The sequence below is a fragment of the Kogia breviceps genome, chromosome 19, assembly GCF_026419965.1.
Source record: "Kogia breviceps isolate mKogBre1 chromosome 19, mKogBre1 haplotype 1, whole genome shotgun sequence".
Lineage (NCBI taxonomy): Eukaryota > Metazoa > Chordata > Mammalia > Artiodactyla > Physeteridae > Kogia > Kogia breviceps.
The window spans coordinates 50,445,700-50,560,322 of record NC_081328.1 but is presented as its reverse complement, the minus strand read 5'-3'; the positions used below and the strand labels follow the sequence as shown (position 1 = coordinate 50,560,322).

Genomic DNA, 114,623 nt, shown 5'->3' with positions numbered 1-114,623 from the left:
AGCTGTAATTCCCCAACTATGCTCAGCACAAGCTGCTTTAGCAAAAGGATCAAGTGGTGTTTCAGCTGCAGCCTCAGAAGCTTGGCTTTCATTCGCAAACTGGTTCAGAACACAAAGGTGCAGGTCACCAGGGAGCCCTCAGCTGCCCACTCACAGAGATGCTCTTTCCACAGGGAGGGGGGAGGAAGAGCTTGCTCCTCAATAGCCTGTTCTTTTTTTAAAAGAAATAAATTTATTTATTTTAGGCTGCATTGGGTCTTCATTGCTGCGCGTGGGCTTTCTCTAGTTGCGGCGAGCGGGGGCTACTCTTCTTTGCTGTGCGCGGGCTTCTCATTGCATGGCTTCTCTTGTTGTGGAGCACGGGCTCCAGGTGCACGGACTTCAGTAGTTGTGGCGCACGGGCTCAGTCGTTGTGGCTTGCAGGCTCTAGAGTGCAGGCTCAATAGTTGTGGCTCATGGGTTTAGTTGCTCCGTGGCATGTGGGATCTTCCTGGACCAGGGATCGAACCCGTGTCCCCTGCACTGGCAGGCGGGTTCTTAACCACTGCACCACCAGAGAAGTCCCAACAGCCTGTTCTTTAGTCTGGTAACTTCCTAATTCCGGACTTTGTGCTCTTTCTGAGGAATTAGCTATATAATTCCTCCAAATTAATGTTTCCTGGCCCTGCAGCAATATTGAAAATGAATATGGTATGACATAACAGCCACAAAAGCAGATCACAAGAGTATATGTTCCCTGGGATGACAGCCATTTAAAATATGATAGATGCATTGCAAAAAAAAGTCAGGGGCTTACCTGGTGGCGCAGTGGTTGAGAGTCCGCCTGCCGGTGCAGTTGACACGGGTTCGTGCCCCGGTCCGGGAGGATCCCACGTGCTGCGGAGCAGCTGTGCCCGTGAGCCATGGCCGCTGAGCATGCGCGTCCGGAGCCTGTGCCCCGCAATGGGAGAGGGCCGCGTACCGCAAAAAAAAAAAAAAAAAAAAAAGAAAAGAAAAAAGAAAAAAGAGGTAGTGAGAGCCAAACGCTGATGGATTGTTCAAAGAGCGGAGGCCACAAGGCACTGGCTGAGGGGAACACATGAATGACACTGACCACATTTTACAGACCAGGAAGTAAGCCTGAGGTATGAGCGCTACCATGTGCTGGCACCATGCTGAGCCTTTAAAATGGTTACCTCGGGCTTCCCTGGTGGCGCAGTGGTTGAGAGTCCGCCTGCCGATGCAGGGGACACGGGTTCGTGCCCCGGTCCGGGAAGATCCCACGTGCCGCGGAGCGGCTGGGCCCGTGAGCCATGGCCGCTGAGCCTGCGCGTCCGGAGCCTGTGCTCCGCAACGGGAGAGGCCACAGCAGTGAGAGGCCCGCGTACCGCAAAAAAAAAAAAAAAAAAAAAAAAAGGTTACCTCCCAGAGTCCTCACAACCACCTGTGTGTACTGCGGGAGGAGGTATTTTTGTTTTCATGGGAGGGGGAACCAAGGTGCACAGAAGTGTCTGGAAGGTGCCAGAGCCAGGAAGCAGACGCTCCATTTTTCTCCTTCATGATGTGGCAGGCTGGCTCACACAGATACATCAGAATGACCCTCCTGGGACCAGCTGGGAACATTCCAGGCCCACCGCCACCGTCCCACCTGGGGAGACCCTGAAGGGCTCAGCCTCTCGGGTCCCAAAGAGAGAGAGTGGGTCAAGGAGGCACCCAGCTACTTCCCTGCTGCTGGAGTCTGTGTGTCACAGACCTGCCGCTGTCCCTGGGCCTGGTGAGCCTTTGCCTCCAGGACATCAGGGACCCTGGTCGCCAGGCAAGAGGCTCTCCACTATCTGGATTTGGAGGGGGACTGACACTCGAGGGAAAATGTCCCATTCGTTTTTTCTTTTTTGTGGTACGCGGGCCTCTCACTGTTGTGGCCTCTCCCGTTGCGGAGCACAGGCTCCGGACGAGCAGGCTCAGCGGCCATGGCTCACGGGTCCAGGCGCTGTGTGGCACGTGGGATCTTCCTGGACCGGGGCACGAACCCGTGTCCCCTGCATCACCAGGGGGACTCTCAACCGCTGCGCCACCAGGGAAGCCCCTCCCATTCGCTTTTTAAACTCTTGTCATCTGATCCCAGAGTTAAGGCCTGGCAGGAGGCCGGCTGGGAAGGCCCAGTCCACCGAGGCCAGATGATTCCTCATGGCTCCTGCTCCCTCCCTGTCCCTTTACTCCTGGCTCGATTCCCCCACCTCTGCCCCTGTCCCCACACACACACGTTTCCCTCCATTTCAAACTGCAGACTTCCCAGCACATCCCTGTGCTAACTCTATGGAAAAATGGGTGAAGAATTTTGAGACTTTTCTGAACTTATTTACAAAACAGAAACAGACTCACAAACTTATGGTTACCAAAGCGGAAATGTGGGGTGGGGAGGGATAAAGTAGAAGTTTGGGATTAACAAATACACACTACTGTACATAAAGTAGATAATCAACAGGGACCTCCTGTATAGCACAGGGAACTCTACTCAGTATTATGTAATAAGCTACATGGGAAAAGAATTTGAAAAAGAATGGATATGTGTATATGTATAAAGGAGTCACTTTGCTGTACACCTGAAACTAACACAACATTGTAAATCAAATATACTCTAATATCAAATAAAATTTTAAAAATTAAAAAAAGAAAGCAAACCAAAAATTAAAAAAAAAAAATTGAGACTCTACTCTTCCTTCTACCTCAGCTAGCAGCAACCTCTGCCTCTTCCCCACCCTGCTTATCTTCAGTCTCAAGGTCCCTTTTTCTGGAGGCCGCTTTCCACTTTCCAGAACCCGGAGAGTGGGTTTTGAGGATGTGGCTGTGCCGCTGGGGGGCGCGCGGCTCCCGCTAACCCAGAACGTGAACCCCAGACCTGGGCGGGTAGTGGGTGGGGGCTGGGGGGTGGCGAGTGGCCGGTCCCCTCCCAGGCCGGAGGCGAGGCCGGGACAAGTGGGCCGCGAGGGGGCGCCCGACGCCCACCGGTACCGTTCCACCGCGCTCCTCCCCCCCGACCTCCGAGAATGTCTGGGGGGTGCAAGGAAAGGAGGAGAGAGGTCTAAAGGCAGGTGGATGGATGAATGGAAACGGAAAAGGCGGGAGCAAATGGGGCCCTGAAAAGGAGGAACGTGGAAAGCAAATAAATGAGGACAAAACTCGACAGGACACGGAGGAGGGAACCTGCGGGAAGAGGGGCACTAACAGGGTGGCTGGGGCCGACGTTCGGGGCCTTTCTGCGGGGCTCCCCTCCCCCCATTCCCCAAACGGGCCCCGGTGACGTCAGGCGCTGGCACCCGCCGCACTCCGGCCCCGAAACTCCTGGTAACCGAGGACGCCGGCGGCCGGGCTGCGGTCCTCGGGTAGCCGGGCGAGCCGCGCGCCCCCGTCGCTCCGGGCGCGCTCCCGCAGCCCCGCATACGCGGGCGGCCTGCGCGTCCCCGCACCCTGCAGCCCCGGGAGCGCTCGCTTCCCCGCAGCTCCGCGCCCGGGAGGCCCCAGTCTCTGGGTGTCGCGTGCCCGGAACGTGACTCAGCTCTTTGTCTGCGCCTGTAGCGCCCTGACCCGTCTGGCCTTGAGCTTGGCGGGGTGGAGACCCCAGCCTCAGGGATGGACCCACCCGCATCCTCCCTCTGCCTGCCGGCAGGGGCCTGAAAACGCCCTCACATAGGCCCTCCTGCCAGGCAGGTGAATCTTTGTAGGGAGGGGGCAGGTTCAATCGTTTCTTTCATTAACCCCAGGGGCTACTGTAGGCAGGGGGAGAGAGAGGCGAGCCTGTCTTAAGGGGCTCACAGCCTGCGCACGGTGCACTGGACCCCTTCTGCTGGCTTTTTAAAATTAATTTATTTTCTCCAGTTTTATTGAGAAATAATGAACATACGTCACTCTATAAGGTGTTGGGACTTCCCTGGTGGTCCAGTGGTTAAGACTATGCACTTCCACTGCACGGGGTGTGGTTCGATCCCGGGTGGTGGAGCTAAGATTACACATGCCCCCCGGTGCAGCCAAAAAAACCCCAAAAAACAAAGGGTGTACAGCATGATGGTTTGATTTACACATACAGTTGATCCTTGAACAACATGGGTTTGAACTCTGGGGGGTCCACTTATACCTGGATTTTTTTCAATGAGTACATACTACGGTAGTACACAAGAGTACTGTGGCTAGGGAGGGCCAACTGTAAAGTTCTATGTGAATTTTCCACTGCCCTAGGGTCAGTTCCTCTAACCCCTGCTGCTCAAGGGTCAAGTGTATTGTGAAATGATTACCACAGTAGGTTTAGTTGTCATCCATCATCTCAAATAGAATCAAAAGAAAAGAAGACAAAAATTCTCCTTGCAGTGAGAACTCAGGATCTACTCTGTTGACAACTTTCTATCACATAGCCGTGTTAACTAGAGTCATCATGTTGTACATTAGAGCCCTAGTTCTTTTTTTTTTTTTTTAAACTTATTTGGCTGTGCTGGGTCTTAGCTGTGGGATCCTGAGTTGCAGCATGTGAACTCTTAGTTGTAGCACATGGCATCTAGTTCCCTGACCAGGGATCAAACCCTGGCCCCCTGCACTGGGAGTGTGGAGTCTTAGCCACTGAACCGCCAGGGAAGTTCCCATCCCTAGTTCTTATTTATCTGAAAACTGGAAGTTTGTACATTTTAATCACCTTCCTCCGGTTCCCCCTCCCCTCACCCCTGCTTGTTGTAACCACAAATATGATCTCTTTTTCTATGAGTTTGGTAGTTTTTCTAAATTCCACATCTAAGTGAGATCATACAGTATCTGTCTTTCTTACTGGCTAAGTTTGCAGGTAAGATAGTTCTCTAGGAAATATCTGGGAATTTGGGGTGCCCTACTGGCCTGTGGAATTCAGGCCACAGGAGGGACAAAGGTCTCCAGGCCTGGCCTGGGGGAAACAGTGTTCCCAGACCCCTGGGCAGGTGAGGGAGGCTTTGGAGGGCCCAACTGTGTGCATTGGATTTTGAAGGATGGGAGGAGGAACCCCAGGAAGAGGGTCCAGCCTTATGGCAGCTGGGAAGTAGGCAGGGCGTCCAGAGAGGAGACTGGCTGAGTGGCCTCTGGGACCAAGCATCGGCTAGGGTTAGACTGCATTTGGTGAGGAGCCTCAGCAGGGTGGCCTGGGGCTGGGACCTAAGTGAGCAGGCTATGGTCGTGACGTGTATGTAACTAGAGTGGACCCAGGGGGACGGCAGTGAGAGAAAACGGCGTTGCTCAGGTAGTGGAGCCCAGGGGGGACTCTAGATCTGCTGGCTGGGAGGGAGGGGCCACAGGAAAGTCCTGCCAGGAGCAGGCTGAGTGCCAGGTCTTCCCCCAAAGGTGCTGAGGACTGATGGATCCTGCCATGAGAAACCAGGAGGCCTCCCTCCCTGACTTGATAGCTGCCCTGAGGCAGGGGATTGAGTGAGATGACCCTGCCTGGGAAGGGGGACATCCCCAGTGCAATCTTTTTTTTTTTTTTTTTAGCTGTGTATGGCTTGGGGGATCTTAGTTCCCAGACCAGGGATCAAACCTGGGCCCCCGGCAGTGGAAGTGCAGAGTCCTAACCACTGCACCGCCAGGGAAGTCCCCTCGTGCACTCTTGGGACCCACTTGCTCTATGCGTCTGGTCTTCTGTTGTGCGCATGCCCTCCACACCCAACGGAAGGGTCTTCGCATCTGTCAGAGATCTGTTGAATGAGTGAATGAGCACAGAGGCCAGAGACGGGCAAATGCGGTTCTCAGTGTACACCACGGGCAGGGCAGCACACACAATCACCTCTTCAGCAAGGGTTTTTTTTGTTTGTTTGTTTTGCGGCACGCGGGCCTCTCACTGCTGCGGCCTCTCCCGTTGCGGAGCACAGGCTCCGGACGCGCAGGCTCAGCTGCCACGGCTCACGGGCCCAGCCGCTCCGCGGCACGTGGGATCTTCCCGGACCAGGGCATGAACCCGCGTCCCCTGCATCGGCAGGCGGGCTCTCACCCACTGCGCCACCAGGGAAGCCCAGCAAGGGCTTTTTAATAAGGCCAAGGAAGAGGGGTGAGCTGGGAGGCAAGGCCTGGGGTCCCTGAGGGCAGGGAAGACAGGCCGAGCTGCCTTTCCTCTGGCTCTCCACTGTCTGCCCAGCTCAGAGTGCTGGCTTCTGGATCTAAGTCACTGTGAGAGTTGGGGCGTGCACTCCCACCCCCTCCATCCGTTCCGCCATGCTCTGTTGAGCACACACCATGTGCCACTCCCAACTCTTGGCAGGTGCCATGGAGAACCAGGCACTGCCTCTGCCTTCCTGGAGCTCCCAATCCAGCAGGAGAGGCCCATGCTGCCAACATGGTGAAATAAAGGGCGCTGGAGGGAGGCAGTGGGTGGAGAGGTGGCAGATGTCCAGATGGGTCCCCCAGCCAGTGGCGCCCAGGAGAAGCCAACCTCATCTGTGCTGACATCCTCAGAGCTGCGCCCTCTCTCTGTGCCTTAGTTTCCTCTTCTGCAGGTGACACCAGAAGGCTCCTAATACTTCCTGCAGGTTAAGGTCTATGCCTCTATGACTGAGGACAGTTCCAGCTGTCCCCTCGCTCCCGCAGAGGGAGCAAACAGACCAGCGTTGCCCCTTCATCCCCTGGCGCCTGAGCTTGAAGACCCCGGGGTCTGCCAGAGGCCCAGCCAGCTGGTGTGGTGGGCTCCTGGAGCTCAGGGCTCAGCCCAAGACCTTCCCCAACAAACCTGAATTCCAGACAGCAGCCAGGAGCTCCGAGTTGGGCAGTGTGCTGGCAGCAGGGGAAAGGCATGAGCGCCGGGCAGGAGGAGGACGGAACCCCCAGAACTTGTCCTCTCACCTTGAGTCATGCAACAGACTGCTGGGGTGAAGAAGGAAAAGGGGTTGTGATGGAGGTCATCTCCCAAGCTGAGTTCTAGATCCACCAAATAAAAGGGTTCAGGGTCAAGAGCGGACCGTGGCGGGTGGGCTTTCCAGAACTCTGGCCAGCTGGAGGCAAAGCCATTGGCTGGGGACACTGCTCCAGCCTGCCCCACCCTTCCTTGAGGATGTGGCCCCGTTGGTGCTGTCCTCAATTCGGGTACCAGTCCGGGGACCCCAATATGTGTAACTGCCTTCTCAAGCGGAAGTGCAGAAAGGGTTGGTGTGAGTTCTACCGGGATGTTAGGGTCCTTCCAGCTGGGGGACCACAGCTGGGGACTCATGATGGGACCCTGAAACTAGGTCCTGAAAAGTTACACAGGTGAAGGGGGAGAGCGGGAGGGTGTTCACCCAGGGCAGGGGGCAGGGGTAGGAGACAGAGGGAGGAAACAGTGATTTTGGGTGATACATCAGTGTGACTGATCACGGAGGGAGGGGTAGGTGGGAGATGAGTGGCGAGCAGGGGCGGATCTTGACGGTGTTTAGAGTCTTCTGTAGGCGAGGGAAGTCACTGTAGGGTTCTCAACAGATGAGTGACATGGCCAGAAGTGTACTTGAGAAGAGCCTCACTAACCCTCCTCTGCACTGAGCCAGCCAGCTGGGTGTCCACCCGCATGCCCTTTCCCACCTACTCTCCTCTGCCTGTAACTCCTGTCCTCTCTGCGTCTTGCTGGATAGCCCTGCTGACCCTTTTAAGAATCAACTCAGCATAGTCCAGTGAAGCGTGGCAGCTGGGCCACTCATGTTTATGTCTTCTCTTCCCAAGCGCCATTCAAATGAAAAAGGATTTTTTAAAAAAGCCCTACTACAGGGCTTCCCTGGTGGCGCAGTGGTTGAGAGTCCGCCTGCTAATGAAGGGGACACGGGTTTGAGCCCCGGTCTGGGAAGATCCCACATGCCGCGGAGCAACTAAGCCTGTGCACCACAACTACTGAGCCTGCACTCTAGAGCCCGTGAGCCACAATGGCTGAGCCTGTGCGCCGCAGCTGCTGAAGCCCAAGCGCCTAGAGCCGTGCTCCGCAACAAGAGAAGCCACCGCAGTGAGAAGTCCGCGCACTGCAACAAAGAGTAGCCCCTGCTCGCCACAACCAGAGAAAGCCCGCGCAGCAACGAAGACCCAACGCAGCCAAAAATTAAAAATAGAATAAAAATAAATAAATAAATAATAAAAGAAAAAAAATAATGTGTTCAGTGAAAGAAGCCAAACAGAGTAAAAGTGTATGATGCCATTTATATGAAATTCTAGAATAGGAAAAACTGACCTATGGCGGTAGAAATCGAATTAGTGGTTGTTGCTTGGGGAGTGGAGGGGCCAGGAGGGGCTGACTGGGCCCTGCTCACACAGTGTGGTTCCTTTTCCAAGCTGAGTCTCCTAGAACCATCCTTCATGACCCAGAAGCCTCTCAGCCACCCCTCAACTGTGCCACGTGTGCCTCAAACTCTCTGTACCCCCAGCCTAACTCCCCCGCTTCCCTTCTCTTTCATGCTGCATTCCCCACTCAGGGGACGATGACACCCCCAGCCCCCAGTCATCTCTTGTTGTGGCCTCCAAGCCCTGAGGAAACCCCTCTGCCTGATCGTGGGAGTGAAATTGGAGAGTTGTCCTGGCAAGACCACACCACTGCCCAGCTCAGTGGATTGGGAAATCTAAGAACAGGTCTCACCCATCTTTGTGTCCACACAGACTCAGGTCCACAGGTGAAAGGAAACATTGAGCAAGCAACCAGGTGATGACCGACCAGGGTTTCCAGCACCTGGGACCCTGGCCTTCCTCTCCGCAGCTGGCAATGCCCTCGAGTCCCGCCAGCTGGAGGCAGACGTGCCGGCGGGGCCGGCCCGTTGCAGAGTCTCAAGGGCCAAGGCTGGCCTCCCCTTGGTTCCTGTTCCTCCTTTTCGTGTCCCCGGCTCCTGAGTGCCCTCCCATGTCCCTCCAGATCTCTCCTCCCTCCTACTCCCATTGCGCTGCTGGCTAGCTGGAGCCAGAACCAGAGGTCCCCATAATCCTCTTGTGCATCCCAGCACAGCCCTCGCCCCCGCTACTCCTCACCCCACCCCCGCCCTGCCACCTTCTTCTTCCCTCTACAAGCCAGAGGCACTGCAGAGTGACCGCTGCCCTGGGCTGGGGCAGAGCTCACCCTTCCTACCTCCTCTGAGCCCCTCTTCCTCCCGCTCCTACCAGAAGGGTCCGTCATTGCTCTCCCAGCATCCCGTCTCCCCAGCATCTGCAATTCACCCTCTCCCCGGGCTGGCCCCTTCCTTCCTTCAAGCACACGCAGGTCACGCCATCTTAAAAAAGCTTCCCTTGGTCCTGTCTTCACCACTGCCTGCCCTCTCCTTCCTTTCACCCTGATCTGAGCTCCGAGTTTGCAGCCTGCTCTCAGATCCTGGGTCCTACCCCTGTCATGCTAATAAAATGCCCTGTGGGAGGCCACAGGCCTTCCCTGGGCGAATGCTGGCTTGCTTCCTTCCGGAGCCCCACTCTGGCCCGTTGACTCTCACTGCAGGCTCTGTGGGGCGGGGCCAGCCAGGAACAGGTGCGTCCGCGTAGGTGTGTGTAGGGGGGCGAGGAGGGGGGGAGGGGGTGGGGGAGGGGGCTCCCTCCTGCTCTAACGGTGGCCCTTCTCCAGGCTCCTTACTCTCTGCTCTCCTCTCTGGTCTCCCTTCTGGAAGAGTCTGTGCACCTGGGCTGCAGCCTTTACCTTCACCAGGTCCCTTGGGACTGTGTCTTAGTCCTGGCTCTATGTCCTTCCGGTTTTGAGCGCCATATTGGTTCACCAACAGATTGCACCGTCTCCACTGTATAACCTGGGGTGACCTCCACAGGACAGGACTAACGCCCCTGTCATCTCCCCCCTCTCCCAAATGGCTCCACTTCATTTACTAATTCATATGGTTATTCATTCCCTGTGAATTCAACAAACGTCTGTCACTCTCCACTCCTTCACACTGTCCTCCATTTCTCCAGGTGGGATTCATTTTCATTTTGCGGCCACATCTTTGGTTGTCGCTTATACCTGTCTCTTCCCAAGTCCCTTTGGAGGTCACCACGGGTCATCTTCGTGGAGGGGATCTGGGAGGCGACTTGTCCTTCAGATAAAAGCTTCCTGGGACCAAGGGTGGCAGGGCCTTTGAGCTGAGCGTTTGAGTGGGGGGCCAGGGTAGGGATTGCCCTCTGTTCGTGATCCACTTCTCCCTGCATGGAGGTCGTTGGGCCCAGTTGCTGTTTCTCTTCCTCTTTGGCTGGGAGACCCTCAATCCCCCTCGCAATAGAACCCACACATGAAATAGAGCCGGGGAATGTGGCTGGGGGTTGAGCCCCGGCCCCCTGTGAGGTCCGCCCGCCACACCTGGACACCCCACCCTTCTCTCCAAAACTGGCCTTGAACTGTGGGCCCAAGCCCACCCGGCCTTGTGACACAGTGCCAGCTCTGGGCCCGGCCTCCCGGGCCCATCTCCATCTGGCCAGGCTTCATCTTTAGCCAAACAGCAGGCACCAGGGGCTCTCGGGCCCCTCACAGAGCTCCCAGCGCCAGCTTGGACCCTGAGTAGCTGGGCTCCACAGCTGTTGAGCTCAGTGACCCCAGGGCCTGTCCTGGTGCACAGTGAGGCGGGCCCAGCAGGGACAGCTGAGCTGGGCACAGCTCCGACCCGGTGACCTTGTTGTCAGGTGCAAACACGTCAAAGGCCATTTGCTGACCCTGTGGACTTGGGTCGGGTAATAAAAGACATGTGTGCGAAAAGGGGTTGCATGCTGGTTTCACCGCACCAGCCCTGCCTCCCGGGCCTCTGTGATCCTTATTCCCAGGCCTAGGCTCGGACCCAGCCTGCTGTCCTGCCCTCAGATCAGCGTCTGGGTGACAGGGCTCTGCTGGGAGCTGGGGTGGGGGCAGCAGAGACCTGCCCTGCGGCCCTGTCTCCCGCCTGCCTTGGTTAATGTGTACCCCGCCTCCCTGCCCTGCCCTCGGCCCCGTTGGCTCCTGGGGGCCCCTACCCTTCAGCTGCTCCCTCCCTGTTCCTGCACTCACAGGGCAAGCTCAGGCCCGAGCATGCCAGTCGCGGTGGCCCTGACCTGTCCCACCTGGGAGCCTGACAGTGGGCTGGACACATGTGCCCCAGGAGGAAGGTGACCCCCTGGGGCTTCCATGCACCTCCTTGGCTCCCGCTGGCCAGCACAGGCCCAGCCTGGGTGGCCTCACAAAGCGCCCTCCCCCGTCCCCTGTCACCTGTGTTTTCCTCCTGTGTTTTCCTCTTCATCACACAAGAATGTCAGCAGGACCTGGGGCCGCTCTCCCACCCCATTGTTCATGCAGCTCCTCTCCACAGCCCCACCCCGACAGGCCCAGACCTGCCCCGCTGGGCCAGCCCACTGCCCCCTGCCGGGAGTCCAAATACACCTGTTTACCTTTGGGCCTCAGCCCAGGACGGAAGCCCGCCTGCCTCCTGACCATCTCCTCCCACCCGCCCTCACGCGGGCCTTCTTTCCTGCCCTCCAGCTCACCTACCTGCATCTGCAAGTCCGGGTCCCCAGTATGTTGACGGGGGCGGAGGCCGGGAGAAGAGTGTTTCCTGCCCTCAGCTCAGCTCTTCAGGAGGCCGGGCGCATTTGCTTCAGGCCAGCCTGGAATCCCATCCCGGGGGGGGCCTTCCAGTCACTGGAGCTGGGGGTGGCCTGTCCCGTGGGACAGAATGTACTCTGGGCACACGGGGAGGGTCCCCAAAGTCTGAGTTCCTGCCCTTTCCCCCTCATCCCTTTCCTGGCTGGGGATACATGGGAGAGGGAGGAAAGGGAAGAGGTGGAAAGTTAGGAGACAGAAAGGTGGCTTCTTGCTTTGGGAAGGGACTGTACCACACCTGAGAGTGAAATGGCTGAAGGGCTTCTCACCTCAAAAGTGGAGATCAAAGGAACTGCAAAAGCTGCTCAGAGAGCTTGAGTCTTGGTGCGAAAGAGAAAGGACAGCTCAGCACAACACGGGGTCCTGGATTGGGGTGCTGGAATGGAGAGGAGCATTACGGGGGTGATCCGCAAGATGTGAGTGAGGTCTGCGGTTAGATGGGGTTACCAGGTCAATGTTAATTTCCTGATTGTGATGGTGGTACTAGGATTATGGAGGCGTGTCCTTGTTCTAAGGAAATACACATAAAGTATCTAGTGCTCATGGGGCATCCTGTCTGCAACTTACTGTTAATGGTGCCAGATATATATTGACTGGGATTACATTGAATCTATAAATAAATACGGAGTCACTGAATGTCTTTTTTAAAAAGCCACCCAGCCAAGGGCCAGGGCAGGCATGAACAGGAGGGACAGGATCCACTCACGCCTCCCGCCCCCTCAACCGACAACCCCCAGACGCTGCCTGCTGAAAGGATGTGTGAAGCCCTGCGTTCCGGCCCCTCCGGGGCCCCCTCGTACGTAGCTTTGGCTTCTCCTTGGCAGCATCCACGGACCCTTAAAAGTGCCAGTGTCTGGGTCCCACCCCCAGAGACGCTAGTCCCAGGCACAGGGATTTTCAGGAGTTCTTGGTGATTCTTCCTGGCAGCCAGAAGCTTCTTCAGCCTTTCCTCACCTGGCAGGCAGCTCTGCCAGCCCCTGACCTTGCCCCTCTTCCCCTAGCACGGGCCCAGGCAGAGGGTGAGGAGGGGGGACAGTGACAGGCCCCACCTGTCAATCCAGGGTACACCCCTTTTGGCGGGGGCTGGAGGCTGGTCCTGGGGACCGGTGGAGAGGCTGGAGCCCCCATGTTCCCCCAGTGCTGGGGAGCGTGGGGAGGAAGGCCGGTGCGTAGTGGGGAGAGGGAGGGAGCCGTTGCTTAGGGGGTGAAGAGAGTCTCAGAGGGTGGCTGGGGCAGCGTCCTCCGCAAGCGGTGGGAAGGGGATGGGCTGCCTTCTGAGCTCGGTGAGGCCCCAACCCGGCTGGCCCTGCAGTGTGTGCGCCCTTCTGAAATATTTGGAATAATTAGCAAGTGAAAGCAGCAAGTTGGCAGGGGAATGCCAGGTTGGCCTGGAGCCAGCCTCGAGTGCAAGGAAAGAAAGGGGCTTCAGGAGAAAGGGGCCCGTGGAGGCTGGGCAGGATTGTGTGGGACAGTGCCCGTGTGCGTGCGTGCGTGCGCGTGCGTGCGTGCGTGTGCGTGCGTGCATGCGCGCGCGCGCGCTGGGAGAAGGGGCTGGGCACCACAAGGGCCTTCTGGCGGGGTCAGGTGTGGGCTCAGGGGAGAGATGGGTTCCAGGCAAAGCTGGGGTGAGGGGGTTGAAAGGTGCCTGCTGAGTGTCATGTATTTGCTGTGCCTCAGTTTCCCCATCAGAACTCTGGTACGTTGGTTCCTCACAGGCTGGATCTGTAGAGTCTAGGCACCCCGTCTTCCGTCTTCCCTGATGGCCTCCCTCAGCCCCAACCTGCATTGGAGGGAAGGCGCTGGGCGGGGTGAATGAACGCCAGGGTGGCAAGTGGGGCCCCAGGGGCCGGGGCCCTCTGACCTCACACCCTGTCCCTTCAGGAAGGGACCAAGGGAGGGAGGAGCTGGAGGCTGGCCCAGGCGGGGGGACCGCAGGCGAGCCTGAGCAGGCCCTCGAGGCAGACAAAGTGGGGACGTGAGCGGAGCCCTGGGCAAGCTCGGCCTTTGTGAGTCCCCAGGGCCAGGGAGGGGGCTGTGCCTCCTTTGCCGCCTGCTCCTGGGTGCCGTGGGTACAGTCATCCGTTGCACAGATAGAGGTGCTGAGGCCTTGGCTGCAGGGGACCCCCGAGGGCTGCCTCTCAGCCCCTTTCTCTCTGGGGACCCAGAGATCGCGGGGAGTGCATCAGGGGGCACTCTGCAGGCCTTTTTGGTGCCCCCCCATCTTTCTCCCAGCCGTTCCCCCTCGGGCCTTGGTCTCCCCCCAAAACTGGCCCATGCTTTTCCCCAGAGAAAGTTGCAAGCAGGTCCATTTTGAGGTTTTTTAAAACTTTATTTTTAAAAATTGTTTTATTGTAAATAACTTTCCATGAAAAAGGTTAAATTGCCCAATGGGGCAGGAGGGTGGATGTGGGACGCAGCGCAGGGGGCTTAGGGTGGGGCAAGGCACTCCCGCGCAGGAGTGCAGGCGAGGGCCTGGGGCCGTCCCCCTTCCTGGTCCCAGCGGTTCTAGCAAGCACTGCGTCCCTCCCAGTTAAGCCTCAGCTATAGCTACACTCACTACATTAGTCTTGTCTGTCCCCTTTCCCTCTGCAGCTTGGCCGCCCCAGCCCCTAACCCCCAGAACCCCAACTCCCCGCTGCTCTCAGCCTCAAGTTGGGCTCAAAGATTAGGGATATATACCCTCTGCCCCACCTCTAGGGATGAAGCCAGAAGACCCCAGAGGCCTTAGAAGATCTCCTGGCTCCACCCGGCACCCCGGCCTCGTTTCTGTCTCCTCTCTCTTCCCCCCTCCCCCAGCTCCGCCTCACTCACAGCCAGCCCCAGCCCCAGGGAGGCTCTGCCGGGAGAGGCCTCTAGGGCGTTAATCTGTAGTCACCCAATCAGCAGTTGTTGTACCTGGGAACTTTCTCTGGACGGAGACCTGGGGAGGAGAGCGGGAGAGAGAGAAGCTTCCAAGCCGAGATGCTCTGGGGTGGGCCCTGTACTGATGCTTGCAGCTTGGCCAGGGCCCCTCCAAGTCGCAGCTCGCAGAGTGCAGGGCCCTTACCGCGTGTCTGGGGCAGGGAAGAAGTGGATCGATGAAACACTGTGTGCGTGGGGGGCTGGGGAGCGGAGGCAGCAATTTTGGTCCTGGGCCCCAATTCTCAGCCTGCTGGACTAGAATCTGAGGATGGCCTGGGCTGGGGGCCGTGTGGCCTCGTGGGGCGACCTGGCCCAGCCCCTGTCTGGGCGGTAGGGTGTCCCTGGGCCTGCACTGGCGGCGGGGAGGGGTAGTCTGGGCCCAGACTTGGGGGCTGTCTGGAGGTGGGGCAGGGGCTGGCTTCTTACAAGAAGGCGCCCATGCTGGCCCAGTCGTGCAGGTCAGAGGCCAGGGTGGCATCCCCGGCCTCAAAGAGGGGCTCGGGGGGCAGGCAGCCACTGCTGCTCTCGTCCCAGGGGTGCTGCAGGAAGGACGCGGCCAGGAAGGTCTCGTCGAAGTCCAGGCTGTCGGTAGCCTGCTCCACCGGAGGCCCCCAGGAAACAGGGCAGTCGATGTGGTGGCCGTGGACGGTGAGGTCCACGTCCCCGTGCGAGGCGGGGCTCAGCGGCGGGCTCAGCTCCAAGGCCTCCAGCGTGCCCAGCTCCCCGCCCAGCGTGCCGGCGTCGAATATGGCCTCCCAGTCAAAGTTGCCCTTGAGGGGTTCCAGCTCGCCCTGCTCCTCCTGGGTCAGCAGCAGCGCGCTGGAGGCCCGCGGGACCTTGGCCACCCGCTTGGGCAGCGGCTGTTTACGCTTATGGCCCAGCCTGCCCTCGCCCGCGCCCCAGCCCGCCTCTCCGGTGGCCTCCTCGAACTCCCGCAGCAGCTGCTGGGCCTCGGCGTTCACGGTCAGTGGCCCGGCCCACGGGGCGGCGCCGGGCTCCGGCGCGGCCTGGCGGGCAAAGGCTGGGTGGATGTGGACTGGGGGCAGCCGCCGCTTCTTGAAGGCCCCACTCAGCAGCCGCTCGGCGTACTGGGGGTCGATGCGCCAGAAGCCCCCCTTGCCTGGCTCGTCCTTCTCCCGAGGCACCTTGATGAAGCACTTGTTCAGGGACAGGTTGTGGCGGATGGAGTTCTGGACACAGGGAGATAGGAGAGAAGGAAGACAGCTGGGTGAGTGGGTGGGGTCAGTGATGGGGGGGCGGTTCCTAGCGCCACTGCCAGTCCCGCCACCACCTTCTCTCCGATGGGGGCAGGGGAGACAGAGGCGCTGCTCCGACCGGGAGGCTCTGGGACACCAGCCACGGGGCACCAGGAGCCGGGAGTGCTGTCGGGGGCTTTTGTTCCCTGTTGCCAGGATATCTGCCTGCTCAGTCATCCGAGCCCTGAGCCGCAGGGTGGCTCTCAGTGCCACCCTGTCCTGCCCTCCCTCCCTTACCCCGCCGCTTGCGGCCTCTGGCCAAAGGCCTTGGCTCCCCCAGGGCCTGGACGGCCATCTCCCTCTGCCTGGGCCTGGCTGGCCTTCTCTGTTTGTGAAATGAGTGAGTGGGTGTGAGGGGGTGTGGGGGGGTGGTGGTGAAGTGTGAGAGGATCTGATGACTTTCCTTGTTTGTAGAGCCAGCTGCTGGCCTGGGCCCTCACCCCGCATGTCCCCCTCCTCCCACCCCAGGCTCTGAGGCCTCAGTTGATTATTACCCAGCCAAGAGCATAGCGCTCATTCCTGGGGCCTCTCAGGCTTGGGGTAGGGTGGGGGGTGGTGGAGGGTCTCTGCTTTCTCACCAAGGTTACAGATGGTACCTGCCCCAGGGTCAGGGCCCAAGCAAACGTGGAATAGCTTGGAACTGTGATCCTGTGACCTGTGCCACAGGGAAGGATCTGTGCACCCTCAGGGCCTCTGTCCCCAAGTAGCCCCTGATCCTGATGGTCGAAGATGCTCAGGGCAGTGTGCGCCCAGCCTCGAATCACCATCCTGCCTTGTTCCTGCCTGGGCGCACAGTCCAAACCACGCTGGGGCACAGGGGTCTGGGGCCTGGTCGGTGGGGCCGGCAGGCGAGTAGCGCCCCCTGGCAAGACTGGGATGTTTACACGGTGGCCTGGGCCCCTTGGCTGCTCTGTGCCAGGTTCCGGAGACTTGGAACACGAAGCCAGTGTGGGAGGCAAGAGCCCCTGTGGAAAGCACCTGGCTGAGGTAATTGTCCCCCCAGGGAGGTTGACGAGAAGAGGGGGAGGAGTGTAGGCAGGAGGCTAGGGAGGGGTTGGGGTGGGGGCTGGCACAGCAGCTTTAGGAAGGCCCCGTAGCCCTTCCACTGGGACACAGCTGGCCTTCACACCCCACAGCACACCCCTCTCCCCTCCCAGACCCCCTCCAGCCAACTGAAACCGGGCAGGATGCAGAGCCTGGCAGGAACGATGCTCCCGTTCCTTCTTCCAATCAGGCCCTGACAAACTGACCTTGAGTAGGGTAGTGTCTAGGAATTCTCGGACTTGGGACAAAAATGGGTCCCTCAGTCCATCAACCTACCCTGGGGGGCTGTGTCCACGCATAGTTCAGCCCTGGTCTTTGGGCTGAGCCTGCCGGATGAGTGACAAGTTCTTTCCACTTGAACCTCTATGTCGGCACCACTAAAGCCCTCTGAACATCCTCCCTCCTCCCTCTCTGAAGTCAAAGGGGCAGCAGTTCAAGCACTGGGCTCCCTTGAGGTCCCTCCTCGACGGCCTTCCTCTCTCGGGGCCCCGGCTGTACCGCGCCTCTTTGGCCTGCGGATCTGGGATGTGAGTCCAGTCCGCACGGGAGTGGGGAGGGAGGGAGGGCCTCCCCTACCTGCCAGGTGGGATCGGCGTGGCGGAAGTAGCAGAAGTTGTCCGTGATCCACTTGTAGATGGCCGACAGGGTGATCTTGGTGGCCTTGCTGGCCTGCATGGCCATGCAGATGAGCGTGGCGTACGAGTAGGGCGGCTTCACGTGAGGGTTGGTGGCGTAGTCCACGTTGTCAGGAGGCGGGGCCTGCAGCCCCGAGGGGGCGCTCCGCGAGGTGCACGAGGACGTGGGCTTGCCGGGCGTGTGCGGCTGGCCCAGGCAGGCGGGGTCGGCCGCCAGGGGAGACCCTGGCGCGGCTGAGCCTGGCACCTGGTGGTAGCCGTGGTGGTCGGTGCCCCCCGAAGGCAGGGCGGGGGCCTTGGCGTTGAGAATGGAGAATTCCTGCAGCCACTGCAGGCTGGTCAGGCTGTCATCCAGGGCGTCGGACTCCTCCAGGCCGCCTTCCGGTCCGGCGTCCTCCGCTGCCCCTGCTCCCGAGACGCGTAGCCAGCTCTCCGCCATATCTGCGGGGACTCTCCGAGGGGGCGGTCAACATCCACGAGCCGAGCCGAGGGTGGCCGCCGAGCTCTCCGGCCCGCTGACTCCCGCGGCTTCAGTTACACAGCCTCCCGGAAGCGTGCTTCCATCCCGCGATCCGGGGGTAGCCTCCTCCGAATTGAATGTGGTGCCTGCGGGGACCATAGCGGGAACTGAGCCCTCTTTTCCCACCCCCGAGGGGAGAGTGTGTGCAAGGGGGGAGGCTCTTACTAAAATCGTTCCCGCAGCTGGGGAGGATCTTTTACTGCCGAGGTCTGGGAAACAGAAGCTGTGCCCGGGGGTCCGACCCACACGGGGTTCGCCTCGCTCTTTTCCTCTTTGATCTTTTAGAGGAGACTTAATTAGCCAAACGAGGGAATAGTGTAGGGGCATGCGAGGCCACCCCCTTCTCCCTCAAAGCGGGAAATTACCCCCCCTCCCTCCACAACAAATAGAAATGGGGCGAGAGAGTCCAGGAGGGCAGTACGACGGGGCGGGGGGCGGGGGAGGTCGTCTAGATCTTTGAAAAGGGATATTAGGACGGGGATCAAGGGGATGGAAGGAAACAAAACAGAGAGTTATAAGGGGGCGGGAAGTGAGTGTCCCCCAGACTCCTCTGATGTCAGTCTCCGGGCCCACCACTTCCGTCGGGGACGGATGGGAGACGGGCTCGTACCGACTCCCTCCCTTCCCACGGCCTGCAGCCCTCCCCGTCCCTTACCTGGCTCAGAGCGCAGCCCGGGCCAAAGGAAGGTTCTCGAAGAAGTTCCGCCCACCCCCACCGCGGCTCTCTACCCCCAGCTCAAGGGCCCAGCCAGCAATCCTCGTCGCCCCCCACGCCCGACGGCGCCTCTCTGAACGCAAGCGGCCCGAGGACCGGCATTAAGTAGCCGCTCGGAAGGCTTCTCCTGCTGCCATGGCGACGCCCCGCCCATATAAACAGCTTCCGCCTCTGCCATTGGTCAGCGTGTCTCCAAGGAGACCGCGGGCTCTTACCACTCTCTCAGGCGGTAACTCTCCTCGAACTCCCTCCTGCCGCCCTCTCCCGCGCCACCCAGCCCCCTACCCGCCACCGCGTCCCGGCTCCGCTTATTCCCGCCCGAGGGCCCCGCGCAGGGCTCGGAGAGGCGCGCGGCTCGGCGCTCCCGCAGAGGCCCCGGGGCTCCCGGCGAGCAGTTCGCCGCGGGAACCGTACTCCGCCCCACCCCCTTCCCATCTGGGCTGCTCAGAGGTGTCGACGGCTCCTGGGACGCAGCCCGTGGCGCGGGGGCCAAGGCTGGGTGCATGCTTGGGGGTTTCCATTCCTCTCCTCTGGGCTGCGAGTGGCACATCCTCACGTTTCTGCGGCCTGTCCCTGTCTCCCGACCGAGTGTCGTCTTGGTGCCTGCAAGCAGGTCTGACTCTCCGATGCCACCTGCCGCTCAGGTACGCAGAGACCGCAGCACCGGTCGCAGACACCCCAGGGTGGCTAGGGTAATCCAGTGTTTCCCGGTAAGCGCTCCCAGCCCGCCCCGTCCTCAGCAAGATTCCCAGAAGCTGACATTCCAAAGGCTTCTTCGGAAGTGCTCTCCCTCCTTTCCAGATAGCCGAGGAAGCAGAGGCGGTGGGTGAAACCCAGAAAAGCCGTGGACTTGCCAAATTCTCTTACTGGGGTCATTTGCCCCATTAATTTCACCAACCTTTAAGTGACGGACTAACGGTGGACTGTGGTCCTTCCTCCTCCCTTCCCCCAGTCTCCCTCCAGTCACCAGCTTTCCTGCTCTTCAATTATTGAAGAGCTGCAGTTGGAAGTTCTCCGGTTGAAGCGGGGGTGGGGGGTGGAGGTGAGGGCTCCTTATCAGGCCTCTGCGCAGGAGCTGTGCCCAGGGGCTGGTACACCAACTCCCACCCAGAAACATGTCTTTCCCTACCCCTTGCCCTCGGGTCTCCTCCATGTCCAGCTTGTCTTGAATAAACATATTAAAGCGTGCTGGAGAAAGTCGGACAGAAACTTGCACAAATAAGCCAACTGCGCAGTTGCCAGCTCTCCTTCCCTTGTGAACAGTTTTATTCATTTTTAAGAATCATGCAGCAACCCATAAATATTGCATCCTTGACGTCCCCACTGTAGTGTGCCCGTGAGTGTACTCCAGGGAGTGAGGGGTACACAGACGGTACACACATACTTACACACGCTAGGTGTGCAGATCCTAAAGTAAAGTGAGCAACCAGCATGCCAAGGTCAGGTGAACAGGACACAAACTCTCCCCAGGTGAGATGGCTTAACATGTGTGGATCTGTGCCCAGGAGGTGCCCCAGCGTGGGCATGACCTCTGGTGGGATGGCACTGGGGAGGAGAAGGAAAAAGGGCTCTGTGAGAAGGCTGGGATCACCACACCGCTCGGAAGTGAGCTCACAGGTGAGCTCCGACCTAAGTGTGGCAGGAAGGAGCCCCAGGCCTCCGGTTAGCCTGTGTCCTTGTGTGAGAAGCCAGGCCCCGTCACATTCTCTCTGGGTCAACTGCTAACAACACGACCATCTCCAGATGATGACTGGGGCAGCTGCCCTGTTCCCTGACCAGGCTCTGGGCCCTGTTCCCTGATCCCAGCCCTTTCGGATGGGATATTTCTGCTCGCCAAAGAGCTAAATGAGGGCAAAGAGGTGAGGGGATGGGGGAGAGAGCAGGAACTGTCTGAGAAACAGGAGTGAAGGGCCATTTCTCACCCAGGTATGTCTTGGTTATGGAACCAAGGCCTTGAGGGATCTCTCTGAGCCTCTTCCTGGGAGAAGACAGACCCTCCAGAAAGGGTGAAGACAACGGCTTCCTCTTAGGGTTCCTGGCCACTGTGGCGACTGTTTACCTGCACCTCCTTCATCTCAGGTAACACCACACTGTGACTACTACCTGCCGGGAGAGGAGGTGGATCTGTATGCCACCACCCCAGGCTAAGGGAGCACCCCCTTCCCTAATGCTTCTGGGGCTGAGACTTCAAGGAAATCAGGAAGTGGGGTTATTGCTCGAATCTTCAATATGAAAGGGGCTGTAAGAATGTTTCCGGGAAAGAAAGGACATTACATGGGGCCTGAAACAGCAGAGTCCACTGCAGGATTTCGGAGCGGGTGGACATGGGAACTCAAGGCAGAAGCTGAGATTCAGGCTTGGCTCATGTAGGGTCTGTCAGGACCACAGGCCTCCCCCCTGCCCGGCCCCAGGGCAGGATGTGAATCACAACCACCAGGCAGTGAGGGTCACCACCCACCTGGCGGCACAAAGAAGCCACACAGGAGGTGCAAAAGATCCCCTGGCACTGGGCTCTCTGTGAGGCCTTGGGAAGGACCCTGAAAAGCTCTTCTAGGGCAACAATTCCAACTACTAATTCAGGCCATCATGGTGGGCATAGCCTAGGGCTCTGTCACATCTCAGCCTGGCAAACTGTTGGATCCCACTTTGCTTCTTAATCTCATGCTCCACTAAACCACCCCCTGTTCCAAAAGCCAGCGGACAATGCATCTATCAGAGAGCTATGAGGAACCCATTGATAACACTAGTGTCGAGAGACGAACAGCCAACAGCTTACGGGCTTGCTGTTTCAGGCTGTTATTTATATGCCCTACACTGGACTGAGGTGGGGTGGACATGTGATTTGAACAATATCTCTACGTCTCTAATGAGCCTATGGAAGGCAGTACCTCCCCCTCCTCCATCAGGCTCAGCTGATCTGGAGGACAGGGGAGAAAAACCGGTGGGGTGGGGAGACTCCCAGACCACCACGGACCCCAGCTCAGCCCTTCCCCCAACCTCCTTTAGGGTTCCTGGGCACCAAATGAGAACCACCGGTCCACCCCTCCCTTAGCCTATTTCTTCAACTATTTAAGAAAAGCGGGGTGGAGGCGGGGGCAGCAGGGATACGAATGCCACCTGACAGGGCGGTAGTGATGAAACGTGATAATATACGACAGTCCCTAACAAGGGCCTGATACACAGAGGGGGTCAAAAATGCCTTTGCAGTGTCACCTTAGGATGGAGCCCCAGGCCTTTCTGAGTGCACCTGATCATAAATAACTCCCCGGTAGGTAATCATTTAACTGAGGGATTCTCAGATTCAGGGCGTCCTTCCTAAGCAGACAGACACACGAGGCACAGCCTCTGCTACCAGAAGCAAGAACTGTTTTCCCAACGAACCTTCTGGTGGTTGCCACTGCTTCCTGTCCTTGAGAAAGGAGCTCCTAATGCATTTTGAGGGAAACCCCACTTACGGTGCAATATGGCTTTCCCTTCTCCCAGGAGTCATCCCTCAACCCCACTCCAAACTGCAGGCTTCAGATTGGTTATGATGTCCCAGAGACTAGAAGATGCCAGATGGGTGTTTGTAATGAAGTCACCCAAACTCTTGAGTCTTCTTGGTCTACCTCCTAAGGAGAAAAAAAAAAAAAGATGCACAAGAAATAACCAGTCTGTGGACCACAGCTCCACCTGAAGGTCAAGATACAGTGGAGACACTCCAGAGACTCTCTGCAAAGGGTCTCATGAGCTGCAGTTCACTGAGTGGCTTTAGCCCACAAGGAGAAAAGAGGCTTCCGGTCCCTTCTGAGAGGGGAAGGATCACGGTTGCGGAAGAAGATGAGCCTGGGAGAAGGGGCAGGTGCCCTCAGCATCCAGCTTTCACGGGGGTCTAAAGAGTCTCCATGTGTCTTGCTGAGGATGCGCAGGAGGTCAGTGGTGCCGTGAGGCCAGGATGGGATGTGAGGACGGGAGGAGAGCCCTGGTACAGGGGCTAGGGCTCTCAGATGGCCAAAGGACCCCACACACAGAGCCTGTTCTCGGGTTCCTCCAGGCTGCCAGAAGATAAGCGTCGGCGCTGTGTGTTCCGACGACTGGCCACGTTGTCATCAGCCTGCCAGGCACCTGAGGAGAGGAAAGGAAGGTTACCGGACCTTTGGTTTGGTCCAGATGGTGCCTCTGGCACGACAGCCCGGGAGTCTGGCATGAAAACTGGCAGGCTGCGCGTTACCTGGAACTCCCACAGGGTACAAACCACAGCACGTGAAACTGGGGAGCAGTGGTGCCCACTGGGCTAGGGACAGGCACGGCCACCGTGGCCCACTGATGGAGGGACATGCAGGACGGTCCTTGTCTTGTGAGCTTGCCCCAGGACCCACTTTTGTATCTTTATTTGGTCTTGAAGTTTGCCTAAGTGTTACAGCGGACCGGGAAAAGAAACTGAGTCTAGCTGAGACTTTCATGAGAGCAGGAGGAGGTGAAGGGGAGGGAGAAGAGTGTGTTAATTTGGGCTCAGAGTTAGTGTTTGCTGTGGGGGGCCAGGGACCAAATGGCATGGGGGAGAACAGAGTGACGGCTGTTCCTCTCTTTCTGCACCCGAACAGCCCACCGAGATCTGCTATCAGCTGGTGCCACCGACCCCAGGAGACATTAGCTCCAGAGCTTTGGGGTCCCCCGGGTACCATCCATGAAACTCATCATCTTCCCCCCTCGTACTGCAGCTCCTGCGCGAGAAGCACCCGCTGCTTGGTGCTTCTCTCTCCTTTGTGCTCTGTATCCAATCCGTCATGACCTCCTGCTTGTTCAAGCTCTAGTAATGTCTAAATCTGTAGTCAGAAAACCGGGGTACAGCCCCGGCTTGTAACGTACTGTGCGACCCTGGGCAGGTCGCTGTACCTGGAGCCCTGGTTTTCCCATCCATCAGATGGGAAATGAGTACTTAGCCCCCAGGGGTGCTGTGAGACTAAGCGAGGCGGCGCGGGAGAGCGGTGAGCAGGGCGCCTGACTCACAGAATACGCGCGACAACCAGCCGCCCCCCAGGCCTTGTTCAGGCCACACTCATCTCCCCCCAGTCGGCCTCCCAGCCCACAGACTGGCTCCATCTGATTCACTCCCTCCAGTGCAGCGAGATGCCCCTTCCGAGCTGCCTCTCCCAGCACCTGCCCCCCAAGCCGGATGGGGTCCAGCGTGCTCCCCCACGGCCTGTACCACCACCCCATTTCTCACGCCGTGTGGACATTGCTGAATCCTCCATTGCACTGAGATCTCCTCCCGGGCAGAGGCCGAGAGAGCCATGCCTGGCCCATCAGAGGGCTCAGCTTGTGGATGGAGCTGGCCGACCCTGGGGGGTGGGCGTAAGGCCCGCTGCGCTCACGTTTGAGGGAGGCCGCTCACGAACGTCTGGGGTCAGCTTCAGGTTAGGCCAGCCCAACACACGAAACCCTCTAATGGCAGGAACACTAGGATTAAGCGGGTATAAACTGTGTATTTCCCATAAACGTCCTGGTGCGATAATCTGCCCTAAGGCGTTAATAATAGTTTGTGGAGGTGGACCCCCGGGGAAGGGGAGCGAGTGGGACAGGAAATTTTTAGGTATCTCTCACGGCCAGACGGAATGCGGGGCTCTCTATGCCCTGGGGGTGCCGGAGTCCGGCACGTGGGTCCACAGGGCTTTTCCCCTCTAAGGGTGACAGGATGAAGAGCAGGCAAGATTGCCCTTTTAAGCTAGGAGCCCCCAGATAAAATAAGTTGTTCGTTCATGTTATATAATTTGGTAGATCTCATACTTATTCCTCAATGTTTATGGGGAAGGACTCCGGAACTGCGGCTGTTTGGTAAGAAAGACCAAAAGCAATGGTAATCAGGAGAGAAGACACACACACACACACACACACGCACGCGCGCACACACACACACACACACACACACAGAGTCAAATCAAAACACTGCCGCAGGGCTTCCCTGGTGGCGCAGTGGTTGAGAATCCGCCTGCCGATGCGGGGGACGCGGGTTCGTGCCGCGGTCCGGGAGGATCCCACATGCCGCGGAGCGGCTGGGCCCGTGAGCCGTGGCCGCTGGGCCTGCGCGTCCGGAGCCTGTGCTCCGCAGCGGGAGAGGCCGCAGCAGTGAGAGGCCCGCATACCGCAAAAAAACAAAACAAAACAAAACAAAACAAAACACTGCCGCAGCCTCGCCGCCACCACCACTGGCTGCCAGGCTGCCTGGCTCTGAATTCATGAGTCCTTGCTACAAACACCACTGGTCCAGATTCTGAGCCAGGGCTGAAAGCTGGCTCCTTCTGAAACAGCCCCAAGACTCAGACCTGACGTCTCTGTTCTCCCCGGCTTCTTGGGACAGTCGGTGTGCTCTTTCCTCTGAACAGCCTCCTGCCAGGCCCTCGGCAAAACCGTGCTGCTGCTGCGCGCATACTGGATGCAGAAGGTAAGCCTGGGAGGCGCAGGGGCTTCCTGGGCGAGTGCCACCGTTCTGTCCAGCCCTCAGCCAGAAAAGGGAGCCTGGAGATTCAAAATCCTTCACGGGAGGTAGAGAAAGGCGGTTCCCACTTAATTCCATCCTCAGGCTCAGAAATGGGCGAGTGAAGAGACCTCTAGGGGCAGATTTGGGGAGCACACCCAGGGGGATTCCACTCACCTCTTTCCTGCCTCTACCCAGCCACGAATTAATTACATTTAAGGTCTGTAACAGTTCCACCATCGCGTAGAGTTTCTCTCCAGGAAAAGAGAAAGTTAATTCAGACTTTTCCTTAGTATCTGCGAGGCATAACCCTTCCTAGTGGCGTCTTAGTCTTGGGTTATTTCAGGTCTCCATAAGTACTTTTGTTTGTTTTGTTTTTGGCTGTGCAGTGGCTTGGAGGATCTTAGTTCTCCGAGCAGGGTTTGAACCAGGCCACTGCAGTGAAGTGCTGAGTCCTAGCCACTGGACCACCAGGGAACTCCCTCCATAAGTGCTTTCAGATTTCATCGGTATGCCCACTCCTGTCCGATGCCGTCATTCAAAAACATTTGTATTTCCACTAACAAACCCAAATCATCTTTGCTTTCTCCCATCACACTCCCCAGAGCCTTTTCACAGAACTGTCACTGGTCCCCTGACCACTACCCTGCCGCCTGTGTGATACTCCATCAGATTCCTTGGCGCCCCGTCTACCCAGCACGGCCTCGCGATTCTAATCGGCTCACCACCTACAATGGTCAGCTCAGATTTCCTCCCTCTGAGAACCTTGCAGAACAATCTCAGAACATACCATCGCCCCCCACCCTTGGTCTTGGGGCCAAAGAAGACCCAGAGGCTTCTTAGGGGAAGAGGGGCTGGAATGACACAGGTGCTCTCTCAGAGTCACTCCCACCAGCGTGATGAGAGCGGCGAGGGTGGAGACCTGAGCCATCCTTGCCGCCAGCTGGGGCTCCTGGAAGAGCGCGTGTGGGCCTGGGGAGGGTGGACCATGGGCTGCTCCCGGGGTTCCCTCCTTGTGGGCGCTCCGTGAGGGGAGGGAAACAGCGTGGAGAGGGGGACCAAGTGCCTGAGAAGCTGTCCTGACGGCCAAGCCAGCCTGAGGCATCTCAGTCACAGGACGGAACTCTGAACTTACAGCTGAGCGTGGTGAGGCCCACTGATTCCACGGGACCTACCAAAGTGGATACTCCTGTCGTAAACCCGACAGATGCTTCCAGAGAGTTCCCCCAGCACTTTGCTACCAGTGTGACGCTAACAGCAGAACCCGAGAAACATTTTACCAAGAGAGCAGATGCACTTTCCTTCTCCCGAAAGAGCCCCTGAGACCTCGGGGTGAGGCTACGATGCGACCCTCAAGTCCCTCTCCTGGCAGCCGCCACTGTCATTCGGTTTCCTGTCTGGCCTGAACGGTGAAGCCAGTTTAATCTGAGAGTGGCTGGCTCCTCCGATCACCGTAAGGAAGCCCAGGCATTGTTTTCCTTCCAGGTCTCGCTCCACTGCCGCAATCCCAGTGGAATAAACATCCGCCAGCAGGTTGGCGGGAAGGCGTTGGGGACAGGAGGGGAGCAGAAGGCCTGGGGTCGTTTCCACCAGCACGGGTGGCTGAAACGATTCCCAGTAGCTCTCTCTGCCAAAAAACGGGGGTTGATGCGGGGCCGCTGCGGGGAGGCAGGAGCCTGGATTCCTCTCTTGAGGCCCAGTGAGCGGCCGGCCGGCACAGCTGCCACGGACACAGGGCGGAGTGAGGGCAGACATGTCATCTTCCCCAACTGGTGACCCAAACAAATCCTGCCTGTAACCTTTGCCACAGAAGCATCCCCGCTTTTGTGGAACAGGGATTAATCTAGTCTCACAAATATTTGTTTTTCCTGGAAAATTTCAGCATATTAAATACAGGCTCTTGTATGGAATGGAAGCCTCAGCGAGAGGCCCTCGGATGTGCGCACGCCCAGCAAGCTTGGGGTTGGGTGTGGGTGAACGTGAACTTTCACACCAAGTCTGGATAACATAAATGAGTTTCAAAATAAACAAACTGGACAGACAGACGTACATTTGGCAAAAAAGACATGAGAAACAAATGGACAGACAGAAGCCAGGTAAAGAGTGGGAAGGCAGGGAGTGAAGTGTACCCTGGACCCCAGCCGCTCTGGCCCAGGCCTGGCTGGCTCAACGCTAAGTGGGAAGGGACCGGAGAGCCCTTGGGAAGGCCGGGGGCGGCGTCTCCGGGGATTACGGCTTCCTCCACCACAAGCCTGCATGGGGCCAGAGGGGTGAGGACCTGGGTCTTTTGCAAGCTGATGGAGAGTGGCAACCACAGGAGTTTGTGTCCCTCCAGCGCCTGTAGCCACGTCGCCAAGAGAGTAAAGCACTGGACCCACGACGAGACGTGGCTGTCCTGAAGCTTAAACATGTCCAGGGCACGTTTAAGAGATTTTACAAGCCACGCAACATGCAGGCCGTCTCTGCCGTGAGCCCAGGAGGGGCAATTTCAGTCTAGTGCACCGGGCAAGACGTGGCTTTAGAGCCATGGTTGGTGGAGCCCTTGGTGAGCCCGGAGCAGGGGGACATCGGTGCCCCGAGTGTGACGGACAGGTGGGCTCCTCCTGAGGACTCATCCCAGGTTCAGTTTAGGGTCACGAGAAGGAACAAGGGGCACGCGGAGGGCCCTGATCGAACTGATAGAGTTAGGGCTCCAAGGAGAAGAGTCACCCTCGACCCCTGATTGTTCCTTTGGGATCCAAATCTAGGAAGCACAGGGCAACTGGTGGTACCCCAGGGCTCACTGGGTCCCAGAGCTAGTCTTTAAAACGCTGGCTTTGAAATTCCTCTCTGATCCTAACTAAACACTCTCCTCTGAGGAGCTACAGGTTCCCTTTTCAAGGGCTCCGGCTCTCTTTCCAAGACCTTTTCACAGAGGCCATGTCTGCCTTAAACTGCCTGTTGATGGAAACAAAACCAGGCCCCCTGCCATGGGATCTGCAAGATCACGATGGAGGGGGCACGGTCAGGCCAAATCGGAAGGATCTGGAGGGATTTTTGCGCCTTTCTTCAAGCCCAAATAGTCTCGTTTAGAGCAGAGTCGCTCTTTGCCCAAGGACTCTGCCGAGGCCGCCTCACTTCCTTTCAGCAACTGGCTCCCGGCATCTCAGCAAAGCCCATGCCTTCTTGCAGGAACTGCAGGGCAGGAGAATGGTGTCCCAGGGTGCGAGCAGGGGAGCGTCTCCCACCAAGTTCATGTTCAGCAGACGGCCACTCACCGGGGAAGCAGGCCTCAGAGCACAGCTTATTGTCCAGAGCTTTCACGCTGGCGGTGTCAAAGTCATTGTTATTGTCACACTCCATACCTAGAAATGCGAATGTCCTCTGGCCTGTAACGGAGTTAAGGCAGTTAGAGAGGGCCTGGCTGTGTTTTTCTCTGCTTCGCTGTCCTTAAAATAAAAATCTTAAGGATGGAGACAAAAAAATCAAATCATATGTTTAAAAAAAGACAATAATTCAGTGGGTAGAGAGTGGACAATAAAGGAAACTGTGTGGGTATGTTTGTGTTCTCGCTCTGTTCTGCTCTGTTTCCTTAACTGGCCCCTTTCCAGCCTTCGTTCCTGGGAAATCAGACCCTGGGGAGGTCTGTGGGATTCGGACACGCAGACCCGGGCCCAGAGCAGAGCTAAGCCAGGCTGGAAGAGCTAGGAGAGCCACGGGGGAAGCGACCCCGGCTCCGGCCTGTGTCTGTCGGTGCACGTGGGGTGTGTTTATGACCACAAGGCTCTGCGAAATGACTAATACATAAAACGGCAATTAAAGCTCTTTGGGGGCTTCCCTGGTGGCGCAGTGGTTGAGAGTCCGCCTGCCCATGCAGGAGCGGCTGGGCCCGTGAGCCGTGGCCGCTGAGCCTGCACGTCCGGAACCTGTGCTCCGCAACGGGAGAGGCCACAACACTGAGAGGCCCGCGTACCGCAAAAAAAAAAAAAAAAAAGCTTTTTGGTTCCATAATTTTGCACCTCAAATCAAAGAATCGCTTCGTTCGCAAAATTATGATTTATTTTCTTTGAGACTTAATTTGCTATTCTGAGTATGTTTTAAGGGGCCGACCAGAAACCTACAGTCGTGTAAGATGGGAAGGGGGACAGTTTTAGATGTTATTTTTTCAGGCCTCCCACCCCGCTTTTTTTCCTTGGTGAAAGGGAGAGGAAGAAACATACATCTACTGCCTACGGCATGTCAGGCGGAAACGACGTACTGCCCTGTGCCTTTTAGAAGCAAATATTCTACGGGGGGGCGGGGGGCGACAATCACAATGGAGAACTCAGAGCCTTGAGCCCTGAAGACATCAACCGAGGGGAGGTAGCGCCCAACCCCGGCTTGGCTGGCGCGCGCGTGCGGCAGAGGTACAGCCTGGGCGACCACCCCTCCTCCGGCACTACTTGGCCAGGCGAGAGTGGTCAAGTGCGCATGCGCACCCCCCGCACACCACACTGCCCCCCAAGCAGCTGCCAGCGCCAAAGCAGAAGCGACTAGCATGACATCTGCATCCAGGCTGGGATCCAGGTGTGCTCTGGAGGTTGCCCTTCTGCGGAGGCACCTCAGAGGAGCAGAGGGAAGAGACACGGGTTCCTGGGACGCCTGGCCCTGCACCCCCAGGTGGGATTCCCAGCCCGCTCCCCCTGCTTCCTTGCTCTGTCTCTAGGTCATCCCTTCGCTTCTCGGCTTTACTAGAAACAAAATTCTTCCGACTGAAGATATAATTGACCTTATTTACAAAACAGAAATAGAGTCACGGATGTAGAAAAGAAACTTATGGTTATGGGGGGAGGGAGGGAGGAGAGGGATAAATTGGGAGATTGGGATGGACATATACACACTACTATATATAAAAGAGAGGACTAATAAGGACCTACTGTAGAGCACAGGGGACTCTACTCAATACCCTGTAATGGCCTATATGGGAAAAGAATCTAAACAAGAGTGGATATGTGTATATATATAACTGATTCACTTTGCTGTACAGCAGAAACCAACACAACATTGTAAACCAACTACTCCAATTTAAAAAAATATATACTTGAGGCCTGAATGATGGTAAAGAGAATCGTTCCAATAGCCCACAAACGCTAGCCTCCGCTGAGCTGCTAACGTCTGTCTCTTCACCTCGCCTCCGCTGTGCCGCCAGGGCTGTGACCCTTCTGCTACTGTAACATCAGCCGTTTTCTTCATTAAAGCAGGAAAACCTACTGCCTAACAGTCGGTTCCCCCAAGGGGAGGAAGCTGTTCTCCTGCTGCTGCTGCTGAACTTTGGGGCTGCTAGAGCAGTTCTATGAGACTCAGCTGAGAAGCTGAAGCAGGAAGGAAGGTGATGGGAGTTGCCCAAGAAACGTCTTCAGGATCTACTCAACGTAAATGGAGAGCTACGTGTATCTTCTGCAGCCTTGGCTCAGAGGCCCAGAAAGAGCCGGGAAGGCTGCTGAGGTCCTCAGATACCCTGCTCGCTTTGACATTCCGTCAAGAAGACAACCTTTCCCCAAAGCCACACCCTCGAGCAGTGCCACCACGTCACACCAGTGCCCCTTTCTGTACCCTTTAGAGAACACCTGGGAGAGAAATATAATAAAAGGGAGCAAAAGACCAGGTCTTTTACCATCTTCTTGTGTGGGTGATCCATCCTCTTCTTCCAGAACATCATTTCCCTAGGACAGAAGGAAGGCACTATCAGTCCATAAAGCAGTGAAATGAGTCTACTGATTGTCAGAAGACAGAACTAATCACCCTCACGGTATCTATACATTTCCTGTCCGTGTGAGACGGCTGGGAGGCCCAGCAGAGGCAGATTTTGCTTGGCGAGGCAGGACCGGCCTGTAGGGGCCAGGTCTGAGGCACGTTACAGAGGGACCCTAGGACTGTCAGAATAGCCTTGGTAACAGTGTAGCTCACACTGTTTCTCTCAGGTGGAAATAAAAGTTGTCAAATGAAAAAGCAAACCGTGAGATCATAAAACTTTCAGAAATCCTTTAGGATCCCCAACCCTATCCAGATACTCCTTTGAGAACCCCTGGCTCAAGAGAAAGTTGTAGCGTCCCCACTGTGAGCTGGGCATTGCATAAACTTCGGCCACACCTCCGTCAGAGCACTTCTCACGCTGAGTTATTACTCTGATTCCTCCATCAGACGGAGCTCCGGGATGGGTGGATTGGGGGGTTGGGCAGGCAAAAGCCATGTCACTCGGTCTTTGGGTCCCCCAGTGCCAGGAAGATGTGAGATGCCTGTCCCAGGTAAATACTAAGTGAATTGGAGGACAAACACCCTCTCAAGGGTCTGGCCTGGAAGACTTCCCTCTAGAACTCACCCCACGCCTATTACGCCGAGAGCAGTGCCCCCTGCTAATCGGACAGTCCCTCTACTCTGCACCCTGCCTCTACCAGATCCAAGTGCACCACCTTGGAAGGCTTCTTCCAGAACAGCCCCCATCCTATTTGCATCCTCTGCCAGCACCGGCAGTCCCTCTGGCCTGGGAGGGAGCACCACCGCCCACCTTGCTCTTACCTCTGCATCCTGCGCTTCGGCGGCGGCGGCGCGGCCCGCGAAGTTGCAGTCTGGAGACGCCGCTGGTGTCACCTGCCAAGGAGCAACAAAAGTCAAGGTGCAGGTGCCACCAGCTCTCCCACCCAGCTCGCCTCGCAGCAAACCCAAACCAAGTCCTCAGGACAGAAGTGGCGCCGCACGGAAGATCACATCTGAGGGAGTCTTTGATTCAACGACACGGTACCCTGTTTTCCGGGGCTCCCCTCCCGAGCGCTGGGGGGCTTTGCCGATCTCCCTGGCAGGCCCTGGACCGGGCACCTTGGGACTCGAGTACAGAGCGGAGCAGGGCGGCGAGGGCGATCCCACGCTCCTCTCTTACCTCTCCTTCTTCTGAGGGGGTCCTGCTGGCGGCCCGGGGGCAGGGGAGAGCCTCCCCCTCCTCTTCCGTGCCAGGGGCGATGTAGGAGCCGGACACGGAGGAGACGGTGTCGGTGCTGATCTGGGAGGACACCATGGACATGACCGACTGGGCCAGACTGCTGCTGGCAGGGTCTTTGGAGACAGGAGTCGGAGGAAGGACACGGGGGTCAGGCCCAGCTGCTGTGAACGGACTGGAAGCAGAGCTCTCTCCCTGCGCCGGGCACCGAGGACGCCAGCGGCCTGGCCTGGCCCTCACCAAATAGGGTTTAGATGGAAGGTTCTCCGAGGTTTGGCTCCTTTCCATTTTAGAGCTCCAAACTCAACCTCAGGGATGAGGGATTTGCTTTTCCCTGTCATAACGTTAAAGAAAACCTTACGACAGCAGGACTGGGAGTGAGATACCTGCTTCTCCCCCAGCTCAGCCGCTAGACCGCCCTCTCATTGCAAGAGAGCGAGTGTCACTTCCTCTCAAGCCGGGGCCTATTTTGTCTGCCGCTTAGGTATTAATTTGCTGCTCTCCAGTCCATTCGGGAGGAAATATTAGAAGCACTATGGACTCGGCTGACAGGGAAGGACCTGCAGTGGCTCCAGCCCACCGTCATGTACCTTCTGGGGAGGAAATTGTGGAGGAGAGAGGCGTCCCCGTGCAGGACGACTGGTCAATAGCTCCTGACGATGACAAGGTCAGGTTCTCACTTTCTGGGGTGATGCCACGTTCCTGGCGGGGGGAAAGAAGTAAGCGCCAGTCAAACATGTTCGAGGGGAGGGGTCAGGGCAGGGGGCGTGGAGGGCCGGTTTCTCCTCGTCATCACTTCTATGCAGCCCTGACCCGGAGTGGCTGTCTCCCCGGGGGACGTGCAAGCACATCCTGCCCGAGGCCCAGCAGCTGCTGGAGCCACACAAAGACCGCAGCTCAGGTGACACAGGTCACCCGGCGGCTGTGACATGGGAACACCCCAGGTTTCCCCAGGATTACAAACAGCTCTCCTTCTGAAGGGAGAGAACACAAAACCAGCGGAGGCACTGGTACCTGCTGGGCTCCTCCTCTGGGATGGAGGGTTAGTTCCAGCTCCAGGGATCTAATACAAACACCGCATGCCCCCCAGCCCGCGCCCAGCAGCCCCATCAGTCACCTGGGCTCGCGACCTCAGTGCACCCCAGGGCAGATGCAAAGGCCTACTGATTCTCTCTTCCAGGTCTTCTTTTCTTAAAACCTTAGTTCAGGCAACCCTCCTGCCTGGCTTGGTCTGTCTCCTGCCTAATCCAGTCTGCACACCTCCGCCAGGTGGGCCCTCGTGAAGCCACGTTCCCACTGTACCACTGGCCTGCTCAGGGCCCCCACTTCTGCTCCGTGCTTCACGTGTACTGCCCTTGCCACCAGGAATGCTCCCCTCACCTGTCTCTTCGTGTCTAAGAAATTTTGAGATTCAGCTCAAACGCTGCTCCGCCATCACACTTCTTCAGGTTCCCACCACAGCACATCAGTGTCTCTGTTTTGGGAGCACTTCCTTTCTCTGGTTAAAATTCATTCACTCATTCAACAAACACTAACACCTATATATGTGCCAGACGTGGTGTGCCGTTATTCATGCACGTGTCCTGTCTCCTACTGGGCCATGAGCTCCTCAGGACAGGAACCGCTTTTCACCTTCCTATGCTCTGCTGCACCTAGCCCACCGCCTGACCAGGGGTGGGCTCGACAGCCCGCTGACCTCTGTCACACAAAGCCTGTGAGGGCGCACAGGGTAGAGGGTCCCATCTTCCACTCAGCCGCCTGGCTTTTCCACCAGCTGCGCCCGCATCCAGAACCCGCCCTCCTCAGACATCTGCCCAGTTCGTCTCACCTCCTCTGTCCATGGACCACTTTTCTTTTTGCCTGCAACCGCGTGGCATGTGGGATCTTAGTTCCCCAGCCAGGGATCGAACCCACACCCCTTGCAGTGGAGGAATGGAGTCCTAGCCACTGGACTGCCAGGGGAGTCCCCTTGTCCATGGACCACTTTTTAAAGCCAGCAGCCCCATCCTTACGTGACACACGGATCCCCGGTAACACCTGACACATACGTTTTGTACTGACTGTCTTTTGTGTCCACCCCACCCCAACCATGAAGCCTATAAGCGCCAGGAGGGCAGGACTTTTGTGTCTCCCCACTGCTGGTGTCCTCAGTGTAAAGGATCATGCCTGGTCGGTGACACAGGCCCCGTACACCGATAAAAGACTGAGTCTGGTGACACCTTTGCTGCTGTCTCAGAGAGTGTTCAAAAGGCGTCTGGTGAATGAATGAGAGCAGACGGGCCGGAAGAGGCCAGCAGGCAGGAAGGAGAGCACCTGGGGTCCAAAATCAAACAAGGAAGGACAATGCACATTACCTCTCTGAGACGCTGGGCTGACGGTCTCTGAGACAGGTGCGTCTCAGATTCGCTGCATGAACGCTCATCTTCCTCTTCGTGCAGCACAGAAGAATTCTGGGAGATGGACCTGCATAAGCCCGGAGGGAGAAGCAGCTGCAGCCAATGCCCCTTAAAGAACAGAACTCGCCTGCACTCCCATTCACCAGACGCCACAGGGAGAAGAGGGCCCTGAGGGGAACCGAAGGGAGCCTAAATCTTAGGAAGCAGCGGGGACGTGAGAAAGGGCGCCGGAGGGTTTGAGACCTCTTCTAGGCGTCAGAAAATCGGAGTTTTACCTTTAGCTCTTTCAAACAATTGTGTCTGAACTGGGGGAAAACCACTGACATTTTTAGGGTTTCAATATTTTCATCTGTGAAATACCCTCCTTTCCTCTGCCACGGAAACTTATTATGACTTGCTCCTAGTTGGATGTAAACGCCTAAGAAATACAGACTGCAAGGCTCCTTCGGTACCCAGACTAAGTGATGCTCCCAGGGGCCTGAATGACCCTGACGAGGTCATCGTCCCTATACTCTGTCCTCTCCTCCCACAACAGAACACAGGAGAGGTCCGTCCGTCTGGATCCTCCTAAGTACCCAGGTACCATCTTATTTTCCTCTCCCAAGGGATGGAATAACTTCCCCTCAGGTGCTAGCCCAGGTCTTCAGTGCGATGAGCAACTCTGGGAACAGCCCAGAGTCTACACTGCCCTGGGACTTGGGACTCGAGCCAGCATTGAGGAGGGGAAAGATCGATTGAAAGCATCTCATCAAGGACCCCAGGGCCAATGCTATTGCATGCTGGCTACTCACTTGGAGAGACTGCTTCTGAGCTTGAGTTCTGGGCTGCTGCAGTCGGACAGGCGGTCGAGGGGGGAGAGCGTCCGGACAGGAGGCAGGTGGCCGTCACTGCCGTAGGAAGGCAGCATTCCCGAGAGGTGTCTGTCTCCAAGCACGTGGAGTGGAGGGACTGCCGGGGATGGGGTCAGGGGCCCATTGAGGGCCTCCAGAAGAGACACGACTTCATAACCCGGTGGAATGTTCTCTGAGGACTAGGGGAATCAGAGACAGGTTGGGAAACTAATTAAATACTCTTCGTTTTATGGTATGAGCGTGTTTCTTCCTCTGCGTTGCAAAAATGCTTTCTTTTACATCTAGTCTGGGGCTCTGGCAAAGGAAAGCTTCTGTATTAGAAGCAGAAGATAAAATATCAGAGAACCAAAAAAAAAAAAAATCAGAGAACCGCGTGTTCCTTGACTCTGCTTACAGATGAACTTCTCCTTAATACTGTTTATTTTTTCCGATTATAGTAGAAATATATGTTCATTAGAGGAAATTTGGAAAATACACAAAAGTGGAAAGAAGAAGAAAGTCATCAACCTTCAAATCACCCAAAGCGGTAACTTTTTATTTTTTTTTTATTTAAAAAAAATTTTTTTTTTTTGCGGTACGCGGGCCTCTCACTGCCGTGGCCTCTCCCATTGCGGAGCACAGGCTCCGGACGCGCAGGCGCAGCGGCCACAGCTCACGGGCCTAGCTGCTCCACGGCATGTGGGATCTTCCCGGACCGGGGCACAAACCCGCGTCCCCTGCATCGGCAGGCAGACTCTCAACCACTGCGCCACCAGGGAAGCCCCCAAAATGATAACTTTTGTTAGCGTTCTAGTGTTATTTTCTTCCAGTGTGATAACTTTTGTTAGCGTTCTAGTGTTATTTTCTTCCAAAGTGATTGATAACTTTGTTAGCGCTCTAGTGTTATTTTCTTCCAATGTTTTTTCCTCTATACTGTTCACACAGTTGTGATCAATGTGTTAATGATAATTTTATACCCCGCTCACCCCACAGAACATAAATATTTTCCTTCACATGCATCCCTTTTCATAGATACCATACGTTTCCTTACTCTTCCATTGGTGCTGGCTATTTAGTTGTGTCCATTTCCTACTGTAAACAACACTTTGATGAACATCTGTTCATCTATTGTGCATAAATCTCTTTTTTTCATATCATTTTCTGGCTATTAAATTCTAAGACCTTAGATTACCAAGTACAAATGTTTTTAAGGCTTTTAATATATATAGCTGTTTTGTTTTGTTTATTTTCAGTGATCTTTCTAGTTACACCCTTACAAGCAGTACAGATTACCTGTTTTAATTGCTTCTCGGCCAGCATGGGGTATCTTTAAAAAAGAAAGTTTTTAAATGTGAAAGGTGAAAACTGGTCTCTCATCTTAATTTGCATGTTGTTGATTTTTAACGTGGTTGACTTTTTAAAAAAATGACTGTTGACCAGCTATGTTTCCTCTTCTGAGAAATTTTTAAAATGTCCTTTGCCCATTTATCTACTATTTCATTCAAGTGAGTTATGGTAAAGATACTAGCCTTTCCTCTGATGCAAATGTTGTGAGTACATTTTTTTTTCTTTAGATGATTTGCTGTTTGGTTTTAACTTTGGTCATCTTTCACACATCTAAAGTTTAAAAATTTTTATGCGATAAAATCTACATGTTCGGACTTCCCTGGCGGTCCAGTGGTTAAGACTCCGCACTTCCACTGCAGGGGGTGGCGGGTTTGATTTCTGGTCGGGGAACTAAGATCCCACATGCCGCGCGCGGTGTGGCCAAAAAGAAAAATCTACAGGTTCTTTTTTGGTAGCATTCCATTGTTTTCAAGCTTAGAGAGCCCTCTCCCATCCACAGTCAACTAAAGAATCGTCTATATTTGATTCTAGGTTTTTAATGTTTGGCTTGCTCTGTTTGTAGTGCAGTTAACTAGTTACCCCGCCTGGAATCTGTTACCTGGTAAGGAGTGAAGTGCTAAACTGATTGTTCCTCCCTAAAGCACTACCTAATCATTCCAATACCATTTACTGAATAATTGATAATTAATCTCTTCCACTAGCATGTTAACCTAAAGACAAGACCTTCTGGTCTATAACTACAAAGCGTGGAGCCTTGACACCATCACTTACACCACGAGACAGAGGTGAATTATTTCATCTACATAGCTCCCAGACCCTGAAGCCACGAAATAGGACAAAGAAAAACAGTTACCTTCTTGGAGGATTCAGATAAAAATGGTAAATTGTATCTAAATCCCAAACAACCATCCCCTTGTTTCTGCTTGGGGGCATTCCAGAGCTGGACCCCATCCCCACTCGCATCCGCCCGGACACTGGAGTGAGACGGCAAGCTGACAGCTCTAGGGATGGTAAATGTTAACTGGATGCTGAGCCCCCCAGGTGGAAAGGGGGGGTTTTAATGATCAGAACCTCATTTTCCACTGTACTATTGGCTGGTTTTTAACACAACAGGATCTCGGCCAGCTTACTCAGTACTTCAGAAAGCCAAGGGTTAATTACTTGCCACAAAGTCACGTGAAGAAGGACAAAAGGTTAAAAAAAAGCCCAACTTACTGAATGCTCTTCTGAGTCGGATGTCTGGGATGAGAGGATGGGGTTAAAGCTGGTTGGGGACAGAGGGCCCAGTTTCTTCCTCATGGCTCTGATCTGAAGCAGTGCCCGGAAGGCTGTGAAGAAGGAAACAGGCCATCAGGACACGGTGATACAGGAGTCAGGATGGACAAGAGCCCGCACAGAAGCCACGACCCCTTCTCCCCCGAGGGCTGACCTCGGGGACCCAGCAGGGCCTCCGGGGCTTACGCAGTCGGCAGATGGGGCAGTTGTTGGCCTGGTAGCGCAGGGTGTCCGCACAGGTGTTACACAGGCAGAGGTGACGACACGGCAGAATCAAGGTGTCCCGCACGTCTGAGAGACACACCACACACTCGGCACTGTTATCACTCACTTCATCCTCAGCCACCTGGCCAGGGGACAGAAATTTAGCCAGTGTCACAAAGACCCTCACGTCGCATGCTTTCTTTAGAAGGCAGCCTGCCTGCAGAGCTGAGACAATGCACTTGGTAAACTACATTGAACTTGGTAGTTTACCAAGTGCACTGGCACAGTCAGTTTCACTTCTTCTGGCAACTGTTTGTCTCAAGCTCATCCTCTGAGGCTGAGATCTGGTCCCGTCTGAAAGTCGGAGCTGAAGGGGCCCAGGAGGCCACCCAGGGAAGTGGGGAGCAATGAACTGAGTGAGCAGAGCCCTGCCGAAGAACCGATCCTAACCAGCCTATATTCTCATTTCCAAAGTTATAGAAGTATAATCATGTGAAACGAGGAAGAAGAAATACCCTTCTAGGACCGAATGGATTCCAGAGTTTGGCTAAGTTCCTAGATCCTGGCTGGATCAGAGAACTTCTCACTCTGCCTCCTGGGAAGAGTACATTCAGAACTGTGGATGGAACTTGCCTTAGACTCTTGCGTGTTGTACTTGTTTTCAATTCCGTAGATCTCCTGAAGGAGGTAGCTGACCCCATCCACCTGAAGAGCAAATGGAAAAGTTCAAGGGCAGGCTGGTTCTACCCAGAGATGAATGGGAACTCTCCCCCCACCCCACGACCTCCTTCGGTAACCAAGGACTACTGATTCACAATGAAAAAAATCAAAGGCCTAGAAGAGTAAAGGAGGCTCTTATTTACTTATGTGTCCTCTTTGGGAGGGGAACGAAAATCGAATGCTTAATTCACCCGCCCTTATCCCCAACAGGGAACGTGTGCGCAAATACAACAGTAACACTCGTACTGCAGGTCGCTATAACGGACAGCCAAGGAAGGCAGAAACTAGGAAAAGGATGGAAGACCACGTGTCAGAAGCATTGGCTATGTAATAAAAGCTAAGTTTAGACATTATAAACGGGAGGCGATGGGAATGGGAAAGAAAGAGAAGAAATGGGCAAGGAAAAGAGGGGAAGGGAAAATGCAGAAGCAAAGAGAGAGCAGGACCTTGAAGGAGGGGCCAATTGCGCCCCCTCCCTGGCCACGGAGCCACCCCGTCTCCAACAAGCGGCAAAATACGACCTCTGTTGGCCCTGCTCCTTAAAACCTCAACTTTGGCAACCGCCTGGCGGTCCAGTGGTTAGGACTCAGCGTTCTCACCGCCAGGGGGCCTGGGTTCAATCCCTGGTCGGGGAACTAAGATCCCGCAAGCCCCGAGGCACAGCCAAAAAAACCCCCCCAAAAAACCAAAAAACATTAGAACCTCAACTTCAATGCCCAGTTTGACTCCCACTAGCTTGGGCCATGTTGGTGCCCAGCTGGCCCCTCCCTTGTTTCCTTATGCCTGCCCACTCCTCTCCCCTGCCCACCACCCTGTCCCAGTGATCCCCGCCCCTAAGGCCCAGGCTGTCACCGATTTCACATCCCACTCTCCGGTCTGCCGAAGGCTGTTGCTGATGCCAATCTAGCGACAGAAGAAGAGATAAACCATTTCCCTTGAGCTACCCTAGCCTTTCCATCCCATCCAGGAGTCCTGTAGAACCACGCCTTCCCATGAGGCAACTCACTGAGGCCAGACCTTTCCAGGCTGTACCCTGGGCTCAGGATCTGTTATCTCCTCTGCCTCTCTTAAAACTTGCTTTAACACAGTGATTCTATTGGAAAGGACATTATCAACAAATTTATACTAAAGTATTACTGACTACTATTGACCTCATTAAGGGTGGAGAGCACTTAATACCTGAAAGAATGAATGATGTAGAATTTCAGATATCTGTCACCCATCTGCGGGGGGGGGGGCTTTCTTTGCATCTCAACCCGAGGCCTACCCTGCCCCCCACCCGACTGCTCCACACCCTCCGTGTGATGACACACCTTCCCTTGGCAATGCCACTGACACCTCTCCCCTCCTTGTCTTCCATGACCCTCATGCCTCTGCAAGAGTGGAAGGAAAGTGCCGGCACACAGCAGGGGGTTAGGACTTCCAGCAGACATATGCATAACTTGCCTGATCATTCTGGAAGGGGGCAGATGGCCAGCAAACTTGGAATGTGAGAAAAGGAATGTTGAGATAAATTAAGCCAAGAGCTCCAATTGGCCTTGAACTGGACCCCAATACTTTTATCCCTTAGCTGGAAATGTTTCTCACCCTGGCATTTTAAATAAAAACATTTTCCCGAAACCTAAAGTCAGGAGATAAATCTTGTCCTTTCATTTTCTAAAGTCCTCTGCTCAGATAATGGCTGCCTCACCACCAACAATTCTGGAGCAACAGAGATACCAAAAATCAGTATTCCTTGCAGGCCACCCAAGTAGTTTCCAACATAGAAAAGCATTCCCTGTTTGCTTTTCTTCTTTCATTTAAAAAAAGGGGGGTGGTGGTGGGTGGTGGAAGGGAAAGAAGAGTGCTTTAGTGAAAGAGTGGAGGGAGAGAAGGGGGTACACCAACAGTCCCTGGCCCTCGAATACTTACTACTTGTTTCTGTTTGAGGGGCTTGACACAGAAAGTCCCATCTGTGTGCTGGAGCGAAAATACACAGTTATGAAGGAGGGCAACGAGGATCAGCTGTTCTTTTGTTACTTCTCTCAATTACACACCTCCTGGAGGCCCCTCCCAGCCCCCCACACCCTGCCAGTGTGGAATGACAGACTCCTGATACCAGGAAGGGCCTTCGAGCACATAGTCTAGCCCTTCCACTTTAAGAAGAGGAAATGATGGACTTCCCTGGTGGTCCAGTGGTTACGAATCAGATTCCACATGCCGTGGGGCAACTAAGCTCGCCCGAGGGCCGCAACTACTGAGCCCATGCACTACAACTAGAGAGAAGCCCTGGCACCACAACGAAGATCCCGAGGGCCATAAACAAGACCCGACGCAGCCAATCAATCAATCAATCAATATTTTTAAAAAAGAAGAAGAGGAAACGAGGCGTAAGGAGTTGAAGGTCATGCAGCAAGCTGGTGGCGTAGCCCCCGCGTGGTGCTTCCCCCCGCTCCCCGCGCAGCCTCCGAGCCGGACCCACTCTGCCGAGCCCAGGCAGCCAGCGAACAGGGCTCCACGTGTCCTCACAGGAAAGACAGAGCAACATGTACCAAAGGGAGGCCCTGTAACATGACCCACTGACCTTTTCAAAAGTGCCCAGCAGGACGTGGCAATGGCCAAAATACTCTGAAACAAATAAAGGCACATGGATGAAGAAGAAGAAAGCCAACAACACACCTCGATTCCACTCACCTTCCCCGGATCGCACAGTCTGGCAAAACGAACCCTCTGGCTGTCACGGGAAGGGGCAGGTTACGTCACCCAATAGGACTCTCGTTGCCCGAGGAGCGTGAGAGCAAGAGTGCGTGGGGACGTGGGAACCGCCTGACACCCGTGGGGGAGGCGTGTTGTTCGGAGGCCGCAGCCGCTGCCAGGCCTGCACGCTACATACGGGCACGTGTGCAGCCAAAGAAGACAGGAAGCCCCCGTACCATCTCCTTCATCCACCACAGCATGGACCACTAACGGGTAAACCTCTCTGTCCAGGTCAAAGCCAAGCTGAAAGAAAAGAAAAAAAAAATAAAAGGGACTTCACACATTTAAAGGGCACAGTAATCCGTCAGAAAGGGAGGTCTCGTCAGGAAGCCCGAACCTCATCTCTGCTCCTCATCCATCAACCTAGTAACTACCTAAGTCCGTAGAATTGAAGGCCACCGGTCTCTCTGTAAAACATCTCATAGATGTAAAGGCTTCTAACCTGCAGGTCTTTCCTTTGGGCACGGCTTTCCCAAAATATCCTGGGTTAATGGGCTACTTTGGGATAGAAAAATGAGATGTATCCTTCCCAGGCCACGAAGACGTTACGAGGCTGAAGGGGTGCGTGGCCTTCGGGAACCGGGCCTATCCTTTGCTGCTGGCCAGGGTCCTGAGTAGCTCCCATGCCCTGTGGGTCTGTGGGCAGAACCTGCCCTGCGCTTTCTCCCAGCGGCCGGTCCCCTCCGCCAGCCGGCAGCTCACCTCCTCTTCAGCCCACTCGGAGGGGTCCACGGTGTGGGAGGGCACGCAGAACTGCTGGCACAGCCCCCGCTTGTAGCGCACCGTCTCTGACTGCAGGCTCTCGTCTTTGGGGATGTAGCTGTTGATCAAAGTGGCAAGCAAAGCAAAAGTTACCACCCGACGCTCTCCTCGGTCTCGCGCCTGTTGTCAGTTATCAGCAGGTTCTCGGTACAGAGTGGAAGAGCAAAGAGAAGAAAAGATCTTTATAACCTCTTTCCTTTGCCCTTGCTTGGTAATGCTAGTAAAGTTATCTGTTCAAGCCACATATGCACAGAAAGGTAGCTTAACAGATTTTTAACAGCATCGTGATGACCTGAAGGACTATGCTGCTATCTGTCACTGTACCAAGGTGACACAGTTCGAAGGGGAAAGGTGAAAAAGGAAGGCTGTGCAGAAGAAAATCCAAATTCAGGAACCAGCTCTCACCTGGGTGTAGAAAAAGAATGTTTTCCTCCTCAGGTGGGCACGTCGGGCACAGACCCTAACCTGTCCAGGAAGGACGTGGCTCCCCTGGTCCTTTGCTCTTACCTTGCGACCCCATTCTGGAACTCTTCGGTGGCCTGATAATAGATGGTGATGGCCACCCGAGCGTCCGTGTCAAAGGTGAACTCCACGTTGTACTGGACTTTCGCTCTGCCGGCCTCTTCCCCCGGGGTCTTCACTTCCTCGGCACATCTAGAAAACCACAAAGACTCAGCATTTGAGGGTAGCAAATTAATATTTTTAAAGCAATCTTTTTTCTTTTCTTTTTTTTTTTTCTGGTGGGATCTTAGTTCCCTGACCAGGGAGGGAAACACGCCCCCTGCAGTGGAAGTGCAGAGTCCTAACCACTGGACTGCCAGGGAATTCCCTTTTCTTTTCTTTCTTTCTTTTTTTTTTTTTTTTAAATATTTATTTATTTGGTTGCACCAGGTCTTCGTTGCGGCTCGAGGGCTCCTTAGTTGTGGCATGCACGTGGGATCTAGTTCCCTGACCAGGGATTGAACCCAGGCCCCCTGCATTGGGAGCCAGGAGTCATCCACTGCGCCATCAGGGAAGTCCCTTGTTTTCTTTTTTCAATTGAACATATTGTGGGCTTCCCTCTGTGATCATACACTTTCCTTCCTCATTTTGAATGACAGCAGAGCACTTTGTTACCACTATCAGGGGGCATTGAGGCGATTTCTGATATTTCACGGTGCCACAGTTAACATCCTTGTGCATTTGCCAGGCTCTAAAAAAAAAGTTTTCAATTTTAATCAAAGTTACTAATCACATAGTTTAAATAGTTTCCACGAGGCTTGTGACAGAAAACCAGCAGGTCTCTTTCTGTCCCTTTTCCTCTTCTTTAGAGAAAACCGCCTTTACCTCTGTAGCTGACCGTTTTGGCATTTATCTGCATGTTAATCTTTCAGTTTTAGGCATTATCTATTGACCTCCTTCTACGGAAGGAGGTCTTTCCTCCCTCTGCTCCATATAGGGACACCCCTTCCACCATGTGATACACCATGATTTTGTTAGCTCAGTACATCTTCGTCTATACGACTGTGAGTCCATCAACATTATTCACAGCTCAGCCTCAGAGTAATCTCTAATTATTTTTCCTTTCCTGCGTAAGTTTTCCTTAGAGCTTGTGCTCATTTTGCTTCTTTTTCAGTTGCTTAGTCTTTTATGCACTAGTCACTAATTCAAATTCAAACTCTTTGGCTGTCTACATCTCGACGTTCAGACGTACCAGGTATTTTATGCACCGTGTCTTTTTGAGCAGGATGCTTATGGAGCCTTCTGACCTGCTCCATCTGGACCCTGATCCTTCCGTACCTGCACATGGCTGCCACCCTGGAATCTCCCTGTCCCATCTCCCTGTGTGTCCCTTTTGCCTCTCTCCCGGAGAATCGCATGCTTCCTGCACCTCCTGGCTTCCTCTTTCTTGGGTTACGCTTTCATTTGCTGAAGCACAACTTCCAGTAGCTTCCTGAAAAGGGGTGTGTTGGAGAGATAAACTTTTCGAGAGATTTTATTATACAATCACACTTCATTGAAAGTCTGGCTGAGGGAATTCCCTGGTGGTCCAGTGGTTAGGACTCCATGCTTTCACTGCTGAGGATGCGGGTTCAATCCCTGGTTGGGGAATTAAGATCCTGCAAGCCACGAGGCCAAAGGAAAAAAAAAAAAGTCTGGCTGAGTAAAGAATTCTGGATTACAAATACTTTTAAAAGGTCATTTCAGAGCATTGCTGCATTATCTTTTAGCTCCCAGGGTCACTTTCATCATCGATTGGGCTGGGCACTCGGTGGACCTTTGTAGAAACTCTTAAATTATGTACGCCATTGGTGATTCTTTCCTTCTATATTCTCCATGCTCTCTTTCTAGAACCATTAGTTGGCTGTTGGACCTTCTAAACGGACCTTATATTCTTCGGATCTTTCCTCTTCTGTTTTCCATATCATTGCCTTTATGCTCCACTTCCTAGAACGTTTCAACTTTTCTTCTGATATTTTATTGATTTTTTTCATTTCTATGTTTTTAAGCTCTGAGAGCCTTGTTTGTTGGCAAAACGCTTTGTGTCACTGTGTCCATGAAATAAGAAGGCAGTATCTTCTCTGTGCCCCTGAGGCTACAAATCAAGGTTTCCTCTTCCTGCATAGTTTTTATTTCCACTTTTTTCCCCTGTTGGCTTGTTTTACAGTTGTCTTTCATATGATAGGCGTTCCTTATACATCTGAGAATCTTTGGTTGTCTGCTCATACTAAGACATTTAAACCCCCTAATTGTGGTCCATGGGGACTTCCCTGGCGGTCCAGCGGTTAGAACTCCACGCTTCCACTACAGGGCGCATGGGTTCGATCCCTGGTCAAGGAACTAAGATCCCGCATGGCACGCGGCCAAAAAAAATAAAATCCTGATTCGAATTGAGTGCATGGTGTGGCTTGGGGATGCTAGGCTTCCCTGGGGACTCATCTGGGGCTGGAGAGGGACCTCCAGAGCCAGTCTCTTTGGTCTTCCCACCTGGGGGCGTCTGATTGTCCAAAGAACAGTTTTCCTCTCTTCTAACAATGGCCTGGCTGCTGGCATTCTGGGCTTAGAGTTGGGATTGGGGGGCAGGCTGGAGGGCTCAGCATCCAACGTTTCTGAATTCACTTAACCCCCTGATTTCAGTACTGAGTCCAGCCCTTAGCTGTGCCTTGGTCCTCCAAGTCCAGAGATTCTTCGTTTGAACTTTTCCAGTGAGCATCGTCTGCTAGCCTTTTGCCAGGGTGTGGGAGAGCAGATCTGGCTGTGTAGTCTAAGGGAGGGGGGATCTGAATACCTCTCAAGCAGACTTTCCACTAACCCCCCTCCTTTTAGCCCCCCCACCCCCAAGATGTCCAGAGGTACCTGGAACTGCCAATTCCTGAGCCTTCTGGGGGAAACTACAGTACAAACTGGTGATTCTCAGCTTTTCCTTCTGTTTGCTCAGGATCCTGATTTCTCAGGTTTAGTAAGTTATTTAACATTCACCACCTGTTTCCAGCCTCTAAAATTTTTTTAAATTAATTTATTAATTTATTTATTTTTGGCTGCATTGGGTCTTCATTGCTGCGCGTGGGCTCTCTAGTTGTGGCGAGCGGGGGCTACTCTTCATCGCGGTGCGTGGGCTTCTCATTGCGGTGGCTTCTCTTGTTGTGGAGCATGGGCTCTAGGCGTGTGGACTTCAGCAGCTGTGGCTCGAAGGTTCTAGAGCGCAGGCTCAGTAGTTGTGGCACACGGGCTTAGCTGTTCCGCAGCATGTGGGATCCTCCCGGACCAGGGCTCGAATCCGTGTCTCCTGCATTGGCAGGCAGATTCTTAACCACTGCGCCACCAGGGAAGTCCCAGCCTCTAAAATTTTGTTGCTGTTGCTCCTTTCCCACTCTCCCAATTTTTGTGGATTTGTGCTGTTTAAAAATACTCATTATTGTTTAGTGGGGTTTGGAGAGGAAGCAAAGGTACATGTTCAATCCTCCATTTTTACCTGGAAATCTGAGAATCAGAATTTACTTTAGTCCCATCTCCGAAAAAACAAAATCAAAACTCACCCTTCATCTTAACATTTATTGATCATCAGGTGCTTTCCCTTTCATAATCCCCTTTAATTCTGACAACAGCCATGAAAGGTAAGGTTGGTTCACTATTTTTACAGGTGAGAACCAGAAGCTCAGAGCAGTTGCCTCATTTTATTCTAGAGCTGCAGCCAGGCTGCCACGTCCGAGGCCAGGACCTCAAGGGGGCTCAGACTCCTGAATCCATCTCCATCAAATATGCGAGCAGACCATATGTGATGAGAGAAACAAGTGGCCGGAGCAGCTGACAGCTGGCAGGCTCCCGAGGTCTCAGGAGTTCCTGCCACACCCGGTGCGGGGGGGACGCCTAGCTGCAGACTCTTCTGCAGCAAAAGAGTTTCCCCTTGGCTGCGCCGTCCCCAAGGTTGACCCCGGGGGTGCGAGCGGCTGGGGAGGCAGTTGAAAACCTCAGGGACAAATAAAATATTAAAAAACGGAGACAGAAAACAGATTAGTGGCTGCTTGGGCCGGGAAGAGGGGTTTTGGGGGGAAATGGAGGATGATTAATAATGAGTATCGGGTAATAATGAGTATCGGGTTTCTTTTTGGGGTGACGAAAATGTTCTAAAATTAGATAGTAGTGATGGTTGCACAACTCTGTGAAAAACTAAAAAATCACTGAATCGGGGGACTTCCCTGGTGGTGCAGCGTATAAGACTCCGCGATCCCAATGCAGGGGACCCGGGTTTGGTCCCCGCTCAGGGAACTAGATTCCACATGCATGCTCCAACTAAGAGTTCACATGCCGCAATTAAGAGTCTGCATGCCACAACTAAGGAGCCTGTCTGCCGCAACTAAGACCAGGTGCAACCAAATAAAAAAATACTTTTAAAAAAAATCACTGAATTGTACACTTTAAATGAATGAACTGTATGGTATATGAACTATATCTCAAGGAAGTGGTTATATTTTATTCCTAAAAATTTATTTTTTAAGATTTTTTTTTTGACGTGGACCATTTTTAAAGTCTTTATTGAATTTGTTACCATATTGCTTCTGTTTTATGTTTTGGTTTTTTGGCCTTGAGTCATGTGGGATTTTAGCTCCCCGAGCAGGGATCGAACCCATACCCCCTGCATTGGAAGGTGAAGTCTTAACCACTGGACCGCCAGGGAAGTCCCCGAAGTGGTTATATTTTAAAAAGATGATCAGAGAGAAATAAACTCCCTGATCTATACAAGCACAAAATGGTCTCCGAGTCATCTTCCTTTGTCAACTGAGAAAAATGTGGGACCTCTGGTTTGCCCTAACCAAATCTGTCTCCCCAGGGAACCAGTGAGTCTTAGTAGACAGACTCGCTATCTGGAGAGCAGCATCTGTTTAAAAATCACATTATCTCTGGGACTTCCCTGGTGGTCCAGGGTTAGAACTCCGTGCTTCCATTGCAGGGGGCCCGGGTTCAGTCCCCAGTCAGGGAACTAAGATCCCACAAGCCTCGCCATGCAGCCAAAAAAAAAAAAAAAAAATTGTGCTATCTCAGGGACAGCACAAAGACAGACGTTGATGATAATTAGTACTGACAGTGGTGATTATACAACAAACCCAGTGCGCCAGAGGAAGGGCACATGAGATTAAGAATAAATTAAAACGGAAATATAGGCAATAAAATAAGGATTTCCTGCACCAAGTTCAAACATCCCACCTTCACGCAGGCTTGTCGTGGTATCTGCAGAGTTCACTTTCTCCTCCATCTGTTCTTTTTCTGGAAGGTTCACCAAATCGGGGTAATCGTGACAGCTTCCAGGAGAGTGAAAGTTCTTCCCAAACACTGACTATCAGAGAAAGTTCTGAACAATCTAGGTGCGGAGACCCCTCATGTAAGCAGCCCACGGCCCGGAGGCCTAGAGGCCGGGCTCTGGATCTGGCAGGAACTGCTCTGTGAGCCCCCTGGGGAGTTGGCTGCCCCTTCCCGAAGAAGGGCCCCGGGAACCTGGCCCCCTCCAGCTGGGAACTTGAACTTACTTGACGAGTCTTAGTGTATCCTTCCGGATGTTGATCAGGCTTCTCAAAGTCTTCACGGGTTCTTGGGGAGGAGGGGCAGCGTAAGGAAACTGTGTCGGAAACAAAGTGGGAGAAGGCTGTGTTTAGAAAGACGGATAACCACAGTAAGTGGACTTGCTCGAGGTCACAGCTAGTGGGAGAGCTGGGATCCGACTTGGCGTCCAAAGCGCTACATTTATCTGCTTTTCCCATTAGATGAAGCTTACGTGAGTCAGCATTCAAAATGCGGACACCTAATAAAAACTCCCACTGAAGTTCCAAATGCCAAGGGACACACGGTGGCCGAGTTAATCACAAAAGGCTTTTCCACCTGACCTTACACAACGGGGAGCCGGACCTGCAAGGATTTTCCTTCAGCGAAGCCACATGGTGTCTGAGGAATTTAGGAACTGCAAACACAAGAGAACCCCATCATGTGTACAGAGTGGAGGCCTGCAAACAGTGAAGAACGAATTTCCTCCGCAGCTGATCATATAAAGCAGAGTTTTTTTTAAGAAAACGTGAGCCAAAGAGCTCTTTGGGGGTCGTCAAAGGTCTGTGGCTGTCCATCATTTACCTTACGCTTTCACTCTCTTTCCCTGTTTAAACATGTGGGTTTGGAGTTGTGAGTTGATGACAATGAGGAGGTAAGAAAGGGGACACAGTAAAACATTTCATTGGGAACTGCTTTGAGAAGATTAAGAGTGATTTAAAATGTTTCCGCTATTCTTCTTTTTTTTTTTTTTTGCGGTACACGGGCCTCTCACTGCTGTGGCCTCTCCCGTTGCGGAGCACAGGCTCCGGACGCGCAGGCTCAGCGGCCATGGCTCACGGGCCCAGCCGCTCCGCGGCATGTGGGATCCTCCCGGACCGGAGCGCGAACCCATGTCCCCTGCATCAGCAGGCGGACTCTCAACCACTGCGCCACCAGGGAAGCCCCCGCTATTCTTATAATGTCATTTGGGCAGTAAACATTTTTTACATATGATTCCCAGAAGACCTACTAGTGTTTGGAGCTTTGCAAAACCGTGGTCCTCCTAGCTCTGAAGAGTCTACCCCTCATGCTGGCCTCAGAAAACAGAACGTCCACATGAAACCCTGTGTCTTCACAGATTTTTGCTGTTTTACTTGGGAAACATAACTGAACCTATGGTACGTCTGATTTTGTGTATTCACTGTGATCCCTGATACTTCATGTGTATGAATGTGACCCTTAAGAAAATACATTTAATCCAGACTATCAGCTGTGCATTCAGATTATTGCTTTGTGGGTATTGTGTAGCAACATTTTATTTTTTCATTGATACCTTAAACATATATTCTTTTTTTTGGGGGGGGCATGCAGTGCATCTTGCGGGATCTTAGTTCCCCGACCAAGGATCGAACCCAGGTCCTCTGCACTGGAAGTGTGGAGTCCTAACCACTGGACCGCCAGGGAATTCTCATCTTAAACATATATTCTTTTAAAATATATGATAGTTGGTTTTTCTGATTACAAAGCAATACACGTTCAAACAGAAAACTTGAAAAACACAAAAAAGTACAAAATCAGCCATAATTTCACCACTCAGTGATACCAAAGTTAACATTTGCAGAATGTGTCTTTTTGGATAGGCATCCATCCACCCCCCCACCCCCTCCCCCCCCCACCCCATTTCTCTGCACTGTTTCAAACTGTACCTACTATTTTATTGTCTCTCTTTCACTTAGAAAGATGTGGCAAATGTTTTAAAGTCTATAATTTGACAATATAACTACACACATCAGAGACAGGGGCCTACTTTAATCCATTCCACATTATTCAGTGTTTTCAGTTGGTTTTACTTTTTTTTTTTTTTTCCTGATATAACTGTCGTGGTGAATACTTTGTCCCTACATTTCTGCGTGCCTCTTTGATTATTTCCTTAAGACATTCCTAGAAGTGGAATTACTGGATCAAAGAGTAAGCATATTTTTAAGACTTTTAAAAGTATTTTGCCAAATTGTTCTCCGGAAAGCTGATTCCAACTTTGCTCTCCTGCTTGCAGCGTATCAGGAGGCTTTTATACAGGAAAGTTGAAATCCTAGTTCAGATCCCATCTGTGGCCCATTTCTCCACAGCCCCCCACCCCCTTTGCTGGGCTGTCACACTAAAGGAATTTAAAACAATTTTTAAATAAGCTTAAGCAAAAAGTAATTAGGCAGGAAAACCCAACACAAATGCTTATCTATTCTAAAGCCAAAATAAATGACTTTGGGATTAAAATTTTTTTCTGGAGTAGCGAAGTTAATCATATTCATTTGCATGGGTACTTGGGAGTTATCCTTAACTCCTACCTGAGTCCAAAAAAAACCCCAGGTTTTCCCTTCACTCTTTGCCCTTTCCCCTCTATATCCTCCCCACCTCCGCAAAAAAAGAAAAACAAAAGGAAGCGGGGGCCAGTTAGAGTTCTTCATCTTCCATTTAGAGTATTACACTTGATGATAACTGGCAGCGGGACACAAGTTATTCACTACTCAGGGAAAGGCACCCATGGGATCAATTGTTTATATATATAAACTATCCTTATAGTGTAATAAATCCACACTTACATTTTTAGCTCTTTACCCTCTGCCCCGCCAAAAGAAAACCATTGAAAATCTGTTTAGGAGAAACTAATCCTGTTTGTAGGCTCTTACCTACCAAAGCTTCTGCCTTCGTGGCCGTTCACGTACCCAGTCAGAGTCTACCGGCAACACTCAGTGCTGGTGTAAAGACAGACTTGAAGTGGAAAAGATAAGCTCCTGCTCTTTCAGGAAGCAGCATTATAAGGAAGATGATATAGTTACACAAATAACTGTAACACTAAACAGAAATGCCACAAAAAGGGCAACGATACAGGAAGTGATCGCTTCTGGCTGAGGTAATCCGGAAGGCTTCATGGAGGAGTGGTATTTGATCTGGGATCTTGACGGATAAACGTAATTTGTAAATTCAGAGATGACAGGGAAGACAGAGGAAACAGCAGGAACAGAGGCAAACTAAAGAAAATACTCTGCTCTTAGAGTCGCCTCCCCTACCTCTCTAGGCCAGGTTAGCCCACCGTGACTCTAAGCTTCTTCGTGATCTTCGCTTTTAAAACGATCATTTATTGAGCACTTACTAGGTGCCAGGCACTATGCTAAGCTCTTTACATACATTATCTTAGTTATCCTTGGAACAATCCTGTGAGGGAGAGATGGTTGTTCCCTTTTTGCAGATAAGGACGTTGACATAGCAACAGGTTCAGTAACACCTTCCAAAGTCCCACAAGTTTTAGGGAGAAGAGTCGAGGTTTGAACACATTCTACCTCCATCTTTCTCTAAGATGCTCCTGGATACAGCTGCTTAACCTAGAGATGATGAAGGGATTGAAGTACCAGTTATTAAAAGATCTGAAAACTTAACCCATGTCTTTATTCATTCTTTTTTCTTAGCAAGGCACTGATGAACTTTTTTGTTTGCCTACAGTACCTCTTTAACACACACACCATTACTGCATTATATTTAGAGCAAAAAAAAGTATCTTAGTTCAATTCAAGACCAGAGATTTCACTCTTATGCTAGCTAACAGATACGTGTGACATGAAAGCAAAGTAACATCTTCTTGGGACCAAAGGAGATGAAGGTCAGGACGGACTCGGGTCCAAGCACCGCCCTGAAGGAGCCGCTCACCAGTCATCCACTGTGCTCACAACAGCATCAATAATCGTTTCTCTGTTCACATCCACAGTTTCCACTTGCTTTCTTATGACCTCGGAACCGTAATTTTCTCAGCCCCAGTTGTACCTCATTAGGGAGTGAGTGATGACAAGAAAGATCATACAGAATTTATTTTTCTCAGATGCAAGCGCCCTGGCACAACTAGGCCAGTAAACGAGAAGTGGCCTTTTCTTTTTTGTGTGTGTGGTACGTGGGGCTCTCACTGTTGTGGCCTCTCCCGTTGCAGAGCACAGGCTCCAGACGCGCAGGCCCAGAGGCCATGGCTCACGGGTCCAGCCGTTCCGCGGCACGTGGGATCTTCCCAGACCGGGGCACGAACCTGTATCCCCTGCATCGGCAGGCGGACTCTCAACCACTGCGCCACCACGGAAACCCTCCTTTTAAGTTTTAACAGGAGTATCTAAGGTCTTCTCAGAGGAAAGCTTTCTTGGAGCACTGCATGACAAATTCCTTTTGTCTGTAAGAGCTAACAGCACGTGTAGAAGACACAAAGGTATATTCAGGGTGTGACGTCAGAGAATACTGCCAGCAGAAGCAGGGGAGATGTTCATCACTGTTTACCTTCTGCTCAAGATGCTCCAATATGTGTTACTGATAGATATTCCTAAAGCACGGTGGTTTCTCCACTAACTTATTTTCAAAGAACAAAGACATCTACCAATTCATTCAACACGCTCACTACGCCCTGAGCGCTATGCTAGCCTGGATTCGGTGATGGACCAGGCACGCCTCTCTTAGTTCCACCTGTAAGGGGCCCGCAACAGAGCTTGCATCTGGCGCCCTGCATTCAGGTACCAGCAGCGCCCCCCCCCGCCCCCCCGCCCCCGCCCAGGACCTGCCTGCTTGGGTCCGCGCTGAAATAAGCCTAAAATCTCAGAATAATTTAAATCCCAAGCACCTCCAGCCCAGGATAGGAGTACAGTACCCACTCAGCCAGAGGAACTCTTTCCATGGGCCCCACGGGGTTGGCGATCAAGGCTCTTATGAATACAGAGCCGGCGCCTCTTTGACCTTTTATACTGGTGCTCATCAGTTGCTTTCTTCGTTTTCCTTACACCAGCAAAGCGCCACCTGGCGGCCAAATGTGGAACTGCCGGTTTAGATAGACCGGATATGGATATGGATGTGGATGTGCGTGCGTGTGTGTGTGTGCGTGTGTGTGTGTGTGGCGGGGTACACGTACGTATATATTCATATACACACATATATATGTATGTATATATCAACCATGTATCCTAGATTTTCTAACCATTCTAATTTCAAGTATTTTGTTAAACTACCCCCTATGTCTGCACTCACATTTTTGTTGTAGAAAATACCGTCCAGTGCATACGAGATTAAAGGATCTTACTTCCATTGTAAATTATTGGGTAATTCCCAGTAGTATGTAAAAGGGACTATAATCCATTCATAAAAATAAATAATTAATTTCAATAAAAAGTTTTTTTTTTTTTAAGGTACATAATTTGCTAACATTTGCTATTAAATTCAGGCCTGATCATATACACAGAGCATCCTGGATTTGGCCACTGGGAACTCCCTCAGTCGGCTCCGGTGTCCTTTTGACTTGCCCCACCACTTTTTGAGCACTTCCTTACTTTCTGGCACCACAAGACATTCCAAGTTCATGTTGTGTTTTTCTGTCCCCTCCCTGTAATTGATCATGTCTCCAAGGATCCCTGGTTCCTTTTTAGAGACGTCTACCTCAGACCATCATGTATTCACTAATCTTTTACCAATGAACATTTGTTCTGCTTCCAGTTTTCAATATTACAAACAATGATGCAATAAACATTCCCTGAAAGGAAACTTAATAGGAAAAAGGGGGGGCACGATGTAAAAGAAAAACAAATGAATATGACCGAATGCAGTTTTTACTTAAGAAGAAAAAAAGCCCCAAATGCCAAAAATCTGCCTCTGAAGAGAAAGGAAATTATTTTTAGGCAATTTATGACTAAAAGAGAAAAGTACTCATTTTACACATAGACATGTAATATTTGCGTCAGAGAAATAAATAATAGTTAATATGGAAATCAACATCTGGGATCATATGAATAGCTCATTTACAGCACTCATTTACATAAGCTCTTGCTTTTATAGATTTTAGGGTTTTTTTTTTTTTTTTTTTTTTTTGCGGTACGTGGGCCTCTCACTGCTGTGGCCTCTCCCGTTGCAGAGCACAGGCTCCGGACGTGCAGGCTCAGCGGCCATGGCTCACGGGCCCAGCCGCTCCGCGCCATGTGGGATCCTCCCGGACCAGGGCACGAACCTGTGTCTCCTGCATCAGCAGGAGGATTCTCAACCACTGTGCCACCAGGGAAGCCCGGATTTTAGGGTTTTTATATTTAAAATTCAGTTCCTTTTTATTTGATGCCTGGTTATTTTCTCAGCTTTCTCTGCTTCCCCTCTTCTCAGCTATGTAGTGTGTCCAAGACTTACCAGTGGATATATTTAGACTTGTGATACTTTATAACATTTTCTTAGACCCACATCAGGGAGAACAGTTTACTCTGGTTGAATGATGTGAAATGAATACAAATTTGCCTATTTAACCAGCCGTAGCCCTGGGACAGACTGTATTGTGCCTGCTGTCCACCAAAAAATCAATGAGCTATATTTACAGCAGTAAAACCCCTTTTCACTAATTTTCCATCCAATCCTCGTGGGGAGTCATTCACCCATGTAGAACGGTGACCACAAAGCTGACAAGATGTGAAGAGACATTTTTTTCACTCAAATCAAAGATGTGAGGGAGATACCACGAAGGTGTCACATGATGACCTTAACTCAAAGATGCTCTGTGTTCAGGTTTGGTTACCAAAGGAATCCATCCAAGATGGCAGTCTATTTATAGTCTGTTAACTCCTCCGCTGGGTCCCCCGGCAGGGCGCACATGGGACCAATGTCCTGGCTATATGACATCACCTTTAAGGTTGATCTTTCCAAAATATTTAAACCCTACTACGAGTATGCCCAGTTAACCAATTTTCTTTGATAACAAGAGCATGAAAGATCCACTGCAGAGAAAAGCACCCATCACAAAATCGCCCTGGTCTCTGTTAACAACCATCACAGACCCATTTTCTCCCTCTACTTATGGTTTGGGTCTTGACTCATATTGTTCAAGAGTACTCAGACCAGGCAACAGGTTGCGTACAGTCTGACATGAAATGCACCTCCAGGGCTATGTGTGCTGCTTTGATGACAAGTGAAACCTACTCAACTTCCGGTTCCCCTGATTGAAAGCCCCTCCCATCGGGATAAAACACTACCCAGTCATCCTGTGCTTCTACAATGCAAGTATCTTTCTGAAGATGAGCTGCTTTTAGATACAAAGGGTTCTGCCTAACACCAGCTAATTTTAAGGAGAGTTCAAAGGGAAAAAAGTGCTTTTAGTAAAGCAGACAATGTCATCTTTTCCCTCCAGCAAGTTGATAAATAATGACTAATGGTCAGAGAAACGACTCCTTTCAGACCAGCACCCCATTCTAGACGCCTGACTTCCAGATTTCATCTGGTCAGGAGACTGGTAACCTAGCTCACACATAAGAATCCAGTTTTAAGTAAGAGATTTTGAGATGCTTAATACTGTAGGTAAAGAATATGCCCAAAGCATCAGTATCAGCCAAAACAGATATTTTAAAATACATAGCAATAAAGCAGAAACTAACACACCATTGTAAAGCAATTATACTCCAATAAAAATGTTAAAAAAATTTTTTTTAATTAAAAAAATAAAATCCACAACATATATTTTTTTTTCCAAAGAAGCATATGAATGTTCTAATGCCACCAAGTATTAGTATCCCAGTCATTTATTTTATTTTATTATTATTATTATTTTTGCGGTATGCGGGCCTCTCACTGTTGTGGCCTCTCCCGTTGCGGAGCACAGGCTCCAGACGCGCAGGATCAGCGGCCATGGCTCACGGGCCCAGCCGCTCCGCGGCATGTGGGATCCTCCCGGACCGGGGTGTGAACCCGTGTCCTCTGCATCGGCAGGCAGACTCTCAACCACTGCGCCGCCAGGGAAGCCTCAGCTTTCCAGGCATTTTATTTAACAGAGGTGTTTTCAGTAGGCCAGTTATTAAGAAGAGCAAGTGGACCGAAGTCTTCCCCTATCTATATTTAAAAAACTAAAAGCTGTAAGCTGGTCTTCAAGTTGAAAATATCCAAGCTGCCCACCTGTGCCCCTCCTGAAATATACTGACCCTAAAACTATCTCTAAGAGCCAAGACCAATTACAAGAGTTTCAAGTCTCCATCTCTCATATTTCTGGAAGGAAATATGCTCTGAGGGACTTCCCTGGTGGTCCAGCAGTAAAGAATCCACCTTACAATGCAGGGGACAGGGGTTCAATCCCTGGTCAGGGAACTAAGATCCTACATGCCACGGGGCAACTAAGCCCATGTGCCACAACTACTGAGCTCACACGCCTCAACAAGAGCCCACATGCCACAAACTACAGAGCCCACGCGCTCTGGAACCCGTGCACCACAACTAGAGAAGAGAAAAACCCTCATGCCACAACTAGAGAGAAGCCCACACACCACAACGAAGAGCCCGCATGCCTCAACGAAGATCCCGCGTGCCGCAGCTGAGACCCAATGCAGCCAAAAATAAAGAAATAAATAATAAATAAATCTTTAAAAAAATGCTCTGAAGTCTGCTATGTTAGGAATCTCAGCTTCAGAAAAAGAATAGTACGAAATACAGAAACAGTTAAGTTTATAAGCCAATCAAATACAGAATTCTAAGCCCAGGTAAGGTCAGTTTCTTTGGCTAAGTTACCTATTTGCAGATACAGCCCTAGGCCTAGGAAGAAGGCCATTAGTAACTCAAAAACCCTAATGAGATTTTATTTTGGTTAGCTCATCATGAGATATGGAAACCCCATATAATTAGAACAAAATAGCATACAATAAAAAACTATAGCATATGTATGATAGTTTTAATTTCTAAATTGTTAATATTAAGATCTGTAGGGACTTCCCTGGTGGTCCAGTGGTTAAGAATCCGCCTTCCAATGCAGGGGACGGGGGTCCGATTCCTGGTCAGGGAACTAGGATTCCACATGCTGCGGGGCAACTAAGCCAGCACCCCACAACTCCAGAGCCAACGTGCCACAACTAGAGAGAAGCCCACACGCCTCAATGAAAGATCCCGCTGCCACAACTAAGACCCAACGCAGCCAAAAATAAATAAATAAATATTTAATTTTTAAAAAAATCTGTAATTTGTAGCTAATTTAACAAGGTACCAATCTGTTTCAGTTTGCCCTGCTAAACTTCCAAAAGTCTTGAGAGCTCTGACTACTCTTCACTTACTCCTTAATAGCAGTGCGTAGGACTGGTTAAGAATCCACCTGCCTGTGCGGGGGACACGGGTTTGAGCCCTGGTCTGGGAAGATCCCACATGTCAGGGAGCAGCTAAGGCTGTGCACCACGACTACTGAGCCTGCACTCTAGAGCCTGTGAGCCACAGCTATTGAGCCCGCGCACCACAACTGTGAAGCCTGCGTGCCTAGAGCCTGTGCTCTGCAACAAGAGAAGCCACCGCAATGAGAAGCCCGCGCACCGCAATGAAGATTAGGCCCCGCTCGCCGCAACTAGAGGAAGCACAGGCGCAGCAAAAAAGACCCAACAACGTAGCCAAAAATAAATTTTAAAAAATAGCAGTGAGTGGCCAAGGTTATATAAACCAACTGAACTAATTTCTTTGGCTTACATATTAAATATATATAAAATATATTAAAGTCTAAGCTCACTTAAAGTCTGTCTGTAATGAAATCTAGAGCTAGAAGTATAACTCTTATGTTCTAGATGGCGAATCTCAGAGACAAAATACAAATATTTACAATATATCAGGCAGAGTCCAATCCCAAGGTGGATTCATGTCACTGGCTTCTCTCTCATCCTCTGTTCCATCCTCATCCCTTCCTTGACCTCCTACCTGACATCTCTGTGTCCGTCCACCAGTCATCTATCACCTCTCAGTCCATCCTTGTAAATCTTCACTCCTTTAACCACATCCTTCAACACCTCCAATTTTCCTATTCTCAGCAAACACTTCTCTATGGCTCTTCCTCTTTTTACTGATTTCCTGCATGCTATTAAGACCCTGGGCTTCTGATAATCTTTCCAGGCTTGATTTCCAGAAGTGATTCCAGTTCATCAAGAAAAAAACAGGTGTCCTAGCATTTACCATAAGCTTTCTGAGACTAAAAAGAGCCAAGCTCCAAGTTTAAATGTAAAATGCAAAACAAAGACGGCACAACAGATAATAATTTCCCAAGAAGCAATACATGGTCATATCTCCTAACAAAGTTAGTCTGGCTCCTAGGTTTATAATTCTCAGCCTGGCCGATTCAAAGATTCTTTAAGCACTACTTAATAATCCGCCAAGAAAGCACAGCCCCAGGATTAGGTGGGAAGTCAAAAGTTCAGCAAGAGGATTTAGTGACTGGCTTCTAAACAAATAAATTATGGAAAAGGAAAGATTTGTAGTAGGTAAACCCGACAGACAGCACCTTCACTAAGTGATCAAGGCTGCCATCACTGGGAGTAGGTCAGGGACTGTTATGTGCCTCTGATATGATGTAATAAGGGCACTTACCTCTGTGGTATTCTTTCCGCAAATCCATAACCCTAGTCTAATCACAAGAAAACATCAGAAAACCCAAACTGATGGGAGTTCTCCACAATATCTAACTAGTACATCTCAAAACTGTCACGGTCATGAAAAACAAGGAAAAACTGAGAAACTGTTAAAGATTGGAAGAAATGAAGGAGACATGACAACCAAAGGTAACCGGGACTAAAAAAAGACATTAGTGGAAATATCGGTGTAGTCCTAATAAAATATGTAGTTTTGAAAAATAGTAATGTACCTATGCTAATTTTTAGTTTGGATAAATGCTCCATGGTTGCGTAAGACGTTAACATCAGAGATAGCTGGGTGGAGGGAATATGGGAATTCCCTACTACCTTTGCGATTCTTCTGTTAAGTATTTAAAAAAAAAAAAAAAAAGTTCAGCACGAGAAGTGCTGAGAGGAAATGGAGAGCGAAGGATCCCAAAGTGGAAGGTGTAGGTCTTGGCCCTTGTATTAGTGGTTGTGCAATTTTACACAAATTGCTGTACCCTATTAAGTCTCTACTTCCTCACCAGTAAAATGTGCTTGATAATAGCTACCTTATAATTTGTGAGATTAAAGGTTGTATTAAGGACTTCCCTGGTGGCACAGTGGTTAAGAACCTGCCCGCCAATGCAGGGGACACGGGTTCAAGCCCTGGTCCGGGAAGATCCCACATGGCGCGGAGCAACTAAGCCCGCAAGCCACAACTACTGAGACCTCCCGCCACAACTACTGAAGCCCACGTGCCTAGAGCCCATGCTCCGCAACAAAGAGAAGCCACCGCAGTGAGAAGCCCACGCACCACAACAAAGAGTAGCCTCTGCTCGCCACAACTAGAGAAAGTCCCCACTGCAACGAAGACCCAACGCAGCCAATAAATTAAAAATAAAAATAAAGGTTGTATTAGTCCAGTTAGGAAAACAAACCACACCAGGTGTTTTAACAGAGAATTTAATTGAACTGGTTAAACAGGCACCGGAGAACCAAAACACAAAAAGGGGACACTAAGCTGACACAGCGTCACCTCAGGAAGCGGCTACCACCCCTGGGGCTGAGGGAATCAAAGGGAGAGGTGGGGGCTATCAGCCTAGAGGCCCCCTGGGGCTGGGACTCTGGTCTCTGGGTACCACCCTTTCTCTTCCTCCAGCCCTGCAGACCCTCTGGCGCCCTCCGTTGGCAGAGCCTGGAAGTGGAGGAACCTGGCCGAAGAGTCCCTGCCCCAGCATTACCCAGCCCAGGTTAGAGGGTGGTTTGGGGTTGGGAGACAACAGCTGAACTGTTAACTGTGAAACAACTTTGTAGACTGTAAATGTTACCCACTGGTACTTATTATTTTCATTACTTCTATTAAGTGCTTGAGCTAACTCTCCTCCTCTTTTTTTTTTTTTTTTTTTGCCACGCCACGCATCTTGCGGGGATCTTAGTTCCCCGACCAGGGGTTCGAACCCGCGCCCCCTGCAGTGGAGGCCCAGAGTCTTAACCACTGGACCCCCAGGGAAGTCCTCTCCCCTTCTTTCTTTTAAAAATATTTAACAGTATGGATTAACAGAGGATATGCACCTTTGGTGTTAAAAGCATTTACATTTTTAATAAATGGAAAATACAGGACTACATTCTATTCTATAATTATAGCAACCATTACCGCAAAGCTCGCTTTGTCAGAGCTGTCTTCTAAAGATAAAGCATATGTATGATTCATTTCTGTAATAGTCAGGGCTACTATTTTAGTTGAGTGAAATAAGTGTGTTGCTCAGGGATGCTATTTACATGTAACCAGGCTATTTGACCCAGAAGTTTTTGACTTTTATAGACTGTAGTCAAAACACTTTCATTACAATTTAAGGCCATTATGCATCTTTTTAAAAGCTGAAAAAGTTAACCAAATTTTTCTTTGAAATGCAACACCAATACATATAGTTTCCCGTAAGCTGGGGCGGACCCTGACAACAGGAAATAGAGGTGAGAGTGTGCACACTTAGTTTCAGTAGGTTTCAAAGAAACGTCGAGGAACTTCCTACAACACAGATGCTTTAGTTTCACTGCTGAAAACCGCAGCAGTTCTTTGTGCCCTGGTTTTTTAAGAAACACAGCCTTAAACAACAAACCCAAAGTTCAAGCGTTTAGCAGCACTTCCCAAGTCAGCAAAACTTATGTCACAAAGTAAAGTTCCTTTCTCAGAGCTTCTGGAGCTCTGTCTACACTTCATTTATCACTTCCCTCTTTGTGTGTATATAGTGTCTGAGCTTCCTGCGAGCTTTTTTTTTTTTTTTTTTTTTTTTTTTTTTTTTACAGTATGCGGGCCTCTCACTGTTGTGGCCTCTCCCGTTGCGGAGCACAGGCTCCGGACGCGCAGGCCTAGCGGCCATGGCTCACGGGCTTAGTTGCTCCACGGCATGTGGGATCTTCCCGGACCGGGGCACGAACCCGTGTCTCCTACATCGGCAGGCGGATTCTCAACCACTGCGCCACCAGGGAAGCCCTTCCTGCGAGCTTTTAAGCTTGACGGCAAAGTCTAGGTTAGAGATATCTTTGTATCACCTAGAGTGATTAGAGCAGCACACAAAAAGATAAAAACAGGTATGTGTAGAATGAATATATGAATAAGGTCTTCAGAAGAGCACAGCATGTGCCCATGGTGACCATCTGGATTGTGGATATTTGCCCTAAAAGGCAGGTTGGCACAATTAATACTCACAAAATAACTAAGAAACAGATGGCCGTGTGTTTTTTGTTTTTTATTTTATTACCTTTTTATTGAAGTGTAGTTGATTTACAATGCTGTGCCAATCTCTGTACAGCAAAGTGACTCCGTTTTATGCATATAGACAATCGTTTTTTAATATTCTTTTCCATTATAGTTTTTCCCTGCTGCTGGGGTACTAGGATTGACCCCTCTGGCTGAGGGCTGCCGATGCAGAAGCAATGCTGACCTGCCCCCTGCCCCCCGCCCCCACTGCCACGTACACACACGGCGTCTGGGACACACGTCCACCGCCTCTTGTTGGTACATGGCCATAAGCAGGCGCTCCCTGGGCCATGTGGACACCAGGCCACAGAGAGCACTGGCATGTCTGGGAACCACTCCTTCTTTCCAAGACATTCCTTTTTTTTTTTTTTTTTTTTTTTTTTGTGGTACGCGGGCCTCTCACTGTTGTGGCCTCTCCCGTCGCGCAGCACAGGCTCCGGATGCGCAGGCTCAGCGGCCACGGCTCACGGGCCCAGCCGCTCGGCGGCATGTAGGATCCTCCCAGACCGGGGCACAAACCCGTGTCCCCTGCATCATCAGGCGGACTCTCAACCACTGCGCCACCAGGGAAGCCCCCCCCCATTTTTTAAAGTCAGGTTTATCAGGGTGTAATTTACATCCAGTAAAATTCACCCATTTTAATGTACAGTTCTATGAATTTTGACAAACGCATACAGCTCTGTAACCACCACTGTAATCAAGGTACAGCACACTTCCATCCCCGCCCAATGTTGCTTCATTCCCTTCTGCAGCCAACCCCTCCCTGCACCCCCAGTGCCTAGCAACCATTCATCTGTTTCCCATCCCCACAGTTTTGTCCTTTCCAGAATGACAAGACACATTCTTTCCATGCTTAAATAAAATAGCCAAAGGCCTCACTGAACTCTGCACAGATCACCATATGTTCAGCTGCCCTATGAGCCTCTCGTGTATATCTGGAGGGAAGAACACAGGGTCTGATGGGTGCAAAGGGCAGCAACGTTCACTGCAGCATGGATGACTTCACAAGCTCTACAGAGAGCAGGACGCGTCTTCGTGAGCTGTGAAGCAGCTCTTCTACATCCAAAGACAAAGACCTCTTATTTTAAACTGTCTCTCTATGAAATATCCGGGTTCCTTCTTCCATGATCGTATGTTACAAGACACAACCAGATTTCCTTCTGGTGTGGTCGAACTTTTGGTAGTAAAAGAAAACTGTAAATTACTGTAGCTGAAATAGAATACAGATTAATAAGAAAATTCTGTTAAGTTAAAAAGCTTGAGTTCCAGTAGAATGTTCTTCCAGCCCATCAGATTTGGCCTGACCGCACAGTGAGTTATTTTGTGCCTAGCAAAATACTGAACTTTTACTGAATTCTTTAAGAATCACTCAAGAGCTTCCTACACAACTTCAGGCTAACGTGAAGCAGAGTACAAAGTGCAAAAAAAGGGACAATGACGAGCTCCCTGGCAAATCGAGAGCGAGGGAAATTGCAAATTACCTTCTAGCACAATACAAGGTCACATTACAGCTTTTTTCTTTAATTTAAAATTTTTACACACAGAAAATCCTTGCCCTGTAATTCCAAAGCCCCAAATATATTGCTTACTCATTCCCTTTCTACTCTATGTAATAAATTATTTTATATTATATCTTATATTTCATATTATATAAGGGGTTAGTTATCAAATTTTGAGATGTATGGGGCTTCCCTGGTGGCGTAGTGGTTAAGAATCTCCTGCCAATGCAGGGGACGCAGGTTCAAGCCCTGGCCCGGGAAGATCCCACATGCTGCGGAGCAACTAAGCCCGTGCGCCACAACTACTAAGCCTGTGCTCTAGAGCCCGCGAGCCACAACTACTGAAGCCCGTGCGCCTAGAGCCCGTGCTCCGCAACAAGAGAAGCCACCGCAATGAGAAGCCCGCGCACCGCAACGAAGAGTAGCCCCCGCTCGCCGCAACTAGAGAAAGCCCGCGCACAGCAACAAAGACCCAACGCAGCCAAAAACAAAAATAAAAAATAAATTTATAAAAAATGTTGAGATGTAGTTTGAAGAAATGACAGAGAATTTAAAGTCAAACAGTGCTTCCCAGCTCCCATCAGCACAGATTTGAAAATTTGAAGAAATGAACGCAAAGGTTTATGATAGGCCTCGCAGTGCCCACAACAGATTAAACACTTGTATTGATTTCTGCTCCCTTCTGAATTCCCACTGAAATGACAGCAAAGGGATTGAAAAAGAAGAAAAAAAGTGTAAAACCACGAGAACAGAGAGAATGGGAGAGGAAATAAACAACTGGAAGCTGTATCACACACAGACAAGTGGAAACTGATTTAGGAGAACAGAAAAGGCTGAAATTCGAAACGGCAGAAACATATTTATGCCCAGAATCCCAGAAAGGCTTAGGAATTGGAGGCAGCAGGTAGTCCTAAAAGCGGAGTACACTGAGGTTTGAAAGAGGAGACTGGGAAGGTCTGAATGAAGAGCATTTCGACTCAGATCTTTTCCCAGACGCCAGGTGGCCAGAAGGTCACCTATCCCCTCTCTAAGAGAAGATGTTTACCAGTCAGAGGATTTGACAGTCCCGGGGACACCGGGCACAACCGAGGGCAAGGCAGCTCTTTGAAAACACAGGGCTAAGTCAAGGTCTCCATATGGAGGCTTGCTGAGACCACACAGCCCCTTCCCCGCGCATCGCCTGGAAGCCGGCCGTCAGACCTTCAACCCCTTCCACTCTGTCCCCCACCCCCAGGCTGGACACGAGTGGATTCTTCACTGGAGCAACTAGTTACCGTCACGTGATTTATGACAAAGGCAATCCTGCAGTGCCATGAGAAAGGACGGATGGTCTTTTCCATGGTCGGTGCTGGGTCAATTTAAACAAAAGAAAAAGGAGGCCCCTACTTCACAGCACACCCCAAAATCAATTCCAGATAGATGACAAGCCTAAGTGTGAAAGGTTAAACAAAGCTATTAGAGGAAAACCAGAGCATCTTCATGATTTTGGTATTTGAAAGATTTCTTAAATAGGATACAAAAAGTGCTACCATATAAGAAAAAACCTGATAAATTGGACTATATTAACATTTAGAACTTCTGTTCAACTAAAGACACTGGGAAGAGAGTGAAAAGGCATAAGCTTCAAAGTTGCTAAGAGACTAGATCTTAAATGTTCTCACCACAAAAAAGAAATAATAATTACGGGCCCTGATGCTGCTGTTAGCTAACACGTCGGTAGTAATCCTACTGCAATATATAAATTTATCAAATCAACACATTGGGCACCTCACACTAACACAATGTTCTATGTCAATTATATCTCAATAAAAATAAATTAATTATTATTTATCTTTTATTTTTGGCTACGCTGTGTGGCTTGTGGGATCTCAGCTCCCCAACCAGGGATTGAACCCGGGCCACAGCAGCGAAAGCACTGAGTCCTAACCACTGATCCGCCAGGGAACTCCATAAATAAATTATTTTTAAAAAGAGAGAGTAAAAAAAATAAATAAATAAAATAAAAAGAGAGAGTGAAAAGCAAGCAGAGACTAGGAGAAGATATTTGCAATATATTTATCTGAGAAAGGACTCATGTTTTTCTTATTATTTCCTTACTAAGAAAGAAAAAGCAGCTCCGCTAAGAGAAAAGATTTGAACTGACGCTTTGCAAAGGAGGGATCCAAACGGCCAATAAATACACGTAAAGGTGCTCGACCTCATGAGTCATCAGGAAAATGGAAGTTAATTCTGCACTCCCACCAGAATGGCTATGATGAAAATGATGGAAAATACTAGGTGCTGGGGACTCCAAACACTCCTGATAGGAGTACAATTGGTATAGTTGCTTTGGAAGACTGTTCGGCGGGATCTTCTACAGCATCCTGTGTGCGCCAGCAATGCCAACTGTGGGTGTACTCCTGCAAATACGCATACACATGCTGAACAAAACACACAGGATATTGCGTTCCTTCGGGGAGTGAGTACGTTCGTTGTTCAATAAAGTCCTTCGTGAAAATGAAAACTGTCTCAGTTTCGCTTAAAACTGAACGAGCTTTTCGGCCAACCCAACAGAATGTTCACGACAGCACGGTGAGGGGCACAGAAGGCCAGCGCCCTCTCCTCGAGGTGGGGGGATTCTGTGGTGCAAGCTGTACTCCAGAGCTTTCCCGAAGGGCCAGGCTGGAGCAAGTCTGTGCCAAGACCACACTGCTGCTTAGGTTTTGCTCCCCGGCCCCATCTGGCTTCTGTTATGTCCCTTCTCCAAAGAGCACTTCTTTAATAGAGAGTTTTCACAAAAATCTCCAGCGCAGCTTTGCTTCCAGAGTCTGCCTTAGACCAGGTGGCGTCAGAAGTTGCCTACGGAAGTGGACTCAGCAGGTGGAATTCTGGGGGTGGGTCGCTTACCAGCCAGAGGGCAACGTGGACCCATCAGTGGGGTGCTGTAGTAGTGCGACCTGGGACGCACTGACTGGTTTCACGTCTCTGGTACAGGAGGTGCAGAAGAAATGGTCACGAGAAGGACTGTGGAACTGGGTGGCTGTTGTTAAGAGCCGTCTGCCCAGTGAAAATGGAAAAAGACAGTCTCGGATACACCAGCAACTTGAAGCCAAGAATGACAGTCAGCCAGCCTAAAAACGCTTAACCTTCCTCAGGCTCAGGGCCTGATGTTTCGGGGTGGCAGCTCTAAGAAGGCTGAACTCAGCCCAGGCAAGTCTCCTACGTCAAAGGCAGGGCCCTGATGGAAAGGGTGAACTCTAAGGCCTGAGATGGGGATGTCTGTATCTATTTACTTGAGGACTGTGAACCCCAGATTCTCTGGGCCCGCAAAGCGGCCAACTCCCTCTCCTTGGAAAATAGAGGAATCCCCCTTGCTTGAAGACCACGGCAGCGGTCTCGACCAAGACAAGCCTCTTACAAGACACCGCTTGTGGGCTTCCCTGGTGGCGCAGTGGTTGAGAGTCCGCCTGCCGATGCAGGGGACACGGGTTCGTGCCCTGGTCCGGGAAGATCCCACATGCCGCGGAGCGGCTGGGCCCGTGAGCCATGGCCGCTGAGCCTGCGCGTCCGGAGCCTGTGCTCCGCAACGGGAGAGGCCACAACAGTGAGAGGCCCGCGTACCACAAAAAAAAAAAAAAAAAAAAAAAAAAAAAAAGACACCGCTTGCCCTACTATGGACTGCCCCCATCTCCTCCTGGCTGCATCACTCACTCGGGGCCAGCTGGGCCGGCTAAGAGAGGAGGGGTTATTATTCCAAACATCCCAGGGGACCGGGCTAACACACGTGGTGGCAGGAGCTGGAAGGATGTGTGGGTCCTGAGGGTGCTGGTCATGGGTGTGGCATATAAAGCAGGATGAGGAGGAGCTGCTGATACGAAGACATCCTCTCATGACTCAAAATTAACACCCTGGCAAAGGCCTGGGTCTCATATGTGCTGGGGGAGGGGGGCCGCTTAGGAGCTTGGAAGAGCAAGGGACCACACTAAGCGATTCCAGAACTGGCACAGAAGTCTTTGGAAGGAAAGACCAAAACGTTTAGAGGAGCCGGCACGCTAGAATGGGTCTGCCACACAAAGCAGGGAAACCCATGAGCTGGCCTGGCCGTATCCTTTGGGGGGGCCCGGGAGATAGAGTCTGAGTACCAAAGCCTAGACTCTGCCTCTTATGTCGATGACCAACACTGATTCTGCCTCATGGATCAGGGCCCTCTTCTTTATTCCGACTGCAACCTGAGATCAGACCTCATCAGATCTCATCTGGACAACTGGCTCTGCTTTATGTCCCCACAAGTAATAATGATAATCTCTTCATTGATTTTCTACATTGTCGTCTGAGTGATCTTTCAAAATGTATATTAAATGGCTCCCAGTTTATACCACATGAATGGTTCCCCGTGCCTATAGGATAAACGTCCAAAGTTTGCAGGAAGGCACACGAGGCCCCTTGGTCTAGGCCGGGATCCACAGCCTTATCTCTGGCTGCGTCCTCTCTGCACCCTCTGGACCCTACACTTTAATTTTATTGAATCATCTGTAGTGCAGAGCTGTCACCTTGGTTAGATGCTTCTGTGCCTTTGCTCTTCAGCCCCTCCTCCAACTCGTGCATATCTCCTGGTTACAAAGTAAGTTCCTTCAGGCAGGGATTTCATTTTATCTTTGTATCTCTAGTGTTGATCATGAGCCTGGAGGATGATAGGGGTTCAGTCAAATGAACCCCTATGAAGGAACAATTGAATGAGTAAGTCAATCAATGATTTGTGTAATGGGGGGGGGGTCAACGTGGGCATGGCCTCACGATTATTGAAGAAAACTATCTTCTCAACTAGGACAAAAACCAAATTATGATCAGAACGGAGAAGAAACTGTTTCCTTCTCCTTCTCTCCTTTCTTCTCCCAGTGCATAATTTTATAATCCAAATTGATTTTGAAATTCTTATATCAGGAAGGTAACCCACTAGGTCAACAGCTACTAAACACTGTTCTTGTTCCTCATCGTCCCCAGCAAAGTTTCTTCTCCAGAGAATTTTTTTTCCTTTCTCTCATAATTTCAGGCTACATTACAACCCCTTTCTATAGCTCTAATCCATAAAATTATACCCTGAAGCCTACACACCAGACAGACAGAACCATGATCCCTGTCTTATATCCCTAAGCAATGCAGTAGATCTAATATGCAGCGTCCTATTAGTTAAGAAAGGAGTAATTTTTTAAAAAAAGAAATCTGGGACTTCTCTGGTGACGCAGTGGTTAAGACTCCGAGCTCCCAATGTAGGGGGCCCAGGTTCGATCCCTGGTCCAGGAACTAGATCCCATATGCATGCCACAGCTAAGAGTTTGCATGTCATAACTAAGACCCAACACAGCCAAATAAATAAATTAAATAAATAAATATTTTAAAAAAACAAAAAAAGAATACAGTGAGCATTTAAAAAAAAAAAAAAGAAAAGAAATCTAGGCAGCAGTTTCAAACTATCCTCCCAAAGGTACTTATCAACTACAAAGGGAAAGATGGTAACTCTACCATGGAGAAACCCATGATGAATTATACCTCAATAAAGCTATTATTTAACAAAGTAATGCAGATGTGACCAGGGTCAGGCATAGGGTGGACTTCTAAGGTGCTGGCGATATTCCATTTCTTGATCTGGGTGGTGTGTTTGTTTGCAGTTTCTTTACCTGTAGATATGTGCTTTATATACTTCCATATAAATATTTCACAATTCACAAGACAAAAGTGAAAAGAAAAAAAACAACAATAGAAAGTAAATTAAAAGCAGTTGGGTTTTGTTTCCAGAAAAGATAATTTTTTTAAAAAGGAGCATACGGCAGGAGCAGTTCTATCAGCTGATTTGATTTCTTTGGGGGCACCCCCTCTCTTCACTGGGACCTCAGCATGAAGTGTAGCTGCCCTGGAGAGTGTGACCCGCTGGCCTCTGTCATACCAGTGGGGCCCCTGTCCATCTCATGATCCATCTACTACAGAAACCCATCTCCATAAAACAGAATTCTCAGAGTGGAAAACTAAGACAGAAGCCACTAAAAATCCTCTTCTTAGTGCCAAGTAGCAAACGCTTGGACCCAACCAACTAGCTTCCAAAGTTGTCTTTTTTATGTTATAATTTACTATCCAAAGGTGGAGCTAACGTTACACATACTGTTAAGTCTCATATTTTATGCTTTCATTTACCTAAAAAATAATCTATCCTACTCTGCATGTAAAAGTAACCAGCTTTTTCATGTTATCTCTGGAGTCAAGAGACAGTTGAAACTAACTCTTGAATAAAATCTACAATTTGGTTATATTCTCTAGGTATTTGGAAAAATGACTAGGATGTTATCTGTACACTGCAAAATAGTCTTAGTTTATGTATTTGATATTTATTCACTAAGTGTCAGGAAGCAACTTTCCCTAGAAGAAGGTATTTGAAATGATTTCTTCATCTTTATTAAGAATTAAAAGGTAACATAAATAGAAGGATTTTTTGTGGGGGGAAGGATATAAAAACAAGTTAAATTCCAAAATTGAAGACCTACAATAATTTCATTAAAATAAGTTTCTAAAACTGAATAGTCATTTCTTCCCTAGGCCAATACTGGTGTGCACGTGTGCCTTAAAAACTGAATGTAATAATCATGTTCATAGCAGCATTATTCATAAGAGCCAAGAGGTGGAAGCAACCCAAGTGTCCACTGACAGATAAATGGATAAACAAAATGTGCTCTATCCATACAATGGAATAGTATTCAGCCATGAAAAGGAAGGAAATTCTGACACAGGCTACAACATGGATGAACCTGAAGTCATTATGCTCAGTGAAATAAACCAGTCACAAAAAGACAAATACAGTAAGAACCCACTTAGATGAGGTCCTGGAGTTGTCAAATTCTTAGAGACAGAAAGTAGAATGGTGGTTGCCAGGGGCTAGGGGGAGAGGAAAAGAAGTTAGTATTTAATGGGGACAGAGTTTCAGTTTTGCAAGATGAAAATAGTTCCGGAGACTAGGTGTAAAACAATGTCAATGTACTGAACTATATACTTAAAACGGTTAAGATGATACCTTTTATGTTATGTGTATTTTGTCACAATTTTTTTAAAAAGTGAAAGTAAAAGATCGAGAAGATCACTAATTGAACTGAGCAGGGTGGTCATCTCTGGGGAGAGACCAGAAGTAGGGAGACATGTATTATAAAAATGCTGTTTTAAAAAAATCCTTACATAAAGTCTGTAAAGCCTTAAAGCATTTAAAAAGTATGAATATTCAGGCTTCCCTGGTGGCGCAGTGGTTAAGAATCTGCCTGACGATGCAGGGGACACGGGTTTGAGCCCTGGTCTGGGAAGATCCCACATACCATGGAGTAACTAAGTCCATGAGCCACAACTACTGAGCCTGCGCTCTACAGCCTGCGAGCCACAACTGCTGAGCTCGCATGCCACAACTACTGAAGCCCATGCGCCTAAAGCCCGTGTTCTGCAGCAAGGAGAAGCCCGAGCACCGCAACGAAGAGTAGCCCCCACTCGTCTTAACTAGAGAAAGCCTGCGCACAGCAACAAAGACCCAACGCAGCCAAAAATAAATAAATTTAAAAAAATTTTTTTAAAGTATGAATATTTATTCCCTAGTTTAGCTCTTTTATAATCTGGGTTTTCTTTTACTCTCAGGTTGTTAAAAGCAGGCCATATCCACACCTAATCTGACGTTTCTAAAGCTGAACCATCTCAGCCTGACACCCAAAGGCTGACGCTCCATCCCTCCCCATGCTTATTCTGATGTTTTTCTCATTTTCCACAAGCCCATAACCACTCAGCAGACCACACCCTTCTTGCAGTTCATTAAAAAAAAAAATTAAAACCATTATTCTATGAATTTTCTTAATTTTCCTACCTCTATATATTCTCCTCTATATATTTTAGTTCCTTCCTGTGCTCAGCAGTAATCCCTTCTCTATTTTTAGAAAAAATTTAAATGCTTTTAATTAAAAAGTGAAAACATGTTCACTGGGGAAAATTCAAACAACATAGAAGAATATGAAGGAAGTACCTCCCCTCACTGGTGCACCCCCAAGAGTTACCCCATCACAGGTTAAAATGCATTGTGCTCATGTATTTTTATGCACCTGTAAATATCACCATAAATGTATGTATATTTTATACACTGTTATTTTTATCAGAAATGAAACCAGGGACTTCCCTGGTAGCGCGGTGGTTAAGATTTCGAGCTCCCAATGCAAGGGGCCTGGGTTCGATCCCTGGTCAGGGAATTAGATCCCACATGCATGCCACAACTAAGAGTTCACATGCCACAACTAAGGAGCCAGTGAGCCGTAACTAAGGAGCCTGCCTGCAGAAACTAAGACCCAGTGCAACCAAATAAATAAATAAATATTTAAAAAAAAATAAAGAAATGAAACCAGACTCTACATTATATATAGGAACTTGCTTTTTTTTGGTAAACAATGTGGTCATAGATATAGTTTCACCTCAGTGGATACAGCTCTACTTTATTTTTGGCTGAATACCAGTTCATAGTATAGCCACACTATAATTTATTTAACAATTCCTGCCTGATGTGTGGAAAACCCACACACATCTGGTGTCAAAAGTGAATCAGGAGGGACTTCCCCGGTGGCCCAATGGTTAAGAATCTGCCTGACAATGCAGGGGACACGGGTTCAAATCCTGGTCTGGCAAGATCCCACATGCCGTGGAGCAACTAAGCCCATGTGCCACAACTACTGAGCCTGTGCTCTAGAGCCCGTGAGCCGCAACTACTGAGCCCTTGTGCCACAACTACTGAAGCCTGCGTGCCTAGAGCCCATGCTCTGCGACAAGAGAAGCCACCGCAGTGAGAAGCCTGTGCACTGCAACGAGGAGTAGCCCCTGCTCACCACAACTAGAGAAAGCCCACACGCAGCAACGAAGACTCAACGCAGCCAAAAATAAATAAAAAGTGAATCAGGAAAAAAAAAAAGTGAAGCAGGGGACTTCCCTGGTGGCACAGGGGTTAAAAACCGCCTGCCAACATAGGGGACACGGGTTTGAGCCCTGGTCTGGGAAGATCCCACATGCCATGGAGCAATTAAGCCAGTGCACCACAACTACTGAGCCCACATGCCACAACTACTGAAGCCCGTACACCTAGAGCCCATGCTCCACAACAAGAGAAGCCACTGCAAGGAGAAGTCTGTGCACCACAATGAAGAGTAGCTCCCGCTCGCCACAACTATAGAAAGCCGGCGCATAGCTAACGAAGACCCAATGCAGCCAAAAATAAAATAAATAAAAATTAATTAATTAATTAATTAATTTTTAAAAAGTGAATCAGCATTGTAGTAGAATACTGAGAGCAGAGGAAACACACAGGAGTATGTTTTTCCTTTACATGGACACTCAGAGAAGTGAAATAGCTGGGCCACAGCTGAAAATTTACTAAATATTGCCAAACTGAATGCCCAAAACAAAAACAGTTGTAGTGCAATTATAAAGGAAGGAAGAAGAAAAGAAGATAGCAGACAAAAGGCAAAAAATCCAATCTAATACACACACGTGTGCGCGCACACACACACACACACACACACACACACGGAAAAGAGGCCCACTCCTTCCATGGACTTCACATTGTGCTATGGAATCATGTCCCCCTCCCCCATTCATATGTTGAAGCCCAACTTCCAATGTGACTATATTTGGAGATGGGGCTTTTGGGAGATAATTAGGGTTAGATAAAGTCATAAGGGTGGGCCCCTCAAGATGGGATTAGTGGCTTTATAAGAACAGAAATAGAGATATCAGTCTCTCTCTTTTTTTTTCTTTTTGTCCACACCATGTGGCTTGCAGGATCTCAGTTCCCCAACCAGGGATTGAACCCGGGCCACGGTAGTGAAAGCCCGGAATCCTAACCACTAGGCAACCAGGGAACTCCCAGTCTCTTTCTGCCATGTGAGGACAAAGTAAGAAGGCAGTCATTGCAAGCCAGGAAGAGGGCCTTCACCAGCAACCCAGTCTGCTGGCACCTTGATCTTGGATTTCTCAGCCTCCAGAACTGTGAGAAGTGAGTATGTGTTGTTTAAGCCACCCAGCCTGTGGTATTTTGTTACGGCAGCCTGGGCAGATGAATACAGGTTCCAAGGCAGTAGAAACTGGGGTACTTGTGACCAACCGGTCTGGTTACACTGGGGCTTGGGCACAAACCAACCTGCAGACAAAACCCGTGCAGAGCATCCCATTTAAGTGGTAGCTGCCCCCAGGGGCTGCTCCTCCGTGTCCTCTGCCTTAACTTCTCCCATTCCCTCAACTCACACTGCCTACACCTTTTGAATCTGCACCATCCTTATTTTTTAATGCCGCTATCCTAGTTCAGGTACTGTTCATTCTTAACGAAAACTACGACCTCTTAACTGGTCTCCTTAATCTCCTCCCTTTCTGATTCACTCTACGCTGTGAGTTGATTTAGAGCTAACTTTCTAAAATGGAAATCAAATCACAATAGTTGTCATTATTTGAATTCTGAAAATATTCCAGCAAGATGGATATTTTTTTAAACTTTTTTTTTTTTTTTTTTGCGATACACAGGCCTCTCACCGTTGTGGCCTCTCCCGTCACGGAGCACCGGCTCCGGCGGCGCAGGCTCAGCGGCCATGGCTCACGGGCCCAGCCGCTCCGCGGCATGTGGGATCCTCCCGGACCGGGGCACGAACCCGTGTCCCCTGCATCGGCAGGCGGGCTCTCAACCACTGCGCCACCAGGGAAGCCCCTAAACTTCTTTTTTTTTATTTTTCAATTTTGGGGCTGCACTGTGTGGCTTGTGGGATCTTAGTTCCCTGATCAGGGATTGAACCCAGGCCTGCAGCAGTGAGAGCGTGGAGTCCTAACCACTGGACCACCGGGGAATTCCCAAGATGGGTATTTTTATAGATGGGGAAACAGAGGCTCAGTGATGGCCAATACCTTAACCTACACCACAAAGCTAGTCAATGGCAAAGCCACTCATGACTACGACCTTCTCTACTGCCACAGGAAAGTATAAACTTCTCAGTACCATATTCACAGCGCTTCGAACACGGGCCCAGTTTGTCTTTCCAACCCCATCTCCCACCAACATCCCTCACGATCCAGTACCTACAGACTGCTTGCCATTCTGGAAGCCCGATGGGCACTTCTGCATCTTTGTGCTTCCTTGCAGTGCTTGTTAATTCTGCCTTAGTGACCTTCCCAGTCTCCACCTGGGAAGTCCTGCTCATCCCTCCGGGTTCCAGGACTCCTCTCTCAGAGCCAGTTCCCTGGGCGGAGGGCATCTCCACTCCCCTGCGCTTTCAGATTACTCTGGCCTTGTCTCTCTCGGAGAACTTACCACGATCCATCACAGTCAGGGGCAATCTTCCCACCCCGCTCCGCCAGAGCTCCTCGGGGCAGGAGCCAAGTCCTTCTCACCTTTGCATTCCCAGTTGCGAGCACAATATGTGACTCACAGATATTTACTGAATGAATAAACGGCACCACGGCTAACACAAGGCTCTATGTGTGTAAAATCCTGCTTCATATATGGATATATCGCCAAGTTCCTTTAAGTAACTTGCTCTCCCTGCCCATATGTGAATAAAAGGGTTCAGTTTACGGCAACTGGATTTAAGCACAACTTTGGGGTACATCTCTATGAGAGGAAGAAGGAAAGCCCACCTGTGTGCGCCTCGGTTCTTAACACCAGCTGTGCAGCCTGGTTGCAGGGAGCGTGAGGAAGAAGTGACAAAACACGCAAGAGGATGTGGAGTATTAGGGGCCCAGTGAAAACTCAGCTGCTTCCTCTCAGATGACGGGAGAGATCTGAACTCTGGGAGAGTCAAGAGAGCACTTGATATCTGACAATCCTAAGGTCACTAGACCTCCAAATAATTTAGAGTTTTAGCAGTAATTCACCTCAACAAAATAAGATCTAATGCAATAAAGGACCAAAAAAATCAGCACCAGCTCTTCTGCCACCTAAGAAGGGGAGGAATGGCCTTTACTCAACTGTGATGTACAAACACAACCATCTTATCTCCTCTATATAGGGGACCAGGGCAGAAAGGCCTTCAGAAGCCCTGTTCACTATACTTAAGACAGTTGCTTAAAAACCAGTGGGTATTCTCTCCACCCAGAACTATCAGTAACTGCAGAAGTAACCAACCTGAAAGCCTAGTGAGTGCAGCTAACATTGCTCCATACTTCTTTGCATCCAGCAGCTGCAACGCATTTTTCAAGCATGACATTCCTATAAAGTCAGAACTGCCTCCTCTTTAAAAGTGGGTAATTTGAGAGCCTGAGTGATGGACTTGCCAAGGTTGCAAAGAGCTTAAGGTACGTAAAACTTCCAATCTTGATTCCAACCTCTCTTCAACCATCCTTCGATATATACACACACTCTGGTTCTTTAAATCTGACCTGAAGACTTGATAATACATTTGACTTTGATGGATTATCCTAAGTGGGAGATCCGCTCCAGTAAAAGCTACAGGCTGAGCGATAACTGAATGGCTCTCATCTTAGTCTGATCCCTCGGAAATGACAGGAAAAACAAGACCCAGAAGCCAGGAAGTCTATGGCATTTATAATCTAATGTAATAATTTATTTCAACATATTTTCTCCCCATCTCTCTGGAAAGAGGTGCTGTTCCCGCCTGAAGCTGCTGGATGGCTTTATAAGGCTGTTCTCTTTCCTCTGCAACCTGACGCCCATTTACCGACACCGAGATACGTTACTAGACAGTAGAGGTCAGCTCTGCAGAACTCAAGCGACCAGTCAACCTTCAATCGATGGGCCTTCCCCTAAACAAGCTGACGTGCGGTAACGGCAAACTCCCCGGGTCAGGTCGGCAGGTGGAATTACACACCAGATATGGGCTCTGTCAAGAGACACTCAGGAGAACATGTCATGGCCATGCTGGCTACTTTCGGATGGCTGTCTCTCCATATCTCACAAACCTCACTTGATGATCTACTTAGACAGACCCACAGACAGGATACGCGCAGGGGTCCTGAGTGCACCTGACCTGACCAGCAGGAAAGGGCAGAGGACCCCAGGTTCTGGAGCTGGACTGCTGGGATCGAATCCTGATTTAGTCACTTCCAGGCTTTGTGATCTTTGTTTCAATTCTTTGTGTCTCTTTGTTCTTCATCTGTCAAATCAGGAGCCTACTCGTTAGGGTGAGAACACGAGAGAACACGTAAGGAGAGCTTAGAACTACCGGGCCTGGCAAACAGTAAGTGTTCAATAAATGTTAGCTCTTCTTATTATTAACTAAGAAAGGGGGAAAGCAAAGGGAAATGTGCTACATTTCTTCTGTTTTCTCTGCTTCTACCTCCCTCTTTGAAGTGACCCTGATTTACTTTCTTAACATGAAATCATGATGTCTTTTGAAAACATTTGCTCTATGCAACATGAAGCATAGCTAATGACTACTTCATAACAACAACAACAAAAGGGCCACTGTTGATGCTCCTTTGGGAGAGAGCCTGCAAGTGAAGGTCAAGCCTGCCCTCCTGTGCTCCTGGAAGAGCTCAGTCACTCACAGGCTCACAGAGAAATGTAAACAAGGCGGTTAAACTTTGTGAAGGTCTGTTAGCTGGCATAAACCTCAAAATGAACCTAAAGAAATGTTCCCTTGTTTTAAAATCATCTTTGGGACTTCTCTGGTGGTGCAGTGGTTAAGAATCCGCCTGCCAATGCAGGGGACACGGGTTCGAGCCCTGGTCCGGGAAGATCCCACATGCCGCAGAGCAGCTAAGCCCGTGCACCCCAACTACTGAGCCTGCGCTCTAGACCCCGCGAGCCACAACTACTGAAGCCCGTGTGCCTAGAGCCCGTACTCTGCAACAAGAGAAGCCACCGCAGTGAGAAGCCCAGGCACCGCAACGAAGAGCAGCCCCCACTCACCGCAACTAGAGAAAGCCACGCACAGCAACAGAGACCCAAAGCAGCCAAAAATAAATAAACAAAATAATCTTTATGGCCTGAAAAGGTAACAAAACTACATTTCTTTTTTTTTTTCTTTCTTTTGCGGTACGCGGGCCTCTCACTCTTGTGGCCTCTCCTGTTGCGGAGCACAGGCTCCAGACGCGCAGGCTCAGCGGCCACGGCTCACGGGCCCAGCCGCTCCGCGGCATGTGGGATCTTCCCGGACTGGGGCACGAACCCGCGTCCCTTGCATCGGCAGGTGGACTCTCAACCACTGCGCCACCAGGGAAGCCCCAACTACATTTTTTTAAGGTACATAAACTATTCTGACACCAGAGGAAAGAAAAAAGGGAGGAAGAAATGGACGCAAACAGCAAGTCCATGTGAGAAGAAAGGGCATTTTCCGGGCATAAGCTTACTCTCGGTGAATGAGGAAGAGTACTTATCTTGCTCAATCAGAAAATAAAAGATCTTTCCACTCTAATGGCTAAGATAGTAGCAGCAAAATCAGAGAATAGACATTTGATAAGTGTGAGCTGTCATAAGTGAACCTGAAGCAGAAAGGACTTGGTATTTTCTAAAGTACTATTGGACTACAAATTAGAAGGTGTTGAAGGGGGGGGATTGTCACCCCAGATAGAAAGGAAGAAAACAATGAAAACCACCACCAACAACAACAACGTTTTTTAATTAAAGCTCCAGTTGGAAGATCATCACCAGATTAACCTTCCTAAAAAAACAAACAAACAAACAAACCAATTTCTCCAGGGCACTTATCTGCCTAAAACCCTTCAGTATTCCCCAGAGCCTACAGGAGAGAGTGGAAAACATCTCGAGGTAATGGAGTCCCCACCTACCTTTCCAATCTTGTTTCGCCATCAGGAAAGGTCCACTCCCGCCAGACTGGCTTCCTTATTTGTTCCAGGGGAGGAACAAACCATGCTCATTTCAGCTTTGTATCCCCAGCGCCTATCACAGTACCTGGTACACAGTAGTTTCTCAGTAAATGGTTGCTGATTCAACAGAAACGTGAATGCTTTCAGGCCTGTGCTCTGCACTTCACTCCCGGGAAGCCCCTTTCCCACCCGCCTCGTGTAAACCCAGCCATCCTCCAAGGCCTCGTTCTCCACACCAGCACCGAAGCATCTGCCCTTGCCACTCCTCTCCCCCACTCCCTATTCCTACAGAATCCCATCCCTTCAGACCTTGAGTGAAACAGGAAACATTTCCTGTTCCTATGTTTTGTCTGCCCCACTAAACTAGGAGTTTCTGGAGAAAGGCAGGATATTTTGAAGCAGTGAGAAGCAGTGGAAAGGTTATGGATCTCTGGCTAGGCAGAACTAGTTATGTGACTTTGGGAAAACTTTCTGTAAAGCACTTCGAACAGGGCCCAGAACATAGTATGCACTTCATAAAGGCTATTACCGCTGTTCATCTCTCGGAACCTCAGTTTTCTCTCAACCTCACTTCTCTTGCTTACAAAATGGGATTGCTAATAAATCCTCTGTCAGGTGGGTCTTTGTGAAGATTAGGAATAATGCCTGAGAAGTCTCTAGGGCCTTCCTTAGCACACTGCAGCCACTCAGTAGCCATACGGAAGCTATTATTACAAAGCCTCAGGCTGGGTGCAGAGAAAATGCTCCATAAACATTTATGGAATGAGTTGAATGAATGGAGACAGAGACAGTCTGATAGCAGATCAGATATCAAGGGGAACTTGTTCAGTCATTCATTCAACAGATCTTTATTAAGGGCTTATCATAATGTCCCAGGCTTTGTCCACTGGGATGCAGCAGTAGGACAGCCCTTGCCCTGTGAAATGTACCTTCTGATGAGGAAGGCAGATAATAAACAGGAGGAGACAGAGAAATAAACGCTTATATGGTATTAAGTGCTATGAAGCGGAACGAAAAGCAAGGTGAGGGCAAGCTAGGGGCTAGGCAAGGGCAGTCTGCAGAGGTGGCATTTAGGCAGAGCTTCGGATCCCTAGGAGCGCTGGGTTTTGTGAGCTGTCCTCGCCCTCAGGCAGACTCTGTACTTTTCCACGGGGCGGCATCTAGTGCCAGGAGACCCTGATCCATCAGAGAGGCTGTGGTCTGGCTCCCAGGGCCCTCTCAACTCAGACCAAGCTACAAACACTGCTGAACCAGCAATTACAAGCTTATTTTGACAAGACCGTTTGACTTGGCCACTTAGCCCCGCATGGATGTAAACGGATTACAATCGTACCACAACAGGTCTGTTCCCCAGAAAGTTCAGATCGCTGTTCTCTCCAAACAGGTAGCCTTCAGGGTGAGCTGAATCAAACTTTTCTCCTCCCATAATGAAGTGGCTGGCAAAATAGCTTCCTAGAGGGCGAGAGACAGAAAAATCAAACAGAAACCAGTCAAACTAAGCCAAGTGAAAAAGCTGATGCGGAAAAAAAAAAAAAAAGGTTAACCCTTCAACAAACAATTAGAGCAATTTCTAACCCTAGGAAAATTTTCTTCTCTTGATTGGGGATAATGGCACAAAATAAGCAAAATCATAGCAGTGAGAACCCAAGATACCAAATATAAAATAGACCACCGTATTCCTTGTGACATTCTTAATTGAATCTTTACCATGATCTGCCTATGATACCAGGAAACAAAAGACCAGAAGGCCCCACAATGCACATGAACATATAATGTATGAACATATCTATGTGTTATATATATATGTTAATGAACACATATATGTGTTTTGTTCCTGATTTTTTTCCTTACACTGTAAGCGGTTATTCTTTGTTCTCCACCTATTCAGGAATCTTAACTGCAGGTATCAGCGTGCACACACACATACGTTTCTTTGCCTAGATTTTTCATAAGCCAGCTCATACGTATACACAGAAGTCTCAGCACCTACCTACCTACATGTATACCTCCATAACCGTCCACAGTGAAGGCTCTTTGTTTTTCATATTTGCTTCAAAATGATTGTTTAATAGGAAAATACAAATTTAAATAATACTGTCCCAGGCTTTACCTACCAACTACCACATAGACTATGTAGTTTAATTGGACAAGTTTAGTGCCATGAAAGATACAGACACATACACAAACCCTAGTCTCAAATTCATTAGCAGTGCTAATGGCCAAGGTTACAGGGACATCAGGCACACAGGCTCTCTTTGCCCCACCTTGACAAGCCAGGAGGCAGGGATATTTTCAACTCTATACTAACCAGATGCAAATCAGCAGTCAGGGTCAGAATCTCCATCTGCCTTATCCAGGCAGAAGGAAGAACCGTGCCAGGACATGATGGCACGAAGTCACCAAGGGAGGCTTGGGTAACACTGCACATTCCATCTGGGAACACTTTCTAAATCTGATGATTAAACGAATGCTTCTCATAGAATGGATAAACAACAAGGTCCTACTGCATAGCAAAGGGGACTGTATCCAATATCCTGTGATAAACCATAGTGGAAAAGAATAGAAAAAAGAATGTATGTATATGTATAACTGAGTCACTTTGCTGTACAGCACAAATGAACACTTTGTAAATCAACTAGACTTCAATGAAAAAATGCTTTTTTTAAAAAAAACAAAATAGATCTTTATTGGAGTATAACTGCTTCACAATACTGTTAGTTTCTGTTGCACAACAAAGCGAATCAGCCATACGCATACACGTCCCCATATCCCCTCCCTCTTGCGTCTCCCTCCCACCCTCCCTACCCCACCCCTCTAGGTGGTCACAAAGCACAGAGCCAATCTCCCTGTGCTATGCGGCTGCTTCCCACCAGCCAACTATTTTACATTCAGTAGTGTATATACGTCAATGCTACTCTCACCCCAAGTCCTCAAGTCCATTCTCTATGCCTACCTCTTTATTCCTGCCCTGCAACTAGGTTCATCGGTACCTTTTTTTTTTTTTTTTTTTTTTTTTAGATTCCATATATATGTGTTAGCATACGGTATTTTCTTTCCTCTTTCTGACTTACTTCACTCTGTATGACATACTCTAGGTCCATCCACCTCAATACAAATAACTCAATTTCATTTCTTTTTATGGCTGAGTAATATTCCATTGTGTATATGTGCCACATCTTCTTTATCCACTCATCTGTCGATGGACACTGAGGTTGCTTCCATGTCCTGGCTATCGTAAATAGAGCTGCAATGAACATTGTGGTACATGACTCTTTTTGAATTACGGTTTTCTCTGGGTATATGCCCAGTAGTGGGATTGCTGGGTCGTATGGTAGTTCTATTTTTAGTTTTTTAAGGAACCTCCATACTGTTCTCCATAGTGGCTGTATCAATTTACATTCCCACCAGCAGTGCAAGAGGGTTCCCTTTTCACCACACCCTTTCCAGCAAAAAAAAAAAAAAGTGCTTCTTAAGCCACATTTCTATAATCTAATTCTCCCACGAAGGCAAGCTGTTCAAAGTGAACGACTCCCACCACAACATACTTCATCGATGCTCTCACATACCCCAGTTCTTAGATTAATACAAAGAACTTAGGAATCGGCAAAAGTCTTCTTTATGTGTTATACGGCTCAGGTAAATGTTTCAATGTTTTAGGTTTACAGCAAACTCTAAAAAAAATGAGATTCAGCACTTTCAGCCTGTGAAGAAGCCACAGCAAGGACGACAGAGAAGAAAGTTCTAACAGAAAAACTGAACCAAATGTTCATTTTTTGGATTTTCTACACATGGAGCTGCTTTAGTCTAGAAACACTTATTAAACAAAACAATGTGGATAAAATCACTCGCCACAAAGTGAGGCAATTCTTTAATTAAATAACAAGCAGGAAAACATTATTTGAGAGTAATAGCAGCCAAAACCAAAGCAATCACTGAGGAACCCTTGAAAGTTACCCAGCAAAACGAAAACACACAGGGCAGCCATCTGCAGTGATACAACAGTGCGATTCATCATTTAGGAAAGCTTAATTATCAATTATTTATGTCTAGCACTTACTAGCCCTATTTTCCACGTGCATAATTTATAGAGAGGGGAGGTGCCTAGCTGCCATAAGCAGAGGCAGTCATCTCAAAGAATTTGTCATTTACTGTTGAACGTTAATAAAATATATTTTTTAGACATTAGACATTATACATTTATTATACATTAGGTAAAATTAGAAAAGGGAAAGATGTTTACATTGATGGATGGATGGCTTGCCCAAATCATGAATAAAGAACCGGGAGAAGCAGGTTTGGTGTCTGGAGTGGTACAGGTTGAGTTCAATGTGGGACACGCTGAGTTTCCAGTACCTGGGAGTAGTCAGGTGAGGGATGTGGGGACAATGAAATCCATGGAGATTTGATCCTGGCAAGAGAAGAGCACTAATGGCTTCAGGGTTAAAGTGTTAACGATGACAGTGTTCCATTGGAAATGCCATTTTTTAGGGGAGCTGTGACATTAAAAGAAATTATCAAGAAAGCAGTGTAGAGCTAACTGTAGCCTTGCCTGGCATTAGAAATCAAGAGCACACGTATACAAAGACCTAAAATTAAGGTCAATAATCCACAAATGAAAAGGGGATTTTTCATTTCAGGAGAAGCGTCAATGCCAAGTTCCTGGGAAAAGCTGATCTTCCTTGGTGCACTTAAAATAGAAATGTCTCATCAGGTAAAAGGAAAATTAAACTTATGACAACCGAAATTTTGTTTTTTCCTCTCTTTGAAACGCACCTCGCTAATAGCCCCAGTTAGACTAGAGAGAGAGCAAACTTGCCATCTGCAGCCTAGCTAAAGCATTCTGCCTGCTTTCCCTGGCTGCGCAGAGGTGTGGATCAGGGCACAGTGACCTAGAGCGGCCACGTCAGCAGATGGGAGCACCAAACACACTAACAATCCTTGAAAAGAAAATGCCTTCTGGACAATTAGCACACACTTTTGCTTCTTAGTGTGAACTGCGCTCTAAAATCAGAAATGGTAGGGGAAAAAGAACTGCACTAAAACACTTCTTTGCCTATTTGCTAATGGGAAAAAACACTCCTGACTAGTAGATAACCTGCAAGCTTTCCATTATTAGTTGGCTATAATTTCTTAACCAAATTATATTTAAAACATAAGGTATGAGTGGGAGGGGAAAAGGGAAATTAGTGTTTAATGGGTACAGAGTTTGTTTTGCGAGAAGAGAAAGTTCTAGAGATTTTAACACTAATGAACTGTACACTTGAAAATGGTTAAGATGGTAAGTTTAATGTTATGTATTTTTAACCACAATAAAAATAAATATCAAGAGAAAAAACCAACAACCATAAGGTATGGCCCAGAATGACCGGTGCTAATACAATATTTTTTCAGTATTTTTTAAAAAGTATTAAAGAAAAAAAGGCATCCAGACAAACAAAAATCAAATTACTTACAAGGGAAGAAAATCACACTAGTACTGTTCTTCCAGATCAGCACTGAACAAAAATACGCTAACTCAGGACTCCCCTGGAGGTCCAGTAGTTAAGACTCCACGCTTCCACTGTAGGGGGAGTGGGTTCAATCCCTGGTCCCGGAACTAAGATCCCATATGCCGCGTGGTGTGGCAAAAAATATATATATGTATACCATCAGCCATAAATGCAAGCCACATATGTAATTTTAAATTATCTAATAGCCACACTTTTAAAAAGTAAAAATAAGCAAAATTAATTTGAATATATTTTATTTATCCCCATGTTGGATATTCCAATATCCCAATATATCCAAAATATTATTTCAATAGGTAATCAATATAAAAACTTTTAAGGAACTATTCACATTCTTTTTTCAACTATCCATGAAGAAAAATACAACTATTTGTTACTCAGCAAGAGAATAAAGAGAAAATCTTAGAATTCACTAACTTAAATAATTTACTCAGTGAATTAAGATATTAGGGCATATTCTTAACATCACAATGAAATTCAGTGTTGCTCAGTGAATTCCAGAATTTATGTCTGTCCCAGTGAGATATTCTGACATTTGCCACCAAACCACTATGTATTATCACATCATGCAATAAAGGGCAGTTAAACCTCCTTCCCGTCTTTCTACAACTCTGTATTTAAAGGGTACCCTAAATGTTAACAAACAGAAACTCTAATTTTATTCTAACTTAAAATAACTTTTCTTTCCAAATATATGTTACTGAAATATGTTGGTCTATAGAAAAAGGGTTAGGGGAAAAAACCCAACTGTTTAGGCCTCTAGGTAATAGTAATTTATTTATTGTCATGGCATGATTCCAAATCAAAGATTTTAAGGTTTTTGAAACTTTATATTTTATAAAACTAACAAAATTCAAAGATGCTGAGTAAGCAATAAAATTGTGATAATTTGTATAGAGTAAAAGATGAAGCAAAATACATTTTGGATTTTAGTCACTATCTCATGCTAATTGGAAGTTTTTATTGCAAGATCTGTAATCAATCTTCCCTTCTTTTTGTATTTTTTTTTCTTTTTGTATTTTTTAAAAAATTGAGGTCACAGTAAAATAAATTATATATCCTGCCTATAAGTGAAAAATACTAATCTTCACCTATTTACTTTTGGACCAATGGAGTTATACCCTTGATTATTGTAGAAAATGGAATTGTACTTAAAAATAACTTCATACAAAATTAAAATATGGGAAAAAATTTTAAAAATAAATAAAAAGAAAAGGAAATAAAAAAGAAAAAATTGGGCTTCCCTGGTGGCACAGTGGTTAAGAATCCACCTGCCAATGCAGGGGACACGTGTTCAAGCCCTAGTCCGGGAAGATCCCACATGCCACGGAGCAACTAAGCCCATACGCCACAACTACTGAGCCTGCGCTCTAGAGCCCTCGAGCCACAACTACTGAGCCCACGTGCCACAATGACTGAAGCCTACATGCCTAGAGCCCGTGCTCCGCAACAAGAGAAGCCACCGCAATGAGAAGTTCACGCACCACAATGAAGAGTAGCTCCCGCTTGCTACAACTAGAGAAAGCCCATGCCCAGCAGAGAAGACCCAACACAGCCAAAAATAAGTTAAATAAATAAACAAAATTTAAAAATTATATAAGTAATACATGTCTGGCAAAAAAAAATAATACAAAGAAGTACGTAATTTAAAAAGTGATAATTCAACACTATGAAAGGTAACTCCAGTATTAACAATCAGTTTGCAGCCTTCAGATTTTCCTATACATATATAAATACATTCAGGTTTTCTGTTTTGCTTTATTTTGATATTTAACGTAATTGGGATATTACTCATATTGATCTGCATGTTGCTTTTTTTCCTAAGGTACTGTAGGCATCTTTCCATGTCTGTACTTATGGATTGACCTCATTGCCTCATTGTTCTTTTTCTTTTGGCCCGCTCCGGGCAGCTTGCAGGATCTTAGTTCCCCAACCAGGGACTGAACCTGGGCCTCATCAGTGAAAGCACCAGACAGAGTCCTAACCACTGGACTGCCAGGGAATTCCCGACCTCATTGTTCTTAATGACTACATAATAACCACCTCTTATTGAGGGCTTACTCTATACCAGTGCTGTACTAACAAGTATTATATAGGTTATCCCTCAAAACCCTATAAGGTGGGTGTTACTAATTTTTTTTTTAAATTTTACCAAAGAGGAATTGAATGCACAGACAGTTTAAGTACTTTGTCCAAGGTCACACAGCTAGTAAGAGGCAATGTCAGGCCCCAAATCCAGCTATTTTTATTCCAGAGCCTGTGTGTACTCTTAACCATTACACTGTAATCCCAGTGAGCGCCCAGATTGAATTAACTGTTTCCCTACTGATAAACACTCCCTATTCTTTCTAGTTTATGTTGCTTGCCTGCTTTTTTTTTTTTCTTTCTTTCTATTTGATTGTTTTTACATCTGGAATTTGTCCTCACGGACTGTATGGGATAAGAATTTTTTTTTTTTCCAAATAGGAAATTTTACTAACACCATTTGCTGACTATTCCATTTCCCTCACTAATTTGAAATGCTATTTTTATCATGCTATATATACCTAGATCTGGATTCTATTCTATTCTGAACTAGTACAATATAGTTTTAACAACTGTAGCTTTACAGTATTTAGAGCAAAGCACATATCAATGGACCCAAACCTTTCCCACATTCTCAAGTCCCCAGACCTGACCCCTCTACCCGTCTTCCTTTTCCCTTGTGGCACTCCCTCAAAACCCTTCTCCAGGGACTTCCCTGGCCGTCCAGTGGTTAAGACTCCGTGCTTCCACTGCAGGGGGCACGGGTTCGACCCCTGGTTGGGGACTATGATTTTGCATGCTGCGTGCAGTGCAGCCTCCCCCCCAAACCCTTCTCCATTACAAAAGTTTCATCACCTTACAACCTCCCCGTACTTCTATTCATACTTTCTTCCCATCTCAAGAAGATATTCCTCTTTTCCCCATTCCAAGGTTAACTTCTTCACCTGGGTTCTCATTCCCAACTGCCTCTATGTCCTCCAGACCTCATCAGAAACCATCGTTCTTTCTCAAGATTTCTATTCCCCTCTCTCTGCTGGCTTTCTACTTGCCTCATTCTACAAATGTCTTCTCTCCCTGACTAAAAAAACAAATACAGAAACAAGTTCCATCTGCCGTGCCTTAAGACCCACCCACTCACCCATCCATCCATCCATCCACCAGTTCATCCTCTGTCTACTCCCACCCCACATCCAACAACTCCTCAAATCTTTTTTTTTTTTTTATCCCCTCAAATCTTTACAACAGTTTCCACCACTGCACTGAAACTCTTCTCTGGAATACCAACCAGGCCAACTGTCTTTTCCCACAATTCATTCACCTTACGAATGCTCAGAAGACTTCAACACTAATTTCTGAGTCTTCCTCTTCTTGCCCCACTTTTCCACCCAGCCCCAAACATGGATATGTCTCTGAGAGCCCCATCCTCTGCTTTTCTTTCATTCTTCTTCTCTCTCTCTTCCTCACAGAATCAAAGCAAAGGCTTTGACTTAAGACAGAGCTGGATTTGATCCTGATGCCACCGTCTACCAGCTGTGTGACCTAGGACAAATCATTTAACTTTTTTGAGCATTGGCTTTATTTATTTATTTATTATTTTGGTTGCGCCGGGTCTTAGTTGGCGGCACACGGGATCTTCTCTGCGGCACGTGAACTCTTAGTTGCGGCATGCATGCGGGATCTAGTTCCCCAACCAGGGATAGAACCCAGGCCCCCTGCATGGATTCTTACCCACTGGACCACCAGAGAAGTCCCGCATTGGCTTCTTTATTTGTAAAATGGAGATAATAATACCTCTTTCCAAGGATTGCTGTTGGGATCTAATAAGATAACATTTATGCAGCTGGCTAGGCCCAGTGGGCAATTAATACACGTTGGTCCTCCTTTGCCATCCTCAACTCCCAAAACTTTGTCTCTGATCTTTCTTTGGAGTTTTAGTCCAAATCTTTTTTTTTTTCATTTATTCATAAAGCATTTATTGATATTAGCTGCATACCAGGTAGAATCCAATAGTGTATATAAACAATTAAAATGTGTTTTTTTTCATTTTTTTATTATTATTATTTTTAACATCTTTATTGGAGTATAACTGTTTTACAATAGTGTGTTAGTTTCTCCTTTACAACAAAGTGAATCAGTTATACATATACATATGTTCCCATATCTCTTCCCTCTTGCGTCACCCTCCCTCCCACCCTCCCTATCCCACCCCTCTAGGTGGTCAAAGAGCACAGAGGTGAACTCCCTGTGCTATGAGGCAGCTTCCCACTAGCTATCTAATTTACATTTGGTAGTGTGTATATGTCCCTGCCACTCTCTCACATCGTCACAGCTTACCCTTCCCCCTCCCCATATCCTCAAGTCCATGCTCTAGTAGGTCTGTGTTTTATTCCAGTCCTACCACTAATCTCTTCATGACATTTTTTTTCTTAGATTCCATATATATGTGTTAGCATGCAGTATTTGGTTTTTTCCTTCTGTCAGTCCAAATCTTTAACCACCTGCTGTATCTTTTTACCTGGGTATCCCTACTTTGCCTCAAACTCAGTGAATAACCTTTTCTTCTGGAAGGAGGTGGAATGAAAGGCACTTTATCTTAAGAGTTGGCACCAGAACTCCTCTTAGGGAAGGCTTGATCCTTTTTTGGAATATACATTCATGAGCTACTTAGAATGGAGAAAGGCACACCAAGAGTATGGGTGCTTTTGTTACTTGTTAATGGCACTCAAACTACTTTGTAATTTGTCTTATTTATTTATTCATTTATTTATTTACTTGGCTGTGCCGGGTCTGAGTTGTGGCATGTGGGATCTTTGTTGTGGCATGTGGGATTTTAGTTGCGGCACGCAGGATCTAGTTCCCTGACCAGGGATTGAACCCGGGCCCCCTGCGTTGGGAGCACAGAGTCTTAGCCACTGGACCACCAGGGAAGTCCCAGAGAGGTAAGAGGAAAAGAGACATTAAGACAGAGGGAGGCCGGGATTAGTGAGCTGAAGAGCCAGTAAAACTCCCTAGTTGACATACAATTAGGGAGCTTGTATTTCTCCAATGTAAGCCCAAACTTCATCATCCCCCTACAAATCTTTACTAGAATCCACACTTCAAATACTTTATGTGAATGGAATTTTTTGGAGAAACTGAATAATGGACCGATGTTACATTTGTCATGAGGCCAAGACAGCAAGCTGGAGCTCAGGGGCCAACATGGTCATGACATGTCACCTGGGAATTCACAGAAATCTCTGAAGGGGCATCAGAAGTCTGCACTCTGATTTGGGGGCATAGGTGGGTTTCTGTCTAATCTACTTAGATTATTTATTTAGTTAGTTAGGCTGAGCAGTGCTGCATGCGGGAACTTAGTTCTCTCACCAGGGATCATGCCCCCTGCAGTGGAAGCGGGGAGTCTTAACCACTGGACCGCCAGGGAAGTCTCAAATCTACCTAGATTTTGAGGAGCGGTAAAGCCCTGGCCAACATTTGGGAATCAATTCAAAAGCAGTTTCTGCTCCATATTTCCAATTTCTGTCAACGGGGCCTCACTTCCCTGGCTCCCAAGCTAAAAACAGTATAGGCGTCAAAGCTACAAAAACACTGAACATGTGCTTTTTGCAAAGCACCCCGTCAAGACCTCAGCCCTTTCCAAGTTTGATTACAGTGAGTTACCAGGTAACTTTCCTAGCAAGTCTCTATGCTTCCAGTGTTTTCTCCCCACAACCTATCCCTCTAAGAGATAAATCTTCCTTAGAACACCATTTGCTTCCTCTCAAATTTGGCTCCTACCTGTTATTCTGTAATCTATCAAAACCATCGGCGACCTTTACCCACTACTAATACTATTCTCCACATTGGACTACTGGAGAGTTCTACCTGCCTTCAAAGTCTACCTTCAAGGCCATTAGCTCTCAAGAGCCCCACCCTTAATGATGAAGCTCTTCTCTTTATTTTATTCAATCGGCATAAACCACTCTGTACTGTTATTTTTAAAAACAGCTTTATGGAGGTATAATATACACAGCATAAAATTCATCCAGCCTACAATCAGCTATCACCACAATCCAGTTGAAAACACCACCCCGAAATGCTCCCTCATGCCAATTTACAACTAATTCCCACTCCTATCCCCAGACTTAGGTAAACACTGCTCTGCTTTCTATCTCTACATATTTGCCTTTTCTAGCCATTTCATATAAATGGACTCATACAATAATACATCGTCTTATATCTGGCTTCTTTCACTTACCACAATGTTTTTGAGGTTAATCCGCATTGTGTAGCATATATCAATAGTTCATTCCTTTAAATTGCTGAATAGTATTGCAATGTATGAATATACCTCATTTTGTTAATCCATTCACCAGTTGATGGACATTTGGATTATTTCCAGTTTTTTGGCTATTATGAGCAATGCTGTTATGAACATTTGCATACATATCTTTGTCTGTATCTATGTCATTTCTTTTGGATAGATTCATAGGGGTGCAATTGCTAGATCATAAGGTAAATTTATATTTAACTTTTTCTATTTATTTATTTATTTTTGGCTGTGTTGGGTCTTCGTTGCTGCGTGCAGGCTTTCTCTAGTTGCAGCGAGCAGGGGCTACTCTTCGTTGTGGTGCATGAACTTCTCATTGCAGTGGCTTCTCTTGTTGTGGAGCACGGGCTCTAGGCATGAGGGCTCAGTAGTTGTGGCACGCAGGTTCAGTAGTTGTGGCTCGCAGGTTCTAGAATGCAGGCTCAGCAGTTGTGGTGCACGGGCTTAGTTGCTCCGCGGCATGTGGGATCTTTCCAGACCAGGGCTTGAACCCGTGTCACCTGCATTGGCAGGTGGCTTCTTAACCACTGTGCCACCAGGGAAGTCCCTAACTTTTTAAGACACTTCCAAACTCTTTTCCAAATTGGCTGTTACCATTTTACATTCCCATCCACAATGCACAGGGATTCCAATTTCTCTGCATTCTCACCAACACTTGATATTGTCTTTTTTTATTGTTGCTCTTCTAGTGGTTTTGAAGTGCTCGTTGTGGTTTTAATTGTATTTCCCTAATAACTACTGATGCTGAGCATCTTTCCATGTATTTATTGGCCATTCCTATATCTTCTTTGGTGAAATGTCTATTCAACTCTTTTGTCCATTTGTAAATTGGGTTGTCTTCTTAATATTGAGCTGTAAAAAGTTCTCGATATATTCTGGAAGTAAATCCTTTATGTGTTTTGCAAATATTTTCATTCAGAAGGTGGCTTGTCCTTTCATTTCCTTAATGTTGTCTTTTGAAGTAGAAACATTTTTAATTTGGAAGAAATCCAATTTATCAGTTTTTTCTCTTATGGATTTTGCTTTTGGCACTGTATCAAAGAACTCTGCCCAATCTGAAACAAATAAATAGTTTCTCCTATGTCTTCTTTTAGGGGTTTTATAGTTTTAGCTCTTGAATTTAGGTCCATTTTTAAAACAGCTTTGGGACTTCCCTGGTAGTCTAGTGGTTAAGACTCCACTCTCCCAATGCAGGGGGCCCGGGTTCAATCCCTGGTCAGGGAACTAAATCCCGCATGCCACAACTAAAAGATCCTGCATGCCCCAACGAAAATCTCACATGCCTCAACTAAGACCCAGAGCAGCCAAATAAATAAATAAATATCTTTAAAAGTAACAATAAAAAAGTTTTTTTGAGGTATAATTCACATACCATATAATTCACCTATTTAAAGTGTACAATTCAATGGTTTTTTAGTATATTCACAGTTATGCAACTATTCACTACTATCTAATTTTAGAACATTTTCATTATCCCAGAAAGAAACCCATTAGCAGTCACTTCTCATTTCCCCCTCCCCAGGCCACTGGCAGCCACTAATCTACTTTCTGTCTTTATGGATTTGCCTCTTCTGGACATGTCATATAAATGGATTTATACAATATATGGCCTTTTGCCTCTGGCTTCTTTCACTTAACATCAGTGTTTTTCAGATTTCATCCAAGGTGTAGCAAATATCAATACTTCATTCCTTTTTGTTGCCAAGTAACACTCCATTGCATGGATTTACCACATTTTATCAGCTGTTCCATTCACCAGTTGATGAACATTTGGGTTGTTTCCACCTGTTAGCTATTATGACCAGTGCTGCTATGAACATTCATGTACATGTCCTGGTGTGGATTTTTTTTCATTTTTCTTGGGCATATATATATTATGTGTGTGTGTGTAACATATGACTGTAACTGCTGAGTTATAAAGTAATGAACATTTGAGGCACTGTCAAACTGTTTTCCATAGAGCTTTCTGCAGCAGTGGGGGCTCCAACTCTGACATCACCTGTGCTCCTTGACCAATGACAATACCATGGAACCGGAGCCATGATTGAGGCTGATGTAAATCTGAAGGCCTACCCTCTTGCAGATGCCCACCTCACCAAGAAGCTATTGGACCTCATTCAGCAATCATGTAACTACAAGCAGCTTCGAAAAGGAGCCAGTGAGGCCACCAAAACCCTCAACAGAGGCATCTCTGAGTTCACTGTGATGGCTGCAGACGCCGAGCCCCTGGAGATCATTCTGCACCTCCCACTGCTATGTGAGGACAAGAACGTGCCCTGTGTGTTTGTGCGCTCCAAGCAGGCCCTGGGGCGAGCCGGTGGGGTCTCCAGGCCTGTCTCACCTGTTCTGTCACCATCAAAGAACGCTCACAACTGAAGCAGCAGATCCAATCCATCCAGCAGTCCGTTGAAAGGCTCTTAGTCTAAACAGGTGGTCTCTGTCAAACTCCCTGCTGACTCCTACCCCAGGGGTTGTGTATCATATTGTCTGTTAGCATCTAGTATTTCCAGCTACCTTCTATGGTTATAAAAGATTGTAGCGCTAAATCTGGAAAAAAACCAAACTGTTTTCCATAGCAAGTGTACCGTTTTACATTCCCACCAGTGGGGGACCAGGATTCCAATTTCTCCACATCCTCACCAACCCTTACTATTTGTTTTTTAAATTATCACTATCCTAGTGGATGTGAAGTATTATCTAACCGTAGTTTTGATTTGCATTTCCCTAATAGCCAATGATGTTAAGCATCTTTTCATTGTTGACATGCTTTTTGTCCATTTGTATATCTTTGATGGACAAATGTCTACTCAAGATCTTTGCTCCTTTTTTAATCAGGTTGTCTTTTTGTTTTTTGAATTGTACAAGTTCTTTATATATTCTAGATATAAATCCCTTACCACACATAAGATTTGCAAATATTTTTTCCCATTCTGTGGGTAGTATTTTCATTCTGTGATCCATTGTGAGTTAATTTTTGGTCATGTGAAGAAAGGGTCTAAGTTCATTTTTTTTTTGCTTATATTGACAAGCAAATTGTCCTAGCACCATTTGTTGAAAACCCTATCCTTTTCCTGTTGAATTGTCTTGGCACTTCTGTCAAAATCAACTGACCATAAATATAAGGATTTATTTCTGGCTTGCAATTCTGTTCCATTGATCTACATGCTGCTTTTTTTAAGGTTTTTTTTTTTTTTTTTGATATGGACAATTTTTAAAGTCTTTGTTGAATTTGTTACAATATTGCTTCTCTTTTATGTTTTGGTTTTTTGGCAGCAAGCCAGTGGGATCTTAGCTCCCCCACCAGGAATGGAGCCCATACCCCCTGCGTTGGAAGGTGAAATCTTAACCACTGGACCACCAAGGAAGTCCCTGATCTATATGCTTCTTGTTGTACCAATACCACACCGTGGCTTGATAGTAATTTTTGAAATTGGGTAGTGAAAATCCTCCAAGTTTGTTCTTCCTTTTCAAAATTGTTTTGGATATTCTAGGTCCTTTGAATGTCCACATACACTTTAGAATTGGCTGGTCAATTTCTTCAAAAAAGTCTGTTGGTATTTTACCAGAGAATGTACTCAATTTTCAGATCAATTTGGAGAACACTGGCATCTCAACAATATTGAGTTTTCCATTCCATGAACATGAAACGTCTATTTACTTAGATCTCTTTAAACTTTTTTAGTTAAAGCATCAATCTCAGCAACATTTTAGAATTTTCATTGTACAAATCGTATACTTATTATGTGAAATTTATTCCTGAGAACTGTATTCTTTTTGATGCTACCGGGAAGGGCAATAGTTTCCTTAATTTCATTTTCAGGTTATTGCTTGTATATAAAAGCACAGTTGATTTTTGTGTGTTGATCTAATCTTGTATCTGCAACGTTCCTCACTCATTTTTTAGTTCTAGTAGGTTTTTTTGTGGAATCTTTGGTATTTTCTATACATAGGATCATGTCATCTATGAATAAAGACAGTTTCACTTTTTTCTTTACAATCTGGTTGCCTTAAATTTATTTAAAAATGTGTTTGTTTGTTTTGCCTTACTGTACTAATTAGAATCTCCCGTTAATACTGAATGGCAAAAGCAGACATCCTTGTCTTCTTCCTGATCTTAGCAGGAAAGCATCTGTATCTCACCTTTAAGTATAGTGGTAGCTATGAGCTTTTCATAGATGCCTGGTATCAGATTCAGGAAGTTCCCTTCTATTCCAAGTTTGCTGAGTGTTTTTCATCTTGAAAAGGTGTTGGATTTGTTAAATGTTTTGTCTGCATCTATTGAGATGATCATGTAGATTTTATTCTTTATTCTATCAATATGGTGTATTAACACTGATTGATTTTTCAGATATTAAACCAACCTTGCATTCCTGAGATAGATCCTTGATCATGGTATACTCTGTATTCTTATTTATCTCTGTATGCCTGCATTCTACCTTTGATATTAGATGATAAGCACTGAAATTTTGGAAGAAGTGTAATATTTATTTATTTATTTTTGGCCGCATCAGGTCTTAGCTGTGGCACACGAGATCTTTCATACGGCATGTGGGCTCTTTATTGTGGCTCTCAGGCTTACTTGCCCCGCGGCATGTGGGATCCTAGCTCCCCGACCAGGGATCAAACCCGTGGCCCCTGCATTGGAAGGCAGATTCTTAACCACTGGACCACTAGGGAAGTCCAGGAAGGAGCATAATTTTAAAATAATGATTTTTAAAGACTGCAATTTTTAGACTTTTAAAAATATGTTTTCCCAGCACAAGCACTCTTTCAGAAACTAAAAACTTGAGCTCAGCACCTATTTAGCAAGAATAATTTGTTAAAATAAGAAGCCACTGGGGGGACTTCCCTAGTGGCTCAGTGGTTAAGAATCTGCCTGCCAATGCAGGGGACACGTGTTCGAGCCCTGGTCCAGGAAGATCCCACATGCTGTGGAGCAACTAAGCCTGTGCACCACAACTACTGAGCCTGCGCTCTAGAGCCCGTGAGCCACAACTACTGAGCTCTCGTGCCACACCTACTGAAGCCTGCATGCCTAGAGCCTGTGCTCCACAATAAGAGAAGCCACCACAATGAGAAGCCCATGCACCACAACGAAGAGTAGCCCCCCCGCTCGCCGCAACTAGAGAAAGCCCACACACAGCAACGAAGACCCAACGCAGCCAATAAATAAATAAATAAATTTATTTTTAAAAATAATAATAAGCCACTGGGAATTCCCTGGCAGTTCAGTGGTTGGGACTCTGTGCTTTCACTGCTGAGAGCGTGGGTTCAATCCCTGGCTGGGGAACTAAGATCCCATAAGCTCTGGGGTATGGCCAAAAAAAAAAAAAAAAAGAAGCCAGGGCTTCCCTGGTGGCACAGTGGTTCAGAATCCGCCTGCCAATGTGGAATACATGGGTTTGAGCCCTGGCCCGGGAAGATCCCACATGCTGCAGAGCAACTAAGCCCGTGCGCCACAACTACTGAAGCCCACACGTCTAGAGCCCATGCTCCACAACAAGAGAAGCCACTGCAATTAGAAGCCCACACACTGCAATGAGGAGTAGTCCCTGCTCACCGCAACTAGAGAAAGTCCGCGTGCGGCAACAAGCACCCAACGCAGCCAAAGATAAATAAAAATAAAATTTAAAAATTTATTAAAAAAAAAAAGAAGCTGCTATGATTGTTAATTTTTATGTCACCTTGGCTAGGCTATGGTGGTCAGTTGTTTGTCCAAACAATAATCTAGATGTTGCTGCGGAGGATATTTTGTAGATGTGATTAACATTTATAATTAGTTGACTTTAAGTAAAATAGATTACCCTTGATAATGTGGGTGGGCTTCATCCAATCAGCTGAAGGCTTTAAGAGCAGAAACTGAGGTTTCCTGGAGAAAAAGGAATTCTGCTTTAAGACTAACATAGAAATCCTGCCTGAGTTTCTCATCTGGCAGACTGTCCTACAGATTTCGCACTGAAGAATACAACATCAACTCCTGTCTGAGTTTCCAGCTTGCTGGCCTGCCCTACAAACTTTAGACTTGCCAGCTCCCACAATAATGGAGGCCAATTATATGTATATATCTCCCATTGGTTCTCTTTCTCTGCAGAACCCTGGCTGATACAGCCATCAAATAGCTTATATTGTTAATCCTCCCTTCCGTGACCCACATCATGAATTACAAAGTGGATTCTGAGGGCTTCTATCCTGCTGATTGCCATAGGCATCAAAATCACAGGATCAGAATCTATACACTGGTGCACAGCACAACACACGATATATACATAGCAGGTGCCCAAGAATGTGCACTGATGGTAATAAACAGAAAGAGAAAAGAGATGCTAAAGAACAAAAGAACACAACCACCATCATATAAGTAAATGAAAGGCCCCAAATCATAAGATAAAATCAAGAAGTGAAAGAAATCAGTCTGCTCTTAATGAAGTAAAGTACAAATAAAGCAAAAATACTGGAGGTTTTGAAAGTAGAATTATCACGTTTTAAGTGTTCAAAAATAATACTGGGGCTTCCCTGATGACGCAGTGGTTGAGAATCCGCCTGCCAATGCAGGGGACACGGGTTTGATCCCTGGTCCGGGAAGATCCCACATGCCGCGGAGCAACAAAGCCCATGTGCCACAACTACTGAGTCTGTGCTCTAGAGCCCGCGAGTCACAACTACTGAACCCATGTGCCGCAACTACTAAAGCCTGCGCACCTAGAGCCCGTGCTCCGCAATGAGAAGCCACCACAATGAGAAGCCCACGCACTGCGACAAAGAGTAGACCCCGCTCACCGCAACTCTCGCGCAGCAGCGAAGACACAACACAGCCAAAAATAAATAAGTTAAATAAATAAATTTATTTAAAATAATAATAATAATAGCGTTTGAACTCCTGATCTTGATGACTCCATCATTAAATGGAAGAACTTTTACATTTTTTATGGTATTAAATGTATTTACTATGAATTTCAGAAACCTACTTAATTTTAGTTAACGTATGAATCAAAATGTGTCAGAACCAAATAATTCTTTATTCTGCAGTAAGTTCCATCTTTGAAAGCCCCTGGTTTCGAAACATATTTAATTGATGCTCCTAAAAGCTAAGAGAAACTTTTGTAACTATTTGATAAGCAAAGACTTAGTACCCACGCTTTAGAAATGTGTTCTGTCCTAGGACAGATCCACTTGACAAGCATATGTGTACTCCAATATAACAAAAATTTGGAAAATGATGATGTTAGCTGCTCAGGACTCTGATTACCATTCTGAATTTTTATAATAGGTTTCCCTCTTAACACCTGAACAAAATGAATTACTCCTATTTTCCAATTTGCTCAAATATGTAAGAAAAAAATGAACTAGATTTATCAGGTACTGAATTAAAATGGATTAAATTGTCTTTATAGTATGCCTATTTCTTCCTGGACAGAGAAAACAGAAATAATGACTCTTATCAACATGGGGACCCCTTTCAGAAGTCAGGCCTACATGCATAAAAACAACCACCTCAGCAAAGCCCTAACTTGGCTGAACCAACGATCATGGGCTTTGAAAGAAGCAAAGATCTCAGAGAAGGATTTAAAAGCACGTATGGTTTCTAACTCAAAAATTACAAAGGCACGACCAAATGCAGAACAGTGCTATAAATAGCTTTCTATGCTAATGTAGAAATACTCTACAGAAACAAACTCCCATCATACCTTCTGCTATTTAAATGATTAATATTTACGTATTTATTAACAAAGCTAAAAATCACCTAAGAACATATGTATAACATTAATCATTGCTGCATTGTTTGCAATAGTAAAAGACTGAAAAAAAAAAAAAAAAACACTCCCAAATGTTCACCAATAGACTATGTTAAAAACTGATAGTATGTGCACACAAAGGAATGTTATACAGTTGTTTTGTTTAAAAAAAGAACAACAACAACAACAAAAACCCCTCTCTAATATGGAGAATATAAAAAGGTCTCCAATGTGTTTGAACGTAAACAAAACAAATAACAAAACAGGGTGCAGAGCAGTCTAAGTAGCATGCTATGCTTGTATTTACACAAGAAACTCTGGAAGAATTCCAGAAAGTGGTTACGTAGGTATGGGAGGTGTATGGGGAGGAACTGGGTGGATGAACAGCTACAGTGAGAACTAGACTTTCACTGTATGCCTTTTCATTCTTTTTTTTTTTTTTTTTTTGTGGTACGCAGGCCTCTCACTGTTGTGGCCTCTCCCGTTGAGGAGCACAGGGCTCCGGACGCGCAGGCTCAGCGGCCATGGCTCCTGGGCCCAGCCGCTCCGCGGCATGTGGGATCTTCCCGGACCCGGGCACGAACCCGTGTCCCCTGCATCGGCAGGCGGATTCTCAACCACTGCGCCACCAGGGAAGCCCCCTTTTCATTCTTTTAAACTTTGAACCATGTGACTATATTACTAATTCAAAAAAATAAATAATTCTAAATAATTTTAGGCTATTTTATTTTCACCTATCTCTATTAAAGAAAAAAAAAAGCTGTAAACCCAAGTTCCAACATGAAATCGGCTGTTCTCAGTACTTTTTAAATGTTTCTAGTTCAATGTGCATACAAAACTAAGGGGTTCCTTTAAAAATACAAAAAAGAGGGAATTCCCTGGTGGCACAGTGGTTAAGAATCTGCCTGCCAATGCAGGGGACAAGGGTTCAAGCCCTGGTCCGGGAAGTTCCCACATGTCACGGAGCCACTAAGCCCGTGCACCACAACTATTGAGCCTGAGTGCCACAAATACTGAAGTCCGCCTGCCTAGAGCCCATGCTCCACAACAAGAGGAGCCACCGCAATGAGAAGCCCGCACCGCGATTAAGAGTAGCCCCACTCGCCGCAACTAGAGAAAGCCCGCGCGCAGCAACGAAGACCCAACGCAGCCAAAAAAAACAAACAAACAAACAACAACAAGAAAGAAAAAGCAATTTCTTCTGGGCATTGTGACCATCATTACAGGGACAGATGACCATGCGCTTGCTGAAACAACTACTCCAAGGCCATCGAGTAACAGAGACTTTGCAGTGAGCCAGAGGGCGGTCTCAGCTCAGCCAGTGTAGTCACCTGGAGAAAACTGACTCTGCTATTTGCTTTGTTCTACTTTCCGTACTCAAGATAGGGAGGCCTTAAAATCAACCCAGTCTGATTCTTTGACAGGGAGACAGGCCTCTGAGTTTTGTCTCAATTCTGATGCAGAATAGCTTCCATTCCACAAACCATCAAGGACAAGTTCAAAATTCAATTCCTTGAAAAAGGTAGAGGCTTTTGTAAGAAGAGCACTAACTTGCTGGGTAACCCTGGCCTTACCAATTCATGTCTCTGGGCCTCCATTTTCTTACCGGTAATATGAATGGGTCTGGGGCCAAATTCTCTGCAAGGTTCCTTTGGGTCTAAAATACTATAATCCAGGGACTTCCTTGGTGGTCCAGTGGCTAAGACTCTACACTCCCAATGCAGGGGGCTTGGGTTCGATCCCTGGTCAGGGAACTAGATCCCACATGCCCCAACTAAGAGTTTGCATGCCGCAACTAAAGATCCCACACGCGGCAACAAAGATCCCGCACATGGCAAATAAGAGCTGGCACAGCCAAATAAATAAATAAATTTTTAAAAATAAAATAAAATACTATAATCCAATAAAGAGTCAGGTAAATCTAAAGATCAGATGAAGGATAGGAGATGCCTCTAGACTACAGCATATTTTCATGTACACAAAGATTTGCTGACTGGGACATGAATGCTCTGATTCTTATTTTCTGTGTCTTATCTTCAACATACATTTTGGTCCACTTGCTACAACGATTTCTCTCATGCAAAAGCTCTAATTAAAAATGAGTTACCAGAGACCTCTCTGGTGGCGCAGTGGTTAAGAATCCACCTGCCGGGGCTTCCCTAGTGGTGCACTGGTTGAGAGTCTGCTTGCTGATGCAGGGGACACGGGCTCGTGCCCCGGTCCGGGAGGATCCCACATGCCATGGAGTGGCTAGGCCCGTGAGCCATGGTCACTGAGCCTGCGCGTCCAGAGCCTGTGCTCCACAACGGGAGAGGCCACAACAGTGAGAGGCCCGCATAACGCAAAAAAAAAAAAAAAAAAAAAAAATCCACCTGCCAATGCAGGGGACACAGTTTCAAGCCCTGGTCTGGGAAGATCCCACATGCCGCGGAGCAAATAAGCCCATGCACCACAACTACTGAGCCTGCGCTCTAGAGACCGCGAGCCACAACTACTGAGCCATGGGCCACAACTACTGAAGCCCGCGTGCCTAGAGCCCGTGCTCCACAACAAGAGAAGCCACCACAATGAGAAGCCCGCGCACTGCAACGAAGAGTAGCCCCCGCTCGCCTCAACTAGAGAAAGCCCACGTGCAGCAACAAAGACCCAACACAGCCAAAAATAAATAAATAAATTTATTATTTTTTTTTAAAAAAAAAGAGTTACCATTAGGTAAAGCTTTTAAAAGATTGACAGAGTGGACAGGATGATTTAAGACTGTAGGTATGGAGGGTGTTGGTTAAGAAAAGTTTTAGTTTGGTCCATTATCCTTTGATTATCATCATTCAAGATTCATACTTGTATTAATATCCTTTGAGGACCAGCCCTCCAGTGCCTTTACCTTTGCTTATTCCCGTAAGTGAAGGAGGGGTGAATACTCTTCTGAGACAGCAAAATCTACTGCAAACTCCAAGCCAGCAAAACCTGCTCCATATTCTGAGCAATAAAAGCTAAGTGATTTCAGAAAGGAAAAATCCACAAGACTTGTGCATATTTTTGTCTGCTAAAAAGGAAAATGCATGCTTCCTTTAGCACTGGTCTCATATAGTCAGAATCAGCTAGAGCTTTATTAAAACACTACTGATGCACGGCTTTTTCTTAGACTGTTCTAAAGCAGCTCTTAAGCATATTCATCTCTGCAAGGATTCACTCTTTGGCACAAATCAGTGAGCAACACAGCTCTGGCAGACACTCTGCAGGGTGCAGGTTCATTGTCTGTTCCCCACTTTGGGCTGGCACAAACTGGACAGACTGCTGAGAAACCAGCTCATCTCATTACTATGTCTTTATTCTCCTGCTGCAATTCTGACATCTCTCCAAGATCACGAAAACCCTCATCAGGTCCTAAGCCAAAGAGAAGATGCTAGCCATGGGTCCCCAGAAGCCTTGAGAAAAGCGAGGAAAAATAAAGAGCAGAGGGTTAGGTCACGCGCCAGCAGTTCCGAACTGGCTGCTGCTCGATCCACTAGTCATCCTCTTTTGTGCTGTCAAAATTATCCACTTCCAATATTTATGCTACAACCCAGAGGCTGGAGACATTTATCTTTTTAATGATTCTGAAAACAAACATAATACTTCCCTACATTTCAAATACCTGTGCCTTGTCCCAGAGCTATGCTCAATTCTAAAAACCAGGCTTGCCACTACTTTGGCAAAGCGGCAACCCGAGTGACTCTGATCCTAGATTCCCTAACATTTCTGTTAAAACACCTTCTATCTTCTGACAGCCTCTGAGGAAGCACCAGTACAGCCAACGCATTTTCGGCCTCCATCCTCCAGCAGGCGACGGGAGCTTTCCCCTGAGAAACCTAATTCAAACCTGTGTCTGTCCCTCCCTCTCCGGAGGCCACCAGGGCCAGCACCCGGCACAGGCGCCTGCTTCGGATGCCAAGCCCGCCTGACCTACCCCTCAGCTCCCGAGGGGAACAGGCCACCGGGCGGGAAGGAAGGGACGCAGCGCTGCGGCCAGCGGGGACCCGGCCTGCGCCGCGGACACCCCGCCCCTCTGGAGCCGCAGTGCCCCGAGCGCACATCTCTGTCACAGGACCGACTGCGTGCGGGCCGCTCCCGTCCGCCGGCGGAAGGGCTGCCCACTCCGGCGACCCGGCCAAGGGCCCTAAAGCACCCCTCCAGACCTCCTCCAACACCTCCCACCCTCCGAGATCGCTCTGCAGCGACGTCGGCCTCTGCGTCCCCGGGTCCCCCGGAGCCCTCGCGTGGGAGCACCGCGACCTCCTCCCGGCCCCGGGTCGTGCTCACCGGACTTGGGCGGGTAGCGGTACACGGAGTTGGACGGGATGTCCACCTCCTCCACGCCCGCGTGCTGCCGGCTGGTCAGGGCCCCCATGGCCGCTGCGCCCGCGCCGCCCTCGGCGCCTCACCGCGGCCGCTCGCCCCGCGCCCGATGCGGGGGTCGGCTGCCCGCCGCGGACGGCTCCGCCTCGGTGCTGCGGCTCTGACGGCGGGGAGCCCTCGGCGCGCCGCGCACCATCCTCCGCCGGGCCCCGCGGCGGCGCCTGTGCCGAGGGGGGCTGCGGGCTGGGCCGGGGGCGCCGCCGCCGCCTCAGGCCTGGTGATGTCAGCGGCGGCTCGCGCGCGGGGACCGCGGCGGCCAAGGCCAATGGCGGGGCGGGGCGGGAGCGGCCGCGCCGCGCCAGCCAATGGGCAGCGGGACGTAGCGGAGCGGCGGCCGGGCTCGCGAGGCCGACCCGGGGCTCGCGGGCTGAAGGGGCAGAGGACGCGTCGCCCCGCGGAGCCCGCTGACCCCGTCAGGTGAGCGCACGGGAGCCGCCTCCTCGCCGCGCGCCAGGCCGAGGCCGGGAATTCGGTCACCATTGTCCCCCAACATCCGAAAAGCGCACGCGGCTTCCCGGCCCGGAGGAAGCCTTCTCCAGCCCCACCCCTCAGCATCTGCCAAAGCCAATGGTCAGAAACCCCGCAGAGGGGCGACCCCAGTCCCCCAGCCGGGGCAGTTCGGATGGGTTCCCGCCCCCAGAGCCTCAGCCCCAAAGGGGCTCCCAGGGGGCGGGGAGACTGGTGAGTGCTGGGGACCCGCTAGGACGAGGTCGCCATCCCTGTCACTTAGCTCCTTTCAAAGCGCAGAAAGCTATAGATGTTCTCTATGGGTCCCTTGGGCAGCTCATGTAGCCCTGAAGTTAGGGGACCATCAAGCCAAAGTAAGATCAAGACATTCAACCCCGGACTGCACCTTTCGGAAACTTTGGAAAGGCCTGCGAGCAATGAGAGTCAACGCAGTGGGACGTTTGTGGGCCAGGCAGAGCAGGGGCTCCTCTGGATGGGAGCACACATCCAACAACAGTGGGATGCTTGGACAGGCAGAAGACGTCACCCCAGAGCTTAATTACAGACATTTGTGTTTTAAACCTTTTATTTTGTGTGTGGGGGGGTCTGGTGTTTTTTTCTGAGAGGGTGGACTGATCTGCAAGAACTTCAGCTGCTAGAACATGATTTCAAGAGCGTCTCTACACACAGTACAGTTTGGGGCCTCGAGTTCCCTTGATTAGGTTTGCAAAGCCATACCATAGAGTCTCTTTCCTGATTGTCTTTTGTAGTTTTCACGGCCCTCTCTTCAGCTTCAGACCTGGTGACAAAGATACTGATGCCCAATTGCCTTGGTTTTCTCCAGGGTCCCCAGGACGCTAAGAACACACCCCTGTCATTTTTTTTCGACTGATGCCGAGGAGGACCTGAGCGACAGGGCAAGTCCCTGGCCCAGACGAGCAGATGGGCAGCCTCTCCCAAGTACCAGGTCTCCCTGGAGGAGTTCAGAGCCCTCCCCGCCGAGCCCTCGACCCTCATCATTAGAAGGCTTTTGGACATACCTTTGGAAGAGACCTCCTGGATACTCCTTTCACCACACATAGGCCTACCTTGTAACTACTGGGTAAAGGGACAATACAAGTCATCTAGAACCGCCTCAAAGGAGAAGGCCTTCAGCACATCACAGAGTAAAATGTCTTATAATCTTAGACTCTTTTCACTTAGACTCTTTGCAGAAGGCTTTGTCCTTCCTGCCCTCAGCATTTGGTAAAGGGAGCACCATCCCCTTAATTGGTTTACCCACGTCTTCAGGTTTCTTTGTCCCAGCCGGAGCCAGGCAGGATGTGGCTCAGTCAGGCAGCTCCATCCCGTTGCTTGCAAGGATCTGTTCTTGTCCCATCTCAGCCTGCTCTGAGCTTGGGACACGGGTTCGTTCCCCATCTTGGATAACACTCCCCAGGCATATCAGTTGGTTCCCCCTCCCACAAATGAGTCATGAATCCAGTGCTCGGAATAGTAAAACACAAGGCCTAGGACAGTAACATTAGTGGGCATTTATTAAACACTCTCCATGTGCCAGGCCCTATTTTAAACACTTTTACACATAGTAAAGCATCCATCCCTTACAGCGACCCTATGAAGTTATGTGCTATTAACAGCCCATTTCACAGTTGGAGAAACTGAGGCAGAGAAAGAGCGCTGGACTTTGAGTTGGACAAATGAAGACCCTAAGCAGTTGTGTAACTTTGGACTAAGCCCTTCATAGCAAGCCTCAGTTTCCTTGTCTGTGAAATAGCCCAATCCTCACTGGCTGTTGCAAAGAAGCCATTAGTGAATCAAGACTCAGTCTAAAAAAAAAACAGAAGCGAGGAGTTCCCTGGTGGCGCAGTGGTTGAGAGTCCGCCTGCCGATGCAGGGGACGCGGGTTCGTGCCCCGCGGAGCGGCTGGGCCCGTGAGCCATGGCCGCTGAGCCTGCGCGTCCGGAGCCTGTGCTCCGCAACGGGAGAGGCCACAGCAAGTGAGAGGCCCGCGTACCGCAAAAAAAAAAAAAAGAAGACGCGATAATGATAACGGGCTGCCTAGGGTCACGAGACAGAAGAGAAAAGGAGGGGAAATTCTAGCTCAAAGAGACTTTCTGTAAAAAAAAAAAAAAAAAAAAAAAAAAAAAGAGACTTTCTGTGAATTGGAGTCCCACCGTCTACAACCTACAAGGTAATCACACGTTACAGTTTTGGAAAAGAAAACCTCTACCGGTGCTCAGGGTGCAAGCGAGATAAGCAAACCCTTGGAAGAGCCGCCACTGCATTCCTCCCAGGCCCTTCCTTGGTGCCTCTTGACTCCCTTGCCAGAGATCTGGGCCAAGGAGAGGCCCTGAGGGAGAAGATGGCACAGACAAGAGGAAAAATCGAGAAATGACTCCCATCAAGAGAGCCATAAAAATACTTTTAACTTGAACAAATGGTCTGGGGAGGGGTGGCGCAGAGTACGTAGGGAAATTACATGCAAATACCGTGCATCCTTTGGGTAAATAGCCTCAAAGGCATCCTATCCATTTCCAAGCTTGTGGGTGCAGCCCTCGGGAGAATCCCAGCGGAGAGTCCGGCGTTTAGAGGTCTCAGGGGTTTCCTCTAAGCATCCGAGGAAGGCAGGGAGGTAAAAGCTACGTATTTTATCAGGTCTTAGCCCTTCTTCTCAACCTTGGGTCGAAGGGAGAGAGGAGAAGGCTGTGGGGAGGGGAACAGAGGGACGAGTGATGTCTAGGTCAGCTTAGTCCCCTTGAGCTTTTAATTTTGTTCGTTTTGGCTGTCCTGGTTTCAGCTCAGAGGTGCATTTTCCACCTTTGTAACACATCCACTCATTTCGAAGATTTGCACAGATTCCTGTATCAGGAGGGAGAGAGAGCCTGTAGGTGAATAGCTGATGGATGCTGCCCTGTATGTAGCACAGCGCTCCTAAGCCAGCAGAGCAGGGGATACCTTGGGGACCTGAAGGAGCGAAGACAGGCCCCTTCTTGGCTGTTTGCTTGGCCCTTCTGCCTGGGCTAGGGGGACAGGAAGGTTAGAACCCTAGCTGTTCTGAGTATCCAAAAGATGGACCCAATCACAGCACACAGCCCCTGATCTCCCTTCTCAGTCCTTGGCCCGTGGCTTAAGTGGATTAAAGCTAAAAGCACAAGCAGAGAATTTCACATCCTGCTTCAGAGCAGTGTGCTAGGCTGACGCTGACAGAGGGGGCCGATCCTAAATGTTTTGAGACCCAGCAAACGGTTCCTCTGACGACCTAAGGCTCTCTGTTGAGGAAAATAACCTTGCCCATTAGGCAATCGGCAATCGGCCTTTCACAGGTCGCTTCTTGCCAAGTGTGAATTCTTCATTGTTAATTTCCTGCTCAGCTGCATGCCTCCAACAAAGGAGAACTGTTCAGACTACAGTGGGGTTTGTAGCTTCTTAATCTACTTTTCAAGTTAAGATTGAAATGAAAGACAATGTTTACACTGGTGTGGCTTGGGTGGGGAGAGTGAGGTGCCTGGGGTGGGGCCTTGAAGTTGGCACTGACAGTTAGTGTTGTGCGGGTGCCTCACCCTGGCTCCAGCCCTGCTGCTCAGGCATCTGGCATTTGGAGAAATGAAAGACCTGGGACATTAATCCCATTCAAGGACTCCTCTAAAGAAATTAGGAGAGTTCGTTCTATTTTGCTTTACTTTAGTCCCAGATTGTTTCTATCAAACACTAGAGCCCGTAAACTCGTTTCTGTACATTCGCTTCTGCCTTCACTTCCCTGCCCTTCTTCTGGTTTTGAGCTCAGCCCCATCTGGGGCTGCACATGCTGTGTGATAAAATCAGCGTGAAAGAAGGCGCCACTAACATTTCAGGCCAGTTTGCATCCGCTGCCCCCTCTGCTCTTCCTGGGGAAACACTCAGGCAGGCAAAAAGCCCAGCATCTGCCTCCTGCTACCCAGAGAAACCAGAATGTGGAAGAGGCAGCGTGGTGACAGCCTCCACACCTCTATGCTCAACTGCGGTTACTTAGAAAATCAAAGGGAGAAACTGAGAACAAATTCTCTTCCTTCTCCCAGGGTTTCTTGACAACACAAGTCCTGCCTGGAGCATCAGATCTGAAAGAAGCCGGAAGACCGTCTAGTCCAAGCCCCCTCACCTGACCGATGAGGTAGCTACAGCCTGGGGAGGGGAAGGGACTTGCTCAAGGCCAGGCCAGTGGCAGCCTGGCTCAGAACCCAGGAATCCCAGGCTTCGAGCACTGGGCCTCGCTGTGGGAAACCCGTATTGCTGGTTTGGTTTCTTTTTTTTTGCAACGTAGGTAGGTTGACTTCTAGAGCCGGTATAAGAGGACAAATCAACTCAAGGAATAAGTTCAGAAATCCAACACAAACACATGTTCACCTGTTGTGATACCAGTGTCCACACACGATAAACCGTCCTGCCATGGAAGTTATCCAATTCTGAGCCCAAGCTGGCATAAGGAAGCCAGGGAACTTCTCTCAGCTGGAGTCTCCCTACACACTCCCTCTTCTCCCCTGAAATTGGAGCTGAGGTCAGATCAGTCATCCATCTCCCAGGCACGGGAACCAAAGGGCAGATGAGAAAAGGGGGTGAGACCCACCACTGAGGGTTAGATCAGATTCTTAGCAAGCAGGTTAAAAGTGTCACATACACACTCACAGTGCGTCCCTGCTAAAGTCTGAGCATTGGCCAATTCCGCGACTTCGTTTACAACGACACATTTATTCCTGAGCTAATTGCTTGTTCATTTAGGTGATACCTACTATCTGCATCAGGGACACTTCAAAGATCCTGTGTTGAGCCTGTCAGAGTAATAAACGGATATACCACTTACTGTTGTGGTTCTGCTGGAAGCCTCAGATCTCTTTTATGTACCATGGGGTGTATATTTATTATATTGCTTCGTCGTGTACTGTTACCTTTTATAGTCCAAGATGCTATCTGTGTATGAAAAGAGGCCTAGCAATTTCATTGGCTTCCTCTCTGGTTTGCCTGCATCTTGGCCCTCTCTCCTCTCATACATTCTAAAAATCACTCTTTGCTTAACTTTCCTGATACACACCTGTCATCATGGTACTGCCCATATACCTTTAGTGGCTCCCTATTACCCTACACAAGACAGATATTTTATCCCCGAGCCCTTTTCTCCCTCTGTGTCCCAATAAACCCCGCTCCTACCCTGAAAACAGCTGTCATTCCGGCTCATGTGTTTGCTCATAAAAAACCAGGCTTGTGCCACACCTGTGTGCCGAGGTCAATGCCACTTAGCTGAAATCTGACCTTTTCCATGAAGCCGCCTCTGAGAACCGTGGCCCACAGTTGGCTCTTCTTTTCTCAGAAGTCCTATGGTGTGAATAATTTTCTGTATACCTCACTTGATATGTACTTATATGCAGGATGTCCCCAGCTTCCAAAGGCAAAAGGCATATCAGGCTCTGGAGACAATCAGAATGAGAGTCTGCCTGCCGGTGCAGGGGACGTGGGTTCGTGCCCCGGTCCGGGAAGATCCCACGTGCCGCGGAGCGGCTGGGCCCGTGAGCCGTGGCCGCTGCGCCTGCGCGTCCGGAGCCTCTGCTCCGCAACGGCAGAGGCCACAACAGTGAGAGGCCCGCCTACCGCAAAAAAAAAAAAAAAAAAATCGTTAGTACCTATAAGAGAAAAGAATCTGACAAAGAATAGATATATATAACTGAATCACTGTGCTGTACACCAGGAACTAACACAACATTGTAAATCAACTAAACTTCAATAATAAAAATATTGTTATGAAGCAATTGGATTCCAGAAGATAACCGTTTTTTATTTATTTATTTTTGGCTGTGTTGGGTCTTTGTTGCTGCGCACGGGCTTTCTCAAGTTGTGGTGAGCGGGGGCTACTCTTCGTTGCAGTGCACGGGCTTCTCATTGTGGTGGCTTCTCTTGTTGCGGAACACGGGCTCTAGGTGCGCGGGCTTCAGTAATTGTGGCACGCGGGCTCGGTAGTTGTGGCTCGTGGGCTCTAGAGCGCAGGCTAGTAGTTGTGGCACACAGGCTTAGCTGCTCTGCGGCATGTGGGATCTTCCCAGACCAGGGCTCGAACCCGTGTCCCCTGCATTGGCAGGCGGATTCCTAACCACTGAGCCACCAGGGAAGCCCCCAAAAGATAACTTTTTTTTTTTTTTTTTTTTGTGGTACACGGGCCTCTCACTGTTGTGGCCTCTCCTGTTGCGGAGCACAGGCTCCGGACGCGCAGGCTCAGCGGCCATGGCTCACGGGCCCAGCCGCTCCGCGGCATGTGGGATCTTCCCGGACCGGGGCACGAACCCGTGTCCCCTGCATCGGCAGGCGGATTCTCAACCACTGCGCCACCAGGGAAGCCCTTAAAAGATAACTTTTTAAAGTCAAGGGTCCAGGATTTCTGAGCCAGGATGTGCATTCAAGACCCGGCCTTTGGGAATTCCCTGGCGGTCCAGTGGTTAAGACTCCACACTTCCACTGCAGGGGGCCCGGTTTCAATCCCTAGTCAGGTAATTAAGATCCTGCAAACCACGCGGCCAAAACATAAAAAAAAAATCCGTGCCTTCATGGTGCAGATGATAGAACTACAATAGAGGGAGTTAGAGCCCAGGGCTTGGATCCCCTGAGATACCCCCTTTCTGCGCCATTGGAACCCAAACTGCCAGGAACACATCTCCCCCATCACGCCTGTGGTCTCCCGAATGGCTAGATAAAAAGCGAGCCTGCACCCCTTCCTTCTTTCCAATGCACAGCAGCCCCAGTGTCTGCACTGGAAGCGAATGTCACCCTCAAAGGCCCTCTAGATAGGCCATCTGTGGACTGGGCTGTGTATCTGTGAGCCACCATTGTTAACTTTTCATTTATGTGTCATCTGCTAACTAGAGAGAAAGCCCATTGGGTTGGGGCCTGCTCTCCAGAGCTGATTGTTCGGAATTGTGCCAGCCAAGTTGTTAAACGGCCAGTAGCTTGAAACTGGCCATAACGGGACTATTTAAACCACAGAAAGCATCAAATGCTGCCAATCAGGGCTTCCCCCACTCCCCAGAGCCAGTTTGCCAGCACACCCCTGAACTGGCCACATCGTTTCCCATATGGGTAAGAGTCACTAGATAAATGACTAGTTAAATACTTACAAAGAATAATCGATTTTGAACAATGACTCCATCCAAGCACTTTTGAACGCATTAGCTCATTTAATCTCCAAAACAGCCGCTAGAGGTAAGTAGGATTATTGTTCCCATTTCCCAGATGAGGAAACTGAAGCTCACTCCACCAGGCGCAGGGAGCAGGAACCTGCCTGAGGTTCACCTGAGCCTAAAGCCCCAGGTCTTCTCCACAGATGGCCTGTCCTACCAGCCTCCATGGGGAAAACCTGTCCCTGTGCCAGCCCTGCTGGTCACGGAGCCAGAAGAGTAGCTCTCTCTGTAGCGGCACCAGTGAAAAGGGGCAGCGCATGCGGACTTCTCTCCACCTCACCTTCACCTTGTCTCTCTAACTTGAATCTGCCTTCCTTATCCCACTTCCTTCTACCTCATCTCCGTGTCTGAATTAGGACCATTTTTCAACAAGGCCTTTGACCCCCGTCTCCTCTTGTCTATGGAAGTTTTTCTTGGCCTTAAACTTCTCTCCTGTAGGCACTTTGGTGAACCCTGTGCTTTGTAACAGCCTTCAGGTCCGGACAGAAATCCTGTGTCCTTGCACAACCCCATCTGATGACTGGGCTCCATACACACCCCCGGCAGTAGGATGGCTCTGGTCTGGCAACTCCCCAAGGGCAGGCAGGTCACGGGATTTTCTCCACCTGCTCTCAGGGTCCAAGGCGTGATGGGCATGGATTCTGTGGGTGACAAGGCGCGTTCTGGTGGTTTCCCAATTCTGTTGTGTACAACCCAGTGCTCTCATTCTCAGTAGAGACTTCCTTCCTCTTTATGTGGAACACTGCCCTGTGTTTATTAACAGCACCCTGCTTGCTCCAAAGAGCGGTGTGGGCTCTTGGGGTCAGGAAATAGAGCACATCCATCATTTGACCCGAGGTGCCCTGTGTTCCTGACAGGAGGGCACCTGTCACTGCCAAACTTGCAAAAAAAAAAAAAAACGACCAGGGGCTTTATTTTAAACAAATGCTTCTCCTCCAGGACTTGCCTTCCCTTTTTTTTTTTTTTCCCCCAGTGTACCCTGGCTTCCTGAGTTTCTGAAAATTTCCAAAACCTCAAGCAGCATCTCACTGGAAACTCCAGACCTCTCCAATATTTCTCTCCGTTCTGCTGAGTCCTGGTCCATTTATATTCCCTCTATGACTCTGGGATTTAGAGATAAGCAAGTGAAAATAGGTTCATCCTCACTGCCCAACAGCCTGGTATCTGCGGAAGAGCCGCATGCAGGTGGTTTAGACACTGCTAATGTTCACCAGTCCCTGGATCTCTACTTTGCTTTTCCCTGGAAGTCAGGAGAGGCTATGTGATTCTTCTGGACAACGAACAGTGAGCAGAGGTGTATTACTTCTGGGCTAAAGCGTTTACTAGCCGACACTCAACCCTCCAAGCCTCTCATTGCCAAGTTCTAGCTGGTGCACAGGAACAGATAGGAAACGTTTTAGGCTTTATAGTTCATACTGCAATTACTCAGCTCTGCGCGTTTGCACGAAAGCACTCATAGATGATACATAAACAAAGAAAAGAAAAGTTGTGTCAGGTTGGAAGGCTGGCTCAAACCTTGAAGTCAGTGGCTGCCACAGCAACGCGCCTCCTGTGTTTTGGACTCATGGATGGGGCTAGAGAGGCCCAGTTCCAGGCTGATCAATTCCTGTCCCATAGAGAGAAAGTGGCAGGTGCCTGAGTCCAAGCAGACAATTGAGGGCCCCAGAGAAGGAAGACCCTCCTAAGAAGGCTGTCTCCTGCCCTCCCTTCCTGTTCCCCTCGGCAACGACCCACCTCTGACGTCCCTTCGAAAGTGTTGCCAGAGGCTTACCTACCATAAGACACACCTGGTAATGGGAGGTGGGGCTGCCTTATCACGGGGCTGGCAGGTACAGAACCGAGAGTACAGGCCACCAGTGCTCCTTCTGGGAACTGCCATTAACTGTGCTGGGATTGGTATGGCCTTTGTCCCTTGTGGACATGTGACATTTGGTGAAAATGTAATCTGGTATAAAGCAGTATAAACTCATCACTTGAGGACTGGCTTTGACCTTCCCACTACTTCCAACAATACAGACAAGCTTTTGTGTCTTTTCAGTACCACTGAGAGAGAAGATAAGGTGCATTCCAGGGAGTGGACAGGGCTAGAAAGTAGACTGTGATATTTCAGAGCACCAGCTCTGGGAGCAAACACATGTACCTGCGTTCAGATCTCGGCTCCACCCTGAGCTAGCTGAGTGACTTGGGGCAAGTCACTTACTGTCTCTGATCCTGCTTTTCTTTGTTAGTTGGGGATATGCACAGTCCCCACCTCCTTGGGTTGTTGTATGAAACAAGGTAATCCAAATAAAGAATGGTGCAGAGCTGGGTTCGAGTACATTCTCAACAGACATAATGTTTTATCATTGAGACAAAATCTCAATGATCACAGAGGAGGACTGGGATTTGCCTGGAGTAGATACACTCCTGCACTAAGCCCCTATCTTCTGTAAGGAAAAAGACTAGGAAAAAAACGAATGCTTCAAAAGTGGCAAAGTTTACCTTGCCCATCATATAGTAGAAATAGCATAAATTTGCTCTGGCAAGTAGTTGTAAAAAAAAATAGGTTGTGTTAAACAAACAAGGGCTGGCAATAGCATTCGAAGTCCATTCGAAGGGAGCCATCCCACCTCCAGGAGTGCCTGGGTCCAGCCTAACCCAGCTGCCCCACAGATCTTGGTGCTGCTTATCTGCATTTGGTCTCTTTACCTGGCACTTCGTCCTCTCCCATTCTCCCTCTCCTTCTCTCAACATCTTTCTGCTTCTTCTGGCCACCTCGTCCTTTTGTCTCGGCATCTAGAAGCAACAGCAGCGAAACAAGAAATAAGAATTTGAAGAGGGAGAAAAAGAGGGAGGGAAGGAAGGGATGGAAGAAAATGAGAGATCTAATCCCATTGCTACCGTCAATCAAGCAGGGGCTGTGTGACTTTGAGTAGGTTCCTCACCCTCTCTGAGCCTCAAGACTATTCGAAGTTTCAAATCAGAGAAGATGTGCAGAGATGTACAAAGTTTCACGGGGAGCCTGCATGTGGTAGGCCTTGGGTACCAAGGGTCCCCAAGTTCCCTCTCTGTTTTTTGTTTTTGTTTTAATTTTTTGGCTGTGCCACAAAGCATGTGGGATCTCAGTTCCCGGACCAGGGATCGAACCCACGCCCCCTGCTTTGGAAGCACGGAGTCCTAACCACTGGACCACCAGGGAAGTCCCTCCCTCTCTCAGTTTTGTTGGATCTGTTTGGGTTGGGGAGTAAGAGGTAGAAAGGAAGAAAAAAGGAATAGGAATGGAATGCACTGCAGAGATGGAGGTTGGGAATGTCAGTTCTCCACCCCTCCCCCATGATTGCCCCAAACAGCTGGGGCCTCCTTTTGCCCACCTGGGGCCTCACTACTTTTCAAGCGTCTGCTGTGCAAGCCCCAGTGCCCTCGATAGCTCTTGTTTGTGAGCCCCACTGAGGTGACACTGAAGCATTAAGGAAGGTAGTATGGTGTAATGGTTAACCACAAGGTTCTGGAACCACACTGGGCCGGTGCTTCACTCCAGCACTTATTACTGTGACCTTGGGTAAGCTCCTCCCCTCTTCTGTGCCATAACTGCCTTGCTTGTGAAATGGAATTCTGGATTGTTGTGAGGATTGAAATGAGTTAACAGACAGTAAACTCTTCAAAAGGTGCCTGGTTCACACAAAGTGCTTGGTAAACGGCAGCTGTTTGCAATGGTCCAGCTACTTACTGTTGCCCATCTCTGCACCAACTCAATGACTTGCGTTCACAACACCCTTGTTATCCGGGCCCGGAGGAAATACTGGCTGAGGTTGTTTCTCTTAGCTGTTGTAACATGGGCCGTTCTGTAGCCTAGATCATTGACGTAACAAGGATTCTGTTCCTTCCAAGGCTACTACTGTGTTTTATTCGTTATTAAGGGGCATGTTTTTATTGTTCTGTGTTACCTGATGCACACTGTCCTCTCAGATTAAAATAATAATACCTTCAGTTAATAATACCTTACACCTGGGGAGCTGCTTTCATCCCAGCAGCTCAAAGGCCTCTACAAACACGACCTCATTCATTCTCCCTGCGCTCCCGGGACGGGGGCACTCCTGTTTCCCAGCCCGAGAAGGGGAAGCCCTATCCTCATACATCGCTGAAGAGCTTCTCAGAAGCCAAAGCACTAATTAAGCATTTCCACTACTCACGGCCACAGATCAGAGGCAGAGAACTCTTGCTCTCCCTGCCAAGGGTGACTTTATGCCCCCAGCAGATAACCAGAATGGCTTGGGGGCTTGGTCTTCCATGCCTCTGCCAGGTGCCTACAGCTGTGCCCTGCAAATGGTAAACTAAAGAAAGCTCTGGAATAAACCACACTGATATCCAAGAAAAAAAATAGGTTTGGCAATTTTGGTGTTTTCAGGACCGTTGTCTTCCTTGAGAACTTCTTCAATAAGACCTAAGGGCTCCTGCAGCCTGAAATGCCTCTGCCCAGTTAGATCCTACTACTCATGGCCCTGGCATGCTTGACAACTGTATGTACTTGTGAAAACTGGAGCCCCACAGTGACAGTACTTACTTCCTTGTTCTGGGCTGCTCGTGGGCCAGCCCCCTTGGCAATGGCAGCTGCTCGATACTCACTTTTGTTTTCACCTTGCAATTACTGGCTTTTGTTTTCACATTGCAATTACTGGAAGGGAAGGGCTGCAAACTGTACTTGACTCTCTCGTCACACTCCAGGTCTCAGCCCGTGAGCACTTGGGGGTGGCCAAGTGCAATTACGGGAAGAGAAATGGGTCTCTGGGCGGCGGCAAAAAGCTGACTCCTGCCCGTTCAAAACAAACAACAAACAAACAAACAAAAAGACTAACTAAATGGGACAAACTCATTATAGTGCCCGAGGCTGTTTTTCATCAGAACATAAACATTGGGTGTAACTTTTTCCTTATTTATATTCTGTTTTTTTACACGGTTTTCTTACATAGAGAGTTAAATCCTCTTTAGGCAAAGTCAAAATAGAACCATGGCTTGCTTTCTTCTTAGCCTCCCGTTCTGAAGACTCTTAACTAATTATTAAATACTCTTTGCCTGGTATTTCAGATCCAGAACTTACTAAGTTTTTTAGAAACAGAAATTCTAACAGTGAATTCCTAGCAATGTTTACCTTCCTAAACTCTCTGGCCTTTCTTCAGTATGCTTAAACTCCTAGTTCTTTCCCCACCCGCACAAATCCCAAGCACAAACCTTGAAGGTTAAATCCTAATCCGTAAGATGGAAGCTCACTGCATATAAATAAACTTTGTTTTCAAATGTCAAGGGTTGAGAGCCGGTACCTGTAGAGAAACAAATGAAAGCTTCAGTTAGGCCAATCAAT

General features: G+C 49.0%; 2 protein-coding genes and 1 pseudogene across 5 annotated transcripts; 1 reads left to right on the top strand and 2 right to left on the bottom strand.

Moving 5' to 3' along the window:
* Positions 1 to 13,820: 13,820 nt before the first annotated feature.
* FOXJ1 (forkhead box J1) lies at positions 13,821 to 17,954 on the bottom strand. Its single transcript, XM_059048102.2, has 2 exons — positions 17,290 to 17,954; positions 13,821 to 15,603 (listed from the first exon to the last, which is right to left on the bottom strand). Exons 1-2 carry the CDS (start codon positions 17,785 to 17,787, stop codon positions 14,836 to 14,838), a joined length of 1,266 nt encoding a protein of 421 aa, XP_058904085.1. The 5' UTR covers positions 17,788 to 17,954; the 3' UTR covers positions 13,821 to 14,835.
* Positions 17,955 to 19,818: 1,864 nt separating this feature from the next.
* On the bottom strand, positions 19,819 to 101,708 carry RNF157 (ring finger protein 157). 4 transcript variants are annotated; one of them, XR_010838068.1, is made up of 19 exons: positions 101,553 to 101,690; positions 79,013 to 79,131; positions 48,259 to 48,347; positions 42,764 to 42,910; positions 42,197 to 42,314; positions 41,671 to 41,737; positions 41,322 to 41,365; positions 40,670 to 40,717; positions 38,672 to 38,743; positions 38,021 to 38,180; positions 37,775 to 37,887; positions 35,174 to 35,412; positions 34,341 to 34,449; positions 32,577 to 32,688; positions 31,930 to 32,049; positions 31,572 to 31,643; positions 30,670 to 30,718; positions 28,295 to 28,405; positions 19,819 to 22,687 (listed from the first exon to the last, which is right to left on the bottom strand). XR_010838068.1 is itself a non-coding variant. In XM_059048073.2 (19 exons), the coding sequence occupies exons 1-19, from the start codon at positions 101,638 to 101,640 to the stop codon at positions 22,566 to 22,568; spliced, it is 2,052 nt and encodes a 683-aa protein (XP_058904056.1). In that variant the 5' UTR covers positions 101,641 to 101,690; the 3' UTR covers positions 19,819 to 22,565. The 4 variants fall into 4 exon arrangements, 3 of the variants coding, with proteins under 3 accessions (XP_058904056.1, XP_058904059.1, XP_066876873.1); XM_059048073.2 differs by having other exon boundaries at positions 31,930 to 32,102; XM_059048076.2 differs by lacking the exon at positions 28,295 to 28,405 and having other exon boundaries at positions 101,553 to 101,708.
* LOC136793209 (NHP2-like protein 1 pseudogene) lies at positions 91,561 to 91,946 on the top strand (annotated as a pseudogene).
* Positions 101,709 to 114,623: the final 12,915 nt, after the last annotated feature.

Coding starts and splice junctions, on each gene's coding strand:
- FOXJ1 (XM_059048102.2), bottom strand. CDS start 17,787: ATGGCGGAGAGCTGGCTACGCGTCTCGGGAGCAGGGGCAGCGGAGGAC. Junction 15,604..17,289: donor ACGCCGATCCCACCTGGCAG/GTAGGGGAGGCC, acceptor CCCTGTGTCCAG/AACTCCATCCGCCACAACCT.
- RNF157 (XM_059048073.2), bottom strand. CDS start 101,640: ATGGGGGCCCTGACCAGCCGGCAGCACGCGGGCGTGGAGGAGGTGGAC. Junction 41,738..42,196: donor CCGAGTGGGCTGAAGAGGAG/GTGAGCTGCCGG, acceptor CTTTTCTTTCAG/CTTGGCTTTGACCTGGACAG. Junction 40,718..41,321: donor TGCTGGGCACTTTTGAAAAG/GTCAGTGGGTCA, acceptor TTTTCGCTCCAG/CACACAGATGGGACTTTCTG.